Source organism: Nelumbo lutea, chromosome 6, assembly GCF_056320005.1.
Source record: "Nelumbo lutea isolate HS-2025 chromosome 6, American lotus-T2T, whole genome shotgun sequence".
NCBI classification, from domain to species: domain Eukaryota; kingdom Viridiplantae; phylum Streptophyta; class Magnoliopsida; order Proteales; family Nelumbonaceae; genus Nelumbo; species Nelumbo lutea.
The window spans coordinates 29,531,536-29,652,659 of NC_142689.1; the positions used below are offsets into that span (position 1 = coordinate 29,531,536).

The 121,124-nt window shown below is 36.5% G+C and overlaps 8 protein-coding genes across 25 annotated transcripts; 3 read left to right on the forward strand and 5 right to left on the reverse strand.

Moving 5' to 3' along the window:
- Nucleotides 1-225: 225 nt before the first annotated feature.
- On the reverse strand, nt 226-40,625 carry LOC148848258 (electron transporter, putative (Protein of unknown function, DUF547)). 7 transcript variants are annotated; one of them, XM_088949840.1, is made up of 12 exons: nt 40,420-40,625; nt 40,048-40,132; nt 39,094-39,169; nt 38,851-38,952; nt 17,002-17,118; nt 12,364-12,726; nt 10,486-10,808; nt 9,913-10,012; nt 9,752-9,811; nt 9,497-9,583; nt 2,209-2,349; nt 226-660 (listed from the first exon to the last, which is right to left on the reverse strand). In XM_088949840.1, exons 3-12 carry the CDS (start codon nt 39,157-39,159, stop codon nt 331-333), a joined length of 1,689 nt encoding a protein of 562 aa, XP_088805966.1. In that variant the 5' UTR covers nt 39,160-39,169; nt 40,048-40,132; nt 40,420-40,625; the 3' UTR covers nt 226-330. The 7 variants fall into 7 exon arrangements, with proteins under 7 accessions (XP_088805966.1, XP_088805964.1, XP_088805965.1 ...); XM_088949838.1 differs by lacking the exon at nt 40,420-40,625 and having other exon boundaries at nt 40,048-40,413; XM_088949839.1 differs by lacking the exons at nt 9,497-9,583; nt 40,420-40,625 and having other exon boundaries at nt 40,048-40,378.
- A 20,486-nt stretch (nt 40,626-61,111) lies between these two features.
- LOC148848259 (putative aquaporin TIP-type RB7-5A) lies at nt 61,112-63,007 on the forward strand. Its single transcript, XM_088948047.1, has 3 exons — nt 61,112-61,519; nt 61,629-61,879; nt 62,418-63,007. The coding sequence occupies exons 1-3, from the start codon at nt 61,393-61,395 to the stop codon at nt 62,790-62,792; spliced, it is 753 nt and encodes a 250-aa protein (XP_088804173.1). The 5' UTR covers nt 61,112-61,392; the 3' UTR covers nt 62,793-63,007.
- A 925-nt stretch (nt 63,008-63,932) lies between these two features.
- Nucleotides 63,933-65,269, reverse strand: LOC148848260 (putative aquaporin TIP5-1). Its single transcript, XM_088951249.1, has 3 exons — nt 64,921-65,269; nt 64,567-64,817; nt 63,933-64,463 (listed from the first exon to the last, which is right to left on the reverse strand). The coding sequence occupies exons 1-3, from the start codon at nt 65,048-65,050 to the stop codon at nt 64,074-64,076; spliced, it is 771 nt and encodes a 256-aa protein (XP_088807375.1). The 5' UTR covers nt 65,051-65,269; the 3' UTR covers nt 63,933-64,073.
- Nucleotides 65,270-67,005: 1,736 nt separating this feature from the next.
- Nucleotides 67,006-68,316, reverse strand: LOC148848261 (putative aquaporin TIP5-1). The gene is made up of 3 exons (XM_088951942.1): nt 68,037-68,316; nt 67,683-67,933; nt 67,006-67,579 (listed from the first exon to the last, which is right to left on the reverse strand). The coding sequence occupies exons 1-3, from the start codon at nt 68,164-68,166 to the stop codon at nt 67,193-67,195; spliced, it is 768 nt and encodes a 255-aa protein (XP_088808068.1). The 5' UTR covers nt 68,167-68,316; the 3' UTR covers nt 67,006-67,192.
- Nucleotides 68,317-70,316: 2,000 nt separating this feature from the next.
- Nucleotides 70,317-78,317, reverse strand: LOC148848262 (eukaryotic peptide chain release factor subunit 1-3-like). Of its 6 annotated transcripts, none has more exons than XM_088949488.1 (4): nt 78,083-78,317; nt 71,372-72,843; nt 71,136-71,261; nt 70,317-70,799 (listed from the first exon to the last, which is right to left on the reverse strand). In XM_088949488.1, exon 2 carries the CDS (start codon nt 72,804-72,806, stop codon nt 71,496-71,498), a length of 1,311 nt encoding a protein of 436 aa, XP_088805614.1. In that variant the 5' UTR covers nt 72,807-72,843; nt 78,083-78,317; the 3' UTR covers nt 70,317-70,799; nt 71,136-71,261; nt 71,372-71,495. The 6 variants fall into 6 exon arrangements, with proteins under 6 accessions (XP_088805614.1, XP_088805612.1, XP_088805616.1 ...); XM_088949486.1 differs by lacking the exon at nt 78,083-78,317 and adding an exon at nt 77,793-78,008; XM_088949490.1 differs by lacking the exon at nt 78,083-78,317 and adding an exon at nt 76,165-77,380.
- A 15,105-nt stretch (nt 78,318-93,422) lies between these two features.
- Nucleotides 93,423-98,083, forward strand: LOC148848263 (VAN3-binding protein-like). 2 transcript variants are annotated; one of them, XM_088950176.1, is made up of 9 exons: nt 93,423-93,647; nt 93,751-93,830; nt 94,103-94,447; nt 94,677-94,971; nt 95,861-96,239; nt 96,452-96,631; nt 97,007-97,056; nt 97,159-97,216; nt 97,674-98,083. In XM_088950176.1, exons 4-9 carry the CDS (start codon nt 94,696-94,698, stop codon nt 97,901-97,903), a joined length of 1,173 nt encoding a protein of 390 aa, XP_088806302.1. In that variant the 5' UTR covers nt 93,423-93,647; nt 93,751-93,830; nt 94,103-94,447; nt 94,677-94,695; the 3' UTR covers nt 97,904-98,083. The 2 variants fall into 2 exon arrangements, with proteins under 2 accessions (XP_088806302.1, XP_088806301.1); XM_088950175.1 differs by lacking the exons at nt 93,423-93,647; nt 93,751-93,830 and having other exon boundaries at nt 93,939-94,447.
- Nucleotides 98,084-100,300: 2,217 nt separating this feature from the next.
- LOC148848264 (formyltetrahydrofolate deformylase 1, mitochondrial-like) lies at nt 100,301-105,118 on the reverse strand. 5 transcript variants are annotated; one of them, XM_088950177.1, is made up of 8 exons: nt 104,658-105,118; nt 104,283-104,395; nt 103,916-104,066; nt 103,726-103,799; nt 103,440-103,599; nt 102,965-103,063; nt 102,798-102,884; nt 100,301-100,545 (listed from the first exon to the last, which is right to left on the reverse strand). In XM_088950177.1, the coding sequence occupies exons 1-8, from the start codon at nt 104,802-104,804 to the stop codon at nt 100,399-100,401; spliced, it is 978 nt and encodes a 325-aa protein (XP_088806303.1). In that variant the 5' UTR covers nt 104,805-105,118; the 3' UTR covers nt 100,301-100,398. The 5 variants fall into 5 exon arrangements, with proteins under 5 accessions (XP_088806303.1, XP_088806305.1, XP_088806306.1 ...); XM_088950179.1 differs by having other exon boundaries at nt 103,916-104,077; nt 104,658-105,036; XM_088950180.1 differs by having other exon boundaries at nt 103,916-104,077; nt 104,283-104,470; nt 104,658-104,950.
- A 10,173-nt stretch (nt 105,119-115,291) lies between these two features.
- Nucleotides 115,292-116,488, forward strand: LOC148848265 (uncharacterized). 2 transcript variants are annotated; one of them, XM_088950250.1, is made up of 3 exons: nt 115,292-115,593; nt 115,757-115,909; nt 116,156-116,488. In XM_088950250.1, exons 1-2 carry the CDS (start codon nt 115,372-115,374, stop codon nt 115,907-115,909), a joined length of 375 nt encoding a protein of 124 aa, XP_088806376.1. In that variant the 5' UTR covers nt 115,292-115,371; the 3' UTR covers nt 116,156-116,488. The 2 variants fall into 2 exon arrangements, with proteins under 2 accessions (XP_088806376.1, XP_088806375.1); XM_088950249.1 differs by having other exon boundaries at nt 115,757-115,905.
- The last annotated feature ends 4,636 nt before the right edge of the window (nt 116,489-121,124 follow it).

Sequence of the window (121,124 nt, forward strand, 5' to 3'; positions counted from 1 at the left end):
GTACATTCCGAATGCTTACAAAATAATACAAAAATACAAGATTTTGCACTCTAAATATTTGATTTGTACTCTTTCCAAACTGAGCCCCAGGAACAGCAATAGATTTGTGTGAATCCTTTGGGAGGTCTGAGAAGATAACCTATGATATCTAACATGTGATTCATGTCGTATGTGTTCCGTTAAAACACTACAGTCAGGTTTAAGTACAGAGTAGAACCATGCAGATTGAATAAAATCTATACATTGAAGGATTGCAGGTCCGTAACAAGTTCTAGTATTTGATTTTCTCCCCCCCAGCAAAGACAGCTCAATCAGCTCAACACAAAAAGTTTATACCCACCATGGTTTCTCCATTAAGTCCTTTGAGAAGATGTAACGGAACCTTGTATTGTAAGGTAACCACTCTACAATCTGTGATGTTTTCCTCTTTGTTTTACAATCAGTGCATTTACGAATGGAATCATGGAGCTTCTTATCGACATTCAGGGAAACCCACTTGAGAAGATCATCTGAGGTGATGGAGGCCTCTTTAGCGAACCTATCTAGCAGTTTGGGTAGAAAGACATTTCTTGACTTCTTCACCATTACATTAGCTTGAAGAAACTCCTTCTTGGCTATTTCTAGCTCCTCCTTGATATTTTTTGCAGTGTAGACTTTTAACTGCAAGATGCAAAAGATGTTAGTACGAGAAACCCATTGGCTCAAGGCACTTGATTTTGCTAGGTGGGAGTAGGGATGCAAACGGATCATATCAGATTTGAATCAAGGTATATTTGAATAAGATCCAATACACTATAGATCCGATCTAATCTCATAAATACTGATTTGAATTTGAATCTAATGAGGATGTCGGATATCCGATTCCGAATCTGATCTGATTTCATTAAAAAGCTAATAAATTATTAAAAGGAAAAGAAAATATAACAGCTTAAATAATGAAAAACAAAAAAATACAAGTATTTTTTTCAACTATTTCTACCATATATATACATGTTTTTTTTTTATAAAAATGTACAAAAATGCAATATAAAATAACATATTTATAAATAAATAAATGATCCGAAATAGGGATATCTGAATCCAACAAAATAGGACCGGACTTTGGATCAGATTGGATCATGATCCGATCCATTTGCACCCCTAGTGGCAAGGTAGCTAAGACTGGAAAACCACACAGGGTTCAAGAACAACAATAACAACAAAAGCAACTACATGGGGGACTCTGCACCATGCATATTACAATCTTGCAAAAGTTGAATTAGAGAGTTTTTCACTTTGGGAGCTGGTATATTTGACAATTCACAACCTGTGTGAATTCAACTCCTTATCAAAGAAAAAGAAAGATGGTGGTTATTCTGGCTATAGCCAAGCCATTATGAATTAATAACAAGAGGAACAGTTGTGGTAAGGTCCAAGTCAATCAAGATGACATTTTGGTAACCACTAACTACATGGTTAATCAGAGTTTTTTTTTTTTTTTGAGTAATTATGCACTAATAATGCACACCCTATGTATCTACTGAAATTGCCTCCAATTGTGCCTTTTACACTCTGAATGGCATTAGTAGGATTCATTTGCACTTGGAGAACAATATAATCAAATTGAGATCAGATCATTTACATGATGCCCACAAAGAAATATGTAGCAAGCCCATCAGTAGGCAAGAAATGCTTCAACAAGGGGTTTTGGTAAATTCCATGGTATAGGTGTAATTACTAAAATCACCTTTACGTACTGGAAATTACCAAATTAGACTCCTAGTTGGGTTGTAACGGGACACCCAATGGACATCTGCAAAGAGGATATTAACTCAAAATTGGGCTAACTACATAAATACTTACACAAAACAATCGAATTTCAGCCGAGTTCAGAGTTATATTAGAAAACTGCAATGATACCAAATGGTCTTCAATCATTAAATGTCTTTTGAGTATGAATGAAGAGCTCTGCAGATTCTTTAGCTAGGTTAGATATTACTGGGGATTTTCTATCATGGAACAAACAAGGACTGGTAGCAGAGTTGTAATTTGATGATGTAGCTAAATTCTGTTTCTATTTATCATGCTATCCCTTTTCTGGATAATAGAGAGCTACTGCCTTGTCATTAACAAAATTCTTATTATTATTCCTTATAATTTTTTTTTTTTTTGATTGTGATTCAGCCACAGTTTGATTATAAAGAAAATTGGTTAGAAACAACAAGTTACCACAGGATCTGAAGAAGCTCCAGTACAAAGGGCAAAGCAGATGAGTGGTTGAGAACATTGGAGGCCAAATCTTGAACTAAGGAGTTGCCTTTCTTCTCCAGATTTCTTCCTCATGGCAGTTGAAAGTATGGTCTCAAACCACTGCAAATAAATAAGAATAGATAAACATACATGACAATAAGAAAATTTGGCATGGTTCCTGGTTTCATTCACTACAAATGAATGTATAAAAATTTGGCATGGTTCAGAGGGGTTGGTTTAAGGCCCGTCTACCCTCTGAACCAGGTCAGACTCCGAAACACCCCCTGTAGGGGCGTATCAGGAACTTTGAACCTTGGTTTTAATCACATAATGTTTTTTCCTAGCGTTAGTTTTGGGCATCCACACTTTTTTGGTTCAACTTGATTCTGGTGTCATTAAATAGGTTTTCCAATTTGGCAGTGTATCAATGATGAAATTCTGTTTTAAATACCTAAGTAATTAGATATAGGAGCCTTTTAGTTGCTTTTTATAATTCTAGAAATAAGTTGTAAGGGCTAGCCTACCCAGTGATTTCAATAAGAAGTATGTTGTAACTGAACTTCAGTGTTCGAATGTGGAATGAGAATCATGAATCAACCTGTAACTGTTAAGTACCAGAATGGTACAACCTCTCCTGTCTCTTGTCTCTTGGTTCCTATCTGTTTTTTGACTTCTCTTCTTTATTGTTAGTACAAATTATCAACATAATATTTTTATTATCTCCATTCAAATTATGAACTATTGCTATCCAGAAATTTCTGATCTTAATTCATATAGCTTTCCTCCATGCAATCCTGTGCAATATATGTAAAGTGCACAGAAGAGAATGAAGAATGAAGTTCAGGTGGATAGAATAAGAAGAATCATCATTACAGAAGAGAGCCTGAAGGATCTTGATGTGCAAGTAAAGCTTAGAAGAGCTTGGAGTCTTCTTCCTACGGAGAGATGTAAAAACCAAGGAATATTTTCATATGGTTGGGAACAAAGAACTCTGGGATCAAGAACAGGCTTAAAGATAGTTGAGAGAATTATGTTATTTCTTTGGGAGGAAAAAGCCTTTAGTGGATGTCAATTGTAGTGGGGGTGAAAATATTGTTGATAATCTGCGAAGTATATTTAATTGGGATAAATTGGAGGACACAGTTGTAAATGAAAAAGGAAAAGAGGGGCTAAGGAACTGAAATTAGATGAAGAGGGAGAAGACACAAAGGGAGTAAGTTGGTGATTAGTTATCTGCGCTTTTTTATATTGACGGCAAGGTTTGATGCCTTGACTTGGAAGCAAGGGTCCTGTTGGACGGTGGGCTGGCAGGGATTCTTCTTGCTTGGTATGGTTTTTCTTTGTTTGTAGAATGAATTGGGGGAGGGGGTATTAGTGATTGGGGGTCATTTTGATGTCTTATGTTTGGTACCCTTCCTTGTTGAGGGTGTCAAGGTTCTTTTAGGATTCTTCTGTTCTGCATAGGCCTTTCTTGAAAGTGGGGGCTGTAGGTGTATTTTTTATTATTTCTCATGTCTTTTCCTTTCGCATACAGCTTGCACACATTTTCCCTTTTGCAATAAATGCATAATTGTGTTACTGGTAAGATAAATGCCATATAAAGCTATGTTACAAAACATCATGAGTGAGATAATCATGCCCATATAATACTTTTTTAGTGAACTGTTGAGTGGGCCGACTTGTGTTTAGTTTATTTTCTTTTAAATTAAGATGTTGTTGGGCCTTGGGCCCATTAGTTTTTATTTTTTAAAGAGCTGTAATTACTTAGTTTGAGTTGCCGCCCTACTAAGGGCATCCTTGTAATATCTCATCCTAATCGACCTTCTTCTCTTTTCTTCCCTTTTCTCTCTTGCTGAAATCCCCAACTTTCTACTCTTCCTTTCACAAGAAGCTTGGCCGAAATCAGCACATAAGGCTTTCTACTTGGTATCAAAGCAGGTTGAAGGTTCTTGAAGAGATTCGTTCCTGCAGCCCTAGATCGGCCGACTGCATGGAGATTTAAGAGGCCGATCGAAGCTTTCAGGTAAGCCCAGTTTTTGGATTTCCTTGATGGATCTGTATGCCCTGTAGCTGGTCTAGGGTTTCTCATCTGATCTGTATGCCCAGTTTTTGGACTCTTCAATTTTGACCTAAGTAGTGGCGCCCTATTTTTTTAGGGTTCCTCTGGGTTTTTTGTAAGGGGCGATTCAAGTTCCATGTGGTTTGGAGGCCTCTAGAGAGGGCGGTTGCTTCTTCTCTCTCTTCTCCCCATCCCACCAAAAAGGAATCTTTCGTGGGAAGAAAGTCCAGGACACCAAAGGAGTGTCGTTGGTTCCAGAAGGTATTCTGTTTATTCTTGTTGCATTTTTTAGCTGTTTTCTGTACCTCTTTGAGACACATAGAGGGACACAGAGTTGAATATAAGCCCGGGAATGAAATGGGACTAGTGGAAGGAGGTGCTGGAGACCCCTTCGGAGTCGGAACCATTACTACAATTAGGTTGGATGGTACAAATTACTTGGAATGGTCCCAATCTGCAAAGATGGCCATTGGGGCTCGTGGAAAATTGGGGTATATTACTGGTGAAGAGGTAAAACCCGAAACTGGCAATTCCCGATGGGTGCAAGAAAATTATATGGTAATGACATGGTTGTGTAATTCTATGTTGCCACATATAAGTAAACTTTTTATGGGCAAACACTGCTAAGGAGATATGGGATGGGGTTGCAGAGACCTATTCACAGAAGGAGAATGTTGCTAGGGCTTATCAATTGAAAAATCAGATTATTGCTACTAGGCAGGGAGATAGATCTGTTGCAGCTTATTTTTCAGTCCTTAAGACCCTGTGGCAGGAGATTGACCATCTAGAGACCTTTGCTTGGAAAAGCACCAAGGATGCAACTACCTATCAAAGACACTTAGAGAAGTATAGGGTGTTCGAATTCCTTGCTGGCCTTAACCCTGAGTATGACATTGCACGACAGCATCTTCTTTCCAGGGACAGTGTCACTCTCTCCCAAGCATATGCATTCATGTCAGGAGAGAAGTGCAGGAGGGATGTAATGATGAAGAATCTCCTGTCTGATCAGTCTGCTATGGTAAGTGTTGTGAAACCTAAACAGAATGGCAATGAGAACGAGAAGGAAGACAAAAGGGACTTAGTTTGTGACTACTGTAAGAAACCAAAGCATACAAGAGATACTTGCTGGAAGCTTCACCCACATCTTGTGCCAACCAGATTGAAGAATAAGAAAGGAAATGCACATATGGTAGTTACTGGTGACACTCCGGCCCCCCCTACTACAGCTGCCTTCGAGTCTGTTGCAGCTGCTGCAGTAAGGGCCGAGCTTGAGAGGTTTGGGTTACTTCTGAATCAGAGGGATACAGCTAGTTCCAATTCAGCCGAAACCGGACAACAAGGTATAGGTAGCACAGGTGGAACTCACTCTCCCTCCCTTGCCTACACAGGTAGTCCACATGTCACTGCAAACTATGTTTCTGCTTCAGGTAAGGAGAGATCTCCTTGGATTATAAACTCTAGAGCCTCAGAGCACATGACCCATTGCTCCACCATTTTCTCCTCTTACCAGCTCAGTTCTGGCAGAGATAGGGTCTCCACTGCTGATGGATCCCATGTTCCTATTGCTGGAAAGGGATCTGTCAAGATTAATGATTCCATTTGTTTACCCTCTGTCCTCCATGTTCCTAGATTGAGCACCAACTTGTTATTTGTTAGTAGTTTGACTAAGAATCTGAATTGCTCAGTAATTTTTTCTCATGGACATTGTATTTTGCAGGATCTGGATTCAAAGAGGACGATTGGGAGTGGTCGTGAAGTGAATGAAATCTACCTCCTGGATACTCTTCCAATTCACCAAAGTCATCATGTTTGCAAGGACAGTGAGTCAAAACTTGTGGATTGGATTATACTTTGGCATAATCGTCTGGGTCATTTGTCTTTTTCTTATTTAAGTTCTTTGTTTCCAAAACTGTTTGAGTCTGTGAGTCTGTCAAGGTTGAAGTGTGAAGGTTGTGAACTTGGAAAGCATTGTAGACACTCTTTTAAACCAAGTAATAAAAGATGTTCTTCTCCTTTTGATGTTATTCATTCGGATGTGTGGGACCCTTATCATGTTCCCTCTATGGGCGGCTATCGCTATTTTCTTCTATTTGTGGATGATTTCTCTCGATATTCCTGGATTTACTTGACGAAATCACGTGATGAGGTACCATCCTTGGTGAGACAATTCCATAAGATGGTATTAACACATTTTGGAACTAGAATCAAGATGTTCAGATCGGACAATGCTAGGGAATATTTTGAGAGACATCTTGCCTCATATCTGTTGGAGTGTGGTGTTGTCCATCAGAGTAGCTGCTCCTACAGTCCACAGCAGAATGGTGTTGCAGAAAGAAAGAATAGACACATTGTTGAGACGGCAAGAAGCATGATGATCACAGCGACAATTCCAGTTCGTTTTTGGGGTGATGTTGTTCTCACGGCAGTATATCTGATTAACAGGATGCCTTCTCGTATACTTGGATTCAACACTCCATTCAGCCTTCTTTTTCCTCAGGGGGAGATGTTTCATATTTCTCTAAGGGTGTTTGGGTGTGTCTGCTTTGCGCATATTCTTGGTCCTTACCGTTCGAAGCTTGATCCCAAGGCAAAGAAATGTGTCTTCCTTGGATATGCAGAGAATCAGAAAGGGTACCGCTGCTATGATCTAGTCTCTGGGAACTGGTTTGTTACTATGGACATCACCTTTTTCGAATCTACATACTTCTTCTCAAGGAATCCTTCTCAGGGGGAGTGTTTTGGGGAAGCAAGTCAGCAGTCTATCCCTCTCCCAGTTCCAATTCCTGTGTCTACTACTATGCTCGACAACCATCCGATGTCACCTACCTTGCCACCCCCTTTGCGTTCCGTCTCACAGTATTACTCACGGCAAAGACTTCATAAGGAGGTTGATTCCACTACAGCAGAACTCACACCACTTCCTGTCGATCCCTTGGAGACTCCAGATTTGGCTGATACAGATCCAGGCATTCCTCTTGATCCCTCTACTATTTCAGTTCCCATTGGTCCCACTAACACTGTTACATATAACCTTGATCTCCCTATTGCTCTTAGAAAAGGGAAGAGGAAGTGCACTGCTCATTGCATATCACAATACTTATCCTACAGTGGACTTTCTCCTTCCTACCATGCTTTTCTCTCTTCTCTTAATTCTGTGTCTATACCCAAGGGTGTTAGTGAGGCTCTCTCCAAACTTGAGTGGAAGGCAGCTATGCAAGAAGAGATGGAGGCTTTGATTAAGAATCAGACATGGGAGATTGTGGACCTACCAGAAGGCAAGGAGATAGTTGGATGCAGATGGGTTTACACAGTAAAGTATAGGGCAGATGGAAGCATAGAGAGGTACAAGGCAAGACTTGTTGCAAAAGGATACACACAGGCCTATGGCATTGATTATCTAGAGACCTTTGCACCAGTTGCAAAGATGACCTCTGTTCGGATACTCCTTTCTCTTGTTGGCTCATACTCTTGGCCCTTGTTTCAACTGGTTGTGAAGAATGTTTTCCTAAATGGGGATCTACAAGAAGAGGTGTATATGGATCTTCCAGCTGGTTTTTATGATAATGCTAAAGAGGGAAAGGTATGCAAGCTGAAGAAGTCACTATATGGCTTGAAACAATCCCCCAGAGCATGGTTCGACAGATTCAGAAAGGCCCTGATTGTTTTTGGCTACACTCAAACTCAATCTGATCACACCTTGTTTGGGAAGCGTAGGGGATCCTTGGTGTCAATCCTAATTGTTTATGTGGATGATATTGTTGTCACTGGGAATGATCTGAGTGAGATTGATAGTCTGAAGAGGAACCCGCATGAGGAATTTGAGATTAAGGACCTTGGAGAACTGAGATACTTCTTAGGCATTGAAGTTGCAAGATCGAAACATGGAAATTTTATCTCTCAAAGGAAGTATGTCTTGGACATTCTCCAAGAAACAGGGAAACTTGGAACAAAGGCAGCTAGCACCCCCATTGATCAGAACCATAGAATCAGTGCATCATAAGGTGAACCAGTAAAGGACCTTGGGAGGTACCAAAGACTTGTGGGTCGGCTACTATACTTGTGCATGACAAGACCGGACATCTCCTAAGTAGTAAGTGTAGTGAGCCAATACATGCATGCTCCACGAGACCAACACTGGAAGGCAGTTGATAGGATCCTTGCTTATCTGAAGGGACATCCAGGCAGAGGCATATTGTTTACTGATCATGGACAACTCAAGCTAGAGACCTATACAGATGCGGACTGGGCAGGATGCCTCGATGACAGAAGATCAACTTCAGGAGTGTGCACCCTAGTTGAGGGTAACCTAGTCTCACGGAAGGGTAAAAAGCAAACAGTTGTGGCAAGATCAAGTGCAGAAGCCGAATATAGGGCCATGGCACATGGAGTTTCAGAACTTCTCTAGATCCGTTCTCTGTTGGAAGAAATCGGTGTTCAGGCAGAAGAACCTATGATGCTATACTGCGATAACCAGGCAGCAATTAATATTGCTCATAATCCAGCCCAGCATGACCGAACTAAGCACATTGAAGTAGATAGACATTTTACCAGAGAAAGGGTAACTTCTGGAGAAGTTTGTCTTCCATACATTTCTTCTGATCTGTAGCTTGCTGATGTCCTCACAAAAGGCGTTGCAAAGAATAAGCTGGAGCATGATCTACGCAAGTTGGGGATGTATGACATCTACTCCCAACTTGAGGGGGAGTGTTGAGTGGGCTGACTTGTGTTTAGTTTATTTTCTTTTAAATTAAGATGTTGTTGGGCCTTGGGCCCATTAGTTTTTATTTTTAAAGAGCTGTAATTACTTAGTTTGAGTTGCCGCCCTACTAAGGGCATCCTTGTAATATCTCATCCTAGTCGACCTTCTCTTTTCTTCCCTTTTCTCTCTTGCTGAAATCCCCAACTTTCTACTCTTCCTTTCACAAGAAGCTTGGCCGAAATCAGCACATAAGGCTTTCTACTTGAACCATATCCAGAAAAAGAGAACTCTTTTGTAGTTCACAGGATAATTTTGGTCAAAGATATCTTTTGGGAGATGGTTGTGAAACCAACAGTTCTGCCAAATAGTATGATTGTCAGGTAACTGAGAGAAAAATTTTCACCCATGAAGCATAATTAGATAACTTTTCCAAAGTGCATATGTATGTGTGTATGTATACAGGAGAATACTATCACTATGTGACATAGACATGGAGAATAGGTCAATACCCTGCCAACTCGAGGGGTACGGAAACTGAAAATAGATTGCTCTATGGCATCTGCACTAATTACATGGCCACCAATGCTGTAAGCAGCCTGCATGAAATCCATCAATGTTTTGATACAAGTGGTGAGATCCACATAAAATTATGATTGTTCATTCACTATGTATAAAATTAGACTGTTAAAACAAAATAAGGTCATGATACATGAAATTCATTAGTGCAATTTAATCCCAAATTGAAAATAAAAGAAAGAGGTTACCTTGTGAAACAAGGCCATCCTTCTCATTGAACCATGTGAAATCCCATATGCTAAATATGCCTACAAAGGTTATAAGAGAAACCATTATATAGATACAAAACACCATATACATATAAACATAGAGGGAGAAGGAGCGCTATTTCCAGTTACAAAATATTTACATGCATAACAAGAGAATTGTACACATTAATCCAAAATGCCATTTGGGCATTGCTTCCCATTTGATTCACATTGACCCTCTCCAGTTGTTCCACTAGAACCCTGAAATTGGCAAAAGTGAAAGAATACTAAAACTGGTATTCATGTAAGGGATAAAATAAAGAGAAAATCCAATGCAACCATCGGTAGGCCACAACTACGTTTTCATGACAACATATTGAACAGGAGTATATGCTGGGTGTGTGAAAATCACTGTTTGATGTATCCTATTCAGGATTTTGTAAGCCAAATAGTCATCATGACTAGATAGAAAGTATGCAAAAGTTTGTGTGAAATAGTTCACAGTATCTCATCAAACCATCAACAAGGTGGTGAGTTGTGATGATTTCACAAATTTTTTGGTGGATTTTTCAGATGCTGAGTTCCTTATTGCATGAATGCATTTACCAAATTGTTTTCACTGTGTCCTATTCTAATTTCTACCTAATGGAATCTTTGAACCACTAAAACAAAAAACTGGAAGATTGATATTCTATTATTTCCTGCTTGCTTCTTTCAACCAAGAAACATCTTACCTATAGTTGTTGATAGGATAAGATGCATGAGAGAATTGATTCTTATCAGTTGATATCCAAGATATTTCTACCATGGATTTGCAAGACAAATCTCTGTCCTCCACAATACCACGTCTAGGGAGGACAACACTAGTTGATGATCTGGACAATAAAAGAGAATGGTTCTTTTCTGGCTTCATAGATGTCGTGCTTTGTATCCAGCAATATATTGCAGCCATACACCTAACCAGATCCTCAGATAATTTGCTTGGGCACTGGTAGAGATGGTCCTTCAAGGTATGCGTTAAAGTTGTTCTCTCCATACCTGGTACCTTTTCATGAACCTGCATCAAATTGAGAAATGCATTTTGAGAGTTGAGATAGCTAAACTAGCTATTGTTTTGCATTCTAGAAGTACAATGCATGATTTATGGATCAGGTAGTTATGCATACATCTGTAAACTAGTATTTTATTCATGTGAAGGACGTGCAAGTTTTTTCTTTATGATATTGACGAGCAGATACTTATATTAGTTTTTCATTTAAGAGTAAACAAGAAGAAAGATCTTTGATCCTTTGGTATGGGTAGAAGAATTAAATTTAAGTACAGACTATAGTAGACATCAATTCCTCTTCTGCAAGCAAAAAATGCAGAAAGAAGAAGAACAGAGTCTCAAAATTTTGAATGAATCAATAATTTTCAGACTCTTAACATGAGTACAACATTAGTATTTCTTCCAAATACTAATGTTGAAGGGCTAGGAATGTTAGGATTATCAAATTTCTATGACTTATTTTATAGCTACCAAGAATTGATGCATAGATTGAATCCTTCTAATCCTTCTACAGGGACCAACATTGGGTAATGGACATTTAATTATTATACTGATGATAGGTGCAAATGCCATCTATACTATACAATTTTCTTTTTCTTCATTTTTCATTATTTTGCTTTTCTGGTTTTTGGCTGTCCATGGTTTCACCCTTTCATTCAAATTTCATGCAATTCACAATTGGATCCATATTTTAGCTGAAACTAAACAGTAGTTCCTGTAATTTCTTGATTTTTATTAGAAAAAAACTTTCCTGAAATAAATTGAATGGTAAAATTGAATTACATAATTTCTCTTTATAAACTGACCAAATAAATATGACTCCAGCAGTTGATGATCCATTCTCTGGTCTTCTTTCTCTTATTAAATACTACCTACAATTTTCCAAGTAAAAAATTCTTATTGTTTTAGGAGAAATTTTCTTATTCATATTACTCTTTATTTTTAATTGTATATATACATTATATTCTATACATAATAATTTTTATTTTTACTAACATTTATACTTAATAGCCATCTAACTTTTATGTCATACTATGTATTATTTATTAATCAATGAAATTATGATAAAAATATTTATTTAAGAATAAAAAGATTAAGTCTGAACTTTCATACGAAATGTTAGAAAAAAAATAGTTTAGGGTTCTGGACTCAGAAATAACTGAGATTTCAATGACTTAAAAGCTATGGCATGCAATCAGAAACATTTTTTTTTCAGAAGTTGAAATTTAAATGGAAGATTTATTTTCTAAAACATTCTTGTTAAAATGATCTCCTGACTATCTGAAACAGAGAGTACTTTTCCCAGCAAAACTGAACTGTTGAAATCATAAAGGGAGGAAAGAGCACTCAGCTATTACTGTAAAGCTTAAATGTTAGCAGAAGAAATGGCCATTGCAAAGAATATTATATTCAAGTAAATAAATCATCAGACAAACATTACACATAATTATAATATAGTAGTTAAAATTCAAAAGAAAAAGGATCTCAAAGACAAATTTGCTATAAGAATAAGAAAGAAAAACTAGATAGTTCTATCAGGTGATTTAGAATGTATATCTCATACCTTAATGGGATCTGCATAATTGTTCTTGACATGAATGTCAGTTTTCCCATTCAGAAGTGAAGCATGTCTAGACTTTGAATGCAACAGCACGTTCTTTTTCCTGGATTCCTTTATAGAAGCCAGAACTTGGAAAGGTTGCAATGGAAACTTTTTCGTTGAGGAGCAAAATGCACTTGAGATTACGCTTGGGTGTTTTCTTACTTCATTCTTTGGGTGGGCAGGAGATGTAATGCCTGAGCTTTGACCAGAAGGTGCACCGCTAATACAATGATCAAATATGCTTCTGTAGAGAGATAGAACATGCTGTTCACGGTTTGCAACCTCTTCTTCAAGTAACTCTATTTCAGCTATCAACTCTTTTGTCTGAAAAGAAGGGTAAGAAAGAAAAAGAAGAGGTAGTAAAGGAAAAAGAATTGCCATGGTGCACATTTGAAAGTGTATACTCTATGATTAGTATTAACAATAAGTAATCCTGAATATAGCCATTGTAAGGAAGAAAACAAAACAGGTGGTAAAGGCAACAAAATAGCCATAGCATACATTTGACAACATACAACCTATAGTTAGTGTTATTATTAATCCTGAGAACATCCATGGTACACCATAATAAAGGGAAGCCCAGTGCACAAGTCTCTCATAAATGCAGGGTCTGGAGAAGGACAGATGTACACAGCCTTACCCCTGCACATACAGAGAGGCTGTTTCCAAGATTTGAATCCTGGTCACCCAGGTCGCAATGGAGCAACCCAACCATTGCGCCAAGGCCAACCCTCTATCCATGGTACACCATAGTAATAACATATAATTTGTGTGAACAATCCAAAGAGTTCCTATGAGTGGAAAAAATCTCTATTGGAGAAGAGTAGGTGTGGGTATGGATGAGAGTTGGTTAGGGTTCTGGTATCACAGTAACTGGTGTTAGATGACAAAAATTATTTAATTAGACACTAAAGAAACTTTTCTTCTCACAAGTTTTCTCAATGACAAAATTTTAACAAATAGAACGATAAGCTTGAAATTTAAAATTTTGGGACTTGACCAGAATTTTACTTCATTGACAACCTCAGGCTTGTATACTTCTATGTATTATCTGAAGCTGGATTTAAATATCCATCCTGTACCAATTTTTTTCCTTGTTTACAAAAGGACATGATTCGTTTACATCAAGAAGTGATAAATATCTTCAAGTCCTTTAAGACAAAACATGCAATATTATTATAGTAGGATCTGTATGCTCCTAACATGGTCTTCGATAATCAAGTACTGTGTTCAATTACCAACCTGCTTGTCCATCCACTGTTTGCATGGACCTTATTGAGAAAGCTTCACCATCTAACTGGTGGAATCCAGCCAAGGAGATCTAGTCTATAATCAGTTTTAGAATTGTTGGGTTTCTGTTCCTTGAGTTTTGAGTGCATGTAAGGAGGTCCATGTGGGTAATTTCCACTTTGGGAACTATCATAGTGCGTTATGTTGTACATGTTCTCTGGACAGGATATGTATACAATTAGCCTAAGCTGTTCCATCCAGCCTATGTTATCAAGAGGGTTTTAAAAATCCATATAGATTGGATCATATTATGCTTGAATTTAAAGGGTGATGGATCTCAAGTCACTTGTGTGGAGACACAAAAGCAAATATGTGGGTGCTTGTTAGAGAACAAGTTTATTGAACTTGACCCATTAATAGAATAGTTACATGGAATCTTGTGTTAATAACTGCTTCTTTCATCACATTTGTGTAGATGATCCCTAGACCTAAGGCATCATGGATGCCTTGTGTACGAGCCTCTATCGTTTGATGGTGCAATCACTAATACCCTAATCAAGGGATTTAAGCGTGCACATACTGGCTATGGTGACTTGCACATGGAGGCATGTGAATGCACAAAATAGAATCCATCACCCTCCATGAGGAGGGAGAATGTCCTATGCAACTGAGATTGATGTGAATCATGAAGTCCTTGGCCAAGGTAGTATGGTCTATAGAAAGGGTTCCAAGTGTCACCATATGAATCATCATCAGTTCAATGGGACATATGATTGAGCTAGTAGGGTTTGACATGTTCACCATGACCCTTTGATCTTTTGGGATGTTGTGTGATAGAAGGATCTGACTACATGGCAACTGTAGATGGAAAGGTTCAATCCATCAGTTCAAACTATTAGGGTGGTCATGATATATTATTGCTAGGTGTCACTCATGATTAGTAGAACCCCTGTGAATAACAGTGGATTGTTTAGAAACAAGCGGTAACTAAAAGTTTTAATTCAATTCAGATGGAAGGAGTTCCATCTAGAATGCCAAATTAGTTCAGCATTAATTGCCACTACCTAAATAGTGTTGAACCTAAGAGGTCACACACAATAAGGGGTAAAACAGTCAACGTAATAGGGACAGGTGTAATCACTAAAAAGAATTTTAGTGGAGGGACCTAATTGTAATTATCCACAACTTAAGAGTTAAGTTTTGCTAATTGTACTTAGGACCAAGCTCTATATAAGCTTGCATGGGGCGGTCTTAGGGTTTAAGAGAGAACACAAGAGAGTCTTAAGAACTAGTAGATTGCTAGCACAATCAAGAAAGGTGCCACCCCCCTTTACATTCTTTCTTTTCTCCTTCCAATGTAAGGCCATAGGAAAAAACCTCCCAGGATTTTTGACAGTGATATTGAATTCGATCCAAGAGGTATGTTTATAATTTTTATTATATCGGATTTGTACAACACCATGGGCGTGATCTTGGTAAAATCAAGATTCTGAATTTTATATTTCTGCTGTGAATTAATTAAAGAAACCACTAGAATCTTTTCAGGCGGGCCACGAAAACCATCTGGGTCATTGAAACCTATCTGGTTTTCAACGGTTCCGTCAGGTTTTGATCAATTTGACCAGTTTTCTAGACAAGGTATTAAAAAACCAAATGGCCTCTGGTTCCTGAGTCTCATGGTCTCACTGGACATCCAGTCCAAGTCTCACAACATTGAACCATTGAGCTGACACCCAGATGATGATGACTGGATTGGGTTTTGGAATAATGACATGCCAATGAGTACAAAATGTTTAGTCTCAAACCCTCTTATGATGCCACATGGATTTGGAGTCTTTCCTAAGAAAATTTCAGTCCTAAAGGATCAATGCACTTAAATTTCACATAAATGGGGTCATATTTATTTGTTAACAAATTCATTTATGTTTAGTGTCTAATTAAGGATCTCTTGATGGATTAATCATTACAATAATAGAGGCCAGTCTCACTTCTCATGAGCTTTCAATAAGTAGTAATTCCCTTTCTAAGATGTAAGATGAGACACCATTTATTTCAATTCTTTATTATGATGAAGTTCAAAAAATAATCCTCTGTATGTAAATTATTTGGCTGGTTTTATCTAGCCATAGGTTTAATTTGAAAGCTGCCAACCAGATGTATTGGCAATTAATTTATCGCCTATTTGTTCATTTTCTAAGTGTTTTTGACATTTTAAATGATAAAGTGGGAATAAAATATTTCGACATCAAATATCAGTTACTTAGAAGTTGGATTATGGGGGGTGATGATGCTCCTATTGAACTGTACCTGTGCAGCACACATGCGTGTGTGTATGGAATTTCGTATATGAAAATGTGCTTGCACTTGCAGATCATCAATAAAGTGAACGTGAGACATTTCCTTTATGCTGAATAGAAACTGTAGATATACAAATATGGGATCTAAACTTTCTACTGTGCTATGTTCTTTTTCTGATTTAATAACCTTCTTTGATCCGTTACTGATCAGAAAATAATTTAGAAGTAAGAATTTTAGCTATTGAATTAGTACTTTAGTTGGACCATGGTTTTAACCTAGGAATTCCCAAAGGTAATTATGTTAAAATGACAATCCAAATTTGGAATGGAACATAATGATCATTAAAAATACGTTTTTACTTTTTAAATATTGCAATAGGTCATTAGAACATTATCAATGGTGCCTTTACAGTATTTATTGATGGCAAGTATTTGCATTGATTTTATTTAAATATCATCATCATCATTACCCAATCCTTATCCCAACTACATGGGGTCGGCTACATGAATCCTGTTTCCACCAATCAGTTATGATTTTTATTTAAATAACATATCTTCTTGAATTCACAATTGCTAACCTTTTTGCAATCCATTCATTTGTGCTGGAAATCTTGCAAAATCTACTTCCTTTTGGTACCGATATTTTTTTTTTGTATTTCCATGTACATGCCGGTATTCATGTAAAAATCTATGGGTGTAAAGTTTGCACCCTTGAGTAATAGCAAGTGTGATGGTCACTGGACCCTAAGGAATTCCCGCAATCAAATGCATTATTATGTTTACATTGCATGTGGGCAAAGTTTTCTCTTAGACACAGTGCCTTAAGTAATTTCAGTTACTTGAATTCTCTTCTTATTTATATTTCCTACAATTAGCCTTTTTTCATATGGTCAATGAATGAGAAGCAAGAACTTTCATGTTTTGCAGGATTTATTTTGATTGGTTTATATTATCCTGAAGGATTTAGAAAAAAAGAGCATGCTGTTGCTAAAAATAGTATATCATTAGAAAACATGAATAGTCACCTTTCACTCAACTCAGATTCTTTGATATTTCAGTTTTTAAGTAATACCTGAGCAGCAAAGTGCCTGTGTCCAGGAGATAATGTACTAGAAGCTCGGCCCATTGATCTCTCAAGCATAATTCGCATAGACTTCTCTTGCTGCAAACGCAGTTGTAGCTGTTCAATCTGTAAGGTCATGCATCATTTATTTCAGAATGTATCGGTATTGTACAAATTTGTGGTACAGTTGAAATTATATGATAAATATTTTAACCAAAGCATAGATACTGCATTTAAACTTAAAAAAATGACGATATGATAAAGGAAGTTATTGGGTTTAATACAGTAGATGAAGGAAATCATTGGTCCTAGATATAGTTGAAAGTAATATGGTATTCAAATATGTTGAAATATTCAGCAGTTTTTTGTTTCCTTTTTTTTATCATTATTAGTTAGTGTTACTGGGCCCAAGGCCCATTAGCTTATGTTACTTTTAAAGTCTGTTTTTATATTATTAGCAGCAGCCGCCCTATTAAGGGCATATTAGTCATTGTAATGTATTTTATTTGGTAAGTATATAAGACAATGAGTGGGGCGGCCAGATCATTATTGGCTTCTCCCATCTCTTTTCTTCAAGAAACTCCTTTCTTTCTCTCTTTCTACCACTGCTATCAAATCAGGTTGCAGATCTGAGTTTTCTACTAGATAGCTATCAATTATGAACAAGATTGTAATAAAACTTGTACATAATATGTTACTCTCTTATTGTTCTATTGTATTAACATGCTTAAGTTATATATTCTTGAAGAAAACTGAAGAGAGGAGAGCTTGAGAGTTCGGCAATGAGGTTTTGAGAATGAGAGTTTTAAACCTACTCTCTCTCAGCACCCTAACACTATTTTATTAAGATAGATTTGAATAATTACGAGGAGGCCCTTAGTTGGGCAAGAATTTACAAAGAACTTAATATAGACAGGATGGGCCCAGAATAAGGCCCATTACAGAAAAACATAAATAACAAGAAAGAATAAACAGCTTATGGGCCATTCGGCCCATCTTTTCTACACTTCCCCTCAAGCTGAGCATAGATGTCAATCATACCAAGCTTGCTAGTATCATGCTGAAGTTTTGCCTTGGGAATGCCTTTGGTGAGAAAATCTGCCAATTGTCCTTCAAATGTGATGAAAGGAAGACACACTTCACCCGAAGAGACCCTTTCCCTAATGAAGTGTCGATCAACTTCAATATGCTTAGTTCTATCATGTTCACTGGGTTGTGAGCAATGTTGATGGCAGCCTGATTATCACAGTACAACATCATTGGCTTGTCATATTCAACCCCAAGTTCTTCCATCAATGATTTTAGCCATAATAATTCAGAAACTCCATGTGCCATGGCCCTGTATTCTGCTTCAGCAAAAGACCGAGCAACAACCGATTGTTTCTTGCTTCTCCAAGAAACAACATTACCAGCCACCAAGTTGCAATACCCAGAATTAGATCTTCTGTCATCAATGTTTCTGGCTCAGTCAGCATCGGTGTAGGTTTCAAGTTTCATATGACCATACTTGGCAAACAGAATTACCTTTCCTAGGGAGCCCTTCAAATAACAAAGGATTCTCTCTGCTGTTGCCATATGAGTGTCTCGGGGAGCATGCATGAATTGGCTAATGCGACTGACTGCACATGCAATATCTGGCCGAGTCATGCATAGGTACAAAAGTTTCCCAAGAAGTCTTTGAAAGATTCCTTTGTCTTCTAGCAATGTCCCTTCTGAGGCTGAGAGTTTATGACTCATATCAATAGGAGTAGCAATTGGTCTAGCACTCATCTTTCCAGTTTCAGAAAGCAAGTCAAGAACATACTTCCTTTGGGAGATAAGAATCCCATCCTTGGATCGAGCCACTTCTATGCCAAGAAAGTATCTCAATTCCCCCAAATCTTTAATTTTAAACTCTGTATGGAGAAAAGATTTTAGATCATGAATTCCTGAAACATCATTACCAGTCACTACAATATCATCTACATACACAATGAAGTATACTGCCAGAGGTCCACTCCTCTTCACAAAAAGAGTATGATCGGGCTGTGTCTGCACATAACCAAAGTTAACAAGTGCTGTTCTAAATCTCTCAAACCATGCTCTAGGGGACTGTTTTAGTCCATAAAGAGATTTCTTCAGCCTACATACCTTCCCTTTCATATCAGTTCCATACATCCCTGAAGGAAGAGGCATATAAACCTCCTCATGTAATTCACCATTCAGAAATGCATTCTTCACATCCAATAGATAAAGGGGTCAGTCAAAGTGAGCAGCTAAAGATAGAAGAACCCTCACAGATGTCATCTTGGCAACAAGTGCAAAGGTCTCCAAATAATCAATCCCATATGTCTGTGTATAGCCTTTTGCAACCAGCCTGGCCTTGTACCTTTCAATGGTGCCATTAACTCGGTATTTGGTAGTAAAGACCCACTTGCAACCGATTGGATCCTTCCCTTTAGGCAAATCCACCACTTCCCATGTCATTCTTGTGTAGGGCATCGATTTCAGATCTCGTAGCATCCCTCCATTCTGGAATCTTAAGACATTCTGACACAGACCTGGGAATAGGGTTAGAAGCAACAAAAGAGAGATAGGCAAAGTATTAAGGTGAAAGCAAACTGTAAGAAAGGTGCTTGGAAATGCAGTGTGCAGTGCACTTCCGTTTTCCTTTCCTAATAGTAATGGGAATATCAAGGTCAGAGAAGGATGACTCCAAAGGTGCTGAAACAACTTGCACATTTCTGGATCTTTGCCTTTGATACACCTTGGGATTGAGGATAAGACGAGGAGGTAAAGAGAGAAGAACACTGGGACAGAGAGAATGGAATGACTGGTCCACCCTTGATACATTTGAAGGAGAAACAGACACATCAAGAGACTCAACAGGGACAAGAAGAGGAAGAACAAACACCTGTGACAAATCCTCCCCCTATGGACAATGTCCTTCTGGAGAGGAACCATAAAAGGGGGAAAGCTCATCAAAGGTGACATCCATTGAGACATACCGAGTGCTAGTCTTTGGATCAAAGCAACAATAACTCTTCTGTGTGAGGGAATAACCAAGGAAGATACACTTTTGAGCTTTGGGTTCAAATTTATGCCTTTGGACACTTGGAACATGTACATAACAGGTGCAGCCAAAGACACGAATAGGAACAAAAAAAAGGTCATTGTCCGGATGAAAGAGATTGAAGGGAGACTTAAACCCCAAAACCCTGGATAGCATACGGTTTATAAGGTAGATAGCAGTAAGAACAACATCACCCCAAAACCTTGTAGGAACATGTGAGGCAAATAAGATACTTCTTGTACCTTCAACAATATGCCTATTTTTCCTCTCAGCAACCCCATTCTGTTCTGGGGTCCTAGCACATGAGCTTTGATGAATAACCCCCATGTCAGAGAGATAGCAGGATAGGTTCTTCTCAAAGTATTCTTTTGCATTGTCAGATCTGAAGATTTTAATCCTGATATCAAATTGGGTTAGAACAAATTCATGGAATTGTCTTACAAGTCTTGGAACTTAATCACGGGATTTCATCAGGAATATCCAAGTGAACCGAGAAAAATCATCAATAAACAGGATAAAATATTTGTAGCCACCCATGGAGGGTAAGTGGTAAGGTCCCCACACATCAGAGTGCACAATATTAAAAGGAAAAGAAGATCTTTTATTGCTCAAAGGATAATTGTTTCTACAATGCTTTGACAATTCACAAGACTCACAATGAAGACTGGACAAACTAATTCCCTTGAACAGTTCAGGGAATAGATGACTCAAGGCAGAAAAAGACAGATGACCAAAACGACGATGACACAACATAATCCGACTAATAGACTCTGAAGAAACAGATCCGAGGGAGTATCAAGTAGGTATATTCCGTTCGCCTCATGGCCACTCCCAATTACCTTCTGAGACTCCAGATCCTGAAAAACACAGTAGGAAGGAAAAATGGTTACACAACAGTTTAGTGACTTGGTTAAACTACTTACAGACAACAAGTTTGTATTTAGTTTAGGTACATGAAGGGCATAAGGTAGGAACAAGGAATCCGTAGCCTTGATGGTTCCCTTACCAGAGATAGGGGCAAGTGAACCATCAGCTAAAGTGATTTTATCATGTCTAGGAAGCAAGTCATATGAAACAAACAAGGTAGAAAGATTGGTCATATCATCAGAAGCACCTGAGTCAATAATCCAAGGGATCTTGAGATTATCTGAAGTGGTAGCATGATTGGCAGAAGCCCTTATACCTGAATGAGCAAATGCAGAAAAAACAGAATTTCCTGAAGGGTTGGAAGGAAAAGTCACATCACCCAGCTGACTGATCATCTTCCCAAACTTTTCATATTCTGCTCTCATGGCTGCCAACTGTGCAGAAGCAGACATCTCTTCACTATCTGGCCCGACAGCTACATTTGCACTTCCTGATCTTTTACTATCATGTTTTTTCTGAAACCGAATGGGAACAAGATTAGGATGTAGTTTCCAACACTTGTCTTTGGTGTGCTTTGGCTTCTTGCAGTACTCACATATAACTTCTTTCTTTCCTATGCCACTAGAAGTTCTAGCATTCCCTTTAGGTTTAACCCCCATATTGGCAAAGTGATCACTAATATCAACCACTTGAACCTGGACAGCCCTTTTGCTCTCTTCACTACTCACCAATTCATAAGCTTGTGACAACGAGACACACTCCTTGGAAAGAATATTCTATTTTGTGATATCATATTCTGGGTTTAGTCCAGTTAAGAACCCAACTACCTTGTTCCTTTCAACCAATTTTCTATAGGTCTCTGCATCATTGGTGGTGTCCCAAGTTACAACTTCTATTAGGTCAATCTCTTGCCATAGAGACTTTAGGGTTGAGAAATATACAGCTAGGGGCTTCTCCCCTTGCCTTAAATTCTTTACATCACTTTTCAATTTATATGCTCGGGCCACATTGAGTTTTTGGGAATAGGTTTCTGCAACACTGTCCCAAATTTCCTTTGCTGAATTCATCCATAGGTAGTGTTGGCTAATTTGTGGCTGCATTGAGTTCACAAGCCACCCAATGACAGTGTAATTTTCTTGCATCCACTTCTCGTAGGATGGATCATCTTCTGGGGGAGCCTTCTTACTCCTGGAAATGAACCCCCACTTTCCTCTACTACATACATAAATCTTTACAGATTGTGACCATGCCAGATAATTAGTTCCATCTAGTTTAACTGTGGTCACAGTCAATAAGAAATCACTTGGAGTCCCCTGAACCAGTCCATATTCAGCACCACTTTTGTTTTCAAACTCTGAGGAGTACATCATGAAAACACTTCAAATATGATTTCAGATGACTTCTACAAGTATACTGAATGAGGACGAGCAAGAACTGAGTTCAGCCGACCACGAGAAGGCAATATACTGACTTCAGCCGACCACAAGAAGGCAATACACTGAGTTCAGCCTTCAAGAAGTAATCAGAAACTTCTATGCACTGTGCACTCAGCCGAAGTACCTTTTCAAATCTGGACTTCAAGGTAACCACCAAAGAAATAGCCAAGAAGAGTAAATACCAATTGGTATTGCTGAAAAGGCCTTTTTACAAACACAGTGTGGGCAATAGAGACAACCTCACTATCAAAAAAAGAAAAAAGGCCTCAAGAACAGTTCGTACAACCCCCCCAAAACAGCCAAATATAAGTAACAATCCACAGCCTTGTTACAAGGATGTTTTGGCAATTTTGACAGTCCAAGAAGAAGTGAAAACAGACCAGAAATATCTGGGTTAAACCAGATTCAATGGCAGCCAAAGGTAGTACAGAACAACCAGAAATTTTCGGACACTTCAACAGTCCAAACACAGCCGAAAGTAATACAGAACAACCAGAAATTTTCGGACACTTCAACAGTCCAAACACATCAGAAAATAACCCAGAAATCTGAGCACAACTTACAATTTCGAGCTTCAAACCAGAACCGAGCTGTTCCCCTTCCTTTTTTTTCTCTGATTCTTCCTGGTCACCGAACCACTTCTCCAAGAGATTCCAGTCTTGGGCACTTCCAATGACCTCCAAGAATCAAGCAACACTAGCCTAAGCTTCCAGCCCTAGAATATTGAGGTTCAGGCCTACTCTGATACCATGAAGAAAACTGAAGAGAGGAGAGCTTGAGAGTTCGGCAATGAGGGTTTGAGAATGAGAGTTTCGAACCTACTCTCTCTCAGCACCCTAACACTATTTTATTAAGATAGATTTGAATAATTACAAGGAGGCCCTTAGTTGTGCAAGAATTTACAAAGAACTTAATATAGACAGGATGGGCCCAGAATAAGGCCCATTACAGAAAAACATAAATAACAAGAAAGAATAAACAGCCTGTGGGCCATTCGGCCCATCTTCTCTGTGAAAATTTGAGAGAAAAAAATGAATTGATTGTATTATCTTGGAAGGAGCATATACACAACTTTATATAGAATTACAGAGCTAATTTACAGGGTGATAAAATAGGAAACTAACTTTTCCTAAAAAACTAATTTCTATACCAGTGGGATTCTCCAATTAATATCCCATGATTCTAGGAAATTAAGTTTCCTAAACTGATGGACCTAAAATTATGGAGAATCAATCAGAGAGTCAATCTTCTACTTTCCAACACTCCCCCTCAAGCTGGTGAATATGCATCTTTCATTCCTAGCTTGGAGATAAGTACTTGGAATGCCACACTACAAAGCACTTTTGTCAGCACATCTGCCAGTTGACCATTCGTTGAGACATATGGAGTGCAAATTAATCCGCCATCCAGCTTTTCCTTTATGAAATGCCTATCTATCTCAATGTGCTTTGTCCTGTCATGTTGGACGGAATTGTGAGCAATGTTAATAGCTGACTTGTTGTTACAGAATAATCTCATTGGACCTTCCCATCTGATCTTTAGGTCTTCCAAAATTATCTTGAGCCATAGTAATTCACATACTCCTTGAGCCATTGCCCTGAATTCTGCCTCCGCACTTGATCTAGCTACCACATTCTGCTTCTTACTCCTCCATGTCACAAGATTTCCTCCAAGGAACGTACAGTAACCTGTAGTGGACCGCCTATCCATGGGAGAGCCTGCATAATCTGCATCGGTGTATGCCTCTAGGGTTAATCCAGTGTTTCTTTTAAACAAGATTCCTTTGCTAGGATTAGCCTTTAGGTAATGTAGTATCCTATAGACCGCTTGTAGGTGAACCTCTTTCGGGTTGTGCATAAACTGGCTAGCCACGCTCACAGCATATGCTATATCTGGCCTTGTGTGGGCAAGATATATAAGTTTTCCTACTAATCTTTGGTACATTTCCCTAATCACGACTGGATCTTCATTTGCTTCTCCCAATTTGTGATTTGGCTCAATTAGTGTGGAGGATGGTTTGCATGCTAACTTTCTTGTCTCTCTTAAAAGATCTGTTACATATTTCTGTTGTGAGATAAAGATGCCTTCTCTGGAATGAGCTACTTCAATCCCTAGAAAATACTTCAATCTCCCAAGTTCTTTTATTTCAAATTCTCTGACTAGGCATCTTCTTAAGGCTTCCTTCTCCTTTTCATCATTTCCTGTCACAATTATGTCATTCGACATATACCAGAAGAGCCGTGACTCCCCCTTCATCCGAATGCTTTATAAAGAGTGTATGATCTCCCTGACTTCGTTTGTATCCGATGGCAAGCATAACTTTAGTAAATCTTCCAAACCACGCCCTAGGTGATTGCTTGAGACCATATAGTGCTTTCTTCAACCTGCAAACTTTATTTCCTTTTAGATTTCCTTTGAAGCCCGGAGGAATATCCATGTATATCTCCTCCTCTAAATTACCGTGAAGAAAAGCATTCTTTACATCAAATTGCTCCAAGTACCAGTCGAAGTTAGCTGCTAGTGACAACAAAATTCTTACCGTATTCATCTTAGCCACTGGAGTGAATGTCTCCTAATAGTCAACACCATAGGTTTGTGTATATCCTTTTGCCACGAGTCTTGCCTTGTATCTTTCTAGAGAGTCGTCTGACTTGTACTTTACTGTGAAAACCCACTTGCAGCCCACGGGTTTCTTTCCTGGTGGTAGGTCAACAATTTCCCATGTTTGATTCTTATCTAGAGCCTGCATCTCTTCTCTCATAGCATCTTTCCATTTCTCATCAGATAATGCCTCAGATAAAGTATTAGGAATATGAATGGTGTTTAGACTAACTAGGAAACTCCTATGTGATGGTGAGAATTTTTTAAAGGACACAAAATTTGCTAAGGGATATAAGGGATGTTTAGCACATTCTCTTGTGCCTTTCCTAAGGGTAATAGGAAGATCTTGGTCAGATGCTAATTCAGAAGAAATTTCTGGAACTGTATTTACCTCATTCTTAGGATTAGGAGTTGAATCTTGAACCTGCACAAGATTAGGATCCTGGTTTCTTCTTCTTGAATATACCTGCAATCTCATAGAGTCACAAAGTTCATCATTCTCTGTCATGGGTCTGGTATGAATGGGTGAAGAAGTTAGTTTGGTTTGAGGTGGTTTGATAGGTGCAGATACGGATTGAACTGGTATAGATGCTGAGTTTGGGTGTTGAGAAACTGTAGTTAGACCAAGCGGGAACAAATCTCTGTCCTTATCTTAAATGAATGACAAGGACTCCCCCTGAAGATAAGGTTGAGTGAAATATGGTGTTTTTTCTTCAAAAGTGACATCAATAGAGACAAAGATTTTTTTAGAAAGGTGGGTGGTAACACTTATAACCCTTTTGGGTGGACGAATAACCCACAAAGATACACTTGACGGCTCTTGGATCTAACTTCCCTCTATTATGGGTATGAACATGGACAAAAGCAGTGCATCCAAAGATTCTTGGGGTGAGATTATTTGTTGTACGTAGATCGGGATAAAATTGAGAAAGTGTTTCCATTGGTGTTTTAAATCCCAACACCCTCGAAGGTAATCGATTTATAATTTATGCGGCTATAAGCACAGCTTCCCCCCAATAGGTTTTCGGAATATGCTGGTGGAAAAGTAAGGCTCGGGTTGCAGCTAGTAGATGACCATTCTTCCTTTCTGCTACTTTGTTTTGTTGTGGAGTACTAATGCAGGAGGATTCATGGATAATCCCTTCTTTTTGAAAATATGGGGATAAAGTTTGGTTGAAATAATCCCGTGCATTATCTGATCTAAATCTTTTGATCTGACCCCAAACTGATTTTAGATCATGTTATGGAAATTTGGGAGTACACTACTTACATCTGATTTAGATTTAAGAAGAAAGATCCAAGAGACCCTAGTGCAATCATCAATAAAAGAGACGAACCATCGTGAGCCAGACACATTTGGAACTGTGGAGGGTCCCCATATATCACTATGGATAAAAAAGAATGGGACTGAACTTCTCTTGTTACTGATTGGAAAGGGCACACGCTTGTGTTTTGCAAATTCACACATCACAATGAAAATATTCAACACTCAATCCTTTAAACAAGGAGGGAAACATAGTTTTCGGAATTCCAAAAGATGGATGTCCTAGTCTAAAGTGATGAAGCCAAATGGTGTCTTTGTTGGATGATGAAAGGAATGACAGAGATGACTTATCTTGGACAATATTTGATTTGCATGATTCTTCAAGATAGTAGAGTCCATTCTTCTCCTTAGCAAGTCCAATCCTCTTCCCCGAATCCCGGTCCTGAAATATACAGTAAGAAGGATAGAAAAGCACATTACAGTTCATGTCATGGGTGAGTTTTTGGATGGATATCATGTTAGTGGACAATTTTGGAACATGAAGGACACTTTTTAGTGTAAGTGATGGATTAATATGGATATCCCTAAGGCCGGCTACGGTAGTAAGGGAACCGTCTGCAATGGCTATTTTTCGATTGCTTGGGCAAGGGGTATAAGTGCTAAAATGTAGTGAGGAGTGAGTCATGTGATCTGTGGCTCCTGAGTCAATAACCCATAAATCCCTAATAGGTTCATCTGAGACATTTAGTCCGTGAGGAATAGAAAACTTACCTGAGATTGCAAGAGAGCCTATACCACTAGGTTTCTCCAACGATCCCAGAAGCCCCCTTAACTTTTCGATCTCCTCCTTATTGAACTCGGTCTTGTCTGGAGGCTTTTCTTGGCTCGGCTGATTTGTGGTGAAGTTAGCTTGACTTCGACTTTTCTGTTGTCCTCCTCTGTAGCCCCATTCCCTATTCGATGGTTTACCATTCAGCTTCCAACACTTCTCTTTGGTGTGCCTTGGTTTCTTGCAATAGGTACACCAAAGAGACTCCTTGTTGTCCCATGCAGAGGACAAATCTGTCTTCATTCCTTCCAGTATTTTCGGTTGTTCCATCCTTGTAGTCATGGCTGAACCTTCTAGTACTTGGGGTTCAAGCATAACCCCCCTACGGCTTTCTTCAGCATGAATAGGAAAAATAGTCTCGTTTAGAGATGGTACCTCTTCTTTGCCGAGAATCTGGACCCTAACTTGATCAAATTCTGTGTTGAGTCCTGCAAGAAAGTCATAAACGCGATCTTTTTCGATAAAACTCTTTAGGATTGTTGCATCCGCTGCACATTTAGTCTCAATGCACCGATAATGATCGAGTTCTTGCCACAGGTTCTGCAGTAAATTTGCATACTCGGTAACTGTCTTGCTACCTTGTTTAGTTGCTCTAGTCTTGACTTTGATTTCATACACTTGTGCTGCATCACGTGCTTTTGAATTTGTTTGTCAGACGACATCCCAGATCTCTTTAGCCGTGGATAAAAACGTACATGTGTCGCTGATTTCAGGGTTCATTGAATTCCATAACCATGACATGACCATGGAGTCAGCTTCGTCCCATACATCAAATCTTGGATCTCCTTCCTTTGGTCCCATCCCTAAGAGATGGCTAAGCTTTCCTTTTCCCTTTAAATATGTTCGAACAAACTGAGACCACTTCAAATAATTTTTCCTGTTCAACCTATATACTGCCTGAATGTTTTGCAGTTCGCCAGATGCTTGATGTGAGGAAACTTCTTCCGATTGTGCAGTGGTATTTGATACAGTGGTTTCTGACATATTGGGCGGGCTTCAAGAAAGAGAGAAAAACAGACAATGAAGGTCTGAAAAACTTAGTAAGGGTTGGCGATGAAGGCCTAAAGAATCTTTCAGCCAATGTAAAAAAAAAAAAAAGGTAACACTAGATCTAAGATTTCAGACTGATCTGATGTCTCTACAAAGAGATCCAAGAAAAAAGAATGAATCCGATGGTGCAGCAGTCCAGAAGAAGCAAAAATGTAGAGTTCAGATCTGTAGCCGATCTCGAAGAAGAATCAACGACACTCAAGAACCTCCCAAATACTGTTAGAGAGTTCTTGAACCAGCAGCAAAGATGACCAAAGAGATACTATGTGTGGATTAAGTCGTGACCAGCTCCGTACCATGTGAAAATTTGAGAGAAAAAAATGAATTGATTGTATTATCTTGGAAGGAGCATATACACAACTTTATATAGAATTACAGAGCTAATTTACAGGGTGTTATAAAATAGGAAACTAACTTTTCCTAAAAAACTAATTTCTATATCAGTGGGATTCTCCAATTAATATCCCATGATTCTAGGAAATTAAGTTTCCTAAACTGATGGACCTAAAATTATGGAGAATCAATCAGAGAGTCAATCTTCTACTTTCCAACATTCTCTACAATTCTCATGTATTATATAGCTCAACAGGGGCATTTCCTAATTGAATATATCAAATATCATTCTAATAAAATAGAGCCCTTTGGAGGCGGGGGTACTCATTGGACTATGCCTACTAAACTCTTTGTGTCTTTGTTGTTGTACAATCCTAGCTTGACAGGTACGATATCGGAGCTATGAGGTTAAAACCTGTTCTGTTCATATGAACCAAAGAGGTATCTTCAAAAGAAGCGTTTTTTCGTGCCGGTTCTCTCTGGGTGTTATAACTGTAGTGGTAGCTTGAACCAGGTTTTGTTGGTCCTTCAAACTTGTCCAGGAAACCTAATACGACATATGGAAAGCATTCAGAAACTCAAGGTATTTTTACATAAATCATTCCAAATGAAGGACCGACTCCAAACAAGTTGACACTCCAATGGAGCTCAATGTCAAGTTTTCCCATGATTATGGATAACCTTTGCAAGATCTATCTATTTATCGAAAAATTGTTGGTAGTCTTATTTATCTTATAGTCACTCGTCCCAACATTGCTCATGCTGTTCAAGCTATTAGCCAGTTTGTTTCAGCCTCACCGCCCACATCTTTTAGCTGTTTATTGCATTATTTGGTACCTCTAGGGGACCTCAAAGAGAGGTTTACTATTTCCTTCTTCATCTACAGATCATATTCATGCTTATTCAGATGTTGATTGGGCAGGCTGCCCAGATACATGTCATTCTACAACAGGATGGTGCATTTTTCTCAGCGACTCCCTTATTTCATGGAAGTGTAAGAAACAGCCCACAGTTTCAAAGTCATTTGTGGAGGCTGAATGTCGTGCCATGTCTGCAGATTGTAGTGAGATTATTTGGCTAAGGGGTCTTCTACAAGAGCTTCGTCATCCTCTCACTTCTCCTACCCCTCTTTATGCAAACAACATGATTGTCATATGCATTGCCTGTAATCCTGTCTTCCATGAATGCACGAAACATGTTGTGGTTGATTGTCACTTAATCAGAGATCAGTTTCTTTCTGGAACTATCATGCTTCCTCATATCTCCTCTGAACTTCAGCTTGCCAACCTCTTTACCAAATCTATGATTCATGCTCGCCATGAGTTCCTTGTTGATAAACTGATATTTACCCCACATCAGTGTGAGGGGGAGTGTGGACAAGATTGTAATAAAACTTACACATAATATGTTATCTCTTGTTGCTTTATTGTATTAGCATGCTTCAGTTGTACATTATCATGTATTATATAGGCAAATGGGGGCATTTCTGCAATTGTATATATCAAATAGTAAAATGATGTGGCCTTTGCTAGTTAGATTGCTGCTTTTATTTCAAGTAGAAATCTATGAGATAGATAATGAACCAGAATGTACCTGTTCTTTAGACATGACACAAGTACCACAACAATCTAAAAGATTCATATGTAGTTCTATGATGATTACAGGGGACTGAGGGAGTACCATAATGAATTAATCATGAAGAAAGTGAATTGGACAAGCACGAAAGAAATAACAAAAATTTACCTGAATAAAGGATGTGACAGTATTGTTATTGGACATTAAATGGATGTTGTCAGTTTACCTACTCTGATTTCCCTAACATGTATGCTAGTTGTCTGAGGTACCTTTCTCTTAGGCTATGTTTGATTTGAAGGAAAAAGTAGGGAAAGGAAGGGATGTCAGTTTCAGTTGAAGAAGAGAAGAGACAAGAGAGTCACACAAAAATGGATGGGTGTGTACAGTACCACACACCCAGAAAAAGATATTTATATATTAATGTGAGAATGGACAGTTTTGTCCTTACAAGTGTGAGATGTGTACAGTAATGTACAAAGAGATATACAAAAGAGCCAAATAAAAGAAAGTAAAATTATAAATTTACCCCTCATCCTCTCTACACTCCCCCTCAAAATGATGCTTAGGTAAGAGCATCAGTTTGTCTACAAGAAAATTGTGTCGAGTGTGTGTCATAGCCTTAGTTAAGTGATCAGCCAGCTGAAGATTGGAAGACACATGAGGCAATGTGATGTGACCAGTAGTGAGAAGGTCTCGAATGAAATGGCAATCCACCTGTATATGCTTAATCCGTTCATGGAAGATTGGATTTGAGTCAATTTTGATCGCACTCATATTGTTAGCAAACAAAGGGATGGGAGCGGAGTGATCAATGGTCAAATCATGAAGAAGAGCTTTAAGCCAAACAAGCTCACAGCAAACAGAGGACATGGCACTGTATTTGGCTTCAGTAGATGATTTGGAGACTGTCTGTTGCTTCTTACACTTCCAAAAGATGAGGGAATCCCCTAAGAAAACACACCAGCCAGTGGTGGACCGTCTGGTGTCAGGGCAACCGGCCCAATCAGCATCAGCATAAGCAGTCAATTGATGAGACGAGGAAGATGAAAAGAAAAGTCCATGAGATAAGGTGCCTCTAACATATCTGATAATTCGGAGCACAACAGAGAAATGAGGTTGTCGAGGGGCTGATACAAACTGGCTAACTATCTGCACAGCATATGATATGTATGGCTGAGTCATAGTAAGGTAAATAAGGCTTCCAACAAGTTGACGATATAATGTAGCATCGGGAAGGAGTTGTCCATCATCCTTACTGAGCTTAAGGTTGAGTTCCCATGGGGTATCAACTTACTTCGAGTCAGAGAGATTGGCCATCTTAATTAGGTCACTAGCATATTTGTGTTGATTAACAAAATATTCTTGAGCACTTCTGGTGATCTCAAGACCAAGAAAGTAGGTCATAGGACCAAGATCCTTCATTTTGAAGGATTGACTGAGAAGTTGCTTCAACTGAGTGATCCCTTCCAAGTCATCACCAGTAATAAGTATATCGTCAACATACACTAGTAGAAGAGTCACTCCTTGGGGACGACGAAGAATAGAGGGAATAATCCGAGGCGCTCTACTGAAATCCTGTTTCAATAATAACCCCTTTGAACTTCTCAAGCTAGGCCCGTGGGGCTTGTTTAAGCCCATATAAGGACTTCTTTAGTTTGCAGACTAGAGAGAATCATCACAGTAGCCTGGAGGAGGCTTCATATACACTGTCTCACGGAGATTCCATGAAGAAAGGCATTCTTGACATCCATCTAATGAACATTCCATTGTTTAATAGCAGTGATAGCAAGAATAAGCCGAACAATAGTCATCTTAGCCATCGGCGCAAACATTTCCTCATAGTCGATGCCATGTTCTTGTTTGTACCCTTGAGCAACAAGGCGAGCTTTATATCTATCTAGGCTCCCATCAGAATTCAAATTGACTGAGTATACCCAATGACAACCAATAATGGAGGCATCTGGTGGAGGAGAAACAAGTTCCCAAGTATCATTTTCTAATAGGGCCTGAATTTCCAAGTCCATTGCAGCTTTCCAATGCCCAATTGCTGTAGCTTGTTGGTAAGACTTAGGGATATCTGTAGAAGACAAAGTAGCAGAAAGAGAACTATGGATAGCAATATCCACAGCGGTCAGGAGGACGAATAACTCTGGAAGAGCGTCATAAAGGAGTGGGAGTAGGAGGTGAAGGATCACTTACATGAGAAGTAGATGTGGATGGTATAGGGTTTGAGAATGTTAAAGGAATAGGAATCGGGGTCGATGAAGGATGAGGAGGCATAGGCATTGGTGCAGCTGGATACTTCCTGTGATAAACTTAAAGAGGCAAGACTAAATCACCTGCAGGAGTAAAGTTATGTAGAATAGAAAAGGATGGTGCAGGTAATTTAACAACATATTCAAAAAAGGACAAATTCTCAAGAAAGATAACATTTTGAGATATATGGAGACCCAGAACTTTAGGATCATAATAGAGAAATCCTTTATGTTCTAAACTATACCCCATAAAGGCACACATAGCTGATTGAGCAGTAAGCTTAGTGCGCTCATGGGGAGGAAGATGTACAAGGAAAATGCAACAAAAAACATGAAGTGTAGAGCAGTTTGGAGAATGGTGAAAAAGACAATAGAAAGGTGATTGATTACCAAGAACTGAAGATGTAATGGTGTTAATGAGATACACAACAGTGTTGGCCGCCTCCACCCAAAAGGTAATGGTAACATGGGAGTTAAGCAGAATGGATCTCACCATACTCAAGATGTGTCGGTTCTTGCGTTCAGCAACTCTATTTTGTTGAGGAGTTCCTGGACAAGATCTTTGGGATAGAATACCATGTTTCTTTAAATAGGTATGAAATTCTCCATTTTCCCAATCAAAATATTCTCCCTCCGAGTCAAAATGTAGAATACGAATGGTGGCATTGTGTTGGGTCATTATCATGGTGCGAAAGTTCTAAAAGGTGGGAAGTACATTCGATTTCTTTCGAAGGAAATAAATCCAAGTATATCTAGTGCAATCATCAATAAATAAAACAAAGTATTTATATCCAAGTCTAGATATAACAGGAAACGACCAAACAACACTATGTATTACTTGGAAAAGAACAGTAGCATGCACAAATGAAGATGGAAAAGGTAAAATATGACTTTTACTAAGACCACCAGTTATGCAAGATTTATCAATATTCTTAGAAACATGATTAACAGTAGGAAAACAACCAGAAGAAAATAGATGATCCAAGTTCTTAGCATGTGTGTGGCCTAAACGTCTATGCTATAAATGCCACACATTATTTCATCGAGAATGTAACACATCACTAGTAATAGAAAGAAAACAAGATGAGGATGTAGGTCTCTTCTCGAACTCAAGAGCAAACAGCCTCCCAAGACTACTCCCCTTCCCCTTCACCTCCCTAGTGTGTTGATCCTGTATGACACAACCATCACGAGAAAATAGAACCAAGTTACCATCATCAACAAGTTGACCCACAGAAATAAGATTGGTAGTCAACTGAGGAATAAAGAAGGTTTTAGGGAGATGAAAGGAAGGTGATTGAAAGGTAGAAAGAAATAAATCATCACAACCAACAATCTTTAATGACTCACCACTAGCAGTAATAATCTGGTCATTAGAAATGTAGGATTTAGGAGTCTGACCAAAGGAGGCCCCAGTCATATGATTTGAGGCTCCAAAATCTATAATCCACATATGGCTAGGATAGGAGCAAGTGGTAGAAGACTTACCAGACGGGGCGATAGTAGAGAAGGCAGATGAAATAGCTGAAGATACAAGTTGTCATATCTTATCCTCAGTCAGAGTACCAGAAGGCTCCCCCTTTGAGTCTGAGTTGGATGAGACAGTAATGTCAGATGAAGGCTCTGTAACTGTCTGAAGTGCCTTGTATTGATCCTTCTTGAGAGGTCGGGTAGGGCATTCAGTAATGATGTGACCTTGTTGTTTGCAGTAAGTGCAAAAATTCCTTTTCTTACAATGAGAGGCCACATGTCCAAACTCCTTGCACTCATAGCGCTGCATCTCGGAGAAGTCCTTTTTGCCCTTTGGCTTGGTAGCTAGAAAAACTGTATCATGTCCATGTTCTTTCTTGCTGTCAAGGGAGGACTGAGTGTATAGTCTAGTCTCCTCCCTTAATAGTTCACCCAATATGGTGTCCAGGTTAGGCACATTTTCCTTGGCGAGTATGCTGGATCTTATCAACTCATAGTCAGGTCTAAGGTGCATAAGAAAGTGCACGATCTTCCTTTGATCAGAATGCCTTTTCATAGTTGTCACACAACAGTCAGTTGTTGTGGCCCTAAGATGAACAAGTTCATATTCTGTCCACAGATTAACAAAACCAGCTTAATATTCCTATATTCTTCTCTCCCCCTAGGTGTATGAGAATATGTCCATTTCAATCTGATGTTGTCTGGACATATTTGACTGCTGATACACCTTCTCAAGGTAGTCATACATCTCCTTAGCAGTTTCCAGGCCTCTCATAGGAATAGCTACATCGATAGTGACTGAACTTAATATCTAGGAAACTTTTTGGGCATTACTGATTTTCCACTGTTTCAGCCCTTTAGCATCTGTAATATCAGGAATGGTTATGGTACCATCCAGATAGCCCCACATACCCTTCCCTTCAACAAAAAATTGGAAATGAAATTTCCAGAGAGCATAGTTTGTTCCATCGAATTTCACAGATATGATGTCACTCCTTTCAGATCCCATATTCAGTCAAAAAACCAAAGGAAGACTATAGAAAAGATGATAACAATCATTAGAAGTCAAGAAGAATACCTTGAGAAAGAGATTAATAATAATCGGGAGTCACTAAGACCCTTAGAATAAGAAAACGAAGTCTGAAACCTCAGTCGAAAAATCAACAGTCCAAAAAAAGAAACTGAAAGTAGCAGCCGCCCAAGGAAGAGGATCAAAACCCCTTCAAAACTTCACCAAATCAAGAGATATTTGAATAGCAGATAGGTCTGGTCTAAGCAACACCATATCTGAAGTTTGGCCCTGATCTGAGATCTCCCAGGAGAGATCTAATGAAATCTCTCCTGCAGAGTTCAAACTCTATCTGTGCAGCAGGTAGGGTTGATAAAAAACAATCCTATACACTCCACCAGTTGAAGGGTTCATTAGATCTCAGTAGAGAAATGAGATTACAACCCACAGAAAGTGATAAAGAAGCAAGAATAAGATCAGAGAGCAACCTGTTCTGATACCATGTCAGTTTCAGTTGAAGAAGAGAAGAGACAAGAGAGTCACAAGAAAATGGATGGGTGTGTACAGTACCACACGACCAGAAAAAGATATTTACATATTAATGTGAGAATGGACAGTTCTGTCCTTACAAGTGTGAGATATGTACAGTAATGTACAAAGAGATACAAAAGAGCCAAATAAAAGAAAGTAAAATTATAAAGTTACCCCTCATCCTCTCTACAAGGGAAAGGTAGGGAAACCTTACAAGGTTTGTAAATGTTTCCCTACCTTTCCCTTCCTTTCCGTACTTTTTCCTTCAAACCGAACATAGCCTTAACTAACTAACATCATATGGATAGGTCCTCTACCTGCAGTTATATATCCATGTAATTTATCTTGACTGGAGGTGGAATATTCCTCACTCCTCCAAAGGAAATGAAGAATATAGAATTTAATGGATGTTTAGGCTATGTTTGGTTTGAAGGAAAATGTAGGGAAACCTATACAAGGTTTGTAAAGGTTTCCCTATCTTTCCCTTCCTTTCCCTACTTTTTCCTTCAAACCAAACACAGCCTTAATATGCAGGTGGTTAAATATGAAAATTGATTTGCAGGAACCAGGAAAAGATTTGCATATATTCTAATCCAGTATTAAGGGTGGAAAGAACACATTGAATATGGTTTAAACTTGACAAGTAGAGGCAGTAAAATCAAGGAAATATAGATAATTAATGGGATACTAATTATGTAATGTTGAAGTTGACATAGCCTAATTTTCTTGTATTCTATCTCTATTATTTCTTCTTTACCCATTCAACCCTTATAAAGAATTTAACTTCTAACATATGTACTATAATTAGGATTTAAGAGAATATAAACTAACCAAAGAAATGGCTAACTATATCATAGTAGATAATGCATACTTGACCAAAATGCTATGCACAGTATGAAATACAGCCCGATGGGAACTCTCAACCAGATATGCATGTTTCTCATTCTCTACTCCTAATTGTTCACAGAAATTAGCATCTGGCAAGAGGTTCTAACATGCCAAGATAAAGCTAAATCTCTCTTAGTAACAACGATAAAGGTGGTGGCATGCAGTGACAAGTTATCATATAAGGCTTGAAGTCCATATATTGCTTACTGAATATATATGTGGAAAATCTAAGAAAGGCCATTATCCAAAACTAGTCACAGCTACACAGGGTCTTGAAAGGGATGGGCTAGATACAGACCTAACATTTCCACCAAAAATAAAAGATACAGACCTAACATCTGACAATTAATGTCCCTAAAACCTGGAAAATTTACTTTAAAAATAACAAAATTATAGCTGATAAGGGCAACTTTTGAGCCCTAATATCAATAAAAGTAATCCTTTTAATATAATTTCTAAAATAGGTTAACATTTTAAAAAATATATCAAATAAGGACAGAAACACTATTCATCTTCTTCCTCCTCCTAACGACTTCCGCCCCAACCCCATGAACCTCAATGACCACCATCCATCAGCGCCATCGCCGCCTCCAGCAACATCGGGGAATGCCTCCGCTTACCTCAGCCTCCACCCACCCCCCCCCCCCTTTTATAAATATGTGTCTACTTTTAAGTACATAGCAGAGCTTTTCCACCATGAAAAATGTAATAGAAAAGCTTCAACACTTACAGTACTGTAAGAAGTAAGATCTTTGAGAAACAAGAACGAGAGGAAAAGAGGAAAGAAGGAACAGAGAGAGAACCCAGAGAAGAAAGAAAAATAAATAAAAGGAAAAATAGGGTTCTGTAGATTACGTATCAAGGCCTTGATAAAGATTCATAATTCAGTGTATCGAATGAGCTCCAATTGTTGTTTAATGAATTGGGATAAAACATCGTTAAATGATCATTGGACGGGATGGTTTCCAAACCCTGGAACTCCTCCGGTTGCCATGCCAAATTTGGCACAGCTGGGGCTTCCCACCAGAATGCATCTTGAGCGGTTCCATCACTGACTAAAGGTTGAAACCCAGAACTACTGTTTGATTCCTGAACTGTAAACTGCGAAATTCACTCCTGTTTTTGCTTGCAGTCAAAAACAAGTTGACCTGGAAACAGCTGCCGAGGTTCTTTAATCAAGTGGGCATCAATGGCCAGATCCGTCTGGCTCTGCCAGTCCACGACGTTTGAATCTTCTGCTAATTCATTCGAGTTGGAAGAGTGGAAATGTTGAGAGACGCATCGACCTCTTTTTCGCTTGAAAATTCAGGTGTAGCAAGTCCAGAACCCAAACTTGAATTCTGATTCAAGAACTTGGCAAAAACAACGGCAAGATCGATGTTTGAAGCATCCGTGGCTGCTGTTGTCGGCACCACCATTGGATTCGCAACCGATGACGGGCCATCTCCAGAAAAACCGAGGGAGATGGAGACAGCTTTGGTCGGTGGAAACTTTGAAGATTTCGCTCGACGGGTTTTCCGGCAACCGCCACCAACAGGTACATTTCGTAGAGATCCACCTTTGGTCCAGTACCTTCGACACCCCTTACAGAAGTATCGAGGTTGTGATAGGCTGTAGTTGCTATAGTAACAGAATTTTGTGTTTGCAGAGGCACATCGAGGGCAGTTGGGAGCTACTTCGACGGTGGGCTTCCATCTGTGATCCATCACCGAGGATCTGGATGAGCATGGGAGCATTTTATCACCTGATATGGACATCATTTATGAGCACAATTGAGGAGGAGGGAATATAAAAGGGTATATGGACTTGAGAATTATGGCTAGGGGAACGCGCCGGAGGAGAGTGGGACTATTGATACGATGAGCCGTGGTCGGTTCGCAGGGCTGGGGCAGAGGTGGGCAGAGGTGGGCAGAGGCGGTGGCATTGGGTGGAGGCATTTCGGAGGTTGCTGGAGGCACCGGTGGCGTTGATGGAAGTGGTTTGGAGGAGAAAGAAGATGGACGGTATTTCTGCCCTTATTTTATATAATTTTTTAAAAAGTTAATTTATTTTAAAAATTATATTAAAAAATTACTTTTATTGATGTTATGACTCAAAAGTTGTCTTTATCAGCTATAAACATATCTGAAAGGGAACTCGTCTTTCTAGAATCCTTATTGAATAAAGAGAATGGAGGAAAGACCAATACATTAACCTTATTGGTTACTAGTTGAGTGGTGCAAGAAGAGAGAGAGAGATGAGTAGAGTGAGGAGAGAGGTGAAAAAATAATCTAAAATTGGGATAGTTTTCATATTGACATAAAGCAAAAATATATAGAAGACAAAATCACTGAAATTAACTTATGTACAGTACATTAGTTTTGTGACTGTTCAAAAGAAAATCTAAAGAAACTTCAAATTTGACAAGCATTCTTCTTGGAGGTCTCCAATGGTTTCTGCTGAATCCTTTAGTGGTGTTACCATGGACTTCTTTTTGAGCAGTTTTAAGTAAAAAGTAATGTCATAGAACCAAATCTTACATGGTAATAGGTTTCTTTAGAAAAGATCATTTCCTACATTTTTTTGGTCAATATGCCTTTACATGATAATGCATGTATTTTGTTCTTGTATAAATAAATATAAGAACAAACATGCAGTTACAACTTACAATTACAAATAAACATACAGCTCCGTGTAAAGTAAGATATTCAATGCTTACATCTTTCACCAAGGAAGCTTGATGGCTTGATGAGGTTTTGGTCTTAGTGTCACTTGCACCCTGATGGAGAGGACTTCGTGCCCTGTAAATTCTGGTGATAGACTGCAAATCATAACAGGTAAGTTTTGAATCTTCTTTCTCAGTTCTTATTATAAGTCCCCTCTTCAAAACACTAGTATGAACTATAAACTGGTTATATGGGATAATCAATGGACAAAAGCAATTTAAGAATTGCAGTCTTACGTGTGATACGTCCAAGTCTCTTCCCATGGAATTTGGAACTCCATGTCCTGTGACATCCAAGTTCATGTCTGAAGCACTGAAATAAAGCATTGTTTTCCTATTTAGAACCATAAAAAAGAGAGATGCATGAACCTTAAAACATGGTTCATTTTGAATATAAACTTAAGAATAGTTTTTGGTATACTTCAACATCTCTGCTTCTTTTGAATGATTTGCAATGTGCATTGAGTTGCATATTCTCAATTTATAGACTCTGAATGTTAAAAGAGGTACTACTGTCTTCTGTACCACAACATGTCTCGATAAGCAGCACAAGAAGGTTCAACGAATCATATTAAGCTCCATTCAGTCCATTGTAGTGATCGTATGCATAATTCTACCTACCATTTATGTAGACTATGCAGAAGAATTCTTGACCAAAAAGTATTATAAGAACATGAATAAGAGAGTTTCTAGTATCAAATGCTACCAAATGCCCAATAACTTGTCGACTATAAAAGTTCACTACTAAGACCAATTAAAACTTCCTGAAAAATACTAATCTCTGCTAAAAAGAAATTGTGCTTCCAACTAAAATTAATGGGGAAACCCTTGTCCTCCATGACCCTACTTCCTTGGAAATAAAATCCACCCAAAGAACAATTGACCTCTCAGAATCTACTTTTACTGAAATGTGAAATATCCGTAATGCTCAAGAACCTTGAATATTCATCTTATAAAGCCACAACCAGATGCTTCAGCTTTGTATTTGCAGGAATTTAACCGAAAGAAAAATGGTAAAAATGAGTTCTTATAAACAAATATAATGGATATAAAATTATAGCAGCAACCTTTAGATCAAAAACCCCTCTCCTCTTATGTGAAATGTCCTTCCATGGGTACCAACTCCAAGCAAACAGATCAACAAAAATAGATTAGAAAGAAAGCAATATTGAAAAACCCAAAAATGCCTACCTCTTAGTGCGCCTATGCTGCGCTTGACCACTGGAACAAGCACAAATTTCTTCCTCGTCTCTTTTTGAAACTGTTTCTTCATCTCCTACAGTGCAACCATCCATTTTTCAATCTCTTCAGCACCCAAAACTCTCACATTCTTCTTTACAACATCATTAAAAGATCAATAATAAATTCTAATAAAAATCCGACAAAGACTGTAAATATGATGATCCTTGTAATGCGTATCAGAGAAGAGGAGGAATTTGAGGAGACATATTTGGAGATTAAAGGAGTTTTCTAAAGGTTCTGCCTTACTCAAGGATTATTTTTATAAGAATTCGAATTTCAGAGATGGTGAAGGAGGGAATTTGGTGTAATTATTGCACTTACTCAAGAAACCTGGCTGCTGCAAGAATTGAATTCGAGGACCCTTGTGTCGTTGAAAGCATTTAATGGCGGAATTTAATTCTACAGGCCGTCCCTCTGCTGTCGCTGTCCCTGTGTTTTCTCTGCTCAGACTTGTTGAAGGCCAAAAATGAAAGAGAAAACGGCCACTGGCCCAAGATCAGACAAACTTTCAAAGTTTTCAATTGAGTAGATTATTTGTCCGCGGGGAATCTACATATCTAGGAGACTGAGTACGCGTGGCATGCATGCACATCATTAATTAATGGGCCCTACTTACTGTTGCATCGGGTACGTTTGATTCCCCCGCTTTTTTGTAATTTTGTTGCATGGTTAGTTATATTCATGTTCCAGTACTGCCGCTAATACATATAATATCCATATCTCCTGGCGCAACACAGAGATGAAATAGTATTTTCACCGACAATCATTGTTTTAAAAACCGACCTAGAGGGTTAGAACTTAGAAGTTGCGAACCGGTTTTTCCTCTAGGTTAGAACTTAGAAGCTGTGAACCGTTTTTTTCCTTTTCTAGGTTGCGGGTTACTGGTTCAATTGTTTGAATCGACAAACTGTTCTATTTTTTTCATTATTTGTAAAAATGTTAAAAATTTGAGATTAAAAGTAAAAAAGTTTTTTTTTTAAGAAATACATAGATGATAGATCATTCTGATCGGATAACCAAACTCAAAATTATGAATTCCGGAAGTTTGTATGTACATGTAGTGATGAAGGAAGATTTGGCCCAACCTCGTAATTACGCAACACGTGGCAAAGGCAACAGCTCGGCGCAACAGTGCGCCCAAGGTGCAAGCACCATAGGGAGGAATCAGCGGTTTGAATTCCCTACCAGCAGTCCGAACTCCCTACTAGGAGCCCAAACTCTCCCTTAGGCCCCAAGCCGAACCCAAAGGGTAGTAACCCGAACTGGCCAGCCCTATGGTAGTTTGGGACACACCTCTCCGAACTAGCCTGCCCTATGGCAGTTCGGGACACACCTCTCCGAACTGGCCTGCCCCATGGCAGTTTAGGACACACCTTTGAACTCAAGACCACCTCGCTCACCACTCCAGTACTTCAACTCTAAGACACCAAACTGAACAACCGTACCATGCCTGACACCGAGGAAGTTCGTATCCAGGGTGACGCACCTAACTAATTTGGGATCTGACGCTTGACAACCACACTTCAAACGGACACCTGCCACCGCCATCTCCAGTTACAGAGACGGCTCCGACAAGGAGTAGTGGCGGTTGTCCCAGCAGAAGGGATGACACCCGAATTGGCAGAAGCACAGAAGTAATCATATCCGACCTAACAGAAGCATCGGAGTGAGTGCGCGAAGTGGTTATAAAAGGCCCCCTACCCCCAACAACAAGGTAGGTGAACTTTGCGCCATCTGATTTTATCTTGCCTTTGAGAGAATACTAACTTGAGCTTCGGAGCAATCTCACCGGGTTCTCCTCGGAGTTCACTCATCTTCCCTGTTTCAGGCTCCCCGCTGCTCCAGTCAGAGGCAAGGTCGTTGACAGCTAGGACCGGCCGGATTGCGCACCATCATGTAGCAACCCATGGCCATTGGTTTCTGGGTTGATGGTTCGACCGTCTAATTTGAATGGACAATCCATTCTAACAAAAAAAATTTAAAATTAAAAAAAAGACCAAAACTGTTGAACGGGTCGAATGGATTGATGATTTGACCATCTGAGTCAATAAGGTATTAACCAATTCATCAGTTTTTGGCCGAGAACTAGATTTAGGGTAAAACATAACCGATTGCCTGGATGGTTTCCGGTCCAAATGGTCCAACTGTCCGGATCAACAATGATTCGAAAACATTAATCAATGATTCAACTGCTTGAAGACACTGCAAAGAATAACGGTGATGGTTCAAAGAATCGGAACGTGGCTCATTCTAGCTATGAAGGTAAATTCAGTCACAATACTCTCAACTCCCGGTCCCAACCAGCCAATTCTTTAAGCAGAGAAATTTACCTTTAATGGTGGGAATGGGTAAAACTTGGCGCCATTTAATGATCTGAAATGAATGAGAAATGGCCGAATGGGAGGTGGGCTAATTATGGGAGCCCTATGGCTATCTATGAGTATGAGATTTATGGGCCCTAGGTCCTAAGACACATTCATATTTGTACGTGACCCATCCTATATTTTTATTAGCCGTGAAAACTCACCCCTTATGACTGCCTGTAATAGTGCCAAACATTAATACCTAGCTAACTAGCTTGTCCTATGAAACCCTTCTTTTCAAGCAAAAGGCAAATTCGATTAATCAAGCACTCATGCTGTACACCTCATTAGGGGTAGTCTTTACACTCTCTACCAACAAGGCAAGTTCCATTAAAGATGCATGTAATTTAAAAAACCTTGCAAGTCTCACATTGGCATGCATCATTGCAAGTCAAATTATTTTGAGAATCTCCTAGATTCCTCAAGCTCCCTCTGTTAGGTTTGAAATTAATTCACCAAACAAGATTTCTGAGGACGATTTATTAAGTTGGCAAAATGAAAATAAATTGATGGTACCCGTTACCCAACAAACAGCACCTAAAATGCTTAAAGGGTATACTTTTTAGAGCACTCAAATCAAAATCCATTTATTGAGGAAGTGACCGAAGGATCAAGGATTCCTCTTACCAACCATCAGCGGAAAAAATTTGTTGTCTAACGTGGACAGCCTAGGCTGCAACATGCCTCTCCCAACACGACACCTTGGTTCGAAGTTCAAACTCACTGAACAGTATCGGTGTGGATGCATTGTTGGTGCCCATTTGGAGGGTTTCGCGCAGCAACTTCCTTCTGAATTTGTAGGGTGGGTCCTACATGAAAAGGTTAGAAGCTATGTTTGATTAAAAACTTGTAAAGTCTAAATACGCTTTTATTGAGGTAAGAAATAAGAGGTCAACTTTATGATGGAGCTAGTTTTGGTAGCTTCTTCGAAGTGGTTCAGTTAATGCAGCTCAATGGAAGCTGCATCCCTCCTAAACAGACTCTAAGGTGTTATCACTGTAATGTTGGAAAAGCCCTGTTGACAGCCTACAATGTTGAATTTAGACAGCCAAAGTTTTTCCTTTCATGCAACCATGCCATTAGCATTGCTATGCCTGTGTGGAATTCATATAGACTAATGTGTGAGTGTTTTCAACCCATATCAGAGTTAAAATTAGCCCCCACAAGGATGAAGACATGATCATTTCTGATATTATCACCAGGAGATGTTTTTAATACATGACAGAAATGTGTTGTGGGGGGTTGATTTGATCTCCCCATATTGTTGATACGTTCCTTGAGCTAATAAATAAGAAGTTAACTTTCTGATGAAGCTAGTTTTGGTAGCTTCTTCAAAGTGGCTCAGTTAACGCAGCTCAATTGAAGCTGCATCCCTCCCAAATAGGCTCTAAGGTGTTATCACTGTCATGTTACCTGTTGACAGCCTAATGTTGGATTTAGATACCCAAACTTTTCTTCTTCCATTCAATCATGCCTTTAGCATTGTTATGATTGTGGAATTCATATGGACTAATGTGTCACAGTGTTTTCAATTCATCATTGACCTGGACTGTTGAACCATCACCCAATTACAATTCTAGGTCTGGGTCTCGGGAAATCGGGAAATCCTTCAAAAATCGTTCAACCCAGGCAGTTGAATTATTGACCCATTTGACTCAGCCATTGGATCACGGGTTGCATATACAAGCTTACGAAGGCCATAACTTAGCATTTCCATTTCTGATTGAGGTGATATTTTCTTTGATTTTGGGTAAATTTTTGAGATCTATGTGTTCCAAGGATCCAACCAAAGGCACTTTGCCCTTTTTTTTTTTTGCCAAAACCCCCTTTTTGGCCTCAAATAATAATGCTTAGTATTTTTACAAATTAAAAAAATATAAATTAAATATAAAATAATACTTATATACACATATATTACATGTAAAATATAATTATACATTATTTTATTAATACAATATATGTTTATACTTATATATACATATACATATTTTATATGTATATATTTAAATTTCTAATGTTTCATCGATTGACTTAGTCGACCCAAATGGTCAAACCAGTGATCCATGACTCGGAGGCAAAAACTATACAGCCTCTAATTTAGTTTTTAAAATATTGATGTGTCATATGTAGGGAGAGCCATGTGGACATCACAAGCTGTGGAACCTAGACAACCCAATTTTTGCCTGTTAGGTTCTGTTTGGGAAGAATACAAATACAAAGATGTACAGTTGGAAACCTCATATACCATATTTCTAAGCCTTGTATTTGCACTTATCCCAAATTGAGCCTCAAAGGTATGATTTTTAGTGATGCGTATGATTTTGCTAATGTGGTAGTTGCTTTTGTTTTGAAAATTGTAGTCATACACGTGAACACCTCTCTTAAATGTTTTAAACTTTTTTGCAAATTTGCAAGTAAAATATCAATTTGATATTTCTATAATTATCCTTATACAAAATTCCAACTCTGTCATTACATTGGCGTTTTTACATAGACAAATAAATATAACAAAAACCCCAGCATAATATTATAGTAATGATTTTGTAATTTCAAAGAAATGTTCATCCTAAAAGCTTCCCTTGAATAGATTTTGGTGGCATTTGGCAAGTCTTTCCACGTAGTCAATCTTTTGGGCTTCGACAAACTTTAAAGGCCAAGAATTAGTGAGCCGCTTACCAAACAGTCATTGTCTTTAAAGACAATACCCTAAAAGCTCAATTTGTCTTTTGGCCATCTGGGCTGCTAGAAGATATTTTGAAAAAGACTTGCCAAACAACACCTTTTATTCTCTAACACACCCCTTTACACAAAAGCCCATAGGACTTGAAGCCTGGATAAGTGTGGGCCCACCCATACCTTGTGTTGAAATTTAATTAACTATAATGGAAACAACGACGATTGAACACTAGACCACTTGGTCAAATAGGCTCTAGTATCATCTCAAAGAACCATTCAACTTAAAAGCTTAAGCTTTTAGGCAAGGCCCTTGAATAGATTTTTATTCTTTGACATGCAACATTTGTTGTTCGAGGCAATATTGTAAGACTTGGTCTAGACTGAAAATTGGCATGTTCTAGAGTCATGGTTTTTCTGATTATTCACCGGTTCCCACATAATTCGTACAACATTGGCTTAAGGTTCATCCAAGTCTTAAGCCCAGTTTGTTGTGTCTTTTTGCATGTTATGTCAGCTATTTACAAGCCCAACAGACTACGATTTGGTCTTTTCCTATTTGTTTTGTGGTAGATCTAGCCGCTAAAAGATGATGCATTGAAAAGATGTGAGAAGCCCAAAACGGGCGATTTTTGGGAAGCTCCAAATAGAGTTTTTGCATTTTTTGTCTATTCGTCTTTGTGTGGAAAGACTTGCCTTAACCAAACGGGCTTCAGGATGCTTAGATCTTAATGCAAAAGCTTAATGCGTCTTTTGACTATCAAAGCTACTAGAAAATCTTCCCAAAAAATTTGCCAAATGATCCCTTAATCATCCACATATGTTGCTCTCACATCACAACCAAAACACAATATGCGAAACCCTTAACCAAAAAAAAGGTAAAATCTTCGCAATTAATCTTCTATCTCCATTCATTTCTAGCTTCTAAGCACAACAATATAGCCATCAAATTTGGTTGACATAGCAATGACCATTTTTACCTTTTATATGGCCAATTCTCCAATAGAGTTCTTCCATCAACCCCAAGAGATACTTTCCCCTCCAACCCTTCATATTTGTGATGTGGAATATAAGATATTTGGTTGAAGGACCACTGTTAGCAAATCCTAGGTCATGCTTGGGAGTGCTCTTATTTGGGTCGGGACCACACCATTAAGCATTTATTGGTGTTTGGGAAATAAGCCCAAAACAAGGGCTTATTTTAAAAATAAGGGCTTATTTTTTAAGTCCAAATTTTCAGCCTTTTTAAAGTTCTTATACAATAAGCACCATTTCAAATTTTGTTTTCTTTCAAAATTATCCCCAATTGAATTTTATAAAAGTATTTTCCTAAAAGTGATTTTGTAAAAGTACTTTTTTAAAGTGATTTGATAAAAGTACATTCATAAAAGTGCTTTTATAAAAATACTTTTGTAAAAGTGTTCGTAAAAGTACATTTATAAAAGTACTTTTTAAAATTGCTTTTGCAAAAGTTCTTTTATTAAAGTGCTTTCATAAAAGTACATTTATAAAATTATTTTTATAAAGCACTTTTGTAAAAGTATTTTTATAAAAGTGCTTTCATAAAAGTGTTTTTATTAAAGTGCTTCCATAAAAGTACTTTTGCAAAACTATTTTCATAAAGCTGCTTTCGTAAAAGTACTTTTATAAAAATGCTTTTATAAAAGTACTTTCGTAAAAATATTTTCATAAAAGTGCTTTCTTAAAATTTGAAAGAAAATAAAAGAGAAAATAGTCATAAGTGCTTATTGGAGAAAAGACTACCAAACACCCAATATGAAATAAGTGTTTATTTTTTAAAATAAGCACTTGAAAAAGTTGGGTGCCAAATGTAAATAAATGCTTATTCGAATAAGCACTTGTTTTTAAGCACTTATTTTTAACATAAACACTCCCAAACATGGCCTTAGGATGACTTAAATAAGAGATATTTAGCATAGACTTGCCCATTTAAGAATATGTGTGTGTCATAAATGCCTTTAAGAGGCCAGCCTTCTATTGCACTATGGCAGTCCAAACTTTGCCTCCCACTCCCAGTTGGAGAAATCCTTCATGTATATTATATGGTTATCTTCTAAGAAAAACAATTTGGTTTTTATAAATTGTAATTTTGTTTCGAAAAGTAAAAATAAATTGATTTTGTTTCAAAAAACAATACGTATTTTTAAACCCACTAAAGGGGTGTTTTGCAATATGGTTGGTTTTGCTTTTGAAGACAAAAACAACTGCCTCATCAGCAAAATTGTATTGTTTTGCTGACATGGCAGTTGTTTTTGTTTTCAAAAACAAAACCAACCATGTTGTCGAACACCCCCTAAAATAGTGGTTTTTATAACAAAAACAAATTTTATAATGTAGAAATTAAGGGGGTGTGGGGCATTATGGTTGGTTTTATTTTGGAAAATAAAAACAACTGCCACATCAGCAAAAAATAATACAAAATTTGCCGAAATGGTAGTTTGTCCAACACCCCTACCCGCGAGTAGATCCCAACACCTTTCATTAGGCTCAGTTTGGAAAGAGTACGAATACAAATATGTACAGTACAAATACATAAAAAAATAATATAAAATATAAGGTTTTACACTACATATTTGCATTTGTACTCCTTCCATTAGGCTTAGTTTGGAAAGAGTATTAAATATAAATATGTACATTATAAAAACAAGGTTATGCACTGTACATATTTGTATTTTTACTCTTTCTTGACTGAGCCTTAGGCCGGGTTTGATTGCAATGCACTGATGCAAAACCATGACACAGTGCAAATGATTTGAGTGTAAATTCTGACCCGTTTTTGTTTCAAATTTTAGCTTATTTTGTTTCGTTGCGGTACAAATGAAGTAAATTAAAACATGAAACAAAATAAAGTAAAATCCAAAAACAAAATTAAACCCAAATTTGCATTTTTTACATTTGCACTCCCATGCATTTATACTAGTACAAATAAAATTGCATTGCAACCAAACACAACCTTAGGTTCAATTTGGAAGAAGTACAAATGCAAATATATATAAAATAATACAAAATGTAAAGTTTTTTTTTACGCTCTACATATTTATATTTGTACTCCTTCCAAATGGAGCCTTAATATTAGTAAGATTCAATTTAGTAAGCTTTTCTTCCTCAAAGAAGAGGCCATGGAAAGAGAAGATGTTGCTTTTTGATCTTAGCGCTAGATTGATCAATGAAGGTAGTTTAGGGTTTTGTAAAGTATTATACTTGTGCAAACTAACTGATTATTATCATGATGATACAATATTCATGAGTGGATAACACCTTGCATTAGTCTTAGCTTAACAAACATCCATTAGCCAATGAAGCAAGGTTCTAAATATCAACACGGGCCGAGCCAATGTCGGTTTTTTTTATGTTTTATTTATTTATTTTTTCAAAATTGGTTCAGATAGGCCAGTTTAAGGCCCGACTACCCTCTAAACCAATGATTGACCCAATACAATCCCTGAGGAGCATATCGGAAAACCATCGGCACGATACGTATAGATCAATACGGGCAGATACGTGTCGATACTTTGAACCTTGCAAGTAAGTTTAGATTTTCATAATTGAAGGTTCTTACAATACTATAACTATTAGATCTAGACTAGTTATAAATTCATAATCATGCAAACTAATTGTAACTGATTATCATGATGACAAAATAGAAAACCCTAAGAAGTGCCCGTTTGGGAGGGTTTTCACATTGCTTTTTTCTTCCCGGCTTTGCAAGGTGGGACCCACACAAATGACCAATAAAGCAATCTATGGTGAAAATTTTAGAGTCTAAACTAAACTTTTTCAGCCACTGGTTCTCTATTGAAAGTTTATTTATTTATTTTTAAAATTTTAAATTGGCTTCTTCAAATCAACTCATGCAGATAAGCCAACACAACCAAAACTTAAAACCTCCCAAATTAACAAAAAAGAAAAAAAGAGAGGAAATCACCTTATCAAACGAGGCCAAGATCCTCAATAAAAACTTAGCCACTTAACAATGAGCCTAGCCTAAGAAAATCCTCCAAACCAAGTTTTTAAAAAACCGACTCCAAAATTGAACTATTCTAGCTACCGATTTTTGGACAGCGATTCAACTGTCTACGTCGAACGGTTCGAGGTAAGTGTTAATTTGAGATTTGCCCTAATATGCAAACCTCATAAGAGATGTCAGATGAGAGCGGAAAAAAGAACTGTTGTCTGAGATAGAAAAAAAAAAAAAAGAAAGAAAGAAGAAGAAGGAAGGAGAGAAGGAGGGAAGAAGAAGGAAGAGGATGAGGATGATTGGATGCTCACCAGCGACGGCGAGGCAGCGGCAACAAATTCAAATCTGAGATCTAAGTTCGTGTCTTCTTCATCTTCTTCTTCTTCTTCTTGGATCTCAGATCTGAGATCTGGGAAGATTTGAGTTCGTGTCTTCTTCTTCTTTTTCTTCTTCTTCTTCGTGCTACATCCCAGATCTAAGTTCGTGTTTGATCTCAGATCTGAATCATCAAGTTCTCTCTGTAACTTTATATTGCGAACCACTGATGAAGTCAACGGATTTTGACCCAATAACGGGTTAGGGGTGAAATGGAACCAGTTGTCCGAACGATTTTTGGGCTGAATGGTCTGACCATTCGGGTCAACGATGGTTCAAAAACATTGCTCCAAACTTTGTAATCATTTATCTTGTATTGCTAAGATCTTCAAAAAATCCTTCTCAAACGAGGCTAAGGATCGTATTGGTATTTATCGAAATCCCGCTATCTTTCACCACACTTTGAACCATCAAGCCAGACTTTATCTTGTGTTATTAAATAGAATAAAATAAATTTTAATACTCTTTTGTATCAACATACAATTTAAACAAAAAACACGTGTTTATATTTAACAATTCTAACTATTCCAAGAAATAATATCTATCAAGTTCATATTTATATAAAAAGATGATTTTTAATATCAATAAAATTATACAAATAAAATATTGATAATAAAATAATTATTTTAATATTTAAATTGCACATGATATGCATTTTAAATTATTTATATATTTGTAAAAATTATTAATTTATATTTTAATTTATATTAATAAGTAATAACAACATATTTATTATTTATAAAAAAATTAAAATATTGTTTACAAAATATTGAAGAATATAATATTAAATTGAATCTATCAAATTCACTAATCTACATTTATTTCAAAAATGATTTTTTATTTTGAATTATTTATAGAAATAAAATATTAATAATGGAATAATAATTTTAGTAATTAAAAATTATGAATTTGTATAGGATATGTATTTTATAAATTTTAACAAATTTGATATACTTTAAGTTAACATTATATTTTTGTGAATTATTAATTGGTGTTTTAATTTGCATTTGAGAATTTAGTATTTAGTTGATTTTTTTGTTAATGATAAAACAATTAAAATAGTAAAATAAAAAAAAATTGGTATAATAATTAAAATATAATATGCACATGTGTTTAGTGTCTTGGACTATTGATTGAATGCATTATAAATAAAATTATATGATATTTAGGCATCCCGATATATTAATTGTAATATATTTTTTCATATACACCATTACGATATATATTTTCTATGTATTTATATACTATTTGTGACTATTTTGGTCTTAAATTTAGTGTTACTAATGTATTTGTGGAATTTGTATGTATTTCCCTAACGTATCCATCTGTTTTTATATTTTTTGTATGTATCTATACGTTTCCAAAATGTATCCGTATTCGTATCCATATCTATATCCATATCCAAATCCAAATTCTTCGATATGACACCTGATACCAATACTTTCATCCTTTTTCTAGGTAAAACAAATAATAACAATGTTCTTTTTTATGTATTTATGGAATTTGTATGTATTTCCCTAACGTATCAATATGTTTTCATATTTTTTGTCTGTATCTATACGTTTCCAAAATGTATCCGTATTCGTATCCATATTCAAATCTAGTTTCTCCGATATGATACCTGATACCTATACTTTCATCCTTTTTCTAGGTAAAACAAATAATAACAATGTTCTTTTTTTTTTCGTGAGAAGCCACAATAGTGTCCATATGGGTGTAAAATAGGCTAGACTACCCATGGGCCGGGCCCCATGATGTGGTCCACTTTCGGCATGGCCCATCGGCTACAGTGCCTTGCCATGACAAGAATGGCCTACAACCCTAGGTTGGGCTGGGCCTAGGGGGTAAGGCCACGCGTATATAGACTATAATCCTAGTTATTTGTGTATTTTTTAATTTCATTTTATTATTTTATATATGAACAATTATATGCATTTTTAAGATGTTTTTTTTTTCAACTTATTATCTATTTTATTAAATTATTTTTTTTCAGATTTTCATTGTTTTTTTTTTTATTTTTTTCTTCATAAAAAAATCATCCCTGGGCTCGGCTCCCTCCTTGCACCTGATACTGTGTATTCTATGAAAAACAAGAAAAAGTGCAATGACAATGTTGATAATATATCTTAAGGGACCAAATTGTTTCTTAGGTTGTGTTTGGTTGCAATGCAAATAGATTTTCACTCATGCAAAATTATGGCAGTGTAAATGATTTGAGTGTAAATTTTGACTTTTTTTTTATTTCAATTTTTAGCTTATTTTGTTTAATTGCAGTACAAATAAAGAAAATTAAGACATGAAACCAAATAAAGTAAAACCCAAAACAAAATTAAACTATAATTTATACTTCCATGCATTTATACTAGTGCAAATAAAATTACACTGCAACCAAAAACATCCTTAATATACAATTTTACATGCATGCATGAAAATCACCTCTATATAAAACCTTCCTTAATTTCATCCTGTTTTTCATAAGTAGAATAATTCAATAATTCATTAACTAAAACAAACTATACACATAAAGTTCTAGCCACTCAAGAGGTACATCCCATCAGTAACGGACATTCTCACTCAAACAGCCCCCGATTGGGCCTTTAATCTTCATTGAACATATAAAAACATCCCAATCATCCACCACTTGGCTGGGGTTTGGTAGATGTGAGTTATAAGAAATTAGAGGAAGGGAGGAGTAAGTGGATATTCACATGTAAATCTTTGGTTCACCACAAGATTTACACGATATTGATCAAATTGTCAAAATAAATCCAGACTCCTGTTAATGGATGTATACTATATGAGATTGGATTAGCTGAACGCTTTAGCTGTTGAGAAGGTTGTGAAACTAATAGTAACATCTTACACCAGTCATAAAATAGAAGGGTCCTACAACTATTCAACCTCTTAGTGTGGGGTCCTATGTATTTTATTACTGGCGTGTAATATCATTATTGATTTCGTAGCTTATTAAACAACTAAAGCGTTAAATTAATCTGAATTCATACGAAGAGTTGCATGATGAGTCCAAAGCCTTAAGTGACACCTCGGCGTCACGTGAGGGGCAGGTCGCACTTTAAGCAATTTGGTCTAAGCCGACTAGCCCGACTTACATCTCGATTGTTGGAAGATCGATGGGTCGCTCTATAGTAGAGCGGAGCACATCACTTCGGGAGAAGAAGTCCATGACTTCAGATGCTGGCTTGACCTCCTCGACCTGGGCATTCAACGACCTAAGTAGCCAGCTGACCTCAGAGGTGCCAACCTACGTGGCAAACTGTCCTTATTCGGTTAGCACACCTATCAGTTTTGAAACAGATGGTGACATGTCACCCACCTGGCAGGGATAATCCTGGTCCCCGCATGCTATGGAAAGACTAGAGGAGGATTCTTGTAAACGCTGATGGAACGTGCCCTGAAGATAACGGGCCAATAAGGCCTATCGTCTTGGATATCTAAGACATATCTTTTGGACCTCGAGGCCTATAGAAAAGCACCTTTATGCCTTCACAAGGTACATGTGACTAAATTCAAAACTTACTATAATTTAAGTGTTGGAGTGCTCACCCTGGATCAATCACCCCAGGTACTTTGATTGTTTATTGTTTTGTAGATCCGATTTGTCGCCTTAGCACCCTATTGTCCGAATTGTTCTCTAGTAAGGATTTAGGGTAGGATCGTGCTACAACACATACAAAATAGGGTCAATTAGGATTTGATGAATTATTATTATTTTTTTAATTTTTCAAGCTGAATTATCTGTACAAAATGGGATTTATTCCTCATTGAGCATGCCTCGCACCAACTTTAGGAGGTGTAAGGCTAGGTATTGGAGCAGTCTCTTTGAAAGGTGAAGAGAGGCCTCGGGTGTGGGGGAAAGATGAAGGTCCTGAGGTTAAGGATCTAGGAGAGTTTTGGGATACTCGAGAGAGTATTGGGTGACAAATGCTTAGGATCGGATGAGTTTCAATACGAGGAGGATCCCTATTTATGAGTTTCAATACGATGAGGATTGTGTGTGCTTCTATGGTGTTAATCATGATGTTTGGGTGTCTGTTGAGGGTCTGAGTGAGTGGTACGTACCTACACCAACCTTACAACCCATCACAACGGTGCATTGGAAAGATCTCCCATTCTTCTATGTTATCATTATGGGAAGATGTTCCTATTAGAGAGGCAAGCTTGTTGGTTTGATTTAAACTATGCAGGCATAGAAGCATAACACCTATGCTAGTCGAGACTCCTCCGTTTAAACTAAGGGCCTATTCGTTTGCTTTGAAGTCTGACATTTGAAAGTGCAATAATTACATTAAGAGGTATATTGGTATTGGTGAACTTTTCTTTCCTTTGAACTCTGATTGTATGCCCTTAGCTCCAATCAGTTTGATGTACTTATGACATTTATTGTAAATGAATAAAGTACATATTTGATTCATGTTCTTGTGGTGTGTTTCTGTGTAATACCCTTAAACTAGACACTTATTAGACTTGTGTTGGTTTAGAATGTTCACAGCCGTTGTATAAGTCTGGGGAGATTCATCATGCCAATGCTGACACTGATGTGCTGCCAAGTCGGTTGGGGTGGTCTGTCTCTGCCACCAGGGTGAGACCCAAGGTACATGCAGTGTAGGATTAATTGAATCTTTGAACCGGACCAAATTTCCAGTATTGCCCTGGACCTTGGAGATTGATGGGCAAAACTGGAAAGTTACACTTGACCCCTAGAATCGATTATGATACTTCACTATGTGTCGGATTTGGCTATCTTTGATATGCCAATTAGTGAAATCCTTAGCGGGGTTAAAACCTGGGTATGTTGGGACAATCTAAGAATTCATTTGAGTGGGTGATCATAGTGACAAGATCAGCCCTTTTGTTGGACAAAGGTAATGATCGGGGATGCACTCTCTCTAATGGAAACCAAGACTACCGGCAGCTGATTTCAACCGTTGAGATTTGTTTTGCAAAATATATTTTATATGAGATATAAAAGAATATATATATATATATATATTACGGTTTCTAAATGTTTGCAAAAGGTTTTAATTCCTGGGATCCATGTGAGTAGAGAGTGCATCACTGTTCCTTGCAGCCGAGGGAGAGGTCCTCTCTTGTCGAGCAGTGTTTGATCATTATGGGCTGAGAGGTTAAGTGTAAGGCCATTGAGGGTAATACCTGATGGGCTAATCTTGCATCTGCTCACAGTCCTTGGGTGTTACAAGGTGGCTTGGCCCAAGGACCACTTAGGGTAAGTGTTGGGCCCATAGAGCCCATGTAATGGATTTCAGGGGGTTTACTGTCCATAACAGTGTATTCGGCTAGGCCTTGTAACAAAGGCTGGGCTGAACCCATGTGGCTGATGTGTAAATCAATGTTTGGGTCCCACACCATATAAGGAAGCCCAACTGGGCAGCAATTTGGAAGGCTAAGTGAGCACCTAACCTTATTGGGCCTAAAGCCCATTTCGAACTGGGCTGATTTGATCAATTAAATAAGGGGTGAATTCTGATATTAGATTAGCAGATAGGATTGGGTCTTAAACCTATCCACTCAGAGAATCCAAATTTGAATGTGATTCAGATATAGAAACCCCCTAATAGTATTAGGAATGGGCTAATCTAATCTGCAGATAAGATAAGGATTTACCCTTATCACTTAAGGGGAATTCTGATCCAAGTATGATTTGGATCAGCAACTCCTAATGGGATTAGGAGTTGATCCCTTTAAGTTTATAAAAGGAGGAGGGGGCGGCAGCCTTTAGAAGATATATATATTCACATCCTCTTCAGAGCTGAAAATCACAGAAGAAAGAATTCAGCACATCTGCACAAATTCTTTCTTGTCGCATCCTTCCTACCGCCACCATATCTGCCAGTTCGATCTCCTGTTCTTAGTGGGAGTGGTCAAGATTAGATCTTGATATCAGTTCTTTGTGGAAGGACTGATTGGAAGTAGTACTCACGTGCCATCCAGCTGATTCTTGCGAAGGATCTGGTTCTTTTGAAGAACACTGCTAATTCTGCTCCATCCTGCACTGCACTATCTTCAGTGGGAGCAGTCTTTGGTTCCTTACTTGGGCGTGAATACCTCCATTGGGAGATACTATTTCTCCGTATCAGGTATATCCCTTTCCTATTGCTTTTGTTTAGATCAGGTCCTGTTCTTGGTTCAAGATTGATCTTTGAAAAATATGATTTTTCTAAAATAGGGAATACGATTCCCAATAGGATGGAGAGAAATTTTTAAATTTCGCCCATTCTATTCTACAACATTCGGGCGTTCATACGATGAATATCTCATCCCTTCACATTTTGACCTATATATTAGAGTTTTTGTTTGTCTTTTTGGGGATATCATTGAAAAACAAAAAGTTGTATGATTGTACTTTAAGAGATGAGAGATACGAGAAAACAACCATTTTTCTCTTAAAGTTAAAAAATTCCTCTTAAGCTATAAGAATTAAGAGACAAGCCCTAACTTTCTTTTTCACCATGAAGGTAAAATTTTGATAGAGAAGTAACTATGGATGTTCAATAGAAATACATATGCTTATATGGTTTGAGTTTATCATATAAATAGTTTGTTTTTTTTTAAGAACTTTATGTAACTAGCTATGATCTGTTGAGATCTAGCCCGTTCATCTATACTATATTATATATCGACTCAGTTTACGTGGCATCTTAATCTTCTTCTTCTTCAAATTTTGTTCTAAATTTTCTATTCCCGTTTTTACAATTTTTTGATTTTTTTTTATTATTTTAAAGCCATGTAATTGAGCTCTTAGACCAATCAGATCTCTATACTTTACCGTGAATAAGATTGTTGTTCTCACGCCAACTAACCTATGATCCCTCTCGAAATAGGAGAGTGCTAATCCACGATTGTGTTCATTACCTTTCATCAAACCGGGAGCTTCACCATGAATGAACAGAAAGAGAACCAGTTTGCGTGAGAACAATAGAACAATAGTGGTAATCCAGTTCTATATATGTTAGGAGAGTGCTATTATTCTCTCAGAACAAACAGAGAGCAAATAGCTAGCTCATTTTTTGGAAAATAATAGTTTGGGATTTGTGGGGAGGCATATGAATGATCAACACCAAACACAATCCAATCAGCGGTTGTTCACTCTTCCAGCCTTCCAGGTATGCCTTTCACATCATTGGTTTAATCTACTAGCCATATACGAGGTTTTAATCGCCCACGAAGTCGTTGGACGGCGTTTGGGAGGGAAACAAGGGTGGATATTTCACTCCTGTTTTGGTTAATACACCTGCGTCAAACTATGATGGTGTTTGGAAGGGTGGACACTTTTTGGGACCAATTTTTAAGAAAAAACGCCCATGCTTTCAATACTTGTATTTTCATCAAAAAAAAAAAAAATGCTTCTGCCATGTGGGCAGTGAACAACATTATGTTATTGCATCAGTGGGGTCCCCATTTACAAAGTATGCCTGATTTTTCAATAAACGTCTGAACCAAACATTCATATTTATGGACGTTTGTTGAAATGATTATGTGGATCCGACGTGACACCGTTAATATGTTGTCAGGTTAGGAAAATGAGTTCAATGGGATGGATTTTGGGCAGTCGCTCCAAATCCAATTCCAAACCCACTATTTAAACTTATAAGTTAGTTCATCTTTAGTCTAATAACACGGATCCAGTTCTTTTTTAACAAGCCAGTCCATTTTGTTTAATTGATTTTGATTCGTTTTAGAACCGTTCCAGTCCAACCAGATTAATAAATGAGATAACTAATAAATTACTAATGCATTAATTAATAAATAAGTATATTACAATAATCCAAAATTAATATATTAATTAGCGAGGCAATAATTAATAAATTAGAACAATTAAAGCATTACTATTATTTATAATTATTAACCAATCATATTCATTTAAATTTACAAAAATAATAATAGTAATTTCTGAAAATAAACACAAACAATTAATTTATTAATAAATTACTATTAATGTTTTTATCAATAATTTCTAAAAATTTTAGTATTTGATCGTTGGTAAAAGATATTGAAATAATTACATTTCTAAAAATTACAATTATGGTTTCAGATAATTATAAATTATTGATCAATTTCATTCGAAAATGAAAGATAGTTTAGTGTAGTTTTTGGAAATTATGGAAAATTTATTGATTATTCAATAGACTACTGGAATGATTGAAAATTTATAGATTATTCAACCAATAAATAATTATTGAAAACTAATAATTAATTATTCAGAAAAATAGCATAATTCTCATTATTACATTTTCAGAAAATTATTGATTAATTTTAATTGAAAATAACAGATAAGTTAGTGCAAATTTGGAATTTTATGACATTTTTTAATTTTTGGAATATTATGGAAAATTATTGTAATTATTGAAATTTTATAATTATGTTATCATAATTTATAATTATTTAAATTTTTATTATTATCAACGTAATTACAATTATTTCACTAAAATAATTGTTTAGTGTAGTTTAACTAGCTAATTCATTTTTTTCATAATCTCAAATTGTAATTCCCGTTATCTAATAATTTTTGAAAAATTAATAATAGAAAAAACTGTGAATCTTGATTTAAAATAATGGAAATTAATAACAATAATTGTTGTTACATAATTAACAATTTTCCATTTTGTATCAATTCCCATAATGTAATTATTACATTACACAAATTTCCATTATTTAAAAATAATTACTACAGAATTATAAATTACAATAAAATATTTATTTGAAATTACTGTAATTACAGTAATTTTGAAATACATAAATTCCAATAATACTTATTAGTGTAATAATTACAGTTTGTTTCAAAATGATTTTATAACACTAACAAATCTTATTGGAATTTTATTGTAATAATTCAATTACAATAATTATTGTAATGAAAATTTTATTTCTAATTACAGATTTGTTTTTCATATTAACTTTATTACAGAAATAATTATCTTTAAAATTTTAGTGTAAATTATTATTTTACCGAAATTTATAACAGTAATTATTATTGGAATTTTATTGCTGATAATAATTACAGTAATAATTATCAGTGGAATTTACATTTTCAGAAATTTATAAATGTATTTTTATTAGTATAATAATAATTATTAAATTACATTAATTATTATAATAAAATTTGTTATTTTCAAAATACTGTAATTACTATAATTTTGAAATAACTGTAATTCCAATAATAATTATTAGTAAATTACTTGTTTTTCAAAATAATTATTACACTAATAATTATTATTGGAATTTTAGTGTAGTAATTAAATAGAGTAATCATTGTCATATATATTTTACTATAGTTAAAATTTCTTAAAATTAATTTTATTACACTAACAATTAAATTGTGTTATTTTCTAGAAAAATTACTAGAATTCAATAAATATGAAAAATTTTCAACCAATATTTTATTTATAAATGACATTTAAAATTAATTAAAAAATTGAAAAATTGAAAAATAAAGTCAACAATTATATCTCCAGGAAAGAATTTGTGGAGTTTGAAGATTGGCAAACAAAATATCATAATTGGAAAATTTTGGAGAAGAAAATAAAAAATATATTAATGTAATTTTGGAAATTTCTTTAAAATGCCGTAAATAATTATTGGAATATTTTGGAAATTTGGGAAATTGTATTACATTTGATGGATTTTGGAAAATTATTTAAAAATTGTGTGATTTTCATTTTAAATTATTAAAGATAAATTAGTATTGGTAAAGGAAAATTGTAATTTGAACCAATAACTACACAAATTGTTTCTGTTATTAATATAAATTATTATAATATTAGAAAATTTGAGAAAAGGAAATTATTAATTAACTTATATTGAAAAAATAAAAGATAAATTAATGTAATTTTGTAAATAATATATTTAAAAAGAGAATAAATTATTTAATATATTAAAAAATCAATAATTTAGTATACTTTTGAAAATTTACCAGCAACCAACATTCAATATATCCTTTTTATCCTTTTACTAGCAAATTAGACATTGGGTTTTCCCGTGTGCATCGCACGGTTCCTCTGCTAGTAAAGCTATATGTAGATTCAACCCACTATAGTAAAACTGAAACAAAACAAAATAATTCCTTTCTAAGCTATATATACATTTTTAACAAAATGTTTGGATTGGAACCCTCTAATTATTTGGACCGGTTTTGGATTGGACTCCATCCAAACCAAAATCAATTTGGACGGATTGGATAGACCAATTAGACATATTGAATTGGATCAGTCCAGATTTAATGGTTCAAAGTATTTATTAGATTGGATTGGACCTGGTCCATCCACAATGGATTTATATTGGATTGGGTTGGATTGAAGCAATATCTGGTCCATTGATAGAAGATAAGAATATAGATGTCAATGGACCAGGTTTGGGTTAGAATTAATCTAAATTAAAACAAATTTGAACAGATTGGACAGTCTAAACATTGAATTGGACCGATGCAAAATGGTCCAAAATATTCATTCGATTGGAGTGGATCAGATTGGACCAAATCCAATGTGATTGACCCCTATTAATGTATATAAATCCTATATCACAATGTAACATATTCTTGTACTAGTTTTAGTGGATCCTTACTCAGTTCATGCTCAGAATTTATTATAGGTCCATTTAGATAAGTTTTTTGTTGAGCCTTGAGCTGTGAAAAATAAGATTGAACGAAAAAGTGTTTGGAATATTTAGTAAGAACTGCTTTTAAAATATTATAATCTAAAGCCAAAATATTTGGGCTCTAAAACACAAAATCGGAACTTTTCTTTTGAGCTGGGCTCTAAAAGTACAAATGTGAAGCTTATCCAAACGAAAACTTTAGGGCTGTTTTGGTTTGTGGGAATAGGGTTTGGAATTGGAATCGAAATAGGTCATTTTTTATTTCAACTGTTTGATGGGCGGAATTGGAATCCTATTCCTATTTCTGATAGAATCACATTTTCCTATTTATGGGAATAGCCATTCCATTCCCTTTCCTTGGGAATGAAATCCCATTTCAACTGTTTCCAATTCTTATTTCGATTCCTGATTGAACCAAAAAAGACTGAAAATAGACTATTTCGATAATTCAAAAGGATTTCAATTTCGATAACAAACCAAACGGACCCTTAACTGGACCACAATAGTTTGATGACAATTCAATTGCAAAACGACAAGCCATTACTTATACAATAATATAAATCAATCACTGAATTGATAACATTTTCTAAGAATATATGCATATGATTAAAGGGGTTGGACTCACATCCACATTACAATTGGAACTCAGCGTCCAATCACCACCGATATGGAGGTGGAATGGGGCTACAGTGATATTGAATCATTGATTAGATTAAGAAGTGTTGAAAGTCATTAGAAATGCCTGGAGGATTGTGAGACTGGATCCCACGATTGTCACCTACCCGCAATATAATTTGGCTTTTGCGTTTTGACCAAAGAAAAAAAAAAGAAAATAGATGACATCAGATTACTCATATTTGTGGCGAGAAAGCTTTCTCCTGCTTGATGAAAATATTAACAGATTTGAGGTCATAAGCTTTTCAGGTTGTCCTATTCAAGCCCACTTACCACAAATTGGTCGACTATTAGTTACGAGTTAAGCAGTTGTCCTGATGCTCATACCTCATAATAATGCGTATAAAATAAAAAACCGGACGGTGGGTCGGCAACCAATCTTACGGCCTAAACCCTGTGGGCCCCATGGTCGGCGCCGGCTATGGCCCTTCCGGCCAAACAAGCCACACTCCCCTAACCTTAACGTGAATTGTTTTATATATAAACCATGACACACAGGCCATGAGTCACACAAGTCGATCGATCTTCTCGTAAACTACAAGCTGATCGATCTCCTCTATTCCGGCCAGTATCTCCAGTCTCCCTCGAGCCTTGAGAAAAATGGTGAAGATAGCGTTGGGAAGCTTGTCTGACTCATTTTCTGTTGGTTCTCTCAAGACTTATCTCGCAGAGTTCATCGCCACCCTCCTTTTCGTGTTCGCCGGCGTCGGATCGGCGATTTCTTACAGTAAGTATCTGGTCGTATCAACTATCAACAAGGGTTTGCCTTGTGGGAGTGGTTGTTGTTTGGTCACAACGTTTCAATGTGGAATGACAATGACAATTTCTGCTTGCAGGTAAGCTCACTTCGGATGCTTCGTTGGACCCTCCTGGCCTTGTAGCCATAGCCGTGGCTCATGCCTTTGCGTTGTTCGTGGGAGTCTCCATGGCAGCCAACATCTCAGGTGGCCACTTGAACCCAGCTGTCACCTTTGGATTGGCCATTGGAGGCAACATCACCGTCCTGACTGGCATCCTCTACTGGGTTGCACAATTGCTTGGCTCCATCGTCGCCTGCCTCCTCCTCCACTTTGTCACCAACGGCAAGGTAATTTGATCATTTGATATGTAATGGAATCCCAACTGACGGGTTGGTCGGTCTGGGTGCAACTTGGGCGGGTCCAACCTGAGCCTGGACCGATCTAATCAGAAAATTTACCCGGATTGCACTTGAAATTTTCAATTCTCGAACTTTTTTTTTTTTTTTTTTTGGGCCAGGCCTAAGCATAACTGGTAGGTAACTTGAATCCGGCCCAAATCCATCCCAATTACATACATACATATATATATATATTTATTTATTTATTTATAAATACATATAGCATATATATATATATATAATTTTAGAGAGGGTTGACTGATCAACTCAAGCTCCACCCAAATGCTTCAAATTATAGTATAAACAGGGCTCAGGTTGGGAAGATCGGGCTTGATCTTAAACCAGCCAACCTTAACTCAAATCTTAGGATTGGGCCTGAGTCGATAATAAACTCAGCTCAGCCTGCCCAATTTGAACCCCCTAAGTCCTATGTGAATCCAACCCATGGTTTTTCTTACCCCGGTTCTGTTGTTCCGGTTTTTGACAGTCAATTCCGACTCACAGCGTTGCATCGGGGATGTCTGCCATCGAGGGTGTAGTGATGGAGATAATTATAACCTTTGCACTGGTGTACACCGTCTATGCCACCGCCGCTGACCCGAAGAAAGGCTCACTTGGGACAATAGCTCCTATTGCAATTGGGTTCATCGTTGGCGCGAATATCCTGGCAGCCGGTCCCTTCAGTGGTGGATCAATGAACCCGGCTCGATCTTTTGGACCGGCAGTGGTCAGCGGAGACTTCTCCCAGAACTGGATCTACTGGGTGGGCCCACTCATCGGGGGTGGCTTGGCCGGTTTGATTTACGGTGACGTCTTCATCGGGTCATACGCCTCACTCCCGGTGTCCGAGGACTATGCTTAAGCCTTGGAAGGGCAACGAGAGAACAATGAAGTAGAAATACTCCTGGGTTTTAGTATGGGAGTTCCTTACTGGGTGGAATAAGAAGTGTGGATATGTCTGTGTTTGTTTCTATCCTTGTCTCATTGTATGCGCAAATGTGTGATTATTTTCTAGTGTATTTGACTATTTGTTGTGAAAATGAATGGAATTGCGGGTCGGACCGCTTCGTGATGCAACGCTTTTACTGCTCCACATCATGGGAGAGAAGTGTGGTTATTTCTGCTATCTATGAGCCCAGCAACTGAGCCATCCAGTAGCAAATGCCATTTAAGATGCTGATATGCCCTTCGGTGGGTTTTCTTTTTTGTTCTCTACTTCTCTAGTTTCCTCCTCACAGAGAATACGGATCTGCTCCTCCAAAGAGCTCCTCACACCACGTCCCAGCTGTGCACATTGGGATATCTCCCGTAGTTGGAGTTGTTATTCATGGAATGCATGGTGCATGGGATGTTCTGTGAATTTGGTGTGAGGTGGCGCTTGGTGATGACCTGACATCCATTTTATAGCACATTGCTGCTGTACATCTGGAACATTTTCTTAGTTTAGTATTTTCATTCATGGGGTGGGATAGGATCTACTACCAACACATGTTCCCATGACTGTCCCAACCGGCCACTGCAGTTGCACATTGAGAATATCTCCCGGACTCGGATCTGCTGCTCACTACTTGTTCCCACATCCTTACACACGGGACATATAATAGTGGGTAGCAGATCTGGAGGCCTCCCTTGTCATACATGAGGAGGAGATATTTGTAATGACTGGTTGGGAGTTGGGACAGTGTGGAGAGCGTTTGTTGGTAGTACATGTAAGAGGATTCAAGAGGAAGAGAGAGACCCGGATTCCCTGTAGCCCTGGGCACACATGGGTCTCATGTCTTTATATTTTAAACTTCTGCTCGACACTAATTTGCCCCTGTTCAGGATCCGGTTGCTGAATGTCAAAGCGTAGAAGTTTGGACTTGAGTTTTCAATATTATCTAAAGAGGCTATAAGCTTTTATTTATTCATTAAAATTCATACCCTGCTGGTGTGTTGGCAATATTCTTTATCCTAATTCCACTAACAAATCTAAATCCATCAAGATGACCCGAATTCGATCTGTTTCAATATGGATCCACCCATTACAATGGATCCTATTTTAATACCAAAATAGAAATGGCTGAATATTGTTGTACTCTGCATAAACATTATCATCAATTTGGCTTCATATTAGATCAGCTAATTAAAGAAATTTCGGGGCTTATACCCCCACAACTACCTCCACCACACCATGAGATGAATCCGAAGGAAGCTGAGGAGGGAACATCACATTGTCATAGACAAGGCCAGCAATCGCTGCCCCGATCAAGGGTCCGACCCAATAAACCCCTTGGTTCTTGAAATTCCCACTAATGAGAGCTGACCCGAATGAACACGCCGGGTTCATGGATCCACCCGTGAACGGTCCCGCGGCCAAAACATTGGCTCCCACAACTAACCCGATCGCAACGGGGCCGATGACACCAAAAGAACCTCTCCTCGGGTCTCCGGCAGCGTAGACCGTGTATACCAAAGCAAACGTTATCACACTCTCCACCACAGCTCCTCCGAAACCGGTCATCTCCTCCGCTATCGCATGGTTCGGAATCGCCTGCAACAACCACCAATTAATCCTCTTTTTCCCTCTTGAGAAAGGAACGGAGATGGCTATCTATCTAATATTAGATTTGTATATAGAAGAAAACTTTACTCACTTGTCCGGCGCTAGCCACCCTCAGGAGTAGACATGCCATGGTGGAAGCCAGCAACTGTGCAACCCAGTAGAACATGGCTGTCAAGACGCTGATGCGCCCGCAAACGGCCATCCCAAATGTCACAGCGGGATTCACGTGGCCCCCTGAGATGTTAGCAGAGATGTAAACTGTTGACGATAGTGCAAATGCATTAGCAACGGCGATGGCCACCAGAGCAGAGGGAGAGGACGACGCATCCGGCATTAGCTTGCCTGTTAACAAGAAATAACAAATCGATTCAAATTAGTTTGGGTTTCCAGTTGTATTGTCTGTGATTAGCGAGGAATGGTAAAGCAAGAGTACTGAAAGACTCACGGGAAGACATGGAGGAACCGACAGAAGCGAAGACAAAGAGGAATGTGGAGATGAACTCGGCTAGATATGATCGAAGGGCAGAAGGAGTTACAGACTGCCGGAGACGGGCGCCTAGCATCGTCGAAGCCATTTTGTATGTTTTATCGGTAAAGAAATGAATAAATCTGGAAGGAATCACGGTTAATGTGATAGGAGATTCTTAAATGGAAGGAAGAAAGGAAGGAATCAGAGTCAGTGAACGTAGCCCAATCGGAAATTACGTCAGTTATCCGTATAGTTCCCAGATTACGAATTGCTGACGTATTTGCTGATGATTCTGTTTCATAGCCTGGGGTGTGAGTCGTGGGACGCGATGTAATAAGCACAACAAACGTTAAATAAGCACTTACAACTTTGTAGCCTAACTGATACGAACTGGCCTGAGTCCTGAGTTCAGACAATGTCACAGGGTTAAAACTAGACCTGTTTATGGGCTGGGCTGGGCCGGGCTTGGGTCGGGTTCTTATTTTCATTAATGAAAATTTGTATAGCCCGAGCCCGAGCCTGGCTCAATTTATTGCGGACCGGGATAATTGGCCCGAGGTTAAGCCCGCGTTCCCATATGTGTGTTCAAGCCCGTTCAGGGACCGGGCCGGCCCGTCAGGTCAACCGGCAACAGGCTTAGTTACAACAAAAAGGGGTTCTTGCCGAAAAGGGCAATTTTTGGCCCCTAATATCAATAAAATAAATTTTTAATATAATCTCTACAATAGTTAATTAACGGCAAAAATATTAATGTTCACTTCCTTTCTCCATGGAATGATAAACAACAACGGTGACAAACCTTCCCCATCTTCGATCTCACTCTCTCTTCTTCTTCTTCTTCTTCACATATGAGTTGTTCCAAAGAGAGAGAGAGAGAGAGAGGAAGCGCATAGTAAACACAAATAACTCATAGGACATTTGTCGCACTTGAGTGTGCCAGATTTGTTGGCTTACCGTCTATGGCAAACTGAGTCAAATAGAACAAAATCTCTGCTCTGCTTTGAGTTTGGAACAATTTAGATGCGGAGAGGGAGAAGGAGTGAGAGAGAGAGAGGAGGTTTGCCACCGTTGTTCACCATTCCGAGGAGGAAAGAGGTGAACAATATTTTTGCCCTTATAAAAGCCTTTGATTTGTTATGGTGGAAATGTGAGCAAAGGTTTAGATTTTGTTGTTTCAGCTAGCATCGTAACAAATGTTGTTTGGGGCTATCCAACATGTTTACAGCACACCATTCGGAGTATGCTCCCATTGTTTCACTTCTTAGCATTCTTGCTTCCTCCATTATGGCCCCGTTCGTTTTTCGATAACTGAGGCTACATAAGTTGGTGGCTCCATAGAAAATAAATAAACCCATATTAGTATCTTGGTGATAGTGAGTCCACATTGAGAATATCTTCCCATGAATAGAAAAATATAAATAAACTGCAAGGATTATGAGGATGGTGTAAGGACAGATTTTGTTTGGACATCCTGCCTAGTGGTTGAATGTGGTACGTATGCAACTTAGGAATGCTGAGTAAATTTGGCCCTGACTTAAATTTAGGTTGGGGTTAGGTGAGGATGATTGTGTGAGGACCAAATCTGATCTCTGCGTTGAGACTTTGGATAATCTGAGCCTGGCTGACTATCCATTTTATAACACATTGCAGCTGCACAGATGTTCGCAAGACTGTCCCAACCGGCCACTACAATTGCACATTGACAATATCTCCCGGTTTCGGATATGCTACTCTCTACTTGTTCCCACATCCTTACACACGGGACAGTATGTAATGACTGGTTGGGACAGTGTGGACTGTGGAGAGCGTTTGTTGGTAGTACATGTAAGAGGATTCAGGAGGAAGAGAGAGATCCGGATAAATTGCTGAATGTCAAAGCGTAGAAGTTTGGACTTGGGTTTTCAATATTATCTAAAGCTGCTACTAGCTTTTATTTATTCATTAAAATTCACACCCTGCTGCTGTTGAACCCCTGAAGCCTCGTTGGATTGCCATATTGGTATATTCTTTATCCTAATTCACTAACAAATCTAAATCCATCAAGATGACCCGAATTCGATCTGTTTCAATATGGATCCACCCATTACAATGGGTCCTATTTTAATACCAAAATAGAAATGGCTGAATATTGTTGTAGTCTGTGCATAAGCACATTATCATCAATTTGGCTTCATATTAGATCAGCTAATTGAAGAAATTTCGGGGCTTAAAAAAAACGAAATTTCTGTTACATGCATGTGTCATCTAGTTATACCCCCACAACTACCTCCACCACACCATGAGATGAATCCGAAGGAAGCTGAGGGAACATCACATTGTCATAGACAAGGCCAGCAATCGCTGCCCCGATCAAGGGTCCGACCCAATAAACCCCTTGGTTCTTGAAATTCCCGCTGATGAGAGCTGACCCGAATGAACACGCCGGGTTCATGGATCCACCCGTGAACGGTCCCGCGGCCAAAACATTGGCTCCCACAACTAACCCGATCGCAACGGGGCCGATGACACCAAAAGAACCTCTCCTCGGGTCTCCGGCAGCGTAGACCGTGTATACCAAAGCAAACGTTATCACACTCTCCACCACAGCTCCTCCGAAACCGGTCATCTCCTCCGCTATCGCATGGTTCGGAATCGCCTGCAACAACCACCAATTAATCCTCTTTTTCCCTCTTGAGAAAGGAACGGAAATGGCTATCTATCTAATATTAGATTTGTATATAGAAGAAAACTTTACTCACTTGTCCGGCGCTAGCCACCCTCAGGAGCAGACATGCCATGGTGGAAGCCAGCAACTGTGCAACCCAGTAGAACATGGCTGTCAAGACGCTGATGCGCCCGCAAACGGCCATCCCAAAGGTCACAGCGGGATTCACGTGGCCCCCTGAGATGTTAGCAGAGATGTAAACTGTTGACGATAGTGCAAATGCATTAGCAACGGCGATGGCCACCAGAGCAGAGGGAGAGGACGACGCATCCGGCATTAGCTTGCCTGTTAACGAGAAATAACAAATCGATTCAAATTAGTTTGGGTTTCCAGTTGTATTGTCTGTGATTAGCGAGGAATGGTAAAGCAAGAGTACTGAAAGACTCACGGGAAGACATAGAGGAACCGACAGAAGCGAAGACAAAGAGGAATGTGGAGATGAACTCGGCTAGATATGATCGAAGGGCAGAAGGAGTTACAGACTGCCGGAGACGGGCGCCTAGCATCGTCGAAGCCATTTTGTATGTTTTATCGGTAAAGAAATGAATAAATCTGGAAGGAATCACGGTTAATGTGATAGGAGATTCTTAAATGGAAGGAAGAAAGGAAGGAATCAGAGTCGGTGAATGTAATTGGAGATTCTTCTGTTGGTTTATCAGTGCGAGGGCGAGGAACTGAGGATTGAGGATAGTGTTTATATAGAGCACCCAAGATTGTGAAACAAAGGGGCGCAACGCTCTCTAGAGTCCGAAGCACAGGTTCATGAATTCTGATTTTAACTGCCAAAGTGACGTGCCATCTTTAGTCGTCAGTTTTCAGAAGAGCCAGTTGGCAGGCAGGCCTCTTTTGAAATTGCGCATGTTATCCCTCTCGACCCCGCCATGTACAATGGGCTACGAAGCCCAATCAGGAATGAACACGTCAGTGATCCGTATAGTTCCCAGATTACGAATTGCTGAATTCAGTTTCCTGGGGTGGGACGGGATAATAAGCACATGAAAGTAAGCACGTTGAGCACTTAATAAATATTTTAATAGTTGTAAAAAGTGTTCATTTAACATGTTTACAACGTCGTGCGGCTCGTGCCTACCTGAACCAAACTGGCTTGGGGTACTCAAGTTCCGACAGTGTCTGTCGCATGGTTAATAAGGGTTATTGCCGAAAAGGGCAACTTTTGGCCCTTAAATATCAATAAAAATAAAATTTTAATATAATATTCAAAATAGAATACATTTTTTGAAAAAATATCAAATAAGGGCAAAAGCAACTGTTCACATCTCCGAATAGTAAACAACGGTGACAAACCTTCCCCAACTGAGTATGGTCCCACTGTTTCACTTCTTGGCATTCTTGCTTCCTCCATTATGGTCCCGTTCGGTTTTCGAGAATTGGGGCCAAATAATTTGGTGGTTCCATAGAAAATAAATAAACCCATATTAGTATTTTGGTGTTAGTGAGTTCTGTGAAAAAAATAGTTTCCGAGTGGTTCATTTACTTTGGTAAATAATAACCTCCTGAAATTTTGAATAAATTTCTTATCCATTTCTGCTGAAAATTGTTAATATGTGATAGGATAATATTGTCCTTTCAATAATGTCACTTTTGTTTTGGATAAAACAGTCACTATATAATTTTATCTAAAGAATAAAAGAACACTAGTAAATGCACTTATTAAGTGTTAATAAATGCATTTATCCAGGTAAATGACTTATGGAGACATGGACAAGGCTTCATCACATAACTTGTGCCCAGATGTCCTCACATCCCTTACAGCCATGCATTGAGAATATCTCCCCATGAATAGAAAAGTATAAATAAGATGTTCCTAATGCACGGCTGCAAGGACTGTGAGGGTGGTGTAAGGACAGATTTTGTTTGGACAAAATCTGAACTCCTATACCTGCCTAGTCGTTGAATGTGGTGCGTGTGCAACTTAGGGATGCAACTTGGTCAGCCCAACCTGAGTTTTTTGTTTGGGTTGGGTCTGAGTTTTTGGGCTTCAGAATAATGAACGGGACAGTAAATTTGGGCCTGACTTAAAATTAGGTTGGGCTTAGGTGGGGATAATTCTGTGAGGATCAAATCTGTCAGCTTAAGTTGAGACCTTGGGTAATCTGAGCCTGGCTGACCCAGTAATATATGCATGTGCATACGTATGAAATCTGTATATACATTTGTAAATGAAATTTGCACTTCAATTCTACTTTTAAATTAGGTCATAAATCCTAATAAAAGATAGTTATACAGAAATACATTTACAATTCTTTAAAACCCACCCAAGTCCGGATAAGACCCACCTGACCCACCTGATCCACCCCAAGCTCGAGCCTAGACCATCTGGACCCTTGGGGGGAATGCTAAAGCTGAGAGGAATGGAGTAGCCTACGTAATCAGGGGAAAAAGAGGGGCTTTAGTGGGATGGATTCCTGGTCTTTCTGATATGTTTGGCTCTGGTTAAAGAGTCGGAAACAAAATGATGCCCTTTTGCCATGGATCTAGAGATAGGTTGTTCTTTAATGATGAGGGGGATTGTAACGGTGATGGTTTTGACATATGGTAATGAACAAATGAAGGAGAAGGGGGAGATGAAAAAGGAGAAACAAGAAAGATGAGGATGAAGAAGCCATAGTTTTTTCGTGCAGAAAGGAATCGATAGAGAAATTGAAACTTAGAACAAGGAGAAAATGAGCATATCCGTGCATTAACTGCTCCTTTTGTTTTGTATTACAGGAGAATCAAATTGAAACATGAATGATAATATAAAGTAAGGCACAGCAGTGCCTAGAAATAGCAGAAAGATGCAACCTGTAGGATAAAACAATCTTGTGCTTTTAACTTGGCCAAATAAAGTGAACGACCTCAAGTTCTAACTTGACCATAGGAGTTGCAGCGAGAAACAGTAATCTCGTTCATCAGCTTCTCGGTTTTCTACTTACGCGTTTCACTCATGCTTATAAAAATTGCACACTGTCACGTCTCACATGTATGAAGTTAGAACCCGTGCCAAAAATGTGCATGACCGAGAGTACAGGTTATCCGGATTCGGATCAGATAGTGGAATGGCTAGCGATGATTCACAAACCGCCCTCAAACGATTAGTCATTAGACTCGTAACTCAAGCTGCCTTCGAAATTTGAGCGATCCACAAAGTCTATCCATTAAAGTATTAAATGATTAGAATCATCAGATGCTGGCTTTGAAATTTGTAGAATCCGAAACAAACCAATCAACATAGGCTGCATTAACTTAAACATTTACTACTTTTCAGAACTCTTTATGGCTCCCCCCCAAGATAAGGAGAAACATCACGCTTCAACTCAAGACAAATGAGAACAAAGAGGCGAGACTCCAAGGTGAAATATGTTGTTACTAGTAGTGTTTGAACTATGTTACTAGTATAACATAAACTAGTGAAAGGAAAAGGTTTCGAGATACTGATGCAAGTGTCTAATGGATCATGACACTGTAACAAAAGTAATCCTATTACCTATAATCTCCTCCAACCCAGCAAAAAAATACTGTAATTTTGTTCGTCCAGCAAAAACCATCGCCAAATACGGAAATACCACAGAACCATACTACGTACCATCCATTCCAGAAAACAGACAAGCTCCTGCTACCCAGAAAGAAGGGAAAAAGACCCAATTAGAAACCATTTAATTCTTGGACATAATGCTAAGGAGTGTAATAGTGAAATGCAGAGGAAAGGATGAAGCAGCAAACCTCAATGTTCTGTTTAACCTCGTGAGCAATAGAATAGCAGTGGCGAGTGCAATTGACTCACATACCCGGTGCAGTCGTTTAGAGTTTCCTTCTGCACCAGCACTGAGTAAGGGTTGATTGATTGCTAATCAGAATCGTAAATTTCTCCATCATCAGAAATCTCATCAAATGACCTCATGTCAAGCTGGTAGCGAAGGATTCCCCCAATACCACCAAATCCCCTGCAGAACTGAGACCCTTCTTGTGATTTGTTGGTAACAAACTCAAGACTGCAACCAAATCTTTTGTACTCATTAGCAAACCACTCAAGTAGTGACATCTTCTCCTGAACCTCCAATTCTGCACCAGTGGCTTGATCCCGGAAGTTATTTTGATCAGCCTCTTGATCCTTGTTCAGGTGCTTTATGACAATCTCACCAGTGGAGCTATTTTTTAGGGTATACCTGTTAATGTCCAGACTTTCCCACACAATAAGTGTTTCAACAGCACCCATTTCAAGTGCTTTCAGTGTGTCATCCACACCAAAAACATACTTCCCGGTATCCTGGCTGATTTCTTCAAAGTACTTCCCAATCAAGCGCTTCTCCTGAATGAACTTAACATTGGATAGGATCTCAGAGGATAGTTCAATTGCCTGATTGAACCCATTCTCCCCTCCATAAGAAACATCAACCACATTAAGTATCTTGGCCTGGAGACGGGGATCAAACATATCTGACTGGCTCAGCTCTGTCTTGAAGTCAGCTGACCCAGCCAGTATTAACCCTGCAACATTTGGCTGGCTGGTAGCTGGATTGATGAAGAATTGTGTGGCAAGCTCAGCTGTCTTTCTCACATAGTTGTGCCGTTTCTCCATACGAAGACGGGCAAAACGCAGAGCAGACTGTCCTCCTCTTCCGTGTTTTTTTGGGAGATCAACAGTGAATTTGTGGAGAACCTCACGCGTGTTTCCACTTAATGTCCCAAAAAGGGTCCCATTTCCATCCATGACTATAAACCCAAATTTATCATCAGATTCCAGGAGTTCATTCAAGGCCTCAGTGTGGAACTTATTATCACAGAGGTAGAGTGATGCGTTTATGGGCTTGAAAGGCTCAAAGTCAATTGTTACCTTTTTTTCCTTCCCATCTTCAGTAACAATTGTTCCAGTGTACAGAACCAATCCATTTGGTGGAACCTTATTATAAAGCTTCAGCCTCTGCTGAGCAGAGGTAATGGCGCCCAATACTGACTGGCGGTTAACCCTACTTTTGATGTTTGAAGCAGTTCCAAATTCATCACCCAACATCTTAGTAACTCGAGATATTTGATCACGTGGGGGCATAATAAGTGAGATCATGCTGGTACCATTACCTCTTGCAGCTTCCAGTGCCTTGATCAATTTCTTGATCTTCCATATCTCAATATTCTTATCAGTTTCATGACCATCAGCCATTTTAATTGGTAAGCACAAGAAAAAACAAGACAAGGAGCTGCAAGCACAAACATATAATCAATTCAAGTTGCATGTTACAAGGCCTACACACATGAATAAAGAGAACCAGAGAAATTTACACTGGAAGGCAGGAAAAAAATTTACAACATATTTCAACTAATCATACTATGACATACTTTTTTTTTTATCAATCATACTATGACATACTTCAACCCTAAACATTCTGATCTATGAGAAACAAGCAGGATCAGACAAAAATAATTTAATTTTGGAATCAAATGGAGCCTAAGCAAGGTTGAAAGTATCGATATGATACGCCCCGTATCAAGTATATCGAATCATATCTTTTGGGTTCCAAAACACCTGTTTACATGTGGTTTCCGGAACCCCTTTTTTAATTAAAAATACATATAAAAATATATATAAAAACCAACTTTTGAAAAAAAAAATTAAAAAATATAAAAGCACAAGGTTTAGTACCAATACACCTCTGCTGATACACAGAGTTGCATCAATACTTTGAACCTTGAGCCCAAGGAATAGAGCATCAGGGAGAAGGCCTCGTTTCAGCCAAAGCAGGCTTTTACTATTTACTTTGTACTGTGAAACCCATTTAGTAAAATGAGTTTGCAGACCATGCTTTTCACTATGAAAAGCATGGATAAGTATGTGGATAGAGTAATTCACTTCCATGCTTTGACATTAGACCATGCAGATGTCAACTATTCAACAATGCAATTTGGAAGTCTCTAAAGGACACATGGCTACATCAAATGTGTCATGTGGCATACATGTGATATGGTAGTATGGTACTATTTTTATACTTCCAAAATGTGACGTGTCATTCACAAGTTTGCCACAGCCCACAGAGCATCAATAGTTGCGCCACACTGCATGCAACTATGCTTTTTCCTACTTAAAGATCTTTCTGCCATGTAGCATCTCATCGAGGAATAGAAAGGGTAGAAGACAAACAAAAAAAGGTAGCATGTGAGAAACAAATGACTTCTTAAAATCATAAGTAAAAATGCTGACGAAAGCTCAAAACCAGGAATTCTAACTTCATTTTTTATGCTTTAATGTACTACTTTTACCAACATATACTTTTGAATATAGGCACACCCGAATGCCAAATGTACTTTCAAACTATGTTTTACTTTCAAAAATACAAAAATACTTTAAAAAGGTCTTCCTAAATAGTATCCAAGATTACCACATTGCAAAAGCATGGGCTTCTCCTGGGTCCTAAACTACTACAACAAGGCAAAAAATTTGATCTCTATATCTAAAATCTGAGCTTTGCTGACTACTAAAGAATAAATTTTATAGTAAACAGAAATAGAGAAAAGATTCAAGAATAAAATAAAAATGTCTAAAGATTCACTTTTTAAGTTTCAATCGCTCTTTCTTCAATAAGTGAGTTACTATAGGATTTTCCATCCTTGTCCTCATCCTCATTATCAATTATCATCACCAGCTAACCCTTATTCCAACCATATGGGGTTGTCTAGATGAATCCTGTTTTGCTATTCCATTCTGTTTAATGTCATTGAAATTGTTAAAGAATGAGAGCTTAAATCATTTCTTACTACTTCAACCCATCCCCTTTTTAGTCTGACCTTAACCCTTTTAGCCCCTTCAACCTGCAACAGATCACTTTTTCTTACATGGCTCGGTACATTTCCAAGACCAGAAATCAGTGTCTCTAGTTAACCATCAATAAATGTTAACAGTAATGGTCATTGAGAATATGATCAAAAGGCCTTCTTTTGGTAAAGGTGGGAGGTTTCAATCAACCAAATGACCAATGCTGTAATACTTGGATCAAACTGGGCAGTAAGACTGTCAGACTAGAGAACTGGAGGGAATTTTGGTTTTTAAATTCTGGTTTTTAGTTTTTTTCCAAGAGACAGTCTGATCCACTGTTAACCGAGCCAAACTGTTTAAAACCAGCTAGATCTTAGTTACCTAACCAGCTTTCAACGACCCATCCACCCAGGTCACTGCTTCATCATACATTGTAAAATGATAATGAAGGGAATTGAACTCACCTCCTGTTTACAAAGAATTGCATATTACCATTAATCCACAACATCATTTGCGTTTATTTTTTGCTTCTTTAATGCTCATGCAAGACTTGAACCTGAATCACTTGAATGGAGATTAGGAAAAAAAGTGGCTACAAAGATGATTCACATGTTAAAGTATATAAGATATTATATACATGTGTGTGTGTGACATAATGGGTCACTGGGTCAACCCAATGGTTGAACTGCTTGACCCACGACCAAGTAGCCTTTCCTGTTTGATGAACAGTCCAAGTCTTACAACATTGCTAAACATGAATCTATAAGCTAGTGCTTTTGCATGCCTGATGGATCATCCGCATGTCTTTACACATCTGCATATAGTTGCATGTGTTGAGGATGGTTTATGAAAGGCCTAAGCCTTCAATCCTAATGTTATACAATAGATCCAGATTAGAACTCCTATATCCAATGGAGAGAAAGCAAAAACCTCCAGAAACTACTGTGCTGTGTCTGTTAACAGATCTCCATCTCTCATAAACTGTGCTTGCCTTGGCTCTTGATGGGAAAATGAGAGTTAAAGACAAAGTATTACAGAGGGAAAATTATGGCACCATAAGTTTTTACATTTTCTTGGCATACTGAAGGTCATGTGCAATCTCTTCCAGTTCTCAATAAATATTCACATCAAATAAATCTAATTAAAAACCTAAATAAAGTATCATATTGGAACCAAGAAACCACATTGCCATTGCAATATGCTCTTTTCGGGGTATCATCATAATATAGTCCTTTATGCACGACACTTTAACATTAATTTTTAGCTTCTGAACTACTAGCAATCAAAGGTTATATTTCTTTAAAAGCTAGTATAATCTAACTTTCTTAATTCAAGGAATATGTAATGTACAATATGTTGAAGCCATCTAGTAGGTAAAAACAAACACAACCCATGCATCTAAAATTTATTCTTAGCTTAAAAAAAGCATAAATCCAAATCTTACAGTTGAGACACTACTTCATATTCCAATCATCATAGAAGTGGAGATTAATTAAATTGTCTTAAAGAATTATAAAAATTAAAGGCTCAACATGCATGAAATAAATAAATAATAACAAATTAGAAACACATACTCAAAAGTAAAATTTTTCAAAACCCCGGAAGATCATACAAAATAGTGCATAACTTTTAAGTTTCATCAACTAGCAGATAACTAATGCAAGCCTTTTGAACTAGTCTCATAAGTAAACACCTGTTCACATGGCAACTCATAGATAGAAAGAAAGAAAGGAGGAAAAAAAATAACTAGTTGAGTGTTACTTGTTCAGACCTTGACCAGGTCTGAGCTTCCCAAGTCTCTCTATGCTGTTAGGGAAATCTGCAAGGGTCCTACACCTTAATGATTGGTAGTTTTTTATATTCTGGGATGCTCTGAATAATATTCTGCATTGAGGATTTGCACTTGTCGGCTCAGGTAAATATAACAGACCAGACCTGCTTGCTGAAACTTCCCTCCATAGCCAAGTGAAAGGTTTGGTACCACCCAACTGCATACTACACTTACTGTACCTTAATCCCCTGCCCATCCTTCTCAATCCATACTCCTAAATAGATTGGGATAGAATACCACCATTGACTATTCCCATTCCATCCTTTATAATCCCAGGGCCTTTCTGCAATGAGATATTCCAACTACAGAAGCATATTCATGCAGATCACTCTTCCACTTCTCTTCTTCAAATTTGTCTAATTAATGGTTACCACCATTAATATCAGGCAAAAGTATCTCCACATTATAAGTCAGACATAAAATTGTTTTCAGAAGGAGTCATTAATCATTATATGGTATAATGGTAACATCTCAGACTCTGAGGGCGGCCACTTTACGTGAAAAATTGCCAATGGTTAGGACCATAATAAGTCTACCCCTTCCAAGACCCCTGATAACTAGGACCAACATTTGGGTAATGGCCCTTTATATAATTTTTTCAAATATTCCCTTATGATTGATATATATTCTCAACAAAACCAGATTAAAGCCAATAAATACTTAATGATCAACAATCTTGAACAGTAATTCATTTAAAACAACATGCTTAAGAATTTGGTGGGGGGGAGGGGGGGCAGAGAGGGAGTGTGTGAGATTCAATAAAAAGACAAAATGGTAAGCAATACCATTGGGACTATGCTACTGAGATTATACTCTATTTATAAATAATAAAAGGCAAACATGACACCATAGCCCAAAACAAAAGCAGCAAGAAAATATTAGACCTAATTCAGAATAAATGATAACACTAAAAAATAGATAATAGAAAGACTAATAAAGTAATAATGCAAAAATCATAATGTAACGGGCAACATGAGCATATGAGTGTAGATCTGCGGTGAACAAAAACACTGTAAGCCAATGCTGAGTTGCTTATTGAAGTTGGGCAACTGGCCAGCTTCGTAGGACTTTGAAACCCATGCAACAGAAGGGTGTTAATCGCTCATCTGGAGAGATGCCTTTAGCTCATAAGAAACATAGCTTTGGCTTACAGCACCTGTGGACATCAGACCTGAGCTCTAAAAATACTGGTGTTTAGCATAGAAAAGTGGAAGTTGTAGATTACTGATAGAAACTAATTGGGAAATATATATATAAGTGCAATAAACACGACTCAAATGAAACACCGGTGAAGCAAAAATCCGCAACGGTTATAAGTACAAACATAGCAGTTAGCCTACGGACGGAACCATCTTGTGTCAAGGAACAAATTCTCAAGTTCAATAATCATCACATAAAAATTATAAAAATCAACAATTCAAAAGTAGCACGTCCTTGAAGCATTAAAACCCCAAATCAACCAAACATGCGCGCCCAAGCGCGCACACAAACAGATGGTTTAAAAATGGTAAATTCCTCAAAGCGATCGAACCACAAATAAACTCCAAGACACTGATACGCAAACGCACCGGGTTAACCAGGAATCAGAAACTCCAAGACACAGACACGCAACGGTTGAGATCATAAACTAATCAAAACAAACCCCAGCTTACAAAAACAGGAATTGAAGCCAAATAGATATATCACAAAACCAAACAACGGTAAAGACCTCAAACGCATATCCGCATAGATCAAGCTATTATAAACTAAAGACAGCTGATAACAGAACCTAAATTCTATAATCCATGTCGAGCAGATATCATCAGCTAGTCAAAAAGAAAAAACAAATCTATAATTAGGGAAGAAGATATAGATATACCTGATCCGAGAGTTTCCGAGACTAGGGTTTTTCCTTTCAAGCGGTTAAGAGGAAACCCTAATTCAGAGATGCCTCTGAGGAAGAAGGTCCAAGTGGGAGATAAATACGGCCCGCACTGAATCTGTTCCCCTTGGTCTGTCACTCACTCTTGTCTAATTGCTTCCCTTCGGCTGATTGGAGGTATGGGGTATCTAGCCTGAGTCCAACTGTCCAATTTGTCTTGGCCTTTTGTTCCTCTCCTCACGAATAGACCCGATCCATCCTTTGGGTTGGGTGGGCTGCCACATTTTGGGCCTCTGAACGGGCCGGGCCAAAATATCCCGAGCCCCATTTGGGTAGGTGGACTGGAGTTCTTTTAGGTGTTGGGCTAGTACTCATCTCCTCAATTCTGAATTGTCATGTCAGAATGCCCATTGGGCCTATCTTCTCCGAGAACCGTTGTTCTCACGCCAACCTCACACATATTGCAGCCGTGAATCGCTAACATCTCCCGTCTTAGAGAGATGTTCCGAAAGCATGCTGAGATTAAGTTGTAATGTATTGGAGACGTTAATTGTATAAAAAGGTAATTTTAAGAGACTTATCAGGATACGTCTTGGATACATATCTATATAAAAAAAAAACTAAGATAAGCTTGGAAATACTATAAATACTTTAATAAAGCATAAAAACTGTATCAATAAAACTAAATATAAAACCTATTTTAATGGTTTTATGAAAAAATATATTATAGTTAATTATAATTTTATTAAATATCCCATGCTTAATTATAATTTATAATTTATAATCTTAAGTTTTAATGTTTTATGGAATGAAAAAACCCAACTCACCTATCCAACCATAAAACATGCATTGACACAACTTTTAAGTGAAACTATAATTAATAAATATTTATTATTTATTATTTATTTCCAAAATTTATAAAATATAAATAAACATTATTTAATATATTAAAAAAATAGTCATTAAAGAAGAAATTTCAATTGTTTTGTGGATATGATAGATGATCCATAGAATTATAATATATTCAATCATTGTGATCAAATGATAAAATATAACTAATTAATTATTTTTTTAATTCTAAAAAAATAAAAAAAAATATTATTAAAGAAGGAATTTCATTTGGTCTACGGATATAATAAATCATCCATAGAATTATAATATATTCAATTGTTCTGACCGAATGATAAAATATAATTAATTATTATTTATTTTTTAATTCTAAAAATATAAAAAATAAAAAAATATATTAAAGAAAATTTTCAATTGCTCAATGGATATGATAGATAAATCCAGAGATCTAAAAGATATTTAGTCTTTATAAGCAAAGAAAAAAATTACATTTTTAAATTTTTTGTTAATTTATATTTTCTCCAAATATCTTCATGAAATCTCCAAAAATCTATTGATAATATAAAAAAAAAATGTGATTTTGAGTGTATGAAATGTAGATCAACATTCAAGAAAAAAAAAAAGAAATGACAAGATATTATAAAAAATTAAAAAAAGTTACCTATTTTTGTCATATTTTTCAAAATTTGAAAAATCTTCAAAAAAAATTAACGATTCACACTTATTTCTTGCAAATTTTTGCAAATCTAGCACTCTAGCAATAAGGCTTGGGGTTTCAGTCATTTTATAGTGAAAGAAGCTTATTTCAGGGAAAAGAAGCTTGCTTTCCCCCTTTATTTTTTTTTTAGTTTTTTGTCGTATCTTCTTCATTGATATGCTACCGATACACCCCCAATATGGGTTCGATACACATGAAAAAAGATGAGATACTCAATTTCCATGTGTATCCTGTATCTATTTTTCAAAGATACAATACGATACACCCGATATGGGGCGTATCGTATCAAAATTTTAAACCTTGGCTGAGATGTGTTGTGAGGTTAGCGTAAAGAGCGTTTGGGAGATGAGATTCGGATTATTTGGGATCTGCAAACCACAAATTGTTACCACTATATCCCTACCCACATAACACCACCATCATGTATTAGGAACATCTACTCATGAATGACAAGGGAGATGTATATGCATAGGTATAAATACATATTTTATCAACAAATAATGTATAATTATATTCTACATGTAATATAATCATTATTTTATATTTAACTATTATTTATTATTTTTTTATTTATAAAAAAGTGCTAAAAATGCAATTCGAGACAAAAAAAGTGAGGTTTTTGCAAAAAATAGTAGGGAAAGGCACCTTGGGAAGCATAGATTTCAAAAAGTTACCCAACATTAAAAAAAAAAAAAAGACTACTTCAGTTAGGCATTGGAGTGCAAAGTTATGATCTTCGAAAGTTAGTTTACATACACATTTAGCATGCAACCTATGACCAGGTCACTATGTCACATGATTTTTTACCAGGTCAACAATTTTTTACCAAAATCTTAGATCTTAGTAGAACTAGACTCAAAATCGTGGAAATGTGACGGTTCTAATGATTCAACCAACCGGGATAATGGTGGGTTCAAAACACTACTGCAAGTCAAGTCGACAATTTGAAGAATTTCAATTACATGGGGTTCAGGTCACATTTTGGGTGCATTGAAAATTTAACTATATCTCAACCCAATCTAAGTTGCACCTCTACACTATTTTATATGGCAAGCTATGGAGGCCTTTGGTATGGTGTCATTGCATTTTGGGTTGATCAATACAATTTTGTATGAGAGTGATTTTTCTACAAAAAAACATTTTGAATTCATCAATACAAATTATTATTTCTACCTAAAATTAAACTAAAACATCAAATTTGATGTTTCCCGCACATATATTTTTCTAGTTGAAACAACATTTATGAGGCAATACACGTCAAACGCAGCCTGAAAGTAAATATATATATACTTCAGATGGGATTAGAAATTAATATCTCAAATAATAAATAATGGGAAAATTATCTAAAACCTCCCCTCACTGTATTCATGAAGTCTAAAACTTATCGTTACTTTTAGATATATACTAAATCTCCAATGACCCCCCTGCCAGAGATATACCAATAAATTGCCCACAAAAATACAAAATTATTATTGGTGTAACAATTCAAACATGTTTTCTGATATATCTGCAACACCTTAAATGGCCGAAGAGACCCAATAGCTCATATATATGGTCAGTCAGCGTCCCTCCATAGAGGTAACAACTTTTAGTCTCCATAGTAGTAAGGTCAGCAGACTTCAAATGTACCCTGCTCCGAAGAAAAATACACTTAGGGCAAATATAAATACTTACAGTGCAAAGCCTTATATTTTATATTTCTAAACCTTTATTTGTATTTATATTCTTTTCAAATGGAGCTAAGACTCAGTTTGGAAGCAGTATAAATGCAAATACATAGTGTAAAATCATATATTTTGTATGTATTTGTATGGTATATATTTGTGTTTGTATTCCTTTCAAACCGAACCTTAAGGCTGTGTTTGCTTGCAATGCAAATTTATTTGCACCGATGCAAAATAGTGGTAGTGCAAATTATTTTTGTGAAAATTATGATTTATTTTTATTTAAAAATTTATCTTATTTGTTTGATTGCAATATAAATGAAATAAAATAAGACCTGAAGTAGAATAAATCAAAACCCAAAACAGAATTAAACAAGAATTTATATTCTTTTCATTTGCACTCCCATATATTTGTACTAGTTCAAATAAAATTGCACTGCAACCAAAGACAGCCTGATGGATGATCTATAAATGAAAAAAAAAATGGTAAATTATTGAAACCTCTCCTGAAGTTCCTGACTGTTGCTAAAACCTCTCCTGAAGTTTAGTAATTGCAATCACTTTTCCTAAACTTTCTGACATAGTTGCAAGTAGACCTCCTCTGACAGAATCCTCCAATAAGTACAAAAATGTCAAAAATATAGTGATTGATATAAAGGGCATATTTGAAGAATAAAATCAATTTTGAAAAAAAAAAAAGATTGAAAGGGTTTGGAATAGCGATTGTTATGAAGAGAAATTTTGAAAAAATAAACATTTTGGTCAAAATTAACTATTTCATGCCTCTTGTCAGAGACAAGGGTATCAATGGACTAGTTACGGATTGGAACCCATCCAGTCCAAAATCAATTTGGACGGATTGGACGGACCAACAAGACATATTGGATTGGACCAAGGTTCAAAATATTGATATGCCCAATACATCGGTAGAGGTGTATTGGGCTATATCTATAGTTTTTTAGTTTTTTTTTTCAAATCCGATTCAGAAGGGCTAGTTTAAGGTCCATCCACCCCCTAAACCGGTTAAAACCCCAATGCACCATTTGTATGGATGTACTGAGAAGCTCCCAATACGATATGTATCAGCCAATACAAGCCAAAATGTGTCGATATTTTGAACCTTGGATTGGACCAATCTGGTCCAAAGTATTTATTAGATTAGATTAGACTTGGTCCATCCATAATAAATTTATATTGAATTGGGTTGGATTAAGCCAATATCTGATCCATTGGTATAAGATAAGAATATAGGTGTCAATGGACCGGGTTTAGGTTGAAACCAATGTAAATTAAAACGAATTTGAACAAATTAACGATCAAAACATTAAATTGGAACCGTCCAAAATAGTCCAAAGTATTCATCGGATTGGATTAGACCTAACCCATTTATAATGAACTCACATTGGACTGGATTGGATTGGACCAAATCTAGTCCAATTAACACCCCTAGTTAGAGATTCTAGCAAAGAGGGTCCACTTGTGATTATGTAAAAAAGTTCAGAATGATTACAATTATCGAACTTAAGGGGTGGTTTCATCGAAGGGCAAACACTTCGGAACAGGATCTGCTCCTCACACTTGGGTGCCTCACATGCACATTTACCGTGCATTGGGAACATCTCCTATGAAAAATAACTTGCAAGTACAGGAAATGTTCCCAATGCATGATAGGATGTGCGTGTGAGGCGCCCTATGTGAGGAGCATATTCGGTCTCAAAAACTACAAGAGAGGTTGTAACAATTTATCCATAAAAAAAGAGATAGATGGGCTCCCCACAGAATACGCCTTCACAGCTCATCCCCTCCGTGAATTGATAACATCTCCACAGTTGAGAATGAGGGCATAGCAATGTGAGGTGTGTACATTAAATGACCGACATGGTCAATGTTTAGGTCTTAAACAACCATGAGACAACTCAAGTTTAACAATTGGATTTGGGCATACCATTGGACATTCAAATCAATGTAATTCATTGTGAGTGTAATTTGAATTAATTGATCAACATTTTTCTTTTTAATTGGGCGATAAACAAAATAGATCAAATGATCTTAATTATAGAACAACTTTTGACAGGTTTCCTTGGACTTTTTTAAAAGTGAAGAAAAGTTTTAGATGTTGTCTATAAAATAAAGGAAGGTTTTAGATAATTTTCTTATGAAATTACTAAACAAAAAAAACGATAAAATTTGAGACCATGAGAGACTGTTTTTAGGCATATATTTGAGGCGGTGTTTGGTTTTTAAGAAAATAAGAGAAAAAAGAAAATTGAGGCAAAGTTCTAATGAATTTTGTGAAAGTGTCTCCCACAATTACTTTCCTCAATTTTCTATTTCATTCTTATTTCTATCAAATTAAACACAACCACAAGGTTCGATTGAATTCATGATATTATATGTTGGCAACAAGTCCACCTTTAACTTTAGGAGTTATACCTTAGATATGGAATATCTCAAATGATATGATAGGAAAATCATCTAAAACTAAGGGTCCGTTTGGTTTGCAGCCGAAATTGGAATCGGAATCAAAACCAAAATGGTTTATTCCCATATTCTGCTTGATTCAAATAAAAATGAGAATAAGAATTGGAATCAACATAAATGAGATTTTATTCCCAAGAGAAGGGAATGCCTTTCCAACAAGTAGGGCTGTTCACAGGTCGGGTTGGGTCGGTTTACTGGCGTTTTTCCAATCAACATGGTTGGTTTACCTAGAAATGAAACTGAAACTGACCCAGTACTAAATAAAACCAACCTGGTCGGTTTGATTCAGTTTGGATCGGTTTTTGTGAATGATTCTCTCGGTGTGAACGATAAACGATTCAAGTCTAAGAAAGCAAATGCTAGATGCCTGGAAATTAAAAATGATTTGATAGATTAAAACTGATAATTTATATATCAGAATTTTTATATATAATATGTATATTTCTGAAATAAAGCTGAAATATATTATATATATAATATATATCTAAATTGGTTTGAGTCGATTCGGTTAAAAACTGAAACCGAACCAAACCATCGGTTTATGTTTTTTGTAACCCTAAACCGACCGATGCTAAAAAAAACCGACCAACTCAGGTTAGACCGGACCAAATTGGTCAATTTGATCAGTTTGTATCTTATTGAACAGCCCTACCAACAAGAATAATAATGAGATTCTAATTTCACTCAATCAAACAATTGGAATCGAAATAGTCAATTCTGATTCCAATTGCAGACCCTTATTCATACGAACCGACTATTTCGATTCCAATTCCAGACCCCTATTCATACGAACCAAACGGGGCCTAAAACCACTCATCACTACAAAATCTAAAACTTCTCTTTATCTTGACTTTTTAGATACCTCTAAATGAACACTCTGTCAGAAATATTTATTAAGTGGCCTATCATTTTTTTTTTCGCTTCATGGGTAGCCCATCCCCACCCCACACAATAGTGGTGTGCCATTTAGACATGTGTATAATATAACTAGACAGGTTAAATGACCGATGGCCCAAATCCAATAACTCAGATGATCATTCACGTCCTTCCATCTATATGAGGTATGGAGTCAAACCCGTGTCCTATAGACTCCGTCATAAGGACAGTGGATATCACATGCACTGACCCCACTCCACCTTCCACCCCTACCCAAAACCACTATTACAAGTGAAAAAAAAAAGTATGCCACCGCTCATAAATAAGGACACAAATGTGACAAACCCTTGGGCATGGGGACATGGCAATAATCATGTGTGTGGATTAATTAAACAGAAGGTCATGGTTTTTGTTTAGGTGTTTGCAACTATTAGACAATTCCGTTTAATATATATATATTTATATCAATTTTTGGGTAAATAGAAAAAAAATATGTTGGATTAGTTTTGTTTTAGCCATTTGTAAATTGATTAAAATGGAATGATTCAATCATAGATATATATTAATATTTTATATTTTAATATAATTTTTTAATACACGAAAGTGGAAAAATTACTATATTTCTTAGTCTAAAATATTTTATATCATAAATTTAACTTTGAAATTTATTTGTAATAATGCCTGTATTTTTTTAATTTAAATTTATTTTGTAGTTTAAATCTTTTGAATCGACTGAACAAATTGAAAATCGGTCCAAACCGATAAAACCTGAGTTGACTGGATTTCACTAATAGTTAGTTGGTTTCAGGTGACTAACTCCCAAACCAAACCAAATTGATTTGGTTGGCCAAAATGCCTACAACAGAACTGAACCAACCTGTGAGCATTCCTAATTTCAACTAAATTAATAGTCTAATATAAAATAAATAACAATAGTTTAGTCTCCAAAAATTATTAAAAATTTATAGCGAAAAACACAATTATTGAAAATATATTGATAATGAAAATACAATAAATAACTAATAAAAATACATAAGTACTAAAAAATATATTAAATTATCCATCTCAAATAATAGTTTAATCTCTAATAAAAAATCAATAAATTATAACAAACATACAATAAGTACAATAAATTAAATTTAAAAAGTTTAAATAATAGTAGTTTAATCTCCAATAATTATTAACTTTTTTTGTTAAATAACAAAACAAAAATAAATTTATACATAATTATTGAAAATGTATTTATCACAAAAATGTATTATTTACTATATATAAATATATAATAAATATATGTGGGTGATGAGAAAATTTAAGTGGCTAACATCCAATTTAAATAATGTTTGAGATTACACTACGAGTGTAATCTAAAAAGGAGGCTAGAAATATTTAAATAGTGTTTTATTTTTTAATGTTAATTTTTTATTATCTGAATTGCGTTTAAATTGAATAATCAAGAAAATCATAATTTATATTGTTAGTACATAATTTGGTGATGAAATTTGTAAAAATATAAAATTATTAATAGTATGAATATTATTAAATATATTATAATTATTTTTTGTATTTTTTATAAATACTTTAAAGTTATTATATAGTTTCATCAAAATATTTAAATAACTTTTAATTTTTTTAGTTCAAACTTTCTTTAGATAGATATAGATAAAAAGTGGGGGAGAGGATAAATAAGAATAAGAGATAATTTAGGAGAGAAACTCTCTACTAAATTAGAGATAATTTTGAGATAAATAGGAATTAGAGATAATTTAGGAGAAAGTGGGGAATAGTGGGGGAGGGAATTTAAGATAAATTTTAGGAAAAGATATTATTTAAGTTATTGAGAGAGAGAGAGAGAGAGAGAGAGAGAGAGAGAGAGAGAGAGATTTTAGGTATTTTTAGGGAAAGGAGGACATATCATTGGTTGTATAAAAATGACATGAAATAAAAAATAAATAATTCAAAAAAAGGAGAAAATTTCAAACCCTGTTTTACACTCAACCAAAATTTAATAAAGGATAAAGTGGTGAGATGCATAGAAAATGCCTCTTCTTAATTGTTATGATGCTACTCTTCCACATTGAAAAATGTATCATGATATCTCTTAATAAGGGAGGAATTGCAATATCCATTGTGGCGCCGATGAAAATAAGTTGATCACTATTTCTATAGTTTGTAATACATATTTACGGCCTTGGTGAAGCTAAGTACTCATGAATTTATACGTCTTTTACATCATTCTTTCTTATGATACCAATAATAATGAGTTCATCGCAGGTTTGTGGTGCCCTCGAGCTCATCGCAAGCTCGTGCAGGTTTTGAACTCATCACAAATCTGTGCAAGCTCTAAGCTCTTCACGAATTTGTAGCAGGTGTTTTTGTAACATTAGTTTAGCGCCCTTTCTACTATTGCAATCATGGTGAACAACATGTACCTTCAGGTTGGATTGGCCCAAATCCAACCTAAACTCAGCCCAAAAGAAATAGGGTTGGATTGAAGTTTGGGTTTGGGTTGAAAAGTACGAACCCCACTAAACTTTAGGATGGGTTAGGGTCAAGTTTTAACCAACTTGAGCCAGACTTACTTCATATTAGCATATATAAATATTTTATAAATATGTATTTATGCATATAAAAAGAATGCTGGTATATATATATATATATTGCATGTATATATGTATGTATGTATGTATATATATACATATTTATTATTATATACATGTATGCATGTGTATATATTATATGTCAGAAATTTTAACTTTAAAAGTCATCTTTTTTTTTTTTCTAAAACATGATAAAAAGGAAAAAAAGAAATCGGGCCAACTCGAAACTAACTCGAATCCAATCTGATCATCATTAGGCTAGGATTGGGGCTCAACAACTCGATTTGTTTGGGTTAAGGTTGACCTCAATCCGACCTAACCTCACCCAATTTGCACCTTGGCAACAAAAAGATTTAAATCTAAAACTGTGAAAGAAAACCTAACCACGCTCTCTTTAATAAAAAAGAAAAGAGGAGAGAGAGGTAGAGAGTTCATGTCACCTTTATGTATCCTTTTTAGGAATGGGCATCTGCTAGCAATAAGCAATTTTAGGCATGCCATAGATTTGTTCCACCTGTCCTCTATACTTGAAAGTTTTTTTAAAAATGGTGTATAAATGCATGTTGCCAATGTGTTATGGACATGTGGTACAAACTTATGATACATAGAATGCTAGTAGATCTCCTCCCTTTTTTTTCCTATTTCTCCATGGCTTAGTTTGGTAAGAGTGTATGTACAAATATATACATTACAAATACATATAAAATAATATAAAATATAAAATTTTGCACTCTACATATATGTAAAATTGTATGGTAGATTGGTCGATTTACATTCAGTAGCATTGGGGCAATGAATTCTTAGGTGGTGTTGGATTATGGTTTTTAGAACTGACTCGGTGACTGAACCAATTAGGGGTCCAGTTACCGGTTTGAACGGTTGGCCCATTTTGACAAAATTTTGAAAAATGGTCAAAATCGTTCAAACGGTTAACCGACCGGTTCAGTGGTTTGTTGACCAAAATCAACGGTTTTGAGGAAAAAAACAATTTTGGGGAAAAATAGAACTGGTCAGGTGACCAGTGCTCGGTTTTTCCGGTCCAATCTGATTTTGAAAACTATGTGTTGAATAACACTAATAGAGTTTGATATCTCAAAAATTTGTTTTTTAGATGTTGGATCAAATGTCTAACCACACTTTTAAAAAGCATGGTTTTTAAAAATGAACCGGTGATTGAATCGATCAAGGGTCCAATTACCAGTTCAAATGGTCCAACCGTTCGACCTGAATGATCGGCCCATTTTGACAAAAAATAAAAAATTTGGAAAATGGTCAAAACTGTTCGAATGATTAACCGGCCAGTTCAACGGTTTGCTGACCAAAATCAATGGTTTTGAGTAAAATAGAACCAGTTAAATAACCAATTCCTGATTTTTCTGGTCAAACCATTCGGTCCAGTCTGATTTTAAAAACCATACTAAAAAGTGATAATAAATTTGATTTAGTAATAAGTGATTGATGCGCACAACACATTTAGGCACATTTTAGATGAGCCTAGATTCCCTGCACTCATTTTGGTGCAAGACGAGGTGTTCTTCCATCAAGTTTTCACACATCAGTGACATCAGCCATGCACTATGATCTCATATGTGCGAAGTCATTAAATGGTGTGGTTACCCAAATTCATCGTGTCATCCATTCTTATTTTTCAAATGTAAAATTTAAAAAATAAAATTAAGAAAATGGGAAAAAACTTAGGCTGAGTTTGGAAAGAATATAAATGTAAATCTATACAGCCTTAATGTTAATCAACCGGTATCAGCCAAAGCTATTCTATTACCATATTTTTTTAGAAGCATAAATTTTTTTCTAATAAAATATGTTTTGGAGAGGAGAAACGAACTAGGGAAAGGAGATGTTCATAGCCTGCATTTTTTTCCACCATCGCCTAGTTACTGCATAACCACGTCAAGATTATGTCCCAATTCTTCAAAATCCCTCCTTTTTCGTGTCCAACACTAATTTATTAACAATTCATAGCAGTTTTTCACATGTCTTCTACTGACATCTCCCAAATGTCACTTTTTTGTTTGTATGTATTTGTACTGTATGTTTATAATTGTACTTTTCTCACTATTCAGCGACTATTCCCAAAGAAGCAACATCGCCTTTGGTCATTTTTGTTTTACCTTTAAATCTTTTTTTAGCTAAAACTATTGGATTTTAATCTCATAAGAGATTAAATCTAATAAGTTTGATTGGTCAATTACATGAGAAATTGTACTTACACACTTGATTGAAAAATTAGTTTTTTTCTTACAAAACGTATATTTGAATTTGTCCCACATTAGAAAATTATAAATTTTGTTTTCACTATTTTAATAGGAGCTGATTTACACTCCTTAGAAATAGTAGAGGAGAATATGGGGTTTTGATACCGTGCAATGTGCAAGATTTATTTTTAGTATTTTAATAGGAGCTGATTTACACTCCTTAGAAATAGTAGATGAGAGTATAGGGGTTTGATACCACACACGCAATGAGGCGCACTTTGCTTGCACTTCACCACACAATTTGATCAGGTGTGATCAAGAGGCACAATTCAAAGTTAGCAGTTACCTTTTCTTCATACCTCTTCATAAACTATTTAAGGAACATGAATCAGACTTCAAAAACACAATTTTGAAATCCACTTTCCAACAAAAACTATTGATTTGGTCAGTGAATCAGTGGTCAAATTGTTTAACTGTTGATTATGATAATGGTTTTGGTTGTTTTTTTTCTATCAAAATGGGTCATCCATTCGATTAGGGAACTAAACCCAAAACGGTTCAATATCGGGTCCGATTTTTAAAAAACCTTGCTTTCTGATCATTGCAATAAACAAATGGGAGAATGAATGATTAACCCAATTCAGAATCCTTAATCCTACCATACAGGGGACGAATCCTGATCGTGGATTATGTCAAATCCACGGGCAGGATGCGATTTATAGGAGGGGCTACCAGTAGAGTAAGTAGGGCTGTAATTTCAAATTTATGCATTGGGATGTGTGTACTACTTCCCCCTTACGAAGCTAAAGAGTCTATGATACGTATCTATTCCTTTTACTCCTTTTGTCATTCACTCACTCCAATAAATTTTAAGCATCTGGTTTAGCTTTTTAGAACGGTGTCCAATTCAAGGCACAAGGCTGGATCTTGCTTGAGAATTAACATGGCAGTCATAAATCTGAACAGTTCCCACCAGAGGGCTCTAATAGAATTTTAGTGCTCATCAAGAAGCCAAACTCAATATCATTGGGGTGTTTGGTAGAGTGGAGTTGCAATGTTACTATATTTTGAATTGATCAATGCAATTTGTTATTTCTATCTAAAATGTTAAATTTAATGCTTTTTATGCATTGTTTTTTTTTTGCTTTTCCATCGCCAATAAGTAAGCCAATTTTGAACTCCCTAAGCCACTGCAAATCTGGGACCGGGCGTTGGGGTCTATTTGAGGGTATGTTGAAATAATTAAGTATAAAAGGTTTTCTTTTTGGCCTTTATGGGGAGTCTGAAGCTGCTCTTCACACCGGCCTCATAGCATGTCTCAGCGACACATCAAGAACATCTCCCATATTTATATATTATTATTCAGAGGAGATGTTTTCAATACATGGTGAAATGTGGCTGTAAAGATCCCAACTCCTTTACGTGAGGCAAATAAGGTTGCATAATTTAAGGCTCAATTTGGTAGGTGTATAAATATAAATATATAGAGTGCAAAACCTTATATTTTGTATTATTTTATTTGCATTTGCACGTACATATTTGTATTTGTGCTCTTATCAAATCCATCTAAATAATTTTAATTAGATGGGTTTGGGGCGATTCAAAATTTAACAAATTCAGCCGACATGACTCAAGTTGTAATCCTATATCAATGTTCGTCGATTGGATCACAATTTGGATTTGGGTGAGCCTCTAACCTGCCATATTACAATAAATTTGACTTGGTCAATAATGACTTATGGATCTGGACAGTTTTTTTATTATCTCTCTACCATCAATTGACCTTTCTTACCTGGGTTATTAGAGTAGGCGTTTGGCATCGTTTGGCATCAATTGACCTTTCTTACCTGGGTTATCCAACGTCCAACATGATGCTGCATCATTGCACCGCTGACAGCAACGAGCTGTTTTATGAGAAAACATCAAATTTGGTGTTGGTTCATACCACATTTTCTCAATTTCCAAGGTGTGGTATAAAGCAACGCTTTTTATGGAAAAACAATACCAAATAAGAGACCGTTTTCTAAAGTACCGCTTTTTCTGATATGGCACTTACATGGTGCCATTTTCTTAGAAAACAGCACCGATGCCAAACACCCACAGAGTTAGCTTATTCTCTCTTTTGCTCACATACTCACATTGCTCTCCAATCCTTTTAGAATTTTGTGTTTTTTTTTCTGAATTTTCTAAAACACTAAAAATTCAAACTTGGGGCTATTTAAAATCATATACATCTTTCTTTTTCTTTTTTCTTTTTTTTTTTTTGGCTTCATCATCTACAATCAATTCAGTTTCCTTCATCGTAATCACCCCTTAAGATAATGAACATCTCCAAACCCCCTAGATTTTTTTTTTGGTTTCTATTGAATTTTTAAATAAATAGAAAAACCAAACATGGGGTTATTGATTTAAACTAACCCACAACCAATAGTAGGAAAGGGAATATAATCACTCCCCTATAGAAGATGGTATCTTTTTCAACACGGGTCCATGCCAAGGTCCAAGGATCTCTTGGAGTCTATTCTGTATACTTAAAAAACAGTTGTGCACGTTGGATTATTCTCTTTCTTATATTGCTTCTTATCCCCCTTTAGAATTTTATGTTTATTTTTTATTTTTTTAAACAAAAGATTCAAGAGGGGGTTATTTTAACTCACTCAACCAAATCAGTTTTCTTTTTATTTGGAAATTGAATGTCATTACTCCCCATAGATTCAAGAGGGGGTTATTTTAACTCATGCATTGCAGGGCCTCTTCTACTATATGTATAAAATGGAATTGTCCATGTCACAACTCCTTTGCATTTTATGTGAATAGTACCTCCTATAATTTTTGTGTTTCTATTTTTGAAAAATAGAAGACATTGAAGTTGGGGATATTTCAAATCACCCACAACTTAACCATATTATTATTATTTTTCTCAAGAAACCAAATATAATGGCTCCCTCATGGAATATGTGACATCTTTAACACCAGTCCTTGCATCACATGAATTCACTCTTCTTTGTTTTTTGATATCTTATGAAAGGGCTACACAACAGGGTAGCCCATCTCCCAACCCTAGGGGTGTCAACGATATTCGAAGATCCAATTTCGAATTTGAGATTTGATATAATTGAATCGAATTCGGATAATTTGAATATCTAACCAGTCGAATTTGGATATCCTATTCATACCGAATAGTTAATTGGATTCAAATTCGGATATAACCTGATTCGATTTGATAAATATCCAAATGCGACCAATTATTTAATTCTTATGTATAATGTATAAAATTTTTAAATGTTTTATATAATTTATATATATAATAATTAAATTATATAAATATTCATATATTTATATACTTTATATAAATAAAATATTTATTTTATATATTTATTAATTACCTAAAATAATTAATTAGTTGAATTCGAATCGAATATTTGAATATTTAATCAAATTCAAATTAGAATATTAATTTCCGATATCCATTGAATATCAAATTTTTTAACTAGATTTGAATTTGATCCGTTTACACCCTTACCCAACCCAGGTGTATGTGGGATTCAATCTCAAGTCTCCACTACGACCAACAGAAGAACTTACCAAACAGCTGGTTCCTTGCAAATTCTTTTGCTTTTTTATAACAATTATCAGTTGATCCATTTACCGAGATGGTCGAACCACCGATCCATTGACCCGGAATGAAAAAATGGTTTAGCCCCATAAGCATGCGTTTAATACATTGTTGAGGTCATGAAAGGTGCAGTGAAATAGACAGCTGACAATTAGTAAAGAAGATGCCTCCTCCAACTGTTGCAAGAAAGGTATCCAACAATAACCCACTCTTAATTTTAATCTTAAAATATCTTGTGGCTCATCGTCTTCAACAGACATTATAGAAATCATTTTGTCTTTAGTGTTAGGTAAATAAATCATTCCACTCCTCTATAAAAAATGAGTGTCATGTCACACAGGAAATCATATTTTCACCTTTTCTCTTTGCATGCCAAAACAACAAAACATATTCTTCTAAATGCAGTAAGAGACTCAGCCACTGCAGCTCTGAAACATTTCATCCAAAAGCTATATCCTTCATCATGAGGGAAAGGAAGGTTGCTCCCAAACGATGGAGATGGCATCTGGAGCTTGTCTGCTGAGAGGCGATCATTCCGGTTGAGTGCGGTAAGTGATAATTCTGAGGGTGCCTTATTAGATTCTCTCATCTCAATTTCTGATTCGTTCTACTCACATGGTCCGATGGTCGGAGTCGGGCTTTGCTCTGCAGACCCAGGGACCAATCTGTTTGGTTTATCTCCAACCTGATGGAGCCCACAGGAAATTACAGTGGCCAACAGAACAAAACAGGTAAGAGATTTGATCGATTTGATTAATCAACTGTGATTAATTTATACTTAAGTAATAAGCCTTTGCCCCCTAAAGACTCAAGAGTGAAGTAGACTTGGATTAGTCTTCGGTCTTTACCGTTGTCACGCTCTTCCACCACGTCCAACCAACCACCGAAAGTCATCAAGCACTAAGCCCCACAAAAGCGAGCCACCGTCGTCACTCGTCACACACGCTATTATTGTTATTATTGTCATGGTGGAGTTTTTTATTGTCAATTTTATATGGAGGAGACGGGCAACGTTGCACGAGCGAGCGGCATTTAACAGGGAGAATGTTTTCCGATGTCTCGAAGTTCTGAACGAATGAAAGCACTGTTTGGGTCGCTTCCGAAATTTGTGAACTTTTTTACAGGTCTTCCGGAGTTTTAATTTTCTTTGCTTGTCTACAAGGACGTTTTCGATTACAAATAACGAAGACCCAGCCCAATTTTCATGGTGGAACACCAAGCACGAGGCTCTCTTCTCTCTTGTGTACTCTGACCTGTCTTTGTTCCGTTCCTCGGACTGTCTGCTATATATTGACAGACAGCCACTGAAGTTCGTTTCCTCAGTTCAGAACCAAGCTCAGGTTGTAAGGTAAGCAGAGAATCCCCTCTTTCTCATCCTCTCTATGATGGGTTTCTAGTGTCTTGGTCGAATACATGAAAACCTCACTTGGGTTCACTAGGGATCATGTGGAGTGGCCACTTGCCAGTACTTTATCTTACCGAATTTACAGGATTGTTTCTGTGGGTTTCTGCAATCGAATGCTTATAGAAATCTGCAATTGAATTGGGTGGTCATTTTGAATATTTGGCATTTACAGGAATATTTAGGGAGGATCAATGGAAAGCAAGCGATTTATGAGTTGGAAGAAGAGTTCTGTGCGGTTGCATGGACTAGAGAACTTAGAGGAGGATGAAGAATTGGGCATACTGTCCTCATTGTCGTTATCATTGATCCCTCCTCCTCAGACACCAAAGGAACCCATGGAGTTCTTATCAAGATCTTGGAGCCTTTCGGCTTCTGAAATCTCAAAGGCTCTTGCTCAGAAACAGAAACGTTTTCTTCCCGACAAGAATCCTGATATGATCTCAGAGACGATTGCTGCATCACAATTTGTAAGCTTTTTCCTACTTCCTTTTTTTTTATCTGAGTTGCACTATATTCTCCACTGATACAGTTGTTGTGATTTGTGTATAACATTAACATGGATAGTAGTCTTTGAAACTCTTTTTCTTGAATCTAGACTAAAATAGCAAATAATTGTGCCTAAGCTTAATTGTAGTACCAGCTACCCGCTTTGGATGGTCCTAACAGTGAAAGGGGAATTCTTCTAACAAGATGAAGCTTTCTAAATATTGTTCAATCCTTAGTATACTATGTTGCCTGCCTGAAATGTAAACAGGCTCTAGCTCGTCCAATTTTACAGACTGGATGTTGCAAAAAACAGATTGGATCAAGACTCATATTTGTCTGCTTCATCTTTTACTTTGTACTGAGCCACAGACACAGACTACCTAATTATCTTATCTACACATTACTGCTTTCCATAATTTTTATTTTTTTGAGGAGAAGGTAACTTGTATTAAAAGAGAAATATGTACACAAAACAGAAAAGCAAGAGAGCCCGAATAAAATCAGGGCATCACAGAATCGCTATACAAAACACTTCTAAACAACTCCACCTTAGCAAGACTACTATCCACTGAATTCCAATGCCTGGCAACCCATTGAAGCATCCAACTTTGATGCTTCAGGAGCATGTTACACTTAAGGGAAATTTAGCCTTTAGCCTATCCAGATTCCAGAATATGTTTAATTGGATTATCTAATGGATCTAAAGTGACAACAGGGATTGCCAAATTAGGAAATTGGCAAATTGGCAGGCAGGGTGGCAAACGCAAATATGGATCATGGTCAGATGTTATTAGAAAGTCTAGATGATTATGTTTTGTTACATCCCATCTTTTAATACTTCAGGGTAGATTGATAGATGCTCTTTTGCAGCTATGTAGAACAGTCAATTCAGTTCATGCTCCACGTACAACATTGGTTGGAAAATGGTTCCACAATAAAGAACTTATCAATAAAAGAGTGAAGAAGAAAGAAAAGGTGCGTGCTGACAATGCTCGCATCTATGCTGCCCTATCTGTGGCAGGGGTTGCTGCAGCCTTAGCTTCTGTGGCTGCGGCAGAGAGTTCCAACAGCCCCACCTCAAAAATGACAGCAGCTGTTGCATCAGCTACAGAGCTCTTGGCATCTCACTGCATTGAGGTCGCTGAGTTAACAGGTGCTGATCATGACCGGGTGACCTCTGTTGTTAGATCGGCTGTGGATGTTAGAACTCCTGGTGATTTAATGACTCTGACAGCTGCAGCTGCTACAGGTATCTGCTCCATCGTTTTGATTTCTAGGTAGCATCCCTACAAATGAACTTTTTTTAATAATTTCATTTCTTCAATATAAACACCATAGCTGGAATATTTAGTGCTACCATGCATATCTTTGTTTTTTGAAACATACATAAATTTGTACGAATGTGCCCATGTGATAAGCTTTTAATATTTCATTGATGTTATTGTATCTTTACTGGAAAAGCTTTGAGAGGAGCAGCTGCCTTGAAGGCAAGGGTGCCCAAGGAAGTCAAGAACAACGCCACAATAATCCCCTATGATAGGGGGGGTGTTGGAGCAACTTGCCCTGTTGCTGTTTGCCAGAGTGAAATTGAGATTCAGTGTTCTCTCTGCAAAGGCGAACTACTTCATCTCACACGGAAAGGTAATTATCTATCTCACATTAATGACATGTTCCAACTTTTTCAATTATGACCTAATGTTCCCAGTTACCCTGTACAACTAGTGCAAAGAAAACGGAATAGCCATCTTGTGTCAGGACATGTGCAGCTCACTTAGATGTGAGCCAAAATAGAAATATTCATGGTCATTTGAAGAACCTAAGTTGTCCACAAAGTATAGTGCATACTTTCTATTCTTTGAAAGGATCTTCTTTAATTAAAACCAATTCATAATTGGTAGCTATATTATACATGGAGATTTACTTTTCAATCTAATTTTTGACTGCTTTTAAATCAGACATTGGTCACATGAAGAATTCTCTATTCTAGACCCTAAAACTTAATTTTGGACTTCACAGGTGTAGTACGTTGGAAGCGAGTGTCAATTTACATCAACAAGAAGTCACAGGTAAACATAAAACCTACAAAAACTAAATAAAGATGCAATGGTGACTCCAACAGAACCTAAGGATTGGAGCACTTACTGATACAATTCAAATTGAAATGATAGGTCATCGTTAAACTCAAAAGCAAACATGTTGGAGGAGCCTTTTCAAAGAAGAAAAAGTGTAAGCTTTTTTTTTTTTTCTTTTTCTCTTGATCTCTGTAAACCAATGGTGGATTTCAATGCAGTAAGGACCATCTTGTAAGATGGACCAGTTGGCCTTATTGAAGACTGTCAGCTGGAGATAATGCTGAATTTAAGACATCTTACTATCTGTATATGAACTGAGGCAGTTAAACCATAAATGAAGATAGCATACAAAAGACTAATTAATCCTTCCAATGTGATCATTGTACTATGACTTATCCAAGGATCCACCATAAGTGATTAAAGCCAAATTGAAGAACTCTTGTTCATTGCTTGTGGCATGCATCCATGGATAAAGAATAACCTTATTTAAAAATCCATGCCAGGTTTCCTCATTTATAATTGCTAGTGAGTCTCTTACTATTTGAAGTAGCCGGTGGTCACTAATGATGGACTCATGATATTGACATATTGTTCTGATCTGCTGATGCCAGGCATTGTTTATGGTGTCTGTGAAGAGATTCCAGTGTGGCCAGTAATGAAAGAGAGGGTTGGTGTTGAAGGATGCTTTTTTGGATTGGAAACTGCCCAGGGTCTTCTAGAATTCAAGTGCATCAGCAAGATGCATCAGCAAAAATGGGTTGGTAGCATACAAAATTTGCTTCAACAAGGCAGCTTTATTGGAGGGACACATACCTCCACTCAATTGTTAAGTATTGATTGAAGATTTTGATCAATTAGTAACTATGACCCATGGCAAATGAGATATTTAGTTGTAGATAGCATATGGTGTTTCGTCACCATTTCCATGGTATAATACATATTTAGCTCAATGAAACACACTATAACAACATATCATTGGACTATTTTTTATCATGATATGAATAAGGAATATTTTGTCAAATTTTCTGTATTTTCAGACATTGTTTTAACTAATAGGGTGCGCAATGTTGCGTGAAATGGCACAAATAAGAAGAAACAGGTCGTGAAGATGAGGATGTTGAGATTTGTTCATTCATATCAACTTCTTAATTTAATGGAAATCTTGGGCTGTCAAGCGTGAGAATGTGGGTTGAATCTGAGAGCGGCCACTTTGTGCAAAAAAATGCCAAAGGTTAAGATAATATCTGGTCCTCCCGTCCCAAGACCCCATATGCCTTCTAATGGCCCTTGATAGCGTCAAGGCATCCTTGGATCCTGTAGTGAGAATTCAGATTTGCTCCTCACAGAGCGTGCCTCACAATGCATCGCAGCTCTGCATTGCAGCCCTGCATTGGGAATATCTTCCCATCAATAATAATATCAAGTACGAGAGATGTTCTCAATGCATGGTTATAATGTGCTGTGAGGTTGGTTTGAGGCATGTTCTGTGAGGAGAGCAAATCCGGTATGTATTTGGTAGAGCTTCAGTTTATTAATTAAATATTTGTACTTGATTTGTCTTCAAAACCGAGAAAAATAATAATGTCAACAAATTATGACAAGTAGGTGTCATATTAGCAAAATAGTGAATAAATGCCCAACTGTTGGGAGAAGTGTTAAATTGAAATTTCCTCAAACCCCAACAATAGACGTGCACATAAATTAAGGCCAGCTTTTGCAAGTATCTATACCAACGGATCATCATGATGGATTAAATGCTGATTTTGATTTAATAATGATAAGACAGTGTTTTGATAAATGCCTCATGAAACGCCCAACCTCCCAAATGAGGCCACTTATTCATCAACTTGGATGTTTAGATGCAAAATAATACCTAGGTTTGGGAGGGGTAGAACCAAACCTGTTTCTCACACTTTGTCGGCCTGAGATTTCAGTAGCCTCAGCACCGATACCATAACAATGCCATCAAAATGGTTTGTAGAGAATCCTTCAATGGCATTAATGAATAATAAATGAATGTTTGTACTATTCGCTGTGTTACCAAACGGCTGTCCTGTACCTCTCTAGATGACTCATATAGACAGCTAAGCACTCGATGATTCAAACATCTTGACAGCAATCCTGTTAGACTTCTAAGCCGTTTTTTCTGACTTTCTTTTCCAGGTAAAAAACTTAATGTCATGGATAAAAAATGGGGAGAATGATAGTTCAGCACACCTTAAGAATTCTTAGTCCCACCGTACAGTTGGAGTAGGTGCTAGTTCGAAATTGATGCCAATTCATGGGTGGGTATTGGCGTTTTAGGGTGGGGGTGTTTGTCATTTTGAATTATGTAGAATTGTAGTGGAATTCAGAGTTCTGCAGTTGACTGCAATATGATGGGTGGGTATTGGCGTTTTAGGGTGGGGGTGTTTGTCATTTTGAATTATGTAGAATTGTAGTGGAATTCAGAGTTCTGCAGTTGACTGCAATATGACTGCGATATACTTTTTTGATGAAAAACAGGACAGTGCACCATATTACTACTATTTTTTACCAATATTCAGTATTTTGTTTTTTCTCTTCTTTCCTCCTATACTCTTCTTCTTCCACCTCACTAATACTCATGTTTCTTGTCTAGAAGGGCATCATAAGATTTTTAAATTTTTAAATGAATTCACATATGATTTTTCATTAATGGAAGGTATGTTTTTAAGTCCAATGGGGCCAGTCCATAAGGTATATCGAGTCCAATAGAGTGTACATTTTAAGGTCATTTTATGAAAACTCAAGGTATGTTTATGTCTTTTACCCTTTTTCTATTGAATCTGTGGCAATGTTTAAATGGTCATTATCTCTTAGGATCCAAATGCTTGGCAAGTTGCCAAAATAAAACTTCGGGTCTATTACATTATTGTAAATGAATCAACCAGAGATCCTTGGGGAGCCCAGATCTGCTCACACCACTGTGTAGGCAGCTAATCAATCAAAAGTGAACATGCTAGTGTTCTGTATCTGCAGTCCTATGTTCACTTGTGATTGGTCACAGCAGTACAAGCAGCAGATCCCAAGTGCTAAGAATCCTTGTCACTTCGCTAAACATTTAATGCCAAATTACCGAAAGCTTGTAAGTTTTGATCTTTGAAGTTCAGAGTCCATTTGCTGAGGTTCTCGGTGCTGAATTATGCAACTAAGCTAAGGAACTTAATCCATGGTTGCTTGAATATGTAAAAACAATCAAAGATATATGTAAATAAAGTGCAACAATAAGAGAGCAAGAAAATTTAATTAAAATTATTAATCAATTTTACAAATTACAATTATTTTTCAATTTCCCCTTCTCATTTTTACTTAATTTTAAAATACAACAGTATTGTTTTCCTGATAAGGCAGCACTCGAAGCTCACAATACGATTTTATTGCCCTTGCCAAGCATTGTTTCTCAAGGTTCTCAGATTTCAGCACAAAACTCTGTAGATTATCTCGATGGGAAACTCTCTCAACCTGCATAATAATATCCACATGCTTTATTCCTCACATAAGAAGAATTTCAGGTAAACATAATTAATGAATGTTACTGAACTTTTAAAAGAGACTAAATACAGATGCTTTTATCCAACATATAAAAAGCACTAAAACAGTGACTAATCCAAGCAAAAGCACAAAATAGAAGAACCATAACGCAATAATATTTGAAAAACAAGGATTATCAACAACCCCAAATTTATATAGCAGTCCTGAATAGAACATATATACCCCATTCTGTATAATATAAACAATGCCGTCATTGAGGAACAAGGCAATTACCTAATGTTGGTCCTAGCTATCTGGGTTATTGGGTAGTAGGCTGGATACAGACTTAACCTTTGACATTCTTTTTAAGCACAAAGTGGCTGCTCTCAGCACTTCAATTAGGGATAGCTCTATAAAAAAAGTAAACGAGATCTTTTCTCAAAAAAAAAAAAAAAAAAACAGTAAAACGAGATCGCATGAGCCAAGGATATCAAGATTCAAGAAAGAAATCCAGATCCGGTGATATTGGGTACCTTGATTATGTAATCTTAGAGCAAAGAGTTGACGGAAATCATAAAGCTAGATATGAACCTGTACCTCTTATCTTATCAGAAAATTTGATAGGGTTAAGTTCAATAGAAATATGTTATCTGGGTCAACCAAATCTAGATGGGTACCTTCATCTCTCATAAGTCATAAACATTCTTCAAGCCCTGGGTTTCTTACCACACTTAACTGAAATTAGAACAATCCGTCTAGACAGACATCAATAACACAAACAAATTGGCAGTTTGTGCTTGTGTTATCAAAGAAACATTATTAACTTATACAGGTACAGCACACCAGCTTAGCATGATGAAGACATATTTACTCACAATGATCTTCATTATTATGACTATCATTAGAATCATGACAATAAGGGTTATGATTCACTTAAGGAAAACCTTGAGATCAATGCACCCAAGGACTAACTATCTTAAGCCCCAACTATTTCCAATACTTTGGAAATACTAAAACCAGTAATCATCCTGAGTTTATGACAGATTCAAAGTACTGAAGGGATCTTCTGAATACTGTAAGCTGGATATTCTCTGTCTCTTCAATGAATTACCCCCCAAAAACGAGCAATTTAAAAGCATATCATTTATGACATTCCTCTTTTTGTCAACCTCTACAAGTAATTTTTCCCAATCTCTACAATGATTTCACCAGAATAGTTCATACCAAATGAACTAAAATATACAAGAATAGTGTTCAATAATTGTAAATGGTTTACTGTTAGCATTACATTATCGTGATACCTGGTCCTAGTATAATAATCAAATTTTCAATTTTTCATATACATGATTTGACAGCTGTCAATAGTTGTCAAGATTTGACAACCCAAATTTATTTTCAGATCATCAGGGGGCCCTTGTACACTAAAATATCTTCTCTTTTTACTAATAAAATATAATTTCCATTAATTGTAAAATATACATGGGAGAACGAGGCATCCTTCACTCAAAAGATAATTAAATGTAAATTGAAAAAAAAGTTCTCATACACCAGCCTCCTTCCACAAGAAATGGCTCCCTCCTGTGCCTACTTTGTCATATTTTGCCTCTAAGAGTTATTGGCTTTTCGGTAAATCTGAAATATAGGAGAAAATAGGGCATGTCTTGACCCTTGGATTAATTGTTCCTGGTAATTATAGAAGACACCATGTAGTATCCTGACATGTGCCCCTAGCATTAGCTTTGCATGAAAATACACTTCTTCCTAAGACCATTTTCTAATCAATTACTTCTGTTCATTAAACATCTAATGGCAATGTAATATGTCTGCCATTTCATAGAGGAGATAATTATATTAATTCGAGGGTATGAGGAAGAAGACATCTTTCCTGCTTATGTTGTACACAAAAGGGTATAACCTAGAAGATCTTCTAGGCCAATGTTCTCAACTCAACTCAGCCTCAAGCCCAACTATTTGGACTTAGCTAAACAAATCCTCTCCTGCGACTTTCTCCATCAAGTGCCACTTCTAGGTCAATGCTCCACTGTTAAAAATCGTGATAACCATTTTTTTTTGAAACTCCTATATGTTCAGAAGAAATATGTAAGTGGTCTACAAAGACAGAAAGGCTCATGAGAAAATTCACAAAGCAGCTTCCCAGCTTCTTAGCATGATATAAATTTAAGAGGCAAAACTCAAAAAAGTAAGTGCAGGTGAATAGAATAGTAAAAGCAGAGAAAAATCACCATCTGCTCTATTATTGGTCCTGCATCAAGCTCTTCTGTTACAAAGTGACTGGTTGCACCAATCAATTTCACCCCAGCATCAAAGGCCTGTAATCATTATTTTGCAGATTAGATGTTGTAAAAACAGGACAAATGATTTTGCCCATGAAGAATGCAAGGGAGACAACCTGTTTAGAGGGATTTCCACCCTTGAATGATGGCAAAAGGCCATGGTGGATGTTAATTATATCCTTCCCATAGCTCTCTAAAAAATTTCGAGACAATATCTGCCAATATATGCCATGACCACAATCCATTAGATTATATCAACATTTCTAGATTGAAAAAGTCACAGGAATGAAATTAGATGCCTGGTGATTTCTTTTTTTATCTATTTGGGCTAGAAAGGAAAAAATTGCTCCCTCTGCTAGTACAGTATCCAGTGTGCACATGCAGGAGGCATTAGATAGTCATATGCAGGAGACTCCCACAACCAAAGTCTTCTAACTTTTAAGTGTGAAAGAATGCTTGCCGCTAGCATCTTTCTAACCATCTAATCAAGATACTACAGAGTGTCACCTTGGTCACAAAACTGATACAAGCATATTTCATGTATGATGGACAAGGTGGTCTCAATATCTAGGATCCTAGGATCATAATTACCTGCATGTATCTTGCAAGCACTAGAAAATCAGTTCCATGAACCAAATCCAAGATCTCTCCTTCTCTTTTATTCCCTTGATTTGTTTGCAAATAATGGTATGGAATTCCATGCCTTTCTAGAAACCGAATCACATGGGTATCTGGACCTCTATTGTGATTACTGTAAGAATGTAACACAGCTTGCGGATTAGCACATTAGAAAACAAACCTCAATGAAAACAAAATGGTCGAGGAAAAAACAAAGAAAACTCCACAATGAAAACAATGAAGATTTTAAAAATTTGACCTTATTACACAAGTAATATCAAGAGGTAGTTTGCCATCCTGCCATTCATGTAGCAAATCAACCAGACAATGGTCCTGAAAAAGATGCAAACAAACTCCATTTAGTACATAATGGTTCATCTTCCACAACAACATCTGTTGATTCAAGAAAAGGAAAATAAAAAACAAATAAATAAAGTAAAGTGAGGAACCTGCTTTGAAGCAAGAACTGCTACTTTATATTTGGGATCCAGATCAGGCACTCTCACAACAGATCTCATTGCATTGAACAATTTTGAAATTTTGAAGAAGTCCTCATCTATTTCCGCCCGTGGCCATCTAATTGGGTCGAATACAAACTCACTGCAAATTTGCTTTGGAAATTAAGTATAATTAAATGCAGTTCAGTTCATGGAATGCGTAATGGTTAAGACGCACTTGAATTATCAAAGTAAAAGGCACATGGGATGCCTGGTAATGAAATCAGAACTGAATTCAATTGAATCAATAAGCGTTCATAAACACGTGGGGCGCAATAACAAATACATCGTAGAAATGATGAAAAAGAGAGGAACAGACCTTCTGGAATAGAAGACGTTCTTGTTTTCGGGGACGAAGACATCGACGCTGAGTATGTTTCCTCCTCTGGAAGCGATGCATTCCGATAGCTTCGCAACAATGCCAACTTCATCCTATAAAGAACCAATTCAATCCCAAACTCAGAAGCCGAAATCCCAGGTCCCAATCGACCGAACAAGACACCGACCCTAGAATCGACAGAAGAAAAATAAAACGAAAAATGGAGAAATCTAAGAACCAACATTTGTGAAAACATGAAAAATATCCGAAATGTGCGATGCCCTTTAGAAACATTAAAATTAAGGAACGTTTAACAAAAATGGAATTACAGTTGCAGTTGCAGAGATCCAGAGATGCACGGGCAATTAGGCTTACAGAGCAATGGAAGACGTGAACGCCGAGAGCGGTAGTGGGAGGGGAAGAGTCGACGGAGTCAGCAAGGAATCTACTTGAATTGAAGGTCCTCCGCGCGAATCCCGAAACTCGCGGGAAATTGGAAGAGACCCTTCGGAGGATATTCATGGCTTCACGCCCGTCTTAACTTCGCGCCTTGGAGTTGGAGGGTGATCGGAGATCAAACTCTGGCGTTGGGAGATCTCATCGTTCGTGGCCTTGAAGTTTTACATTACCTGCTCAGTGCTCACCCACCACCACTGCGTTTTTTTTTTTTTTTTTTCTCTTTGAAAATCCACCACCACTGATTGTTACCGTTAGATTCTTCTGGTCATGTTATTTTTTACATTTTTTAGTATCCAAAATAACGGCGGGATTCGGGAATTTGTGGTACATGTGCATACCAAATGAGGACAAAGATTTGCTGATCTTGCTTCGTGAACGACGATGAGGATAGTGCATCGTGGATATTTCCAAACTATTTTCTAGCCCTTGACGCGGAATCTTGTCAAAATATACATGGTTTTCAAAACCGGACCGGACCGGACTGTCGGACCGAAATAACCGGAAACTGGTTAGGTGACTGGTTTTGGTTTTCTCCAAAACTGGATTTTTGCCAAGAAAAAACATTGTTTGGTCAGCAAACTGCTGACTCGGGCATTTGAACTGTTGAACAGTTTTAACCATTTTTTTGTCAGAACGGTCCATTCATTCGATTAGAATGGTTGGACCATTCAACCCAGGAACCAGACCCCTGACCGGTTTGTTGGCCAGGTCGGTTTTAAAGCAACGGTCACATGGTCTCTCTCTCTTTGCTCTAAACCTTTCTCTTCTTGAAGTTGGACTGTCAACAAAACATGTTCCAACACTCTACGAACATAATCTGACACCACACATCTCACCATAAGACTGGACTGACCATGTAGAAGATATATGGTATTGGATCATGCTGGTAGGGGGTTGGAATGCGTTTTATTGGCAGAAGATCCAGACTCCCTTTCCAGCATTCTCCTTAATTCTCTTTCCCTATCCCTTCCCATCACTCCCAATGTGCCAAGTCATCACCCTCTCACTCACTCTAGATTCCACCTAGGAAATTGAGTCCCACCTGTTCACGTTTAAAAACAAATATAAATGGAATACCATTCACAAATCCATGTTAGTAACTGACTTAGATGAAAATTCCTTTTCATTTTGTCAGCAAATTGGATTGGATTGTATTTCTTTTCTTTGAGTAATTTTTGGAGAAAATGACTCACCACGTCTCCATAGTCCATCCATTCTATTGTAATTAAATGAGTGACAAAGACATGCCTTTCACATCTTCAAGTTTGGATTCAAAGCATCTCATTCACAGTTTTTAACTTCATCTCCCCACCTTACAAATCCTTAATCCTTGTGTCCTTACTTTTTTTTCAATGGCTATGGTCCTGTGGAGTTTTCTTAGGAGAATAAAAATAGAATAATCCAAAAGGTGGAGATGATGCTTTTTGCATCATTGTTTTCATCTAAGGTTTACTTCGAGCAACAGCCAATTGATAATCATTCTTCTCTTTTATTTTACTTCTAAAAATAGAGTAATCCTGCACTCTATTTCAACAACTCCAGACCTTGCGATCTAAGTTTTTTGGGCACGATTACGAGCTAGATTAATGATAGGTGGTGGGTGGGCAACCTAAATTTCTAGGGCACAATCTAGACCCTTATCATTAATTCTCCTCAAGAATTGTTTCGCACACTACACAACGTTTTTGAAACTACCCATTAGTATTTCACTCTTGTTCAATACTATCTTAGATTTTTCTGTTTAATTTCAAGATTTTGGATAGAGGCAAATGACAACCCACTACTCAAACGCCTCTCACAAGCTGCGAAAATAATGAACCAGGTATGTCCTTCCATCTTTAACTCTATTTTTTAAACACTAATTCAAATAATATTAGTTTTAATTAGGTCGTGATTGGTGTGTCTTTTTGCATGGTCTTTCGGCTGTTTACAAGCTGAGTGAATAATCAATCTTCCTAAATCGTGCGAGAGGCCCTGCTATGTTATTGTCATTCGAATGACAAATAACTTATATGGGGCCAATAAGAAGACCCATCTATGGGTTATCGGGTCGGATTATCTATGGATAAATGGGTCAGAAATATTATGATTCACTAATAGGGGTGAGTATTATTCGGATAAAATTGAAAATTTCAGTTTTGGTTTGTTTGGTTTGGTCTTTTTGATTTTTGGTTAAATCGGTTTTGGTTAATTCGGCTTTCGGTTTCAGTTTAGAATTAGAAATTCGATTAATCGAATTAAACAAACTTTCTTTTTGGTTTTTGATTTCATAATATATATTTTATAATATATAATATATAATATGTTATAATATATATAATAAAGTATGCATTATTAAAATTCGGTTTTAATTAAAATAACTGAAAATTTTGGTTTTGGTTATTTTGGTTTTTCTATAATTCGGTTTCAGTTAAGTTTTGATTTTTTAGTTCAGTTTTTAAAATTTTGATTTATTCAGTTCAGTTTTTAGCCAAATAAATCAAATGCTCACCCCTATTCACTAATTAAGGTTGTATTTGATACCATTGCCATTTTTACTTGTAACATTTTATGTTGATCAATACAAATTTTATGAGAATATGTGTTTTCCACCACAAATGCTTTGAGTTATCAATACAGTATTTGGTGCCATTATTATTTCTCTATGAAACATTAAATTTGGTGTTTCTATTATAAATGCCAATACCCAATTCAATGACTACATTTTTTTTTTAAGTAAAAGTAATTATTTAGGGTGATGTAACAAAACAATTTCTCAAAATTTTGTATTGACCAACATAAAAAGTTGCAATAAGTAAAAGTGCCAATGACACCAAACATAACCTGATTAATGTATTTTACCGTTTTGTTGTTCCTTTCACCTCTCCAATGACCGATTACGTAGTTTTCACTAATTAATTAATGTATTTTACCAGTTATTGTTTTCTCTTTAATTAATGTTTGTGGGGTCTACTATAATGGTCCAAGCTGTAGAATCTACGGCTACAATATGATATATACTTCTATACAGGAGGCTGATGTTCGTTTTCGTGATTATTTTGTATAGGGTATCGTTTCGGTCTAATCCACGAGAGACCATGTCATTCATTAATATAACGTAATTATAACTTTCTTAAATATAAGAGAAAAGGATTTGAGACTGTTCATTTTTTATCAATATGTAGATGGTTGATAAAGAAAATTAGATGATATTTAAATGACATTTTTATCTTTCCAAATATCACTTAACAATTAGTTAACAGATTGGTTAACGATAGGTACTGGATTGACAAATTTTGAAAGTTTGGGTGTTGAATTGTTGCCTACCTGATTGAAGTTATTTATGCCCACGACCCAAATTCTCTTCTCGGCTTTTATCCCATGGATGGAGAATACCCATAGTTTCCTACCTGATTGAAGTGATTTACTGCATTGCTTGCAGCCCTAAATTTTATTTATTTATTCCTTACCGCTATAAGTAGGGGTGTCAATGATATTCGAAAATATGATTTCAAATCCGAGATTGGACATAATCGAATCGAATTCAGATAATTCAAATATCTAATCGGTCGAATTCGGATATGATCTTATTCGATTCGATAAATATCCAAATTTGACCGATTATTTAATTCTTATATATGATATATAAAAATTTTAAATGTTTTATATATTTTATATATATAATAATTAAATTATATAAATGATTTATATATTTATATATTTTATATAAATAAAATATTTATTTTATATATTTATTAATTACCTAAAATAATTAAATATTCGAATCGAATATTCAAATATTTAATCGGATTTGAATTCAAATATTAATTTTCAATATCCGTCGGATATCGAATCGAATTCGGATATTGAATTTTTTAATCGGATTCAAATTCGGATGTTTCCTGATCCGATTCGAATTCGATCCATTTATACCCCTAGCTATAAACCCTAACACCTGTTGTTCTGTGCTTAGGCAAGAGAACTTTCTTGTTTCCTCTGTTAATCTCCTCTGATGCCCATTGGATCGCGGTTGACAAATCCACTACTTCACTGGTCTCAAACAAGGTTTTAAAAGGCTAAAGGCGGAGGTGAGGAGGTTGGGTGATAAAGAGGCAAGTAAGCCTCGAGGCAGTTTAAGGCGTAAGCCTCAAATTAAAAACAAAAAATTTATGAAATTTTGTATAATTATTTGTGACTTAATGTACCAATGGTTCAACACTTACCCTCACAAATCTACTGCCCATCTATATAGTTGAGAAAAAAAAAGAAGAGAAAACCAAAAACTAAAAATCTGTCGCCCACCTACCTATACGCACGATTCCAGAACTTTGAAGAAGAAGAAGAAGAAGAAGAAGAAGAAGAAGACGGAGAAGGAAATGTACTCACGTCGCAACTCACAAGGGGAAATCTCTAATCTTCAATTCTTCAGTTCGGTTGAAAGTTGAAAGTTGTCGAAATCTCCAATATTCACTCTTCAGTTCGGTTGAAAAGGAGAAATCTCCCAAATTTATGTAGTTATGTTCGAACCCTACCTTATTTTGATTTTGATTTTTTTTCTTTTGTTTTTTCCAAAATTACCCATGCCAAATTGCATTTTCCCCACCCAAAACCCATTTAAACTAAGGCTACCACCTCAGGTATTTTGAGGCGAAAGGCCTACGCCTCACACAAACTGAGGCCGATGCCCCTTGGCCTGAGATTGAGGCTCCTGAGGCCAAGCGAAAATTGGTTACCTCGCCTTGCCTCGATCGCCTTTTAAAACCATGGTCTCAAACATCAATCTGGAACAAATATGTAGGTTTGTCTCTCTCTCTTGCTCTCCCCGTTCTATCTCTCTTTCGTATTGGTGTTTTATTTTATCCATAACATTGTATTAATTTTTAACTTATTTTATATTTAAAATATAATTTTTTTTTAATTATAATTGATTGTGTGTATCATCTCACAAGTTGTATATGAGATGTATGGAATTAAATCTAATACATTTGGTGTGGACTGGTTCACATCGCACCTACAAAATGCCCCTTTGGGTGTGGACTGTTTTAGTCCACACATTTTGTTTACAATTCAAAATATCTATAAACAGTGTGTAGTTTGGATTGGTTCCTGCTACATTGGTGTGGTGTGGACCAATCCACACCAACCAATATCTCATCCAGGTTACAAAACACCCTTGTCTCACAAAATTGGTCCCCACACTGTTTTCACAACACTTGCAGTTGTGCATTAGGGACATCCCCGTACTTGTATGTTTCCATTCATGGGGAGATGTTCTCAATTCATGGCTTCAAGTGTTGTGAGGACCAATTTTGTGAGGACAAAATCTGGATTCTCAGTTAAGGCTTTCAAATGTACCTAATTAAGCATGCATTTGGATTAAAAAAAAATGAGAAATCTAAATTCGCCCAGTAAAAACAACCTAAATCCACCCTAATCTACTTAGGGTTCAATTGAAGTGAATCTAGCCAAATTTTGGCATGTATTGGTTCAAGTTTCATTCAAATACTATTTGTTGGGCTTTAGTTCAATTTGAAGGCTCATAGTTTTAATATATTTTATATTTATAAATATTAATGTACAATATTTCTTTTATCGCATATGAATTGAGCAAAGCTTTCAAGATTTCAAGCTCACGAACATTCATTAGTCAAATTTGAGTTTGAATAACAAATTGAACATGCCCTTAGATTTAAAATTGATTAGCATTAACTCGAATTGAGCCTAATCAAACTTGAGCCCTATACCATTTGATTAAGCTGAATTCCATTACACCCCCCAAAATATGTGGTTATAAGTTATAACTTTGTGCTTGGAGGTACACAAGTTGGACCATTTAAGTAAGGTTGAGGTCAATCCTAACCTAATGCAGTAGAGCGAGGCGTGTGTTAAGTTAGGTTGGTAACCAATGAACTGGTTACCAGTATCATAAAAGTAGTAACCAATCAAGTGGTACTTATCAAAACTCACAAGAGGTTTTGATTGGTCAAAGCCCTTCTAGTATCATGCCTTTTTGGCATAATATACATAATTAAATGTTTAAACAATATTTATGGGGAAATCTATGATATTGGAAAAAACATGATACCAGAAGAGCTTTGACCAATCAAAGCACCCCGTGAATTTTAATAAAAACCTCCTAAGTGGTTACCTCTTTTATGATACTTGTTGAACCCAATATTTATGCAAGAGGCTTTTACCTCTCCAATGAAAACCCAATGTATCCATCTATATCTATTCATCTACCTACATTATACTACTATTAAAAGTGTGAATGTGAGTGGAACTTTTGTTTGGCAAAAATACCCCAAATTTTGAATTTTGTCCCTATGCAATTGTAAGGATAGAAATGTAATTTGAACAACAATTTTCTCCGCATTCAAATCGCTCTCATTAAATCTTATATTTAAGGTATTAACCTCCATTAACATTCATTTAATCATATTCTTGACTAGAATACCCCTATTTTTGAATTTGGTTTCTCTCCAATTGTGAAGGCATAAAATGCAATCTGAACTACTACATTCCTCCTCATTTAATTCCATCTCATTAAGTCATATTTAGAGTACTAACTCCCATTCTCTTAGTGAATCTTATATTTAAACTATTCTTTTCACCAATAAATTTTATTAGTTAAATCAATATCCAATACTTTTAAGATATAAAATACATGCTTTTTAAATTAACCCAAAAATAGAACTATTCTTCCATCCTAGTGACGAATAAGCAATTCAATCATTCGGGTCAAATGGGTCAATCCATGATGCCCATTTCTAATGTTTTATATTAATCATATTAAAAAAATAAGTGTGATAAATAATAACAATTCCAATTGATGTTGGAATGAAATATAAATTTAAAACCTATCCAAAAATATTTATTTTTTTGGTGGTGGTGTCAACAATTCAACCTTTTGAGTCAAATGTGTCAACCCTTGATGTCATAATTAAATAAAAATGAAAAAAAAAAACACAAAACATTTGTAAAAGTACAAAAATTCTATAAAAACATTTAGTCACTTTTCTAATATTTTATATTAATCATATTAAAGAAAAATAAATAATAGTTGTATTTATTGATGTTGGAAATACAATAATAAAATTTAAAACCAACCCAAAATTGAAATTGTTTTCTTGGTGGTGGGTCAATAGTTCAACCTTTCAGGTCATATGTGCCAACCCTTGGTCTCCTAATTAAATAATAAAAATTAAAAGAAAAGGATAAAATACAAAAATTGAAAAAATATAGGAACCCTATAGAAAACGTTTGGAAACATATCTAATATTTTATACTATACATACTAAAAATTAAACATGATAAACAATAGTTTTTAACTTTTTATTGATGATAGAAATAAAATTGTAAATTTAGAACTATCCCAAAAGTAAAATTATTTTAATGTTTGGTGGTATATCAACAATTCAACATTTCAAGTCAAATGGGTCAACTTGTGAAGTCATAATTAAATAATAACAATTTAAAAATATAAAAAGACAAAAAAATACAAAAAAAATATAGGTTATATAGAAAATATTTGGCATGTCTCTAATTAATTAAATAATAATAAAAATTAAAAATGATGAGAACACACCAAAGTATAAAAATAGTAAAAAAACGTAAAAAACATTAGGGACATCTCTAATATCATATTAAACAAAAGTAAGTGTAACAAATAAAAATAATTTTATAAAAAAATTGGAAACATATTGTTTACTATCATCATCATCATCCTAAATTACCACTTGCACACTTACTAGTACTATAAAAAATATGAATAGCTTGTGAGAATTTCTAGACTTTTAGCATGATGAGTTTTTCCCATCTATGTTAATGTTTTCTAATTTATACTTGAGGGCAAAATGGGTAGTTCTGGATGAACTCTGCCCTTTTATTGTTTATGCTTTTGATATACAAGTTTTTGCATTATACATATTTGTATTTTACTCTTCTCAAACTAAAATCTATAATGTATTAAATGAGTAGAATTTAGTCAGACAAATTTTTCCCCTCTTTGTTAACACTTTCTTATTTGAACCTAAGAGCAAAACCATTACTATCAAATTTATCTTAAACAAGTTCAAAACAAGTATTGTAGGGCAAATGTATGTTGATCTTATGTATTTTGATGATAACAAGCTCATTGAAGCAATCCTTAGTAAGCTTCTTTGTGCCGAAAATGTATTAAAGCAAATATGATACCAAAGATGAAGAAATTGAAAGTTTTGCTGAATTAGCTAATTGTGCTTCATGATCTCTACACCATCATCATACCTCTCTAGTTGAGGAAGCTCTAACTAATTATTAAGGCTACATCATTCTATGCTCAAATCATATCTTTAAGATCTTGATGTAATCAATTGCATAATGTATTCCCTAGATTTTTAACAAGATTGAACTCAATATAAACAACCTTAGAGACCAATGACTAGAATAGGTGTGGTTCCTTGGCTTTCCTAAACTTAAACAAGAGACTAGAATTAGAAAAATATATTTTGAAAACCAATGGAAGAGATCCCAAATCTCCCGATAAGAATTTTCAAGGTTTCTAAGTATTGAGCTATCTGTTAGGCAATACTACTCAGTCTCCATAAAGTAGTTAGTTGACTACTTAGAAATGTATAGTCAACTAACTATGACAATTGAAACAAGTTTAACATAAGAGACATAGTCAACTACCCTACATAACACAGTTGATTAACTATGATGACTAAGGCAAAAAATGCTAGGATTATGAAATATAGTCGACTACACCAAAAGACATATTTGACTAACTAGGACAGTCATGCATGAATATGCCCTATCTGAGATGACTAGTTGATTACCCAAAAAAGCATAGTCCATTAACCCAAACAGACTGATTCAAAATGATATCAGTCAACTAATATGGAGGAATCAGTTAGCCAAGAGAGAAAAAGATCACTCCCTTTTTCAAGTAGTGGACTAGTAATTTTGATAGTTATCTACTTCAAAGACATTTGATAGTTTAAAAGGCTTAAATGACTATTGCCCTCAAATTTCATAGAAATCCTTGCTTTTATGTCATTTAACTGTTCGAAAGAGTTTCTTTAAAAAAAATTGCTTACAAAACCCACATAGGACATTGTGAAGGGATTTGTGTTGAATCCTTAGCAAACTGAAGCCCGTGTTTCAAAACCAAAAACCTGAGAACCCTGGGAATGGGAAGGCTTTGAGGGATTGGGATCTTTTATAAACCAGAGGTTGTCTTCTGAAGCTCTGATCATTCGAGGATGAATATCAACCTTTTTTAAACCAAAGAAACTGACAATTAGTTAAGAAAAAAAAATGATGGGAGTTGAGAAGAGTGAAAGGGAAAATTGTAAATTTATTATCTGGTTTTCTTCTTATTTAAAAGGGTCATTTACTAAAATACTCGTCATAGTTTCACAAATTTACTAAGTATTACCCTGTATTTTTATTTTACTAAAGCATGCCTATAATTTGTAACATATTTACTTAATCCACCTTTTATTAAATGGGAATGGAAAATGATGTTTTGACACTAATACCCATCATCAAATTTAGTCAAAAGAAAATAAAACTGGAAACATTGTTTGTGCCCTAATAAAATGTAGGCAATACTTAGTTCAATCAATTTTGTTCTCCGTTCAAAGAAGGAAGAACTTTATGAAAATATATAATATATTAAGAGAAAATATAAGGTAAATTTGCAAGAAGAACTTTTGTTCTCTGTTTAATGAATTTCATTCAATCAATTTTGTTCTTTGGTTTCTATAGAAAAAAAAAGAATATAAACTTTATGAAAAAAAAAAATTTAAGTTGTAACTTTACCTTTGAGCAGTTGATATGAAAGGCAATTCATTCAATCAATTTTGTTCTTTGGTTTCTATAGAAAAAAAAAGAATATAAACTTTATGAAAAAAAAAAATTTAAGTTGTAACTTTACCTTTGAGCAGTTGATATGAAAGGCAAATTTGATAAATAAATCATTTTCAGAAAAAAAGAGATTGAGAGGGTTTTGAGTGACGATTCATATATAAAAAAAATGAAAAATAAATATTTTCATCGAAGTAATTACATAGGTATTTTGGACATTTTCATGCTTCTTTGTAGAGGTTTCTAACAAAGAGGTCTACTTAAAACTATATCAGAAAGTGTAGGAAGGGTGATTGCAATTTTCAAACATAAGGGGAGGTTTCAGAAAATTATTGGAGTGCTTTAATAAAATGCAAATTGGTAGGTTTTAATAAATTCCTAAAATTATTGAGAAATGGGGAATATCTAGGTGTCACTTAATGGGGCGTGGGTTAAGTAACCGGATCTGCTCTCACGCGTGCCTCACTCGTGCCTTACATGCAAATCGCACCATGCAGTGGGAACATCTTCCATACTTATAAGTTATTATTCACGGGAGATATTCCCAATACACAATGGATGTGAATGTGATGCGCCCATCTGAAGAGCAGATCTCATTCCGTCGACTGATGGGATCTGCTCCTTGTATAGGGCGCCTCAGACGCACATCCTACCATGCATCGAAAATATCTTCCGCACTTGTAAATTATTATCCAGAGGATATGTTCTCAATACATGGATGTGCCTGTGAGGCGGCCGTGTGTGGAGCAGATGCCGTTCCCTCAGATCTCAGGCCGGATCAGATCCAACATCTGAGTCAATGTGGGGCCTGTGGGCTCCACTGCTCCAATCAGCATATTCACCCGAGTCGCCAAAAATTTCTCGCAGCACTTCACAAATCATCCCATTCCACCAGAACTTCCATGAAAGTCTGAAAACTGAAGGTCCTTTGATCTTTCGTCCCCTCTCTGGACTTTCTTCACTGAAATTCTCCTCTCATTCTCTCTCCATCTCCCCTCGGTTGCAGTCACTAAGGATGCCTGTAAGTCTCTTTTTTTCTTCGGATTGCGATTCAATGACCAATTCTCTTCTCGGAAAATCAGATCTAATAAATAGGTCATGTAAAGAAGACCAGAGCAGAATTAATTCTAGTGCTAGGGTTATTGTGATTTAATTCATCGGGTTCTGTTTCATCTGCATTGCAGCTCAGAAGGCTGTTAGAGGTAGAACCACCGAGCCTACTGAGGTACATCATCGGAGCCGCAATCATGATGGTCGGAGTTGTTTTGCCCGTCGGCTACATGATGTTCCGGAACAAACGTGTCCCTTCATCCTCTTCCTACTCCAAGCAGACGTAGGTGTGCCTTTAATTTTTTTTTTTCTATTTCCCCTCCTTTTACTTTTCAGTACAAAAACTTTCATATTTTTTACTGATCTTGTGCTTCAATATGCAAATCCATTTAGACCCTAAACTCTCAATTTGCAGATTTGATTGTTTATCTTTTCTTTTTTCTTCTTCTTCTTCTTCTGGAATTTCTGTTGCACTCTGAAAAAAACATTGGCAGTGGATCAAACTGGTCTGAAATTTTGACATTGGGTTTCAGGAGTAAAGGCTTGATATAGAGAAATTGGTATGGACTCTAATTTCTCGAAAATGAGGAATTGCTTGCAGTTGCAGATGAAGGGAAGAAAAAGAAGAAGCACTAAACAGATTGGTATATTACTGACGCCAATGTTGAACTGCAATTTTGATACATGGTTTGTTAGGAATTTTAATGTGGAGGAGTCTAAGTGAAATATATGATTCCTTTTTCCCTTCTCCACTTTTCCTGTGCTGTTTGGTTTGAAAATTGCATTGCTATTTAACAGTGAAAGATCAAAGATGTGTCTGTCATATTATTCGAGATACTTGTTTAATATAATTATTCTCGTCTGTATTTCTTGGTCTTGTGTGCAACAACGATCTGAATAGTATGGGAGGTCAAGGCTTCTGACTTTTTTAGTACTAAAATTTATTTAACCTTTCACTTAGTGTTGCTGGCATTAAGGATTTCCTTGATGCCAGTCCTCTTTATCAGTTAATAGAAATTTATTTCAAAAGGTTAGCTCATTAATGGGTTGGGGAAGATTGGTTCTTAATCTTCCTATATTTGAATTGGTTAACAAAAGGGTCAAGGATTTAAATATATTGTCCTGAAATTGGGTAGGCACAACAGGAAAGAGGAAGAGAAATAATAATTTGGCTGTTTTACGGGATAGGTTTAAGTAGATAAATGGCAATTTTTGGATTCATCATTATCTTTGATCAAATTGGCTGCTTCTTTTAATGAGTTATGTATTGGATCATGCCACTCGGTTCACCACACAAACTAAGTAGGAACGTTCAGGTTGAATCACTCCAGGTGTGATCATTGAATCTATGATATGTGTATTTACAGTGGTCCTTCTTGTAAATCTATTGGTTATGCCATTTACTTGTAAATTAGGGGGCCTCCTATTGGGAAAGATGGGTGTGGAGCTTTATTACATGGATTGCTCTGAAACCCCAATGCATCAGGCATGGATCTTGACACACTAGTTGTGATGATTCTTCTTTTTCTTCTTCTTGAGCCTGTTATGCCCTTAGGTTAAAATTTTGGAATAAATTTCAAATCTTTACTACTTGATAAATAGAACATAATGGATTACAAAATTGCTTTTAATTGCTTATACTAATTTGCAGTGATCTATTTATTTACTTTCTTTTCCATCATTTGTTGTATTGCTTCCACAAATTAAAAAAAAAAAAAAGTATTTTATAAAGAAAAAACAAAGTTGAATGGTGCAATATATACACCAAGTTCCTCCATCATATCTCTTCTTTGGACTCTCCAAAGTCTGACCCTCTTATACGTCAAATTCCAACCTTGTGGCTGCAATTATTTGTAGTTGTGGGTATAGTTTAGAATTCAGATGCATATGGTAAGAAAAATGAAGTAAAAGGTTGTTTCATTAGTGTTAAGCCATTAACTTTGTTTAGTGGGATCCCCTGTTTATAAGAAAAACAAACTTCATTCTTGGGATTTATTATAGCTGACCATGTCAAAAGGCTTAATGTATCATCTGAAGGGATCGTGATACAATATTTTCTGGAACATAACTCATTAAACATGATGAACTCCAGCCTGGAAGGTACATGGCTTGGGGAGGCTTGAAAAGCCATGGCAATTTCTAAAATTTCAGACTGACGATTACAGCATTTCATATTGGTTTTGGTACTGTCTTCTACTTTCAATACTCTATTATTTAGAGATCTTACATTGCCTCATGTATGTTGGCATAAATCTCTCTTCCATTAACATAGATTTCGATTTCTAAATTCTTCCTGTTAATTATATTCGTTCTAGGTTTGGATTTCTAAATCATTCCATTAATACATAACCAGCATAACTGGTTTTTTTTTAAAAAAAGAAAATCTTGAATTCCTAACAAGCCCGGATCTCCTACACTCGTCTAGGTGTATTCCTGGGTGCTCTTCCACTCATGTTATTACATGTCGTTTCTGCACAAAAACCAAGTCTTACTTGTGAGAAGTTATTAGACGGCAATGTTGATCCTGTTATGTCTTTATTTTTTAATTTCCTCTTTCAAATTATAAAGGATAAAAAGAAAAGTGAGAAAACAAGAGGCAAGAGAAAAGGGAAAACGTTGGAGAGAAAAGCCTAGCCCTTTCTTTACACTTGAAACCATTTACACGGTGTTGATCCTCAGCCTTTCATCATCTGCAGCGAAAGATTTACACCCAAAACCATTTGCAGGAGAAAGTTTCATTGAATCATCTTCTAACTTGAAACTCGGCATATGTTCTCTGCAACGTGAATTTAGGGGCTCTTCTCAGTTCTCAATCTTGCAATTTTAAAAGATAAAATAACAAATGTGAGTCTAGGCATGCATCAAAGTGATTTGGACTCTCTTCCTCTTTCCTCCTCATTTGGTGAAAAGGAACATGTTAAATTTGGGATTTATATTTGCAGAAATAGTTTTCTTACAAATTTCCAAAATAACAGTTAGAAAGTAGAGAATGGCTTTTGCTGTGATTTCACTTTATTTCGCATTGCATAGCAGTGGGAATATCTAATTAATATGGGAAACTTCATTCCCACAATCCCCATGTCTAAGAGGAAATGAAGTGACCAAACATGCTTTGCCCTTTTTTTGGGATTTCTCCAAGTCTAAGATTTACAAGTTACAACTTCCTTTGGAGGTCCATGGAGTAGAGCCGTTTGTTATGGCTTCCTTTGTCAAGTTGAAAATTTGCAATTCACAGTTTCTCTTGTCAGACTTCAAAATTCAACTTTCACCGGACCCAATATTCAAAATGTTTTGCCCTGAAATGTGACTTCAGTCCGAAGGGGGCATTTTCTTGAGCAAGATGTCATGACTTCCATCGTAGCTGAAGTTTGAAAAAGAGAGTTCTATAATGCTTGTTAATGGTGTCCACCCATCCAGGGTTTGGCAAGCAAGCCCTTAGATTGAATTTTCCTATTGGTTTTGTCTAATTTTGTGCATATGTCGAATTGAACAATTTTCTTTTTCCTTTTTTTTTTATTTTTTAAAAAATGAATTTTTAAAGACATAACACGATAATGACCTAGACTTATTGTTTAATTTTTTCCACACAAATGAAATAGGGTGGCATGGGATGTGTGATATGACTGAATGTGAATGGAAGTGCACCCGGAAATCCAACTTTGTTCCCAACGCTCTTGCCTTGCAACAACACACACATACACAGTTACACACGCAAATGGTCATTTGGTGCTTTGAATGTCTAAATTTATCATGCATGACGAACCTGCTTCGCAGGTTCATTTGTTGAAGGTGGATCTGGTGTGATTGCGAGTTGCGACAGGAATCAGGGTTCAAACCATGGTTTTCAAAACCGGATCGGACTGGATGGTCAGATCGGAAAATTGGGAACCAGTCCGTTTTTCTCCAAAACTGGATATTTGTAAAAAAAAAACATTGATCCTGGCGGTTGAACTGTTTAACGGTTTTGACCATTATTTATTTATTTTTTGTTTTTGAATTTTTTTATTTTTTTGTCAGAACGGGCCGACTGTTTGGTTTGAACAATTGGACCGTTTAACTCAAGAACCAGACCCTGATCAGTTTGTTCTCTGGATTGATTTTAAAAAACTTGGTTCAAACAAGATTATTGATCTTTTTTTTCTCAGCCGGGCAATACATAGACGCACCTTTGTGTTAAAACCAATTCCCAAAGTTGGGACGGGAAGATAGAGAGAGTTTCCAGAAGCAAAGGAGCTGTTTGCCAACGTTTATTCTAAGATGATCAGGGTCAGAAGAGTCCTAAACAAGAACTGAATAGGATTTTGGCTCAAATAAGAGTGACCTGAACCTGTCATGGGCGTAATTTTCCTCCGACACTCAAACCAAGAAAAACAAAAATACCTATTGCAATAAACACTTGCGACTCTCAAACGAACATTTGGAAGACAATCTCACTAAATTGGACCCCATAAGCAAGGTTCAAAGTATGGATCAAGTATCTTTTGGTCACTGAAATGCTTAATTTATTTGTTTTACATGATAAATCATGACAAGACTTATCGTTAGGAATGGCAACAGGACAGGGACAATACTTTACATTGACTTTGAAGTCCATTCCAGTTGCTGTCCTTGATCCCCGTTGAGGTTAAAATCTAACCTCCATCTCTCTTACCTAACAGAGACGAGTTCTCCATCAAAAAACCCAAATCCCCGATTTTTTAATAAAAAGCATTTTTGAAAAAAAGATTACTTAAATAAAGAAAAAAATCAAAATATAAATAATATACATATTTAATCGGATTTGGGTTAGGGTTGGGATTTCACTCCCCACCCCTCCCTGCCAAGGCAGTCTCCATCCCCAACACAATTAAGTCAGGGATGCCAAGTAGTTATCCAGGACATAGAAGATTGTTATCCCTATTTCTATTAAACAAAACTCTAGAGATGCAAAAGGAAACTTAGGAGGTTTTCAGTAGTGTGGATGAGAACTTGGGTAGTGTGGATTGGTCCACACCACACCATAGTTCACAACTGTTCTAAATTATGGGCTAGTTCACACCACACCTTTTGATTTCATGTATCTCATATAGTTTATGAAGTGACCTACAGTAAATAAAAAATGTTCAATTTTTGCATTTTATGTGATAAATAAATTCAGAAATACATCAATAAATTAATATTAACCAATAAATATGAAATTTAATAAAAATAAATAGTAAAATAATTAAAAAATATATTTTATTGATAAAAACATTAAAAATAATATTTAAATAAATGAAAACATAATAATAAGAAGGAGAACCATTGGGCTTGTGCTTGGTGCTAGAATTAACATTAAAAATTACTATTTTATTAATAAAAATATTATTTTAACATTAAAATTTTAAAAATAAGGAAAAGTGTGTATAAAAAAATGTATTATATCAAAATAGTGTGAAAATATTGTGAACCGACCACATCTACAAGATGTGTTGTTGAGATTTTGGATTGTGGACTGGAACAGTCCATAATATATTGTAAACC

Excerpts from the sequence above, each read along its gene's own strand:
- LOC148848258 (XM_088949838.1), bottom strand. The coding sequence starts at position 40,151 with ATGGATGGTTGCACTGTAGGAGATGAAGAAACAGTTTCAAAAAGAGAC. Across the intron at positions 10,809-12,363 it reads ATTATGCAGATCCCATTAAG|GTTCATGAAAAGGTACCAGG; the intron begins GTATGAGATATA and ends AATTTGATGCAG. Across the intron at positions 10,013-10,485 it reads TATCCTATCAACAACTATAG|GGTTCTAGTGGAACAACTGG; the intron begins GTAAGATGTTTC and ends TGCCAATTTCAG.
- LOC148848259 (XM_088948047.1), top strand. The coding sequence starts at position 61,393 with ATGGTGAAGATAGCGTTGGGAAGCTTGTCTGACTCATTTTCTGTTGGT. Across the intron at positions 61,520-61,628 it reads CGGATCGGCGATTTCTTACA|GTAAGCTCACTTCGGATGCT; the intron begins GTAAGTATCTGG and ends TTCTGCTTGCAG. Across the intron at positions 61,880-62,417 it reads ACTTTGTCACCAACGGCAAG|TCAATTCCGACTCACAGCGT; the intron begins GTAATTTGATCA and ends GGTTTTTGACAG.
- LOC148848260 (XM_088951249.1), bottom strand. The coding sequence starts at position 65,050 with ATGGCTTCGACGATGCTAGGCGCCCGTCTCCGGCAGTCTGTAACTCCT. Across the intron at positions 64,818-64,920 it reads CGGTTCCTCCATGTCTTCCC|GCAAGCTAATGCCGGATGCG; the intron begins GTGAGTCTTTCA and ends TCTTGTTAACAG. Across the intron at positions 64,464-64,566 it reads GGGTGGCTAGCGCCGGACAA|GCGATTCCGAACCATGCGAT; the intron begins GTGAGTAAAGTT and ends TGGTTGTTGCAG.
- LOC148848261 (XM_088951942.1), bottom strand. The coding sequence starts at position 68,166 with ATGGCTTCGACGATGCTAGGCGCCCGTCTCCGGCAGTCTGTAACTCCT. Across the intron at positions 67,934-68,036 it reads CGGTTCCTCTATGTCTTCCC|GCAAGCTAATGCCGGATGCG; the intron begins GTGAGTCTTTCA and ends TCTCGTTAACAG. Across the intron at positions 67,580-67,682 it reads GGGTGGCTAGCGCCGGACAA|GCGATTCCGAACCATGCGAT; the intron begins GTGAGTAAAGTT and ends TGGTTGTTGCAG.
- LOC148848262 (XM_088949486.1), bottom strand. The coding sequence starts at position 77,848 with ATGATCTCAACCGTTGCGTGTCTGTGTCTTGGAGTTTCTGATTCCTGG. Across the intron at positions 72,844-77,792 it reads TCTGATTCCTGGTTAACCCG|CTCCTTGTCTTGTTTTTTCT; the intron begins GTGCGTTTGCGT and ends TTGTGCTTGCAG.
- LOC148848263 (XM_088950176.1), top strand. The coding sequence starts at position 94,696 with ATGGAAAGCAAGCGATTTATGAGTTGGAAGAAGAGTTCTGTGCGGTTG. Across the intron at positions 94,972-95,860 it reads CGATTGCTGCATCACAATTT|CTATGTAGAACAGTCAATTC; the intron begins GTAAGCTTTTTC and ends GCTCTTTTGCAG. Across the intron at positions 97,217-97,673 it reads CTTTTCAAAGAAGAAAAAGT|GCATTGTTTATGGTGTCTGT; the intron begins GTAAGCTTTTTT and ends TGCTGATGCCAG.
- LOC148848264 (XM_088950177.1), bottom strand. The coding sequence starts at position 104,804 with ATGAATATCCTCCGAAGGGTCTCTTCCAATTTCCCGCGAGTTTCGGGA. Across the intron at positions 102,885-102,964 it reads GTGGAAATCCCTCTAAACAG|GCCTTTGATGCTGGGGTGAA; the intron begins GTTGTCTCCCTT and ends TAATGATTACAG. Across the intron at positions 100,546-102,797 it reads GACCAATAATAGAGCAGATG|GTTGAGAGAGTTTCCCATCG; the intron begins GTGATTTTTCTC and ends ATTATTATGCAG.
- LOC148848265 (XM_088950249.1), top strand. The coding sequence starts at position 115,372 with ATGTGGGGCCTGTGGGCTCCACTGCTCCAATCAGCATATTCACCCGAG. Across the intron at positions 115,594-115,756 it reads TGCAGTCACTAAGGATGCCT|CTCAGAAGGCTGTTAGAGGT; the intron begins GTAAGTCTCTTT and ends TCTGCATTGCAG.